Here is a 143,760-nt window from a genome sequence, read left to right on the forward strand (position 1 = left end):
GTGGGTGCAGGCGCGGGGGGCACTGGGAGCACTGGGAGTGCGGGGGGCGCGGGGCACTGGCGGCACTGGGAGCACTGGGAGCAGCGGGTGGAGCACTGGGAGGGACCCGGGGGCACTGGGGACGTGGGAGGCATGGAGGCACTGGGAGCACTGGTGGCACTAGAGGCACTGGGAGCTCTGCAGGCACTGGGCACACTGGGAGGATGTTGGGTGCGCTAGGAGGGCGCTGGGAGGGCGCTGGGAGTACTGGGAGCGCTGCAGGCACTGGGCACACTGGGAGGGCACTGGGCACACTGGGAGGACGTTGGGTGTGCTGGGAGGGCGCCAGGAGGTCGCTGGGAGCACTGGGGGCACTGGGCACGCCGGGAGGGCGCCGGGAGGGCGCTGGGAGCACTGGGGGCACTGGGGGCACTGGGCATGCCGGGGGGGCACCGGGAGGGCGCTGGGAGGGCGCTGGGAGCACTGGGGGCACTGGGCACGCTGGGAGGGCGCTGGGAGCACTGGGGGGCACTGGGGGCACTGGGCACGCCGGGAGGGTGCTGGGAGCACTGGGAGCACTGGAGGCACTGGGCACGCCGGGAGGGTGCCGGGAGGGCGGTGGGAGCACTGGGAGCGCTGGGGGCACTGGTCACGCCGGGAGGGCGCTGGGAGCACTGGGAGCGCTGGGGGCACTGGGCACGCCGGGAGGGCACTGGGAGCACTGGGGGCACTGGGCACGCAGGGAGGGCGCTGGGAGCACTGGGAGCACTGGGGGCACTGGGGGCACTGGGCATGCCGGGAGGGCGCCGGGAGGGCGCTGGGAGCACTGGGAGCGCTGGGCACGCCGGGAGGGCGCCGGGAGGGCGCTGGGAGCACTGGGGGCACTGGGGGCACTGGGCACGCCGGCGGGGCGCCGGGAGGGCGCTGGGAGCACTGGGGGCACTGGGGGCACTGGGCACGCCGGGAGGGCGCCGGGAGGGCGCTGGGAGCACTGGGGGCACTGGGGGCACTGGGCACGCCGGGAGGGCGCCGGGAGGGCGCTGGGAGCACTGGGAGCACTGGGAGCACTGGGCACGCCGGGAGGGCGCTGGGAGCACTGGGGGCACTGGGGGCACTGGGCACGCCGGGAGGGCGCCGGCCGCCGCCGCCGCTCTGGGTGACGCGGCCGGCGCCCCCCAGGCCGGTTCCAGTTCCGGGAGCCCGGGGGGCTGGCGGCGGCGCTGGCGGGGGGCTGGTGCCCCTGCGCTACGCGGACGACGCGGGGCGCCCCACGGCCGAGTACCCCCTGAACCCCAACGGCTCGGGGGGGGCGGTGGCCGCGCTCTGCTCGCCCTGCGGCCGCCACTTGGCCGCCATGCCGCACCCCGAGCGGGGGTGCGCGCCTGGCAGTGCCCCTGGCGGCCCCCGGCCCCCGCGGCCGGCGGCGCGGACGGCCCCTGGCTCCGCATGTTCCGCAACGCCTGCGAGTGGTGCCTGCGCTGGCCCCACGGCGAGCCCTGGAGCCCCCCGGCCCTGCCGCTGCCCCACGGACGGCCCCACGGACGGACCCGCCCGACCGGCGGCCCCACGGCCGCCCGCGGAGAGCCCTGAGCCGCGGGTGCCCCCACGGCTGCCCCATGGAAAGACCTGACCTACGGATGGACCTGACCCACAGACCTGAGCCACGGGCAGACCCGACTGCCCCACAGCTGCCCCACAGCTGCCCCATAGAGAGACGCGCCCCATGGACAGACCCACAGGCACACCTGAGCCACCGACCTGACCCACGGACTGACCCACAGACCGGCCTGACCCACAGACGGGCCCATGGACAGACCTGACCCATGGACAGACCCACAGACGGGCCCATGGACAGGCCTGACCCGCAGATGGACCCACGGACAGGCCTGACCCACAGATGGACCCACAGATGGACCCACGGACAGGCCTGACCCACAGATGGACCCACAGCTGGACCCGCAGATGGACCCACGGACAGGCCTGACCCACAGCTGGACCCGCAGACAGTCCCGATCCACGGGCAGCCCCGTGGCTGCCCCACAGAGCCCTGACCCCCCCCCAACCCCACCCCCCAGGACGGACCAATGGGAGCTGAACCCCCACCTCCCCCTCCACCAATAGGAAGCCCGGGCCGCGGAGGGGGCGGGGCCTGCAATAAAGTGCTCTGGATGCAGCCACGTGGGGGGCGGAGTCATGGGGGCGGGGCACGCGGGGTGCCGGGGGGGGTGGGGGGCACCCGGGGTCCCAAGGGGGGGCGGGGGCACGCGGCCGCCGGAGCCTGCCGGGACATTCGGGACCCTCCCCCGTCCCCCAGAGGAGCCAGGCGGGGGTGGGGGTGGGCACGTGGACCCCCTCCCCCCCTCCTACCTCCGGCCGTTTGTCACCTCCCGCCGCCGTTTGTCACCAGCCCCACCCCCACCCCCGGGGCACCCGGGCGTCCGGGGGGGAGGGGGAGGGGGAGGCAGCAGGACCCTCTGATCAGACACCCGGGCCCTCCCCCCGCCAGCCCCAAATCCCCGTGAAACGAGCCCAAAAGGTGACGGCTGGGGGAGAAGGGGGGGGGGGGGGGTCAGCCGCCCCTCCCCCGCCCCCAAGCGTGGGAGAGCGCGCGCGGCCGCGTTCCCAGGCCCCCTCCCCCCTCCGGCCCCCGCCTTTCCCACGGGGGAAGGGCGCCCGCGCCGCCCCTCCCCCGCGGCGGGTGCCGGACACGCGCGGGATCAAAGCGGGGACCCGGGCGGCCTCGTGCCGACCCCCCGCCCCCCGCGTCCGGGCCGGGCCCCCCACAGCTCCCAGTGCCCCCCCAGTGCCTCCCCCAGTGCTCCCAGTGACACCCCCCCAGTGCTCCCAGTGCCCCCTCCGTGCTCCCAGTGCCCCTCCCCGCTCCCAGTGCCCTCCCAGTGCTCCAAATGACCCCCCCAGTGTTCCCAGTGCCCCCCCCCAGTGCTCCCAGTTCCTCTCACTGTGCCCCCAGTGCTCCCAGTGCTCCCAGTGCCTCAAGGACTCCAACAACCCCCAGTGCTTCCAGTAGCACTCCTAGTGCCCCCCAGTACCCCCGTCGTATCCCCAGTGCTCCTAGTTCTGCCCCAGAGCCTTCCCAGTGCTCCCAGTGCCCCCCACTGCCCCCCCAGTGCCCCGCTACCCCCCAGTGCTCCCAATGCCCCCAGTTCTGCCCCAGAACCTTCCCAGTGCTCCCAGTGCCCCCCACTGCCCCCACTGCTCCCCCAGTGCCCCCCTACCCCCCAGTGCTCCCAATGCCCCCAGTGTTCCACCAGTTTCCCCCCAACCCCAGTGCTCCCATTAACCCCCCCAGTGCTCCCACTGCCCTTCCCAGTGCCTTTCCCAGTGCTCCCAGTGCCCCCAATGTTCCACCAGTTTCCTCCCAACCCCAGTGCTCCCATTAACCCCCCCAGTGTCCCCAGTGCTCCCACTGCCCTTCCCAGTGCCTTTCCCAGTGCTTCCAGTGCCCCCAGTGCCTCCACACTCCCAGTGCCTTTCCCAGTGCTCCCAGTGCCCCCAGTGCCTCCATGCTCCCAGTGCCTTTCCCAGTGCTCCCAGTGCTTCCACTTACCACAGTGTATCCCCAGGGCCCCCACTCCCCCCCAGTGCCCCCAGTGCTCTTCCCAGTGCTCCCAGTGCTTCCACTTACCCCAGTGTGTCCCCAGGGCCCCCACTCCCCCCCAGTGCCCCCAGTGTCCCCCGTGCCTCCAGTGCCCCCAGTGCCCCTACTGCTCTCCCCAGGACTCTGGTTGCCCCCGCTTACCCCACTGCCCCCCCAGTGCCCCCCCCAGCCCCCCTCGTGCCCCCAGGAGCCCCCCCTCCCCCGTGCCCCCACTGCCCTCCCCAGTGCCACCAGTCCCCTCCCACGCCCCCCCAGTGCTCCCAGTGCCCCTCCATCCCCCACCCCGCACCCCTCCGCGCGAGCCCCCCGCCCCGGGGCGGGGCCGCCCCGTCCCATAAAGGGTCCCGCTGGGCCCCCCGGGCCAGACCCGCCCGCCCCGGCCCGGCCCCGCACCATGAGCAGCGCCGCGGAGCCCCACAGCGACAGGAAGGTAACGGCGGCCCGGCCCGGCTCGGCCCGGCGGGGGCTTGACCCGGCTCGGACCCCTTCGGCCCGGCTCGGCCCGGTTCGGCCCGGTCTGGGTTTGGCCCGGTCCAGACCGGTTTGGGTTTGGCCCGGCTCAGCCCAATTTGGTCCGGCTCGACCCAGCGGGGGCTTGTCCTGGTTTGGACCTCTTCGGCCTGGTTCAGCCCCGTCTGGGCTTGGCTCAGTGCAGCCCAGTTTGGGCTTGGACCAGCTCAGCCCAGTTTGGCCCGGTTCAGCCTGGTTTGGACTTTAACTGGTTCGGACCTGTTTGGCCCGGTTCAGCCTGGTTTGGCCCACTTCAGCCCGGTTTGGGCTTGGTCCTGTTCAGTCCAATTTGGCTTCTTTCAGCCTGGATTTGACTTGGCTCAGTTTGGCCCCAGCTGGCCCAGTTCAGCCCAGTTTGGCTTGGATCAGCCTGGGTTTGGCCCAGTTCAGCCCAGTTTGGAATTTAGCTAGTTTGGACCCATTTGGCCTGGTTCAGCCTGGTTTGGCCCGGTTAAGCCCAGTTTGGACTTTAACTGGTTCAGACCTGTTTGACCCAGTTCAGCCTGGCTTAGGCTTGGCCTCGTTCAGCCCCATTTAACTCAGTACATCCCAATTTGGGCTTGGCCCAGTTCAGCCCAGTTTGTCCTGGTTCAGCACATTTAGGGTTTGGCCCAGCTCAGCTTGGTTTGGACTTTGACTGGCTTGGCCCCATTTGGCCTGGTTCAGCCCAGTTTGGGCTTGGCTCAGTTCAGCCCAATTTTCTTGGTTCAGCTTGGTGTAGGCTTGGTCCTGTTTGGCCAAATTTGGCCCAGCTCAGCCCAATTAGGTTTTGGCCTGGTTCAGCCTGGATTGGACTTGGCCTGGTTTGGCCCAATTTGGACTTTAACTGATTGGCCCCATTTAGCCCCGTTTAGTCCATTTAGGGTTTGGCCCTGTTCAGCTTGGTTTGGGGCTTCGTCCTGTTTGTCCCTATTCAGCCCAGTTTGGGCTTGGCCCTGTTCAACTTGGTTTGGCCTGGTTCAGCCCGCTTGGGTCCAGTTTGGGTTCAGCCTGGTTCAACGCAATTAGTGTTTGGCCCAGTTCAGCCCAGATTGAGCTTGGCCTAGTTCAGCCCCATTTGGCCTGCTTCAGCCCCGTTTAGATTTGGCCCAGTTTGGCCCCATTTGGCCCAGCTCAGCCCAGTTCAACGCAGTTCCACTCAGTTAGGGTTTGGCCCATTTTGGCTTTGATTTGGCTTGGTCCAGTTCAGACCAGTTCCCAGTAGGGACCTGGCCCAGTTTGGCCCAGTTCTACCCAGTTAGGGCTTTGCTCCGTTCAGCCCAGTTTCAGCTTGGCCCAGTTTGGCACACCTTGATCCAGTTCAGACTTGGTGCTATTTGACACTGTTTGACCTGGTTCAGCCCTGTTAGGACTTGGTTCTGTTCTGCACCATTCAGGCTTGGCTCAGTTCACCCCAGTTAGGACCTGACCCAATTCAGCTCTGTTTGGGCTTGTGCTGGTTTGGCCTCGTTTGCCCCAGTTTGGGTTTGACCTAGTTAGGACTTGTCCTTGTTCAGCCTGACTCAGCCCAGTTTGTCCCCGTTCAGGCTTGGCCACATTCTACCCCGTTTGGCCCAGTTAGGACTTGACCCAGGTTGAGCCAGTTCAGCTCAGATTGGCCTGGTTTGGCTCATATTGGCCTGGTTCAACCCAGTTTGGCCCAGTTTGACCCAGTTCAGCTCATATTGGCCTGGTTTGACCCAGTTTGGCCCAGTTTGGTCTGTTTCAATCTGATCTAGTTCAGCCTGGTTCACCCTGGTTTGGCTTAGTCTTGGCCTAACCCACTTCAGATGTACCCAGTCTAGACTTGTCCCAGTCCAGCCCTGCTCAGCCCAGTCTGGTTCAGTTCAGCCCAGTTCATCCGAACCCAGTTAAACCCAGTCCAGGTTTGTCCTGACTCAATGTGGTTTGGCCCTGGTTGGCTCAGATCAGCCCAGTTCACCTCAGTTTGTCTCTGCTTGCCCACACTGGGCTCCATCTGTCTTGGCCCAGTTCAGCTGGACCTGGTCCTAGCCTGTTCGAGTTTGATCTGGTCCTGCTGACCCAGGCCTAGTCCAGTATGGCCCAGTTCAGCCTGGTCCAGTTTGGTTTGGGCCAGTTCAGTTCAACCCCACCCAGCTTGGCTGGACCCAGCTGGACCCGGCCTGGTTCAGCCCCAACCTGACACTATATGGCCCAGTTAAGCCTCATTCCAACCCAGCCTGGGCCCAACCTAACCCAGTCTGATTTGACCCCAACCCAGTTTGGTTTGGCCCTGGCCCAGTTTGTCCCAGTTTAACCCCAGCTCAACCCATCCCATCCCATCCCAGTTTGGCCTCAACCCACCCTGTCCTGGTTTGACCCCAACTCAGCCCATCCCAGTTTAGGCCCAGTTTGGCTGCAGCCCATTTTGGTTCGGCCTTTGCCCACTTTGTCCCAGTCCACCCCACCCCATCCCAGTTTGGTCCCCTTGTGACCCGGCCTGGTTTGGCCCTGGCCCAGTTAGGCCCGGGTCGGGGCTCGCTTTCACTCTGCCCCCCTCCCCCCCTCCCCTCCCCCCCTCCCGGGCAGCTCCTGAAGCCGCTCATGGAGAAGCGTCGCCGCGACCGCATGAACCGCAGCCTCGACCGGCTCCGGCTGCTGCTGCTCGCGGCCACCCGCGACGAGGTGAGGCTCTATCGTGACTATCGCGCCTCTATCGGGGTTCTGTTGTGACTACTGAGGCACCATCATGGCTCTATCACGATTATCGCAGCTCTGTGGCGACTATGGCAGCTCTATTGCGGCTCTGTCGTGGCTCTGTCACAACTCTCTTATTGCAGCTCTATCGTGACGCTCTCCTGACTATCGCAGCTCTTCACAGCTTGCTCTATTGTGACTATCACGACTCTGTCACGACTATTTGGGTCCTGTAAGGGCTTTACTGTGACTATCACAGCTCTGTCGTGGCTCTATCATGATGCTATTGCAACTATCATGGCTTTATCTAGACTACTGCAGCTCTACAATGACCTTTGTGACTCTGTCGGGCTCTGTCAAGGCTCTCTTGGGGCACTATTGTGATTATTACAACTATCGTGACAGTTCTGGATCTGTTGTGACTTTCACAGCTCGAGCTGGGCTCTCTCATGGATATCAGGGCTCTGTCATTACTATCACATCTATTGGGACTCTGTCATGACTCTCTTGTCACCCTGTCACAATTATTTGGTCTCTGTCGTGGCTTATTGTGACTATGAGGGTTCTACCGCGACTCTGTCTCTTGACGCTCAGGGCTTTCTCGGGGCTCTGTCGCGATTATCCATTGCGATTATCACCTTGTTATCCCGCCTGTCGCCTGTCACTGCAGCTACGGCAGCTGTGTCCCGCTGCCTCCCTCCACCAGGGGGCTGTCGGAACACTATCGGGACACTGTCGGGACGCTTTTGGGGCTCTATCAGGGCACTGTTGGGGGTCTATCAGGACTCTACTGGGGAGGTCTATCGGGGCTCTATCGGGGCACTATCGGGACACTACTGGGATACTCTTGAGGCGCTATCGGGACGCTGTTGGGGCTCTGTGGGGACACTATCGGGACACCGTTGGGTCACTATCGGGGGGCTGTATCGGGGTGTGCTATTGGGGCTCTATCGGGACACTCTTGGGGCTCTATCGGGACACTATTGGGACTCTGTCGGGGCAGTATCAGGACACCACTGGGATACTCTTGGGGTGTTATAGGGTCACTATTGGGGTGCAATGTGGGTGCTCTCGGGGCTCTATTGGTCACTATTGGGGGGCTACTGGGGGCCATCCAGGCTCTATCGGGACATTCTTGGGGAGCTACCGGGACACTATTGGGGCTCTATTGGGACCACACTGGGGCTCTATTGGGGCACTATTGGGGTGCTATTGCGACACTATTGGGGAGCTCTATCAGGACACTTGGGGCTCTGTCGGGACACTGTCGGGGCACTATTGGGGCCCTACTGGGGAGCTGTATCATGGCGCTGTCAGGGCTCTCTCAGGGATCTATCGGGGCTCTGTTGGGATACTGTTGGGGTGCTATTGGGACACTGCTGGGGAGCTGTATCGTGGCGCTATTGGGGCACTACCAGGGCACTATCGCGACACTATGGGGACGCTATTGACGCAATATCGGCCCCCTCCCAGGGCTTGCTCATGGCTCTCTGGGGGCGCTGTTGAGGCCCTGGGGTGGTTCTGTCACGACACTGTGGCTGCCACCGCCCCCTCTCTGTCCCCCACCATCACGGTTCGTGTGACATGTGTCCCCCCTCCCCTCCCCTGCCCCGTGTCTGTCTGTCTCTCTCTCTCCCCTCCCCCCCCCCCCCCCCAGCGCCTCCGAAACCCCAAGGTGGAGAAGGCCGAGATCCTGCAGAAAACAGTGCAGTTCCTGCGGGCGCAGCCCCTCTCAGGTCTGTGCCTCAGCTTCCCCCACCCTGGGACCCCCACCCCTGCCCCACAGCCCCCGGGGGAGCCATGTTGTGGGTTCTTGGGTGGTTCTATGGGGTTGTGCGGGGGGGGGGTGTGGCAGAGGTAGTCACCATGTCTCTCTCTGGCACAGAGCCCTCGGGGACGGAGGAGCTGTTCTTGCGGCGCTACCGCAGTGGCTACCGGGAGTGCCTGGCTCGTGCTGCCCGCTTTCTGCAGGCCATTCCGGCGGAGCCCCCCTGCCCTGGCTCGGGCTCCACGGCTGTCAGCCCCCCACCACTTGCCGCTGGCCCTGCCGACACCCCCGGGCCCTCCGGCCGCCATGGACTGCCCGCACCGCGGGTGGGGCCCGGCTGCCCTGGTTACCACAGTTATGGGCCGGGTTACCACAACTTCGGGCCTACTCCGGGGCCTAGTCTGGGGCCTACTCACAGGCCTGACTGCGGCCTTGGTTACCGCCCTGGAGATGGCTCCGGTTGCCCTGGTGATGGCACCGGTTGCCCCAGCGATGGCCCTCATTGCCCCAGTGATGGCCCCAGGTGCCCTGGTTACAACGGTTATGGGCCTCGTCTGGGGCCTAGTCTTGGGCCTACTTTCAGGCCTACTTTTGGGCCTAGTTGGGGGCCCAGCCCGGGGCCCCAGCATGGCCCCAGTCGTGGCTCCAGTCGCAGCCCCAGTGGCCATGAGGACTCACGGCAGCGCTGCGCCAAGGAGGAGGCACCGGGAGAGGGCGGGGGGCTGCCGGGGACACCCCACCATGTCTGGAGACCCTGGCCCTGAGCCGTGGACACTTGGCTGCAGGGCACCCAGGGGCGAGGCAGGGGGGTGGCTGTGCGTCCCCCACTTGCTCACTGGGAGGATGGGGGAACTGAGGAGCTGGGAGGTTGGGAGGGAACTGGTATACTGGGAGAAAGGCAGGCTTTGTAGCTTCTGTACTGGGAGGAAGGCCCTCTTCAAGTACTGGGAGGACAGGGGTAAACTGGTATGCTGGGAAGAAGGTGGGATTTAAACTGATATACTACTGCGAGGATAGTGGTTAGTCACTTTTATACTGGGAAAATTTTTTTTTTTTTTAACTGGTTTGCTGGGAAGACAGGGGTTCTTAACTGGTATATTGGAAGGAAGACTGCTTTTTCACTGGTATACTGGGAGAATGTTTTTTAACCGGTATGCTGGGTGGAAGGCCCCTTTTCACTGGTGTACTGTGAGGCCTGAGCTTTATTACTGGTATAGTGGGAGGATGTGAGAGTTTTAACTGGTATAATGGGAGGATGGGGAGGTTTACTGGTATGCTGGAAGGAAGGTGGGTTTTTCACTGGTATACTGTTTTACTCCAGACCTGACGTTAACCCATATTTCCCAGAGCTGGTCGATTGACCTCAAAATGAGAGTTTCTGCCCCAAAACACAGCCCCAGGTCCTGCAGGATGGGGGGGACCCTTCCTCCATCCTCCCTAGGGGCGATCCCAGTCCTGGCCAGGAATTGGGAGGACTGGGAATGGCTCTGGGTGGCATTGTAAGAGGGGCTTGAGGCTCCTGGGTCTGGTTTTGGGCTGAAGGGGTGGAGGTTTTGGCGTCTTAACTCTTTCTTCCCAGTACAGGTGGAGCCTTGGCATCCCAGACAGCCCCAGATCCCAAATTGGGGGGGTAAAAAGGGGGTGGGAAAAGGGATGGGGGGAAAATATCTTTTTTTTGTTATAACCTTTTTTTTTTTTTCCTTTCCTGTACCAAATTTGTGTTCCCTTCCCCCTTTTTTCCTGTATTTCTGGCGGAAAAAAATATAACTCAAATACAGAATGTGTTGCATCCTGGTGTTGCCTGGCTTCTTCTGGCATCAGTGGGGCTCTGAGAGACGCTGGGGAAGCCGCCCCCAGGCACAGCCCTATGGCGGGAGGCCCCTATAGGGGGTCATTGGTCGGTTGTGGGAAATGCCCTATAGGGTGTGTGTGGGTCCCTATGGGCCGGGCGTGTCGGGGGTCAGGTGAATGGGGTGTCTCTAGAGGCTGTGCAGGGCCCCAGGGACGGGGTTATGTAGAGGACTTGTAGAACTTGTAGGGGAAAGGTGTCTGGGGTCCCTGTGGGAGGGTCCCTGTGGGGTAGGGGTGTCTGGGGTCCATATGGGGAGGAGGCCTCATGGCGGACCCTAAGGGGCAGGGAGCCCGGGCTGCCCTTCGAGTCCTCTCCCTCCCCACTCTTCTCTTTCTCTCCATCTTCTTCTTCTGGGACGTGAGGGACCCTGGTTGGCTCCCTGCCCCAGGAGGTGAAGGACCCAGGCGAAGGACACCGGTGTCTATCTCTGAAAGATCATGGCAACTGGGAGAGGTTCCTGAAGACTGGGAGAGAGCAAATGTCGCTCCTGTCCTCAAGGAGGGCAAGAAGGAGGATCCAGGGAACAACAGGCTGCTCAACCTGACCTCCACCTCTGGAAGATGGCAGACGAAATCCCCTTGGAAAGCATTTCCAAAGACACAAATGACAAGAAGGTGGTGGGGAGTGGTTAGCACGGATTGATGAGGGGCAAATAGTGCTTGGCCAACCTGACAGCCTTCTACAGCGAGGTGACTGGCTTGGTGGACAAGGGGAGAGAAGCGGGTGGTGTTTGCCCTGACTTCAGTGGCTGAACGGCTGGGGCCAGAGGGTTGGGATCAATGTCCAGCAGGAGACCAGTCCCTAGTGGTGCACCCCAGGGGCCAATACTGCAGCCAATCCTGTTGAACCTTGGGGTTGTGGTGGACACCGAGTTGCACATGAGCCAGCCATGTGTCCTTGTGGCAAAGGCAGCCAGTGGTGTCCTGGGCTGCCTTAGGCAAAGCCTTGTTTTTTGTGATGCTTCTCCCCTGCTCGGCACTGGTGAGGCCACACCTGGAGTGTTGCGACCCGTTCCAGGGTCCCCAGTACAAGAGAGACATGGGCATACTGGAAAGAGTCCAACAAAAGGCTGTGAAGATGATGAGGGAAGGGGAGCACCTCTCCTGTGAGGACAGGCTGAGAGAGCTGGGACTGTTCAGCCTGGAGAGGAGAAGGCTCGGGCGCTCTCATCAATGTGCATAAGCACCTGGTGGAAAGGGGTGAAGATGGAGCCAGGCTCTTCTCAGTGGTGCTCAGGACAGGCGGCAGTGGGCAAAAATTAAAGCCCGTTAAATACCCAGAGCCTAAGTTTTGCGGAGTCCCACAGGCACCCCTCAGATAACCCAAATCCTTACGGTCCTCTCGGTTCCTCCTTCTTGTCAGGTGCAAGGTTCAGGCTGGCCTTCTCCAGTGCTCTGCCTGGAAATTTCCCTCTGACTCACCCATTAATCACTGGAGACCTTAGGTCCCTGTCACTGAGTCTGTGTCACTGGTCCGTCGAGTCTGTATCTCTGGGTGGTTTTATTTATTGCTTCTCTTTTTACTTATTACCCCCTTCGGTAGACCAAAAAAGGTCCTTGGTGAGGTAACATCAATGCCGCCGCTGCTGATAGCCTCCACATACACTTACACCAACCGCTGTTCCAAAGTCCTACCAGAGCTCCTACCCCTCATCCTCACTCCAATCCCCTAACCCAATCCCTAACCCCAAAATCATGAGGCTGAAGCCTGAACCCACAAACCCTTCCTGTGTCCCTCATCCTGCTCCTTTGCCCTGATTTCTCACCCTAAAATGGGGGCCCAGCTCTCACCATGAGACCCAACCCAATCCCCTCATGCAGAAAGCTCACCAGCAGCCCAACCGCTCACCAGAAACCCTAAGCAGAAACTTGAACCCTCACCTGAGCCCTTCCCTAATCCTGAAGGTTCATGAGGTAGCGGTGGGGCCTATGGGTCACCCATTAATCCTGGTCCGAGGGGCAGCACTGTTCTACCCAACACACCCAGGTCTGGGTTGGACTCAGGGTGTCCGAAAGCCTGGGGGATTGGTTTGTGGGCTGGTGGCTGGGTACCCTCAACACCTGGATCCAGGGGAGAAGGGGATTCTGTGGGGCAAAGCAAGGGTACCCTGGATTCCCTGGGAATGCTGGTGGGTCTACGAGGCAGAGCTGACATACCCTGAGACACCTGGGTCCTGGGGAACCATGCAGACCATAGGTTAGAGTCCAGGAACCCGAGATGCCCATGGAGCAGTGGGATCTGTGGGGGAGAGCTGGGCTATCAGGAAGACATGGGTCCCAGGAAGGGGCAGAGGCTGTGGGGCAGAGCAGGCGTCCCCAGACTTCCATGTACTAAGCCGTGGAGGCATCTGCTGTAGGCACCACCACCAGTGTAGCTGTGTTGGTGCACACTAAAAATTTCAGTGTGGGTTTGGACAACGCTGTCCACGATAATGTAGCCATCAGCTACCATGAGCTAGAAATTCTGTGAGTCTGTGCTTCTGATTCTGTGAAATTAGCTCAAAAGAAATATTATTTCACAGAATCACAGAGTGGTTGAGGTTGGACAGGACCTCTGGAGGTCATCTGGTCCAAGCCCCCTGCTCAAGCAGGGGCAGCTAGAGCTGGTGGCCCAGGATCAAGTCCAGATGGCTTTTGAGTACAGCCAAGGTGGGAAACTCCATAACGTCTCTGGGCAACCTGCACCAGCGCCTAGTCACCCTCAAACTTAACAAGGTGCTTTCTGATGATCGGGAGGAACCTCTGGCATTTCAGTTTGTGTCTGGTGCCTCTGGTCCCGGCACTGAGCACCACTGAAAAGAGCCTGGCTCCATCTCCATGCTCATGGCAGGGGGCTTGGAGTAGATGACCTTTAGAAGTTCCTTCCAACCCAAACCGTTCTGATTCAATGATTCTATGATCTTCTGCATGGCGTCTGTACAAGGTCCAAGAGAGCACCTCTCCTTGGCTGCTCTGTCACTTGGAGGACTAAGTTGTCAACCTCCTAGACTAGGATCATAGAATCATTTAGGTTGGAAAAGACCTTTAAGATCATCGAGTCCAACCGTTAACCCAACACTGCCAAGTCCACCACTAAACCACGTCCCTAAGCACCGCACCTACAGGTCTTTTAAGTATCTCCAGGAACAGTGACTCAACCACTTCCCTGCTCTGCCATGTGAAGCTGCTCCTCCCTGTCTCCAGAGGGCCTCAGCTGCTTGTTCTTCCTGGTCTGTAGCAGGCACCCACTGTAACGTCACCGTCACCTCTCCTCACTTCCATCCTAAGCCAGCTCTCAGCTGGCTCCTCATCGTCTCCATGGAAGAGCTCCACACACTCTGTGAAGGGCAACTCTTCCGGTCCTTCCTAAGGAGCGTGTGTCCCTCCATTGCAACACCCAAGTCGTGGGAGCCGTCCCACCACGTCTCCGTGTTCCCCACAAGATTGCAGACCTGCAGCTGGGGACAGGTCTCCACCTCATCCCGTTCGTTCCCCATGTTGCCCCCATTTCCAGGCAGAGAAGCGTGTCCTACCGTCAGCATCTCCGCCATTAGCTACAAACGACAGGTTCGGCTCATTTTCTTGTAGAACATTTTTCACTTTTTCACATGTTCCTAAGGCAATTTCATTATGTTTTTTTATTTTTTAAGTCAGATCAATAGATTTTGGTCAAGTCACATCGTCAGGCACATTTTGCTCTGCCCAAAGCATGAGCAGTCATAGAGAAAATACACTTTTTTTTTCTTCCCAAGCAAATTTTATTTGTTTTCATAGCTCAAAGGGAAGATTTTTGGCAGTAGGTAAGATTCAGCTTTTGTGAGATATATTGTCTACCTCAAAAAATAGCAGTTATTCACTTGCATACGTCAACAACTGCTCTAGTCACGGTTGTGGTTCAGACCATCACAAAACTTGTTCCTGCAGCATCTGACACCGCCTCAGTTTCTGTTTATACTTTCACTAGCAATAAAAAAGATTTTTTTTCTTACACACAGTGATGTAACCTTTGCGTTCCGTTGCCGTGTCTCACGCCCTCATGAGTCCTTGAGAGACATCTGCTCCGCTCCCGACAGCGAGGTCTCCACCGGCGACCGCCACCTCCACAGCTTGGGAACGGGTCGTTCCCTCGTTCACACGGGGGCTGCAAAAGTTCTTCCGCCTTCAGCCCAGCGCGGATTTGGTTGGGAACAGTCCTCGTGATGACTATCCTGGCTATAATCACACTAACAGAGACGCATAAAACCCACCGAGATCCAGTTTCAGACCATGGTCCTTCTCTCTGTTGGTGCTTCGCACCTGGCCAAAAAGTGCTGTTTTGTCCCGTTTTTAAATATGCAGAGAGTTGAAGGTCTGTCCGGGTACCAGCAGACGGAGCGGATGCCGTGCCTACAACGTCTTGGATGTCTTACGGGTACTTTGAAAACAAATTTTAAACACCTTTTTTGCTATTCCATGGGAATTGTTCGGTTGAAATCATTTCGGGACCCGGCCAGTAAACAAAACCAAAATTTCTTGGTGTGAGTTGTTATATAATGAAAACTCCTGATTTTTGAGACGGGGCTCACTGCGGGATAAACCTTCTTGAGGCTGAGTGCGGCCGGTTGGGGGTTGGGGTTCTGCCAAGCCCGGTGGGCTTCCGTTTCCTCACGCGGCAAACAAATAAAACAAGGTAAAAATAAAGGGGAAAAGGGATCAGCCGAAGTTTTCCTCTGCGTCAGCAGGACACTTCAGTAATTCAGTGATTAAGCAAGCGAGGACACGTGGTAGCTTCTGCTCGCAGGTCAACGTGCGCTTTGCGCAAGGAGGAGTCCCGCTCTCCGACCCGCACCGGGACTTGCGCCCGTGCCCACTTGGAACAAAACCGGGGACAAGCGACGCCGCACGCCGCTGCCGTACGGCCGGGGGCGCGGGGCTCCGTCCTCCTCCCCTTCCTCTGCTGTTTGGTGGAGATTCGTTTCTGTAATCCCATACTTCGATACCTCGAAAAAGTTTTCCTTTTTCTCTCTGAATGCCTGGGGTGAGTGTTTTGTCATTTTGGTGTGAAAGGGGCAGGTTTTGGGGGCGGGCACATCGTTCCTGGGGGCTGATTTTTGTTTGAGGGTGGAGTTTGATCCGGGGAGACCCTGGGAACCTTTGCTGGGCGGGAGCCAATTTTCTCACGTTCATGGATTTGCCAGAATTTCCTTGTCTTAAACTGACTGAATTTCGTTATATAATTGGCTCTTAACTCCTGCAAATCTAACCCGGACGCAGGGAAACACCCTCGATTTTATGGCTTTTTCACTTGTTTTCGCAGTCCCTGACGTTTTCATTCCCGCAATTCCATATTGTGTCGCGGCTTGCAGAAAACTTGGGGTAAATCCGCGATAGCCGAAGCGTGAACTCAGGGAAGCGCCTGTTTCTCGTGGCAGGGGACTCTGCGGAATCAGCAAAATGCAGCTGTAAATCCTTAAAAAAAAAAAAAAAAGAAGAAAAAAAAAGAAAAAGAGCCCGGCGCCGCCGGAGGTGTGCGGCTGTTCCTGGCGGACGTCGTTAGCAAACGATGCGCCCAGCTGATAACGGCACAGAGTAAAAGCTGGGTTTACAGCGAGCGCGGCGGCTGAAGGAGGGCGGAAGGGCTGCGAGGTCCGCGGTTCCATTTACCGGGTACCCGCTATCCCAGAAATTTTTGCCCGGTTGCTGCCGATTTGTTGAATAGGCGTTTATAAACCAAACATCCTTATTTTAAACAGCAACAAGGATAATAACAATGTGACATTTATTCTTAATTATTATTAATTCCAATTATCGTTATTACGATTATTGTCATTGTTATTTCAGGTTTTCCCTCAAATGAACGTTAGTCCTTAGGGCTCCCGGTCGATATGAAAGGGACTTGCAGAGGCGGAGCTACTCCGCTCTTTAGGGCTTAAATTGAATTTTTTTTCAATGTAGTTTTTTGGGGGTGCTTGGGCACGAGAGGTGAAGAGGTGCAACAGGCTTAAGCTGTTCTTTTTATCCGCGCGCTTCTCTTGCACACCACTATCTTACCCTGTTAATGTATTTTTTTTTAGGGCAAATTAGTATCTTCCTTTCTACAGCAGCAGGCTTTGTTTGTTTGAAAAAATAAAACTTACAAACTCCGAATGTGCAGATCGGTTCGGTTTTAGTTCTGGAGTTTCAGTAAAATGGAAAAAAAAAATCTCCATAATTAGAGTTTGGATGGAAATTCCGGTTTGCGTATATTTAAAAGGAGTTTGCAGAGAGGAAAAGAAATCCCTCAGTGATGAATCACAACATCACCCATGTTACCGGAATTATTCTGAATATGAGCAGTATCGCACTTGGCCCTGATAGAACGCACGCCTGAGGGGATCTGATTTGAGCCGAAATAATTTCTACGGTTTTCAAAAAATTGTTATTTTTTTGGTTTTTTGTTTCCTTGTGCAACGGTGGTGTTCTGGGCGTAGATGGAAAAGAAGAAATTCAGCAAGTTGGAAGTTACATTCATCGTCCTCTTCTGTCTGGTGGTGGCCGTGGCCTGTGTCCTCATTGGGGTTTTAGCAACGAGGGAAACCGCACCTGAAAGCCGTAAGTGCTGGTTTCTGCTGCTGAATCAGGAAAAAAGTCCCTGTCTTGAACTTTTTGGATCTGTTTGCTAAAATAAAATAAAAAATTAAAATATAATATATTAAAATACACATACAATAAAGAAATATATACTAAATTATACAAAAATACACATATACTATATAAATATATAAATATTATGCATAAATATAATAGATATAAATAAAAATTAAAATATTTATTTTATATAATCTGCAGAAATTGGACACTGCTCCCAGGATCTGATGGGTTTTATTTTAAGGCCCGTTGTGATCAGGGTCTTCGGGAACGTGGAAAATCACCCTCCCCCCCAATGAGAATAAACATTTTTCTTCTGCCCTTCGCAGCTTTTATTGCGGCTCTTGACGTGACCCCGTCGTTATCATTAACCAAAGGTGAACGGAGTCACGTGCCAGGGTGATGTTGAACTGTGGAAATAAATGGGAGGACGCATAAATTAAAGGCAAATTTTATCCCCCCCCAAACCTCATTTTCCTTTTGCTTCGTTTTCTAATTGTCAAAAGAACAGGATTTCAATATTTTTTAATTTAAAGCATCACTTAAGAAAAAGAAACGGAGGGAGACAAAGCCCCGTTGCACAGAGAAAAACCGATAACTGTAAAAACCCGTAATATTTTTACTGTTTTGGTACTTCAAAAAACACTTGTCTTGCAGACACCCCTGTATTTAAAACCTGGAAAAATGAAATTTTTCTATCTGTATCCGGAGCGGTTGCCGAATTTCATAAAACGAGCGAGTTCGCAGTAGCTGAGGCGTGTTGGAAGCGATGTTCGTGGTCGGAGACCTTTGAGATGATGAGAAATGACTTGGGAAAATCATTAAAAGGACATTGAATGATAGTAGCGATGGCAACAGCAATAGCAACAACAACAGCAGTAACAATAATTCGGGTTAACCCCTTCATTTCTCTGCCTCGCAGAATTTTCCGCCAGCTGCCCGAGCGTGGGAGCCGCCGAGCGCATTGACTGCATCCCAGACCAAGTCGCCACCAAGGTCTGAAAACATGAGAAAAAGAAGCAAAAAAAAAAAGGTTTTATAGCCTAACACCAAGGGGGTAAATTACTCCCGTTTAATAATAAAAGAAATGACCTTGTTTATACCAGAGCGGGTTTTTTTAACCCTTTTTCAGCCGGCAAGCACCTGAATATTGTTTGGTGACGTGCAGCCCCTGATAGTAATCAATTTAACCAACTTCAGCCCGTCACCGAGTTGGATATTTCCCCTTGTGGGAGCACTTGGAGCAGCGACAAAGTCCGTCCTGTCGATTTAAATTTAATTTCATTAAAAATGAACAAAATCGGGCCAACACCGACCAATTTGGAAATATTTCCGCTTTGCTGAAACTGCCTTTTTGTTGGCGTGAAGTTAGATATTAATGTTTCTAATGGCATATTAAAATAAAAATTAGCTCGTTGCGATGCATAAGATTTTTAGGTTATTTCAGTTTTCCAGCAAAAAACCACTACCATCCTGCCATAAAATAACGTTTAATAGAATTTGGCCACTAAAACCGTGATTAAAGAACAAGCTGGCGTCAGAGTCCTCTTCTCCACGGGAGGCGGCACGTAGCGTCGGGGCAGCCTTGCGGGTCGTTTTAACCTTTAATTAATACCTTGGAGCCGGCTGTGCCGTACCGAGCGGCTAACACTAAATAGTAACTTATAATTAATATTAGTGTTAAGGTTATAATTTAATATTAGTATTAAATATTGCTGAATGTGAGAATAAAAGCGGAGAGGCAACGCAGCCGTCACATATTGCGGGAAATCTTCTCGCTGCAGTTGTGCCACAAATTTTATTTCTGTCTGTCTGTCTGTCTGGCTTTAAGTCTCATGTTTTGCATCACCCCTAAGATTTAATTGTGGGGTTTATTAGGTTCAGTGTGGAATGGAGCAGGGCCGCAAAGCGAACGAGCTGAAAATCTTACTTCACGAAGAGTTGATTTCGCAGGATTATTTGATTTATTTCAATAATGATAATAAAAATAATAATAATAATAATAAATAAAAAATAAAAATAATAACAACAACAACAATAATAACAAGAACAATAACAACAATAATAATATAATGAAAAAGAAGGGCAGTTTGCCTTTTTTACCATTAAGTGGATTTCAAGGTAAAGGCTCGCTGGGAAAATCACAATTAATTTAAATTACTTGTAAGCTCGTTTAGCTGATAGAAAGCCCCGCTTTGCTCCTTCCTGCAGCGTATAGATGAAACGCCAGCGAAGGAGCATGTATAACCAGAATTATAAAAAACGGTTGTTTATTAACCACGCGCAGGATGGAGGAGAGGCGGCATTCCTTAACCCCTCGCTGCGCGTGAGAGCGAAGTTTGATGAGGCAAGAGAACACCCCGAGGAACGACCCCTCCCGGCTGGGTCGCCCGCGGGGGTTTTCTGATAAACTGGCTGATTTCTGTGGGTTTACGTAAAATAATGGGGCGCTGAGTGTGCGCGGTCACGCCGTTGCCTTCACCCCGGCGCGGAGTTCGGGCGGTACCGCTCGCGCCGCTGCACAACCTCTGCCCGCGCCCGCCCGGTCTCGGAACAGCCCGGGGGTGGGTCCCCGGGGCTCCGTTTCCTGCGTGGTCCGCGGGGTGGGTTTTATGGCCCGGAGGGTGCGGCGGGCGTTAATGTTTATTTACGGGCAGCGGTGGCTTCTCTAGCAGCGTAAAGAACGTTTCAGGTGGATTCTGCTCCTTTCTTGGTGCTGGGCATGAAAAATATCAAGCATTTATGATATAAAAGTTTTTTTAGACATCTATATGTATTTTTATATGTATAAGTATATATTTAAAGCGTATATATAAATAAATATACTATACTACATATAACGGAAGACAACACGATGCAATATGGTATCGTTGGATACAATATGATGTAATACTTAGCGCAAATGATTTCCCAGGCGGACTCTGCTCCTTGCTCAGTGCTGGACACGAAAGATGTGTGCTATAAAATACATATACGTAAAAAGAGATATATATACGCTTGATACTTGATGCTCCCTGAATATACGAAGTCATTAACAGTCATGAAGACTGTTTGAAGCCTTATTTAAATATTCTTATTTTAAGGGTTTTATTTAAAGAATCTGTGGTCTAGAAGGAATAATTGGAAGATGGGAAAGCTCACTTCGAAACCCGGAGAAAGGGGATATTACCCAGCCAGGCTTTGGGGTCACCTCGGATATTAAACAACAACTTTTTAACGTTTAGTCTTAACAGTCCTCAAGACAGTTTAATTAGTTCTTAATCTATTTTAATGGGTGGTGGAGCTGGGTTTATCTCGGGTGGCTTTATAGGACATCTCTGCTGGGTCCTGGAGAACTGGATGTTGGGCTGAGATCGTTGATGGACCCAGCCCTTTGCTCCCCACGAAGCTCCCTGCGGATCACTGCGACACTTTGCCCTCAGGAATGACTTTCCCTAATGAAACGTAAAATGTTTAAAGTGATATATGACCCAAATCTCACCTTCAGAGGTAAAACTCATTTAAAAAGTGGGTGAATAAGTTAATTTCTGATAGCAAAGCAAAGGTGTCCTGGTTCGTTGGGCTGGAGAGGTTGGTGTCTCCACACCAAGATACATGTTTTAAATGATGGATAGAATTGCTGAGCGGTGGGTTTTTTTGTTGTTGTTTATTAAAAAAGGGTGTTTTTTCTCCATTTGGGGCTACGCGTAACTCACCTGGACATTTCTGATACTGAGATTGACATGACCAGTGCTGGGTCGGTGATGCATCCGACGTGGCATATGGAGACGTCCATAAGACGCAGAGGAACCCGTGGCTTTGTCTCTATACTCAAATTATTGTTTTTTTTCAGTATTTCAAAAGCAAAAAACAACCTTCACTTTTATGACTTTTTTCCACCCTTTTTGTGGCTGTCGCAGCTCAAAGGATTCATTAACAGACATGTCACTCGTGGCTTTAAGAATGAACAAATGGCCAGAATTCTCATTTTTTTCAGAAATAATGAACAATTTTCCACTTTGAATCCCCAAAATAACTTCTCCGTGCTCTCTGCCATCAAACAGACTTGAGAGGTCGTTCAGAGATGGAGTCAAACTGGTTGCAAATATTATACAGGGTTTCTGGCGGGTGCAGCACACGCGCATTTTATTACGGGATTTCTTTGTATTAAAATTTCCTCCTTCGTGCTCTTTTGGACCAGAGCCTCTGCACCCTCCGCGGCTGCTGCTGGAGCCCCCAGAGCGACACCAGCGTTCCGTGGTGCTTTTTCTCTTCGAACCATGGGTACAAAGTGGACGGAGGGCTGCGAACAACTCAGGAGGGTAAGCTGGCACCAAAGCCCCCAGAAATAGGTGCATGCAGATTTCCATTTCAATATAATTATTTTATTTTATTTCATTCTCCTCTCCTTTCCCCTCTCCTTTCCCCTTGCCTTGCCTTGCCTTCCCCTGCCTTGCCTTCCCTTGCCTTGCCCTGCCTTGTCTTGCTTTGCCTTCCCTTCCCTTCTGCCTTCCCTTCCCTTCTGCCTTCCCTTCCCTTCCCTTCCCTTCCCTTCCCTTCCCTTCCCTTCCCTTCCCTTCCCTTCCCTTCCCTTCCCTTCCCTCTTCCCTTCCCTTCCCTTCCCTCTTCCCTTCCCTTCCCTTCCCTCTTCCCTTCTCTTCCCTTCCCTCTTCCCTTCCCTCTTCCCTTCCCTTCCCTTCCCTCTTCCCTTCCCTTCCCTTCCCTTCCCTCTTCCCTTCCCTTCCCTTCCCTTCCCTTCCCTTCCCTTCCCTTCCCTTCCCTTCCCTTCCCTTCCCTTCCCTTCCCTTCCCTCTTCCCTTCCCTTCCCTTCCCTTCCCTTCCCTTCCCTTCCCTTCCCTTCCCTCTTCCCTTCCCTTCCCTTCCCTTCCCTTCCCTTCCCTTCCTTCCCTTCCCTTCCCTCTTCCCTTCCCTTCCCTTCCCTCTTCCCTTCCCTTCCCTTCCCTCTTCCCTTCCCTTCCCTTCCCTCTTCCCTTCCCTTCCCTCTTCCCTTCCCTTCCCTTCCCTCTTCCCTTCCCTTCCCTTCCCTTCCCTTCCCTTCCCTTCCCTTCCCTTCCCTTCCCTTCCCTTCCCTTCCCTTCCCTTCCCTTCCCTTCCCTTCCCCCCCGAGGGTTTCAAGCTGTGCTGACGCGTCTCCCCTCACCGTCACTTTTCGGGAGCGACATCGACCCCGTCCTCCTCACGGCCGAGTACCAGACGCGAAATCGCTTTCGGTTCAAGGTGAGTTTTTCCGCTCGTTGCCGGGGAGGTTCTGGCCCGGCCGGAGCTCGGGGGAGAGGCTGTGGGGTTCTGACGGGTTTATTCTCTTTCTCACCCCATGACTCCCACCCAAATCCACCCTCGTTCTTCCAAGGGAGGATTTTGACCAGGAGGGGCTTTTTTGCACCCAGAGGAACAACGGTTTAACACAACAGGATTCGTGCGTGAAAAATTGCAGATACCTTTAAAAAGATCAGATTTTATTTTACTTCCATTTTTTTTACCCCTCTTTTCATGGGAAAATAGTTTTGGGCAGAATATAATAATTTACATTTATCTCATGATTATTTTGGCAGAAAACTTTAGCACTTCTGAAGCGCTTGGCATTTTATAAAAAGTTCAGCACTTAGTGTGGAGAAAATATGCCAAAATCTGTGGATTTTTGGGGCTGGACAGGACTTCTCTTTTTTTGTTGTTTTGTGGGGTTTTGGTTTTTTTTTTTTTACTTTTCTCTTTTTTTCTTTTTTCTTTCTTTCTCTTTTTCCTTTTTTATTTTTCCTTTTTTTTCACTTTTTCTTTTTTCACTTTTTCTTTTTTCCTTTTTTCTCTTTTTTCCTTTTTCTTTTTCTTTTCTTTTTAATTTTCTTGGGGCTGGAGGATGCCACATGTTTTCCTGCCAAAAATCTGGAAGTCAGGCCGGGTTTTGCTCCACCCGACCCAGGTAAGACATGTAGAAAGACTAAAAATGCGATGCTTGAAGAAGGGCTGGGCAATGCCTACAAACACGGTCATGCAGAATTCTGCCTTCCTGCATATTTCCCATGGGAAAAATGCCCTCAGACCAAGCAACAATGGGAAATACTCTTGTATCTACCCAAATAAAGAGGCTGAGTTGGTTTGCAGAGTCTTAATTTCGCCATTTATTGACGTTGACCACTTTCTCATCATGATGCTGTTTTGACAACGGGTGTTTTTTTTTCACCGAGTCAAATTTGGATGGTCATGCTGGAGAGTGTTAAAATGAGGTGTTAATTTCTAAATTACTTATTTTGTTCTTTAAACATGTGTAGCTCACTGATCCTAAAAAGCAAAGATTTGAAGTCCCCCATGAGAACGTGGGACCTTTCAGTGGTCCGGCAGCCTCCAACTTAAAATATAAAGTTGATGTCCAGCAAAATCCCTTTGGCATCAAGGTGACCAGAGCAAGCAACGGAAAAGTTTTGTGAGTAAATTTTTTCCATCATCTTTGTCCATAAAGACGGATAAAGCTCTTTATCCATAAAATCATGATGCCATCTGTCTTCCCTGAAAGTCTCCGTTGCTTTCGAAGACGCCCTATGGGCACGCGGACTGCTTCTTCTCTTCTTTTGATGGATAAGCGGGATGGAAAGGCTCTTTCCCCACAAAATCTGGGAGATGGCGAGGTCTGTCTCACAGGGTTTAGGTTTTGCCCCATCGGCCCTGTGGCCTCTTCTCCCCTTGATCCAGGGGAGAACTGATGGATCGTGCCATGCGTTCATCAGTTGTGATGAGAAGTCCTGCAGAGCACCACCTTTTACTGCAGCCTTCCTCTCTTATTTCTGATGTTCCTCCTGAAGTTCTCCACCCCCAAGATCAGGTTGCGCTTCAGGCGTGTAATAGCAGACTATGTGGTACCAACTGGCGCTAAACTGTAAGTAAAATACTCAAAGCGCTTCTATACTGAAGGATTTTAATCTCTTTGTTTTCTAAAAAAACCCAAACCTAACGAGAGCAGAGCTGGACTAACAGCCCTGCGCTGAGACCCGCTGGAAGGCGGAAACCTCAGGGGTAAATGTTTATTACATCAATTTACAAGTGATTACGAAGCTGATCGCTAGCAGGAGCCCGATTGCGATCAACTCTTCAAGTCAAGTTAATTAAGATTTACTTTCTTTTCCTGTTATTAGTCTTGTTTTGTTTCTTAAAGAGAACTCTCTAATCTTTAGAGAAATCTCTAAAGGCTGATTTACCATTACCGAGCGCGTGAAAGACATAGTGGGTGCTCAGGGCTGATTTAGTTGGCACACGAAGGGGAGAATAATTTAATTTAATGGGACCTGTTTGAAACAGCACTCTCAAAGATTGCTTATTTTTTCCTTAGACTTCCATTTAATTTGAAAAAAAAAAAACCCTGTTTGAAACACTGCTCTAGAAGATTGCTTGATTTTTCCTTAGGTTTTGATTTAACTTTGAAGAAAAAATGTTGGGATGTTTAAAACACTGCTCTTGGAGATTGCTTGAATTTTCCCTAGACTTTCATTTAATATGTGGAGAAAAAAGTGGGGACCTGTTTGAAACACTGCTCTAGAAGTTTGCTTAAATTTTCCTTAAGCTTTTACTTAATTTGGAAAAAAAATTGTTGAGATTTATGGTTTTAATGAAAAAAAATCACAATTAATAAATTATTATTAAAAACGCCCAGCATTTTTACCGCAATATGCAAGATGACTGGTTTTGGCCAAATGGTGAGAAGCATATGACAAAGTTAGTAGTGGCACATGCTGCAAACGTTCTCTTAAATGACGTCTTGGGGCTTTTTGGGGGGGTTTAGCGATGCTGATGGATCCAACCTTCAGCACAACAATTTTTATGCGGCGTTTCATGCTTTCGCCAGGTTCGATACCGCCATCGGCCCGCTGCTGTACGCCGAGCAGTTTTTACAGCTCTCCATCAAACTCCCCAGCAGCAACGTCTACGGGGTGGGCGAGCACGTGCATAAGCAATACCAACATGACGTCAGATGGAAAACCTGGCCCATATTCAGCAGAGACGCCGCCCCTTCGGGAGTAAGCACTTATTTTATTAGATTTTCCTTCTTTTCATGTAAATTCTGGAATCCAGCCGTATGTGGCACATCAACGATATCCACTGAGGTTTTTTTTCCTTAAAGACTTGCAATGTGTTGCAAAATGTGAGATACCACTGAATAAGATTCCTGTCGGAATAAATATTTGGGTTGCATTGGTCGGGTTTTGCTGCAAATCAGCTGATGAACATTAATATCTGACACGCTTTGTTTTTCGCTTTTTTTTCCTGCCCGTGCACTGCTGCGTGCGAAATTTGGTAGATAACACTTTTTTCCTTCCGTGGCATTGTATCTCAGGAAATAATGCAAAGCTGCCTTTAGCAGCTGTTGCTTTATAAAACAAAATATGTCTGTTAGCAATTATTTTGCTTCTACATTCTCTGCCTTTTTCCCGAGATGATTTTGAGGGAATCTGCAGTGAGATGTTTTATCCTGATGTTTTATCCTGAATCCGCGAGTTTTTGATGCTGTATCGCTCTATCACCGCATCAACTTGCCAAATCTGTGATTTAAAATCAGTCGTTGGTATTTACGCTCATTTTTTCCTTATTGCTTTTTCTGGCTTGGATTCCCACACACAACATTTTTTGAGGGGGTACTTTGGGGGAAATAGCCAAACGTTATTGCTCTGCTTAGTCATAGATTTTGGGCTTGATGAGAAAAAGGAAATATTTGGTAGAGCATGTAGGCGCTTGACAAGGTAACGCTGCAAAAAACCCCAATAGAAAACATTACATTTCTGGTGTGTAATGAATGCCAGGGAGCAAGAAAATTAATGCAGCTTCTGGAAGATGGAATAATAAGAATGTTTTTACACTTGATTCTGTTCCTCTAAACCAGCTGATTTATAACTACAGCATCTCAGACACAATTTAAAACAGTTTTTTGTTATTTGCGATAATAATGGCATTAACCAAGTCTTAAACGGAGATTGTTTAGCGCAGCACTGATCCTTACGCTGAAATCGGAGTAGGTCCTGAAGTCTTTTGCTGAAATAGGAGCGACGTGAATGGGATTCGGGGAGCAGCTCAATGTTTGCAGTTGATTAATGTTTTAGAAGAAAAAATAAAAAAATCTTCCAAGGTTTTGAGACATCATCCATGGGCTGACGCGTCTGTTTTGGTTTTTGAACCGGAAACTGGAATTTGCCTTACCGCCAACAAAACTTATTGTAGAAAAGGTCTGCTTTATTTTCTTTCTGTCCCTATTGGAGATGCAATTGATCATCTTCATCCTTTAACTATCGGGTATGTGGAGGTTTGAAGGTGGTTCTTATCCAAATGGCTCCGCTGAGGGTCGGTTTCCCCAAATTTGTGCTTTCGACAGATTTTAAGCAACTTAAAGACATCACCATAAAAGAGAGAAATGAAAATAATGAGGTTCGTGTCGGTGATTTTTTTCCCTCTTTGTTTCCTTTTGACAAGCTTAACCTCACATATGACGTATCTTTGAGGTACCGCAGGGTGCATACAGTTACTGTTTTTTTTTAAATCAGCTTCTCTGTTTTCCTTAAAGAACATGGATAACTTATACGGCGTTCAGACTTTCTTCTTGTGTTTGGAAGACAACACCGGAGCCTCTCTCGGTGTTTTCTTGATGAATAGCAACGCGATGGGTAAGGATGCTCTTCTCCATAAGTATTGCAAAAAGAATTAAATGTATTATTTACACGGTCTGCAATCCATGGGTACGCATGCCTTCTCCATAGCTCTAAGTACTGCAAAAAATATATACATACTTTAAATGATCTGCGGGGCTATTGCACCGCGATCCTGTTGAGCTGATGGAGATTTTTAAGAAAATACAGTCACATGTTAAATTTTGAAGAAAGTTGTCTTAAAATCTGTGACCGCAGCCACTTTTTCAAGCATTTACTCCTGTTACCTATACAAGCAGCATTAAGGTTCTACTGCAAGACCAGTGTCATACACCTCGTGCACATTTTTATTCATGTTCAGGGATGTTTCAGTACAAGATATTAAAATCTGAGCCTAAATTTATACTAAGCAGCACTTGTAAATATATGCCCTTAATTTCCCTTAGATAAGTGTGTACATATTTGGGTGCTTAACAAATATTCAAGCATCTTAAGACCGAAAATGTAATGAGAAGATGTTGTACCATTGGATTTCTCTTCTCTTTCTGGACTCTAAAGGAATGTAAATATGGACATTTTTAGAAAAAAAAAAAAAAAGAGCTGAAAACATCCCACCTGTGCTGCCAGCTCAAGTAATGGTTCTGGATTTCCTTGGATATTATTGTTTAATACTTACTCCTAAACGGTTTTTATCTTTTGTATCGGCATCACAGTTATTTGAGATTTAGGTAATGTCCCAAATTGATTTGGTGCGTTTTTCGCTCGTAGAGTTCGCCCTGCAGCCGGCGCCGGCTGTCACTTACAGGACAATTGGTGGAATTCTTGATTTTTATGTCTTCTTGGGAGACACCCCCGAGCAAGTAGTGCAGGAGTACGTGAAGGTATGTTGGTGAACCCCAACCCAAAGGTGGTGGATCCTCCGTCCTTGGAGACACTCAAAGCAGAGGACAGCCCTGGGCAAACGGCTCCTGCTCGTTCTGCTTTGGCCAAGGCTGATCTTTGAGTAGATGATGTCCAACCTCCATCATCTCGTAGTTTACCTTGAGAAATTATGCACTGAATGGATTTTTTTTTTTTAAGTTTTCATTTCTCCCCCTGTATTTCCATGTCTCTTCACTATTTTATTAATCCAAAATTAGAACTCAAGGTTTGCCCCTCACCTGTTTGCTGTCATCGGGAACTGCGCTCTACGGTTAGTTGTGGTTAGGGGTGAAACTTAAGCACTAATTTTGCTCAGATTGCTAAATCTATCCATACACGTATGCCGAAGGTTTCCCAGGTCGCTATGGGAGCCTGGAATGGTCTGCGTGCGACAGCGCACTGGCGATCATTTTTTACTTATATGATAAAATTATAGGGTAGATAATGCACTTAGCAATTCGTCATGATTTTATGGCAGCAAAGTATCTACGCTTCTACGGATCTATTGAGGTCTCTATGGCAACTAGTTCCCATATGTATTTTTTGGGGCCAAATACATGGTTCAATGACTTCTTAAAGGATATGTAATTTTTAAAACAACATTAAATTTACTTCTTTAGTAACTTAGCTATTTAAATATTGACTAAAAGCTTTCCATTCCGTTCTATACCATTCCATTCCATTCCATTCCATTCCATTCCATTCCATTCCATTCCATTCCATCGTTTTTATGCAGTTTCCCTTATTTCTATGCAGTTTCCCCTTACTCATCACAATTTTTTAGGTTCATTCTTGGTTCAGGGCTATTGGTGTTGTGATATTACCTAAAGTAATAATTCAAGGATAACAGCTGCTGTTTAATACATTATTAAAAATATTATTAAACCTAAAAGCTTACATTTTTTTGGTAAGGCAGCAAATAAATGGATGCAATGCCAGAACACAGAATGAGGTGGCAATTTTATAGAATATAATTATTGTAACGTAACGTAACGTAACGTAACGTAACGTAACCTAATCTAATCTAATCTCTTTGTGGTTAGCAGTGGATACATCATTCTTTGCATCATTCACATTTGGGTTTTTTTTTGGGAAAAAAGGACATAGAACAATACAGCAGCTGTGGGCGATTGTGTAAAACGCACCTCATGGTACTTGAGTTGACTCTCCGATTTGAGAGAGGATCAGAGAATTTAGGGAATGAGACCCAAAGAGGGGAGGCTGACGATGCTCGTCATTTTTGCTTTTAATTTCCAGTTCATAGGGTTGCCGGCGTTGCCCTCCTACTGGACTCTGGGGTTTCACCTCAGCCGCTACGACTACGGCTCCCTCGATGAGGTGAAGGCTGTTGTGGAGCGGAACAGGGCGATCGGACTCCCTTACGTGAGTGAAAAACCACTTCTGAGGTTAGAACGCAGAGTTAACGAAGCCGCTTTCTGCCTTCTTTCCCCTTTAGCTACGGCCTTTTTCATTGCCTGCACAGCTTTCTCTATAAAATGCTGAATGATTTTAAATGTCGCTCACACCCTTTTTTGCGGAAGCAATTTTTCGGTTTAAAGTTTCCAGCTCAATATATTTGTTTCCATGTTCTGCACATTTCTTTGGCTTACTCTGTGAAGCGACGAGGTCAAACCCAGCTTGGAAATTCACTTTAGGGTCTTGGAAGCCCTGGAAAATTAAAGAGCAGCAGAAGCTAATTTTGATTCCAATCTAGAGGTGGATTGCAGCTTAAAAGGTACTTTAGGCACCCACATCCAGCTGACCGCCGATTGCATCAGCTGCTTTTCTGGCAGCTTATAATTAAAATGCAGCACGTTGAGAAGATGTGCCGTGGCCGGAACCCTTCCGCATCATGTCTGTCATCCCGTCTTCTCCCAGGATGTTCAGTACACGGATATCGACTACATGGAAGGGAGGAAAGATTTTACTTATGACAAAGTGAACTTCAAAGACCTTCCCAGTTTTCAAACTTATATGCATGACTATGGGCAAAAATACATTATCATACTGGTAAGCATTTAGCTATTTATTTTTCCATTTTAAATTTTATCATTATCAGCATGTATTTTATACATACTTTTTTACATTATAAAAAATAATAAATATAAATAATAATATATATAAATAAATATAAACAATAATAAATATACATATTTTTAATATATATGTTGTTACATGAGACTTATTTCTGTGTAGCTGCTGGGCTCTACATAATCGATGTAGAGAACCAACAGTCGGCGGAGAGAACCAATAATCGGCGGAGAGAATGGTTTTCTTTTGTGTGGTTTTCCACTTTTTTAGGATCCTGCTATTAGCACAGAGGCTCTCGCTGATGGTTCTTCCTACCAAGCCTATGAGAGGGGACAGAGCAAGAAGGTTTGGGTTAATGAATCGGACGGAGTAACACCGTTAGTTGGAGAGGTAATAAAACCCTTACAAAGTCAGAGCCTCAATCCCATTTAGTTTGGGCCAGGGTGATCTTCCGTTTTTCTTCTATTCTCAATATTTTGAAACATTTCGTGTATTTTTATAAATTTTCTTTATATTTTGATTTTTCAAAAGTTAAAATGAGGGATTTGGAAGGTTTGGGAAACATGGGCAGCCAACATCTGTCTATTTTCAACAGTTATCAGAGAGCAATTCCTGCTTTACTGCTTTGAAAATTTGTTTATAATAGGTTTACAAATGCAGATGCTTATTGTAAAATTTGCATAACTTAAAAATAATTTTGACTTTAAAAGTGACTTTGGAATTTAGAACTCAGAAGTTAACAAAGCCACTTTCTGCCTTCTTTCTGTGTATAAATTTAAGAATAATATAATTCATATTAATTGGTAATGATATTTCATATTAACAATAATGATAATTCATATTATTTAAGAATGATAATTAATATGAATTAATAATGACAATTCACTTTTGTGATTTACAGCTCAAAAACCTTCTCTCAATCACTGTATCAGTGCTGTCCTGCAAAACTAATAATCCGGAGGTTTTATACCCAAATGTTTCTCCAAGAGAGCAATTCACATAAATCTGAAGGAAATCTGAGGATTTTAATCTTTTCAGGGTCACCAACACTGTAATTTAGTTGTTTCTCTTTTTTTATTGTAGGTGTGGCCGGGAAGAACCGTCTTCCCAGACTTCACCAACCCCGACTGCACCAGCTGGTGGACGGAGGAATGCAAAATATTTTATAACCAAGTGCCCTATGACGGGATCTGGATTGTAAGTAAATCCTGAAATTTTCACATTTTGCAGAAATAGGCTAATGGCAAGTCAGATTTTAGTCTGCACTGATTCAAAGGAAGGTTGGTCAGGCTGGACGGGGCTCTGAGCACCCTGCTCTAGTTGAAGATGTCCCTGCTCATGGCGGGGGGGTTGGACCAGGCGGCCTTGAAAGGTCCCTTCAACCCAAACTATTCTGTGATTCTATAAAAAGGTTTACTGAGAATAATCTGAAATCCACGTGGGATTTGTATCTTTTCTGTAGCATCCAATGCGCTTGGGTGGAATCCTTGTTTTTCTGGTGTTGGAGGAATTTGTTAGAAATTGCATTTATCCCATGTGTTGGGTACATGCTTCTTTCAGCTGAGGTGTATTTAGTGTAATTTCCCCAAGAACTGACTGTGACCAGGTTCAAAATGACTGCACTAGCTTTTATTTTTAATAAACGGTACCTTTTGGGAGAAATTATTTTCCCTCTAGAGAAAAGATGAACGTACTTTGTAGGATTTTGAGTTTTAACTTTGTAAAGTAATTTTTCTCAGGCCAGAACAAATAACCTTTGTTTATAATGCAGGATTGGGGAAGAATTATAATACTTAATTTCTCCAGTTCGGGTGGAGTACCACCATCTCCACTTAAAATCATCTTTTTGTCATTCAGAAAGATATTTTTTTTTTTTCTTTGATTATTTTGAAAATCAGTGTCCTGGTTGCTGGATGAGTTCAGCAGCTTATGAATATCATTCTGTATATGTTTCTGGTGCCCTCAAGTTATAGTTGCTGCAGGTGGCTTTGTACCTGTAGGTTTGGCTGAAAGCCCAGGTAACATTGCTGTTACGAATAAACTTTATAGCCGTGGTGTGAATTTGCAATTTTTCAGGATATGAATGAAGTCGCCAACTTTGTTCAAGGCTCAAGTAATGGCTGTGAGCAGAATGAATTAAACTATCCTCCTTTCACACCCCGTAAGTCCATTGTCTTTAGCTGTGGAGAAAAAAAATCAAAATGTTTGTGAATTACTATCCTACCAGCTAAAAGATTTAAATTCTTTATCAGGTCAGAAATTTGATCATTGCTGGTACATGGTCAGATCAAATAATTCAGAAATTTGGGGTGTAGTTTTTGGATCAGTCGTTTCTTGCATGCGAAATCCATCCTGAAGCTGGATTTAAGCTTGTTAAATTTAAAATTTAAAGTAGTTACTAAACCCCACCCCGTTAGCAAAGATGCATCTGCACACATCTGAGCAGCAGCCAGGGAATTATTTTGCTATTTCTACACTGAGTGCTGCGAGATACAGGAATTACAAAGACAGAAATATTCTTTGTTAAAGCAAAGCTGAATAAACCTGGAAACCCGCAGTAACATCGTACGACACCGGCGAGCACTCACCACGTCGGCCTCAGAGCATGGGGGTTAATGCAAATGCCAAACTGAGAAAAGGGCCAAAATTTCATGAATGTGCATGAAGGAAAAGAATAAAAATACTGTCTTTTCGCTTAATTGATGAAATCTAATTTAAAAAAAAAAAATCAATTAAATGAATTTAAGCGCACTTCTGGACGTTTTTCTCGCAGACGTCGTCGATCGACTCTTGTATTCCAAGACTCTCTGTATGGACGCAGTGCAGAAGTGGGGCCGACACTATGATGTTCACAACCTCTTTGGATACTCTATGACCCTCTCAACACAACGGTGAGGAAACCTTCTCAATGCCTTTGCGGAAAAGGGCGGAGTGGAGCACACGGCCTCTAGAGAAACGGACCGACTTCCTTCCCCGGGGAAGCTGATCTGGGGATCAGTATCAGTCTTCCCACAACGGGCTGAATCTGGGCATTCAAAAGCCCTTTTTTTTTTAAATTGGAATGGAATTCTGAATCCAAATATGAAGTCCGAGGGTTGGGTTTCTGCGATGCTGCTGTGAGTAGAGGAAGCTGGAAGGAAACCTGAGCTTTGGAGTATTTGGAGTTCAAACGTGATGAAGGTTGGCAGGCAAAAACTTACAGAAAGATTCCTTAAGATGAATATCTATATTATTAATTTAGTTGATAGACACCTGGTTAAACTTAAGGTAGGCTGTGTCCTTAGCTTATTTATCATCATGAATGAATAAATGAATATGAATAGAAACTTTCTGTATTACAAATCTACTCATCTCCACCACTTTTTAAAGTTTTTTTTGCCTAACTCCAACCTTTTTTTACTTTCAGAGCCATTGAAACTTTGTTTCCTGGAAAACGAAGCTTCCTTCTTTCGAGGTCTACTTTTGCGGGATCGGGAAAGTACGCCGGACACTGGCTGGGAGATAACGCAGCAACGTGGGACCACATAAAGTGGGCGATACCAGGAATGCTGGAATTTGGCCTCTTTGGAATCCCTTATGTACGAAAACGGTCATTTATGGCACCTTTGCAAAGCAAACGTGTATCCGCGATGCCCGATCAAGCCTGAGATGTATAAGCCCATCTGAATACCCCCCCAACCAAACATATAAATTACATTAATTAATATAAAGTAAAATACAAAAGAGTAAATTAATCATATACTATAATAAATTAATCGCCTATAATAAATTTTAACCCCCCTATAAAATAATCCCTTTAGGAGTCTGTTTTAAACACTTTTTTTCCCCGAGAAATAACTGATCTTAGCTTTAGGCCATTTTCCTCTAAGGCTTATTGAATATGCGGGTATGTGGTTATCAATAAGTTATTTTATACATTTCCAGCTCCCCGACGCCTCTACTATTTGTCATTAATTAATTGTCATGATCGATGTGAGGGTCTTTAAATGCAATAGGAACACGCGCTTCTTCATGACCTGCCCACTTTTCTTTTAAGGATTTGGATTTCTGTGACTTTTGGACTACTTTGCTAGGTAATGCATATTAGCACCAAACAGGAATGTAAATCTCTGGGAGAAAGAGATCAATGAGCAGCATCAACCTTTAGTCAGTTTAATTTTCTGTACTACCTATATTTGAATTATTCTAACTTCCTGTGTGTAGACGGTGGGCTGCGAAATTAATTGCAGAACTTGGATGCAGAAAAAAAATTCGGTATTTATCTGGCTAGTTCTGCCACAAAAAAATCTCAGAAACTTCAGAAAATCTGGGGTTCCACCAGAGGAAAATAAAATGGGCAAATTTAGGTACGGATGAGAGATTTGGAAAACCGTATGGAAATGTCCTGAATGACTCCATTACCCTGCCTAGCAATTAGGGATGAATTGGAAAAAAAAATCTCTGCAACTCAGCCCTTGGAGGTTTTCCGGTAGAGATCGGAGGCGCAGTGCGCCGTACAAACAACGCATTCTGTCTGCGTTTTAAGGTCGGAGCAGACATTTGTGGTTTCTTCGAAAACGTCACGGAAGAACTTTGCAGACGATGGATGCAAGTGGGAGCGTTTTACCCGTTTTCCAGGAATCACAATACTAAAAAATGCACAGTAAGTGGTACATCCTGCTCCGAAAACTTCTTTTACGGTACACCATTGCATTTCTATTCTGATAGTTAAATTAAACTCTGATAATTAAATTTCTGTCACTGATCATTAAATTGTTGACTGGTTTGAAATTGGTACAACTTTACACTTTGGGGAATCCTCTCTCCGAAAGATGTAGCTTTGTAGGGGTTAATTGTAGGCACCAGAGAATGCATTTGGCATAATTTCATTTTCTGAAATCACCATCTGACATCAAATTTGGTCCCCGTTGGTGGTGTCTACAATAAGGAGCAAATGCTTGCTGCTATCACAGCAATCACACCCCCACCCTGATTTTTGTCTGCATCCCTCAGTCGTATCTTGAATGCCCTGTGCAACAGCAATAATAATATTTCAAATATGGAATGTTTATTTAGTTTAATATTTAAATATTCAAAATATATTTAAATTTATTAAAATATATGGTTTGTTTTCAGCCCCAGGATCCAGCCGCATTCGGAGCTGATTCCGTTTTGGTGAAATCCTCAAAGCACTACTTGAATATCCGCTACACGTTGCTGCCCTACCTGTATACGCTCTTTTACAAAGCTCATACTCAAGGAGACACAGTGGCACGGCCAGTTCTCCACGAGTAAGTTGACCTTCATCACAATACTAGAACTAAATAATTCAGGCAGGTCAAGCACTCTAGGGGATTTGCTAAACCCATCCATAGTTTGTGAAGGATGCTGCCTGTCATCGTACGTACGCCTACGCCCACGAAACGCCATTTTGGAGCAATGGGGAGAGTCATCAAACCCCATCTGTAACGTTCGCACGCGCAGCGGTATTATTGTTGGTTATGAAACGCCATTGGCAGCTGATGAAATTATTCCCCATTGGGATATATATTTAAAAATTTTTGTTTTCTCACCTTCATTTTCTTTATTTTCTTGAAACTCTTGAATATTAAGACCAGACGCCCTCACACGCTCATTATGCGTATGCATAATTAATACGTACAAAATTAATAAGCTGTGAATTTACTTTCCTAGTTTCAGACCGCCTCCACCAAAAATAGTCTTGGGACTTCACCGTATGACACTTTTCAACAGTGATTCTAGACAACCAAAACCTTCCAACATTAGGATTGATCATGACAATATTAATTAATATGTTGTTAGTTAGTAAGGGCAATTAATGCCGCTGCTTTCCTACTTGTTTCAGGTTTTATTCTGATGAAGCGACGTGGAGCGTGGATAAGCAGTTCTTGTGGGGTCCTGGGCTCCTCGTTACCCCCGTGCTCGAGCCGGTAGGTCTCGCTTGCTTGATGCCTTGTAATGAATCCTGTAAAGAGCCGCAACAAGTCAAATCTCTCGACCTCTATTCCCCTCATTCTTGTATCCCTCGGTTTGAAAGTGCCTTTGGATATTCTAGCTTAGTCTTGGGATGACATTGTTACTCAGCTTAAAAGTTGGAGCTCCCCTATTTAGGGCATAGGTGTTCCCCCTGAAATCATGCTCCTTCTCCATTTTTTAAGCTGAGGGGAAAAAAAAAAAAAAAAAAAAAAAAAAAAGGGCTCTTCCATTTCCCTGATGAACCTAATAAATTCGATCTGGTCCATTTTAGCCTGAATTGTCTTGGCGAGAACTGGAAAGAGTATTCCCCAAGAGCCCCTTGTTCGTTACCTTTAATATATCTCCAGCGGAAACACGTGTCTTAATATCAACTTTGATTATATCCTTCTTTCATGCATATTAAATACCATCTTCTCTAGTTTAATTTCCTCCGTAGAATCCATTTTCTCTTTAAATGTACATTTTTAGCTTATTAATTATAAGCTTGTCTTTGGGCTCCTTATAAACCCAGTCTTTTTTGTTGTTTTGTTTTTCTTCATTTGCTGCTCTCAGTGAGAGAGCCCACAACATAATTCTATCACTGTCTAAATAGAAAATCTTGCCTTTTTGTGCCATTATTTTTATATTGCTCTATTACTTCTGTTTTCCCATCCTCTGGGAATCTGATTCTTCTGTTGCAAAATTCTGCTTCACCTCCTCCTTGCATCACCTCTGCGTTTCGCTCAGAGTCAGCTTCTTATTTCTCACTTGATTTAACTTTACCTGTGATTCGTCGAGACAAAAAATACAGATCGTTGCTTTTCCTGTTGCTAAATCTTGTACATAAGTCTTGTGCCGCATGCACTCTTTAGAAGAACAAAGCATTTGTTCTTTGCAAATATCTGGAACAACTTGCAGTGGAAAAAGGAAAATTAAGAAGATTTAACGATGCTTGTGAATACCCTCTAAGACGGTGTGCTTGCAGCATTGTAATTTTGGGTTACTGTGAGTTTCTGTCTTAGGGCTTTGCTGAAATTATACCTGGATTATTATTTTCCTTTTTGTGCATCATCACAGAAAACTGCGAAAGAAAACCATAAACTGGGGGGAAAGATCGATAGTTTTCTCATTGTCAACTTTCTTACGATTTTTGGAAACTTTGGCTTGTTCTTGTCGCATTTTCTCCCCCCCGGCCAGCTGAGGAGGGGGAGTGACAGAGCGGCTGGGTGGGCACCCGGCCACCACCCAAGGTCAACCCACCACGTTCGATTAACGTGGGTTTGAATGTGAAAGTAATTTCTGTGTTCCCCTTCCAGGGGGTGGACATCGTCCAAGCATATATCCCTGACGCGGTCTGGTACGATTATGATTCGGTAAGTAAGTGGGATAACTGGGTGGGGGTTTCTAAATGTCCAAGTGAGAAGGTCACGTAGCTGCGCGTTGAGTTCAGGATTTAGGAAGACAAGACTAAAAGAAACCTTAAGCAAAGGGCGTGTGTGTGTGTATATTTATATACACGTGAAATACAAAATTACTAATAATGCACGAAGAGGTTTGCCACTAACTCTTGATAATCTCATTCCTGGGAATAAATTTCCCAGTGCTGCGGTGGTGGTTTTAGTTGGTGGAAAAGGGACACAGTTCACTTCAGACATCCCAGCAGGGCTTGCTCTCTCGCTGGGTTGATTATTAAATAAATAATCTGATATAATAAACTGAAATTAAATAATGAGAATTACTGATTTATAGACAGCATTGTATAGCATTCCGGTCTACGGTGGTTCGACCTCTGTGACCATCGGCAGCGATACAGACGTTCACAGAGCTGAAACCTTTGGCCAAAAGGAAGAATTAAGGAAAAAGGAAGAATTAAGATAAAACTCAGCATTTAAGGCAGCAGCGAGTAACGCAACCTACTCCTCCTTTTTCCTCCCGGTTAACTAGGGTGCAAAAATCTGGCTGAGAAAACAGTGGACGGAGATGTACCTTCCTGCAGACAAAATGGGGCTTCACTTGAGAGGAGGCTACGTCTTCCCTTTCCAGCAGCCGGCCACCACAACAGTGGCGAGGTAAATCTCCCGGCTTTAGTGTTCTTCACTAAATTGGTATGAAACGCCATTTCAAGAACGGACTCAAGGCTCCCTGGTTGCAGAAAAAAAAGTAGCATTATCACTATTACTATTACTACAACAACAACAGCAGCAACAAAACCTGTTTATTATTAGTATTATTAGTAGCATTAGAACATTACACCACAATATTACCTAATTTGTAGTAGTATTTGTAGTAGTATTGTAATTTGGTAATATTTAGCATTCGCACTTTGAAATTTGGGAATAACTGTCAGTCACCACTCGCTGCCATGGCTGATGACAATGATTTTTAATGATTTAACCAGAGGGTTTTTTTTGGTGTAGTATTTTCTAATCTCACAAATCATTGAACACGAAAACCTCGGACGGCCAGGGACTAATGCAAGACGATTATCAACGTTTTGAAACCCTGTTGAACACAATACTCTTAATGTGAACGTTACAGGCTGCCTAGATACTTATTACACACCTAAAATCGTGCTGGTGGTTTTTCCCACAGCCGTAAGAATCCCATGGGACTTATCATCGCACTGGACGACAATAACGAAGCAGCGGGGCAGTTATTCTGGGATGATGGAGAATCAACAGGTGAGCCTTTATCCGCGTCATAGTGAAGCAACGATGACAACCGAAATATTAATACGCACAAATCTGAACCACTGAACTGATTTCATGGTAGGAGGATAAAATAAAAGAGAAATTAAAATATTTTTAAAATTTAAAAAGGAAATATTTTAGAATTTTAAAAAATCTGAAAAGTTTGAATATGCAACAAGCCATTACTGCTTTTTCACCACCTCTTGGGTTTGCGTGGCCAGGGTTTCGTAGCAGGGGGCCGCAGGGGCGGCTCCTGCGAGGAGCTGCCGGCAGCTTCCGCCACGTCCGGCAGAGCCCGTGCCCGCGGCGCAGCCCCCACTCCCCGTCCCCCTGCGCCGCTCGGGGCGAGGAGGGGGAGAACTCGGGAGCGAAGTTGAGCCGGGAAGAAGGGAGAGGAGCACGGAAGGGGTTTTAAGATTCGTGTTTAGTCCTCATTACCCTACCCTCATTTGATTGGCAATAGATTAAATTAATTTTTTCCACAATTTGAATCTGTTTTGCCCGTGACGGCAGTCGCTGACCGATCTCTCCCTGTCCTTATCTCCACCCACGAGCTTCTCGTTGTATTTGTTCTCTGCCCCGTCCAGCTGAGGAGGGGAGCGATGGAGCAGCTTTGGTGGGACATCCAGCCAGGGTTGGCCCACCACATCAAGTGGAAAAACGAAATCTTCTTTTTTTTTTTTACATTTTTTTTCTCATTCAGATTTCACAGTAACCTTACACATGCAAATACTTTGCCGACTGTTAATCCATGCTGTCACAAGGGTTATATTTTCTGTTACGCACCAAAATGAGTTTCAATGGGTACAAGAACACACATAATCCATGTTTCACAAGAAGATTCAGCTGAAGATGAAAAACTTGGACAATTACTGACTGGTTTGGAACTAGTTAAATTGTTTGGGAAATCAGCAGAAACGTTGTTAACTCAAAAGGTGTGGTATTGAGCGCAGAATATCCAGTGTATCCTTGAATTTGAGTGAGCTGAACAGGCTACATGTGTCATGTTTCTAATCTCACTTTTTGTTAATAGCTGCCTTAAAACTTATTTTTCAGATCTAATAATCAGGCCAAAGCCCCGCACGCCCTTGCGACAAACTGGGATCAATACTACTCAACTCCCATGCGCTTTGCTATCAAACAATTTACATAATTTTAAAGAAAAAAGTTTAGTGTAATACTAAGGTCATAGCTTAATTCAACCCAAGTAAAAAACTTGAATTTTAGGGTAAATTCATTTTTATTATCGTGAAAGTGAATGCCTTCAGACTACAGGTGTGTCTAAGAAAAGCAGAGGGGATTCCAAAGCAATGGAGGACCCTTGCCAACGAAAATACTATGATTTTTGATTTTATTCTTGAGGTGAAGGTATTTGTGGAAAATGAAGAACCTTGAACTTTCTAAGGTATTTCTGAGGCTTCAGTTAGGCATCCAGTTTTCATGAGATTCAAATAACTTTGGGTACTTAAACCCTTCACGTGCTTTTGAAGCCTTTGTCCTTCAATATTTTCTAGAAAAGACAGAAAGCAGTTTAAACATTTATTTTGAAATGATTTTTGGAAGACATTTTATAAAACACTCAAGTTTGTATTAAAGGTGGATTATTTTTTGTTATTATTACGATATTGTACTATATATTATATATATTATTGCTATTATACTATAGTATTACATCATCATTATGATGATTACTTTTATTTGACAGATTTTATTGCTTTATTTGCAACCAACTGTAATACTAAGAGCAAAGGGCTTTGTTTTATGGCATAGTGCTGCTAATGCTACTGCATTTCAGATCTTCCCCTAATTAATATCCTACTATTTCTGTAGGCTGCTGTGAATGGGAAACTTAATGGGGTTTTCAAAAAAATGGGAAAAATATTTGAGCTTTTATTTAGCTATACTGAAATAAAATGTACGTTAGAAACTAGGAGAAGTTCCTTAACCTCAGAGAGCAAACCAAGTCAAATCACTAAAATATAGCAAAAATATACACTAAAATGGCAGACATTTGGCATTAGCATATATTCATTTAATTGGAGTTTATAGTCCTTCATCTAAGAGAAAAATAATTGGAAAAAAATAGTGGATTATGACAGAGAGCTAAGAAAGGCTACCCAAAGTAACAAGGAATACTTTTCTAAGGCCAGGAATAATACAAAAAAAGAAATACGCATAATGAAAGGGTCAAAAATGGGTAGGTTAGGTGGCTTTCTGGCACCCCCAGCAGCATATACCATCATGACTTGATAGGTAACTTCTGAACTTAAAAAAGACTACCCAAAAAATCAGGATTTCAGGAAAATGTAGGAATATTGACGCACCGGATCAACTTGACAAAATAATTCTCAGAACATTAAATATCAACACTCATTTTTCCCTCTTCAAAAAATAATCAGGATTTCATAGATTATTGCAGTTCGTGCCGCAGCTGCTCAGCGGGGTAGCTTCTGAAGGTGATTGTAACGATAAGAATAATTAGCATTTTTTGGTCTTCTATCTTTCCTTTTCTAACGCTGTCTCATTGCGCACCGCAACTGTAATTTCTTTCTTCACATTTTAGGTACCACTAGTAACGAATCCTACATTTCCTATGACTTTAAAGTTTCCAACGTAAGTATATATTTTTCTAAAGGATCTAATTTTAATTTCCGATTTTCATCAATAATATATTCCATGGATATTCCCTTATTCCCTCCCTGTTTTCCTAAAACATTGACTAAAAAATGAAGTATTTGACAAAGTCTAAGAGGTGCCATTTCAAAGTATTGTCACTTGACCCAGATGGAAATCTGATATTTGTCTTTTTTCCTGTGATTATTTTTAATATCTGAAGATTCCCCATTTCCTGCTACTTTATAGAAAAAAAAAGTTTATACAGTTTGTAAGAGTTTATAGAGCAGAAAAACTGTAAAGCATCAGTGGCAGTTGGGAGAAGAAAGGAGATGAATGGATTGTTTGTGAGTCTCAAGAATTTGAAAAATTGACAAAAATCTCAGTATATTGGGAAAAAATGTAGCTGAATGTCTACAGTGAGAACATGTCAGAACCCAGAGCATCTGCATCATGATTTTTTGTGGTAGAAAGAAAGTTTTACATTGGTGTATGTGGCAGTTGAGAGGTTGGACTCATCTAATAGAATAATATTATGTAAAATGTAATTGAACAGAGCCCGGCCTTTCTGTGTCAAAGGAAGTGAATGTATTATATGCATACATATGCCATGCATGTAATGCAGAAACATATACAATATGCATAACAATTTTATATATATAAAACACAGAAAAATGTGCCGCCTGTCAGTTTAAATGAGGAGAGGTGTTGGCAATTCATTGCAATTATTTCATTATTCCTCAGAATGTTCTGCAGATGAATGTCACAAACAACAACTATGCCGATCCAAACAACCTGATGTTTGAAGAAATCAAAATATTGGGATTGCTCCAGGAACCGGTATCAGTTACTGTGTTGCAGAACAACGACGTACAAAATTCTTCCCATAATATCACCTATAATCCTGTAGATAAGGTAAAAAATAACCGGAAAACTGGAAGGAAAAATCTCTGGAGTTGTACCGCCTGTATTTTCTATATCAAAAAGGAGAGTATTCAGTACAGCATATGTGATGTATTTTGCTAAAAAGTACAATTATGTTATTTGCCGTAATAATAACTTAATAATGTTAATAATAATAATGTTAATAATAATAATGTTAATGACGTTAAAGAGGATGGATCAGATTTTTATTTTTGCATTTATTTATGCAGGTATATTCAATTTATAAGGGCAGGAGCAGTTTTTTTCAGTTGATATTGTAGGAGGGTAAATAATACCTACATTTTTAACTACTTACTTTTAATTTAAAAAGACTAAGGAGCCGTGCGCTTATCTTCACCCCGGGCGTGCTTCCGTGGGACTTGCGGGATCAGATCTTTTCCAGATCTTCCGTGCAGGAATTTCAGATGTGTGAATTTGTAAAAATCAGGGTGTCTCAGGAGAGATGCTAAGTTTTGCACGCGTTTCTGCGTGCAGCAGTTTCTTGTTTTTAAGGATCTGAAAAAACGTTGCTGGGAGGTAGAATTTAATAATGGTTTATTGTTTAATATTTACAGGTTGCTCTCATACAAGGACTCCAGCTGGTCCTGGGAAAATCGTACTCATTAACATGGACTCTAGGAACCAGTGTCAATGAAAAATACGATTGTCATCCCGGTCTGAACACATCCAAGGCAAAATGTGAAGAGCTCGGCTGTGTCTGGACCGTAAGCAAAAATCTGTGAAAACCGAATTTGGGAAAAAGCATGTTAAGAACGTAACTTTATTTTTGTATTTTTTTTTACTACAAAAGAAACAATCTCATTTGTCCATCTGTCTGAAGCCTCTCATATAAATAAGTGGTTTATTGAAACTAGCGTCATTTTCAACAACTTCTGAAGTATGTGAAAAATGGAGGAAAAAGCTAGTATTTTTTGAATTGGTAACGAATAATATTAGGGTTATAAAAAGTAGAATAGACTTGAGATCACCATCTTCATGCGACTCTCTGCCTCTGCAGCTGGGACCCGCAAGGCACTTTTTTTGGGGGGGGTGGGATGCCTTTTTGCTTTATCTTACACTTATATGCATTGAAAAATAAATAAATTTAAATAAATAATAAATACACAAATTTAAACAAACCCGATTCCTCTGGAATTGGGAATAAGAAGAAATCCTTGAACCTCAGGGAAATTTTCATCCTCTGTGAATTTAAGTGGTTGTGTCCCTCTCTATCAGATATACCCAAATCATAACTCCTGATATTGAAGATTTTTACTGAACAGATTTTCTTTCTGGATATCACACGGCTGTAAATATATGCCAGCATTGTGCCCTGACAGGAATTCTCTTTTGAGTCCTCCTTCAAATGACATTAGGCCATCATTCCCAAAAATCTTCATTTAAAAACTCGGACATACCTTCTAGGATGAAGTACGAGTAGGCACTCCTGAAGCAAGAACAGGTTGAAATGGTTGATCCACTACCCTAAATTCGTCATGTGATCATAAATATTTTTATAATTTAAGATATTTGGAAACGGGTCTTCCTGTGGAGGCACATTTTGGTCAGGTTATGAGCTGGATATGTTTTCAAGCCTTTCTTCAGTCAAAAGAAGCTTTGAATTTGGTGGCCAATGTTGGACAAAACATTCGTTAGGAACAGAGGTGGGATGAGCAGGCACAGTTTCATTTTTACAAATAGACAGGGAAAGCCATAATTATTCAGAGGTGTAAAAATGATGCATTAGCCAACATCAGCACATGTAACTTCAGAAGAATTTGAGTGTTTATATGCAATTACAGAAGAAATGGAAATTTACTTTGACCTTGCCAGCAGGAGATATTTGATAGATAAAACAAAATTCCCAATTCGTATTCTAAAGATAATTGTGATGAGTAAAGAAATGTAAAAGCTGATGGAGAGCTCTCATCCGACATCGCTAATGAATTTTGGGCACATCCCCTTGCAGGTAACCAAAATGGCCAGAAACTATAAAGACTTAAAGGTCTTTTTTTTGTGGGATTGAGGTGAAGGTCACAAATAGAGGAAATATTAAATCATAGTCACTTTGTAACGATACAGACAGGACTGAACACCTTGAACTAGTTAATTGTGTCTAAAATAGTACAGAGAGCGGTGGGTTCAGCACCGCTGCTTTATTGTTTAACGACAGCATGAAGTTTTGAACAGCATTCTACATTAACTAGTTATCTGGTAAAAACAGGAGTTTTGGAATTCTTGCTGCTAAATCAAAAAAAGTCAGCAATCAACTAATTCCCTCATCGTGTTTCCATCCGCAGGAAGATACTTCCAATGTAAGTGTTCCGAACTGCTATTACAGTGGCCCTGACAACGCTTATTCTGTTGCTGACGTAAAATACACGTCATCGGGTGTGACGGCCAATCTCACCTTCAACAAGACCAGTCTCAAAGCCTACGAGAAATCAATGTTACCCATCAGTAGTCTTCGTGTGGAGGTGAAATATCACAACAACCATATGCTGCAATTTAAGGTAATGCGGAATTTCTCTGAGTTTGTATTGTTCCACTGGTCAAAATAGTGTCATTTCCAGAAATAATGTTTCTAGTCAATTTTGTATTATATGGATAATGTTCTGTCATCCAAATAAATTGCTCCTTTTAAGCAAATAGCTTTTGTTGCTCTGAGTCTTGAATCAACTCATACAAACTTATACGATACAGAAAACGTGAAGAAAAATCTCTTAAAGCTGGCTAAAAAGTCAACCAAAAAGGTGAAATCCATTTACTGTACATAAAAATACACTTAAATCAATATATTTAAATAATTAAATGAGTCATTCCTGGTCCAAAATAAAATCTTAAGGTTCTTCTTTTCCTGACCCAAATATTTTGAAGGAATTTGAGAAAGAATACATATTGAAAGAAAGCACGTATCTCAGCAAATTTACTGAAGCATTTTCGGTCAGTCAATTTTCTTACTGTTGTTGGTAAGAAACAATTGAACAATTGTTCAATTCCCTGACTCGGAGTCTTCCACTCTGTAGATAATTTCTATCAATCAATAGGAATACAAATAAATGCTTTCACTGTTTTTACCTGGAATTCTTGAAAATGTAACTGGCTAGTGTATGCATATTCCATGGACACTGAAATGAATTATTTTTCCATGCATAGATATATGATTATGCAAATGAAAGATACGAGGTGCCGATAGCGCTAAATCTTCCCAAGTCCCCAGAGAGCACAGTTGAGAATCGGCTTTACGACGTAATGATTCAGGACAAACCGTTTGGCATCCAGGTTCGACGCAGAAGCACAGGGACAGTGATGTAAGCCATGCTCATTTAATTTCATGTTTTAACGTCATTTTACTAATTTATTTTTTCATTTAATTTTTCATTTAACTTTTAAATATTATTTATTTAACTAATTTTTCTTTTATTTTTGTATTTAATCTAATCTAATTTCCTTTCCTAAATATTTCATTTCTTCCTTTCTTCCACTCACCTTTTCTGTCTTCTCTTCTCCTTTGTGCTATTCCTTCTTTTCCTGCCACGACATTTCATCGTCCAGTATGTTCTAAATGCAATGAGACAAGTTTTTGTGTCCGTCTTATAAAACAACCCCATCTGTCAAATACTAAACTCTGCCCCAGTGGCGATCGCTTGACCTTTGCATAAGTACGCGAATATTAACCCAGAGGATGGAGACGTGACCTCAACAAGACCCTATTTTTTCCCCAAATTGGCTAAGGTGTTTCCCTGCCACCTCATACTTCGATACAGGCTAGAAGTCCTGGGCAGCATATTCAAGTACAAAGCTGGATGTTTCCAAACACCAATTTTTGTGCAGTTCCCAAGTAGCACAACAATTTTCTGCACTTTTTAATATTTTCTTTAGCATTTAAGAAGGGGTTTTGTGCATCTGTTTGCTTGTTCTTTTGTCTTAGTATTTTCTTTAAAGCAATCAAAATTTAATTGCAAGCTGAGTTCCTTTCTGCCAACCAGAGTAAATTATTCATTCCATAATTCAGCCTCCCATGTCCATGGCAGTCATTGGAAGAACACTGTCAGATTGTGACTTGGTTTCAGAGAAAAGCTATTTACACCTTTTTTGATTTTCAACAAAATCTGCACAAAACCCCCACCATTAAACTAAAAAAGTCCTAAAGTTGTTTAAGTTTTCTTGATAACCATAACAGTTTTATTCTAACTTTTGTGAATAATGAGATTTTTAGAGAAAGAGAGTCGGCCTCGAAAGGCTGAACACCAGCGACGCCCAGTGATGCAATTGCCGTCATTTTGTTCTGTTTTCCTCTGTTTCAGCTGGGATTCTCAGCTACCAACTTTCACCTTCAGCGACAGGTTCATTCAGATTTCTACTCGTTTGGCTTCCCAATATTTGTACGGCTTCGGGGAAACCGAACACACGAAGTTTCGACGTGACATGAACTGGCACAGCTGGGGAATGCTCACCAGGGACCAGCCTCCTGGAGTAAGTGTGAAAAAAAGTAAATCCACGTTTTGCTTTCTTTTCTGGAATTTCTGCTTTTTGCCTTGTATCAAGGGGTTGTGGAGATAGAAAGTCCTGCGCCCAGAGTGGGGCAGCCCCCGGTATCGGCACTGTCTGGGGGGTGCGGGATGGCGAGCAGCCCTGCCGAGGACTCGGGGGTCCTGGTGGGTGGGAAGCTGGACGTGAGCCGGCAATGTGCGCTCGCAGCCCAGAAGCCACCCGTGTCCTGGGCTGCCCCCAAAGCCGCGTGGCCAGCGGGGCGAGGGAGGGGGTTCTGCCCCTCTGCCCCGCTCTGGGGAGACCCCCCCGCAGTGCCACGTCCAGCTCTGGAGCCCTCGGCACAGGAGAGACACGGACCTGCTGGAGCGGGGCCAGAGGAGGCCCCAGCGATGCTCCGAGGGCTGGAACAGCTCTGCTGGGAGGACAGGCTGGGAGAGCTGGGGGGGCTCAGCCTGGAGCAGTGAAGGCTCCGGGGAGACCTTCCTGCAGCCGGCCAGGACTCCAAATGGGGCTGAGGAGAAAGATGGGGACAGGCTTTTTAGCAGGGCCTGTAGCGATAGGACAAGGAGTAACGGTTTTAAACTCGAAGAGGGGAGATATAAGGAAGAGATTTTTGACCATGATGGTGGTGAAGCACTGGCCCAGGTTGCCCAGAGAGGTGATGGATGCCCCATCCCTGGGAACACCCCAGGTCAGGCTGGACGGGGCTCTGAGCACCCTGCTCTGGGTGAAGATGTCCCTGCCCCCAAGGGGGTTGGACTGGGTGGCCTGGAAAGGTCCCTTCAACCCAAAGATTCAACGATTCTGTGATTCTATGATCTGTCCTCCTGGGTCAGACCTAGGAAAAGTCCTACAGCTTTGGGATTGAATTAGGACTTACAGTGTCAAAAGAAAAAAAAATTATGTTTCAGCACACCCGCGTATTGGTTTTTGCATAACACAAATATTGACAATTTACATGGGATTAATCATGGAATAGCAGTACTTTATTATAGCTATAATTTGAACAGTTGAAATATTTTAAGTAAATGAAAAATAAGAGAAAGTCACCAGCTTGTCTTAATGATAAAGGCTACCTGGAAATATTCGAAAAGAAGAAAAAATTTTCTCCTAGGGAATGATTTCATATCAGCAATTTTTAAAGCTCTAAATACATTTTCTTCCCTCCCTGCTTTGAGCAATCGGGAACAGATCGACCTCAAAATTTGAAGCTGGAAATGATTGTCGCTTGTCAACACTTACCCTTAGATGTTCAACAGGCGACATTCTTTGTCGCATGCCTGACAGTCGTGTATCTGATAATGTATTAACCTTGTTATTTATAATGGATAATTTATTGGTAGCTGCAAATAAGGGAATGCTTACGATGTCTTCCTAATAGAAAATACTTTATTTCTTTTGCAGTACAAGTTGAATTCATATGGTTTCCAGCCGTTCTACATGAGTCTTGAAGAAGATGGCAACGCCCATGGAGTTCTCTTGCTTAATAGCAATGCAATGGGTAAAGCAAAAAAAAAACCTTCATTTTCTCAATGTGTTTTACTTCAATGTTCAGTTTTTGCCTTACCCAGGCATTTGCTGCCTTCTTGCACTGCCTCTGTTTTCCAGATGTGACCTTCCAGCCCACGCCTGCTCTGACGTATCGCACAATTGGGGGAATTCTGGACTTTTACATGGTTTTGGGCCCAACACCAGAGCTCATCGTGCAGCAATACACCGCGGTATGATTCTCCTATTGCAAATTCGAAGTGGTTTGGGTTTCTTGTTGGTTTGGTGGTTTGCTTCGCTTTTTTGGGGTTTTCGGGAGTTTTTTGGTTGCTTTTTTTATTTTTGGTGTTTGGTGTTGGGGTTTTTTTTTCAGTTTTTTATTTTGCTTTGTTCTGTTTTCACATATTTGCAATAAGTATTGTTTCTTTTTCATTTTTAGCTGATTGGACGACCAGTCATGCCACCCTACTGGGCACTAGGATTCCAGTTATGCCGCTACGGATACGAAAATGACACCGAAATTGCCAAGTTGGTGGAAGACATGAAAGCAGCCAGAATACCCTACGTACGTTGGGAGCCGTTAAAGCTTGTGATGGCGCTTGAATTTCTGGCTTCAGGGTATTGTGTAATTTAAAACAGTAAAAGAAATGCTACCATTAATGGCATAGTTCAACTTTTCCATGCACTTGACAGGAAATCACAAGGGCGACAAAATAAAGCAACTTCATTTGCATTATGTGTTGTTCTGTGCTGAGAAATCTACTTTTTGTCGTGGGTTGTTTTTGGAAAAGTTGCAAAAGCTTTAGACCTAACAAAATTATACCTAAACGAAGCATGACTTTCATTTTACAGTTAATTAACATCAAATTATTTCAGTATGGAGCAATGGATTCCGTTGTTTCTGGGCAGTGTGTAGTAACACGTATGCAGGCAGTGTGTTTATTGACATGTATTTATACATACGCACAAATCCAGGGGTGGTTTTTTGCTTGCATATATGGATTTTTACCCTTACAATAAATGCGGTGCTGGAGGCTGAATTTCAGACTGGATAGGTTGTGGAAGTGTGTTCAGCTGATAATCTGAGCTTTAAGCTGCAGCAGAGTTCAATTTTACATTTTTTAAAAAAGCCAGTAGCTTGCCTAATTTTGCAAATGGGTGACAAACTTGATGATAGATGATGTCATTCGGGAAATGACTAAAAAACTCCACTTTATTTTAATTTTTTTGTGTGAACTGTAGGATGTCCAGTATGCAGACATTGATTATATGGAACGGCAATTGGATTTCACCCTTAACCCACGCTTCACTGGATTACCAGCTCTAATTAATAAAATACATGAAGAAGGAATGAGGTTTATTCTAATTCTAGTGAGTTGAATTCTGGCTTTAAATTACAGTATGCCGCTGCAGAATACAGAATGCACTTAACAGCATTTCTGCATTTGTCTTTTGAACATAAAAGTAAAACTGTATTACCTTTAATTTTAGGATCCAGCCATATCTGGTAATGAAACCGATTATCCTGCCTTCACAAGAGGTTTGGAGAAGGATGTCTTCATAAAATGGCCCAATACCAATGACATTATCTATGCAAAGGTGCTGTTCTTAAAAAGCTGGTTATTTTATCCAAATAAGCATCATGGCAGGTTAGATGTTGGGGAGAAGACTTCTAATATCACGTGCATTCCCAAATTTAGTTGACACAGAGTGCTACAAATGGAAATGTCTTCAGTTTGCATTGCCATTGGAATATGTAACAGCAAAGCTTTATTGCTGTTGATGCTAATTTTTTATCCAGTTTAATTTGATTATTTTAACATCTCCTTTCTCCTACTAGGTCTGGCCAGATCTTCCCAATGTAGAAGTTAATAACACACTGGATTGGGAAACCCAAGTGGAGGTAAATGTTGGTATCTTTTGGTGATGTAGAGCGAAAAGAGCAAAATTTTCAGGTTTATATCTGTGAACTGGCTGATAAAATTTACTCTAAGGAGTTGGATGCAGAAAGTGACCAGTTGTTCTACTGGAACAGCAAAAAAACCTGAATAACATCAGAATAAGTTGCAGAAACTGTCCCCCCTTTCTGCCAGAACATCTGAAAACTGTAGCGAAGCCATGAATTTTTTAAGAACAAATTCCAACATTTTAATAGTGGGATGCATCCAGTCCTGTGTCTATGCCATATTTATTTATTTTGCTACTACTTTTACAGCTCTACCGAGCGTATGTAGCTTTTCCAGATTTCTTCCGCAATTCCACAACTGAATGGTGGATGAGAGAAATTGCTGAAGTCTACACCAATCCACACAACGCATCGAAAAGCTTGAAGTTCGATGGCCTATGGATTGTAAGTGTAAAAAAAGTAAAAAATTATTTTTTTTTCTGAGACATTTCTGTGTCTTTTTATCCTAAGATTGGTTCTTAACACCTGAAGACTCAACAATGTTCTGGTGCCTCCAAGGAAGGAAGGCTACAGATGTTTAATGTTAAATAACGTGAATGGTCTACTGAAGTTTCAAAATCCTTGGGTGGTGAAACCCTGGCCCAGGCTGCCCAGAGAGGTGGTCGATGCCCCATCCCTGGAAACACCCCAGGTCAGGCTGGACGAGGCTCTGAGCAACCTCTAGTTGAAGATGTCCCTGCTCACTGCATGGGGTTGGACTAGGTGGCTTTTAAGGGCCCCTTCCAACCCAAACTATTCGATGGTTCTATGATCAACAACATCAATATTTGTTCTATTTTTTTGCCTGTTAAAAAATCTTCCTTTCTCAAATCTTCATCATTTACTTTTGACCCACCTAATGGCTCTTTTTCATTGTTGTTCTGTAAGTTCCTAAAACTTCACCCCCCCAGTGAGAGACTATGACTTTTACCTCTGTTACTTCTGTGAGGGCAAAATGAGATAAATGACAGTTTTGGCTTGCTTCTTAAATGAAGTGGACTTGCAATAGCTGTGGAATCTATTAAATATTATTATATTCCTACAGAAAATCCCAAAACGTCTAGAAACCCATTTATATTAACCCACAAGTACTATATATATATAATATTTGGTATTTTCCTGTACTCCAACTCTACTGTACTGCTGCAACCAGAGGACCACAGGCAATGAGAACAAGAGCCATCATTACCAAGTTTGGAGTTTTTAGTAATTTACGTATCTGTAGCTGTATTTCCTGTATTGATTTCAATTTTACAGAGAAGAAAACCTACCCTTTTCAGGAAATATGATTGACAAATAAGAAGTTCTTAAAACTGAAGCCTTTGCCTTCTATTTATCTCTATGAATTTGATTCTTTACTCTCTGGAAAATGAGATGTTCAGAATCTGTTTATGGAGAGAATTGCTCAGGAGAAAAATTTATCTATTGTTGTTTTATACTGATTAAAAAAGAAATGCATTCGGTGGTCCTGAAAATGTGAGTTTTCCTGTTCATTTCATTTATTTGGTCAGCCCACTGACAAAGACAATTTAATATTAAGGGCACAAACTAAAATAGCCAAAAGGAACTAGTTGCCCAAATTTAAGAGAAACTTCTTCATCTGGCATTTTGCTTTACATTTTCAGGACATGAACGAACCTGCAAGCTTCGTTAACGGTGCTGTTGGTGGCTGTAGAAATGAACAGCTAAACTTTCCACCATACGTACCCCGTAAGTCTAATCACTGCTGTAAATATCTAAATATTTTGGGTCACTGTGGATTGTATAGAACTTCTTACACACAAGATGTGGCATAAATGCCTAAAATTAGGTAGCCAAATCTATAACTGAACCCATAACAGAACATCCCCCCATTTTTTCAGATGATCAGTGCTCTTAACTGCAGTTTTGTTGGTAAAAAAAGTGACCACGTAGCACTTTTGAAAATTAAGATTTTTTTTTTGCTAGATTTTGCTGTCTGTTTTCTACCTGGGTAATTTGCTTTGGATGTGGTCGAGGCTATGGCTTTCAGGGTTTTCCAGTTTTCCCAGATAAAAAATGGCTAAAACTTTCAAAAATATCCTTGTGCCTCCTCCGATTAGTAGTTACTCCGATTAGTGTAAAATTATTGGGTCTATTATTGGGTCTGTTTTGAGGAATGGTCTTGAAATACTTTTCTTAGCACGGCTTTACTTGAGTACTGGTGTAGAGTAGGATTCATTGGCAATAACTCACTAATGCTTGATTAGAATACTTCTGTTGCTTCCTGATGTGTTTAAATATAATTTCTCAGGAAGTAGAGTATTCAGAAATCCACTTTTCCCCCTCAAATTTTCTGTGTATGTGGCTGCTATGGTAATATTTACAGTGATTTGCGATATTTTCTGAGTTAGGACATACTCCATTTACACTTTGATCCTCTCCAGTAAGAGCATCTATAACTGAGTTACTATTTTTCTTGCAGACCCAGATACTTACACAGGAGTATCAGGAATTTCAGAATTTCCTAAATTTCTGAAGTGGAGTTTCAGCATTTCTGAAATTTCTGAAATCTAACCTCAGAAAACCTAAAATGTTGTTTTCATTAAAATAAAATAAATGACCATGTAAATACTTAAAAGGAAGTGAACGTCAATCAAGATGATGCAAATTAAAAAAACAAAAGTAACTTGTTAAAATTATTACTGGATGTAAAGTGTTAAAACACGAGTGTCTTCACTCCCTTTCCAACAGAGTTAGGATTTAGATCAGAGGGATTGATTTTCAAAACGCTCTGCATGGAAGGTCAGCAATATCTCCCAGATGGTTCTCCAGTCAGTCACTATGATGTCCACAACCTTTATGGATGGTCACAAACAAAACCTACCCTCGAGTAAGTTGCATTTTTTTCACTTTCACGTTACAAATTAATATTTAGTGTCTATTTTCTCATGAACAAGCGTTTCACCAGTTTATTTACCAGAAATAGTTTTTTTCTCATAATTTTTTTTTTATCTGACTATCTTCAGTTCTTCAATTCAAAGTGAATAATTACAGACAAAAACCCCTCACCCCCAAAACGCTCTTCTGTCTCTTACAAGACAAAGTTGAGAACAATTCTGAACACTTGAGTTAATCAATCAAAAGCAATTAGTCAGTGATAGTCTCAAGCGCTTAGAGTAATTCAAGTCCACAGAAATGTTTGTTTCCACCTATTTCGAAGATAACCCGGTTTATTTATAGCGTAGATTTTCTTTTGGCCTTACATTAAGGGAGGGAAAATGAGTCTAGATTTTAAAATACAGGCTATAATAAAGCCATTCTTAAGTGAATATCATCAAACTATATTAAATGGTGCTGAAAAGGGAAAAATTACTTCTGAAATGTATGTAAATCATGTGCCTAGGTTTTCCTTCTAAGAAATTGTTTTATCAGTTTCAAGACAAATTTTATGATATATTTCATACTGAATCTTATTGTAGCCATTTCTAACAATTTCTGAGGTAACAACAATAAATGAATGTTTCATTTCCAGTTTAAGGCACAAGCAAGGACAGTGTATTGTTATAGATGGTCCCCATCACCCCGTAACATTTATATGAGCACAAATAAAGAAAAAAACAAGTCTACTTGACTTTTTGACTGAGGGGATGTTACATTTAGCAATATGTCATCGCATCGCTTGAAGCTGAGGCTGACAAGTCAGGAAGGACATAATAATAATACTTTTATTAGGAGCCAAATCTAAAGGAATTTGGTTATTGTAAGTAGGCAGCAACTGAACATGGAGGGGAGTATTATCATTGGTTCTGAATATCAAGTCTGTAAAGAAATATTTTCTTCTGTTTTAAAGAGGCACTATAAGATATTATATCAATTATATTATATCAGTTACATTAATTATACCATACTATATTATATTACATTATAATATTATTTATTATAATACATTATATACTATACGACATTCTCATGTATTCTCATATATTATATTGCAATATATTACGTTTTATTATATATAGTATATTAAAATACATATTGCAAAGACATAAGACACTAGAAGACTTACCGTGTATCTTAGAAGAAATCATTACTCTACATTAGTCTAGTTTCATTACTAAGGGAATTTAAGCGAATAGTATGTTTTCGCAGGAATTCTAGTGCCACAAAAGCTGCAAATCATGGTGGAGGTACCAAGAGAGCAAAGCGATTTCATCAGTGAAGGGCTTTTACTAGCATTTCAGTTTAATATATTTTTGTGTATCTTTACAGATTACAGGGGAATTGTCCTAACGAATCAGACAGCTAATGCCCACAACGTAAATCAACAACATATGTTTTTGCAAAAAAATGTCAGAATCGTCATCAGAGAAATTGAGAAGCATAAATTCTTCCTGACTCAGTTAATTTTATTTTTTTACTTCAGTTTTTGGCTTTTCTTGACTTCCTGACTTTGACTTTAAACGTTTTTTGGACTTGGTCACCTTTACAGGTATCTTGCCATGGTGGTCAAAGACTTTTTAAAGGAAATGAAATATATTCTTTATTATTTGAGGAATGTGCAAGAAAAGAAAATAAAGAAAATTAAATTCCCTTCAACACCATTCTTGAAGAGTTATTAACCCCTGGCCTAAATCATGCCCCCCTTTTGCTTATGGAAAAGCCACATAGAATCAGACCAAAATTGTTCATGCCGAGACATGTCCTGTCAAGTGGTTCTTCTTCACTGTGAGACCCATTCCCACTCTGAGATGAAAAGATCAATTTAATAGGTCCATTTGTAGACAAATCCACGCAGGCTATTTCAAATAATCTTATTTCCTTCGCAATGATTACAGAGCAAAGGCTTATTTTTTGTTCCAATACCCTTTTGGTAACTAAGGCTATGCTGAGAGGTCTAATATTCCCAGTGCTTCTGTTTTTACCCTTATTGTTGCCTTGGTTTGAATTTTGTTAGGATGCTTTTTAACCGTTGCTGAAATTTTTCCGGTATTGCAATAATGGTCTAACATGCCCTGGAGACATCATGTAACCCTTAAAAATATGTAAGTTGTGCTACTCCTCTGTCTTCCCATAAAGTTATTAGCCTTAACTGGAAATCCTTAATTCAGCGCCTCCTCACTTTACCAATTCATTTTCTAACGACGGGTTGGTTGGCACTTAATTCTTCGTTTCTGCAGATGTGTGGATCATAGTGAATTCCCGTAAAAACCGTATCTCGGTTGGGGTTACGGCTGCTCATGCACACACGGACAGCACAGCAGTGCTTTCCTACAGAAATATAAACTGCCAATTTTATTTTTGGAGTCGTGCGTAAGATCTTTTGCAATTACGTTAGTTCTCATCCTGTTGGTTTCTTCTCCCATGTGAAATCCCAGTGCCTTGCGGAATATCACAAAGGAGCGAGGAATTGTTGTCACCCGTTCAACCTACCCCAGCAGCGGAAAGTGGTCAGGACATTGGCTGGGGGACAACACCGCAGCCTGGAATCAGCTCGATAAATCCATCATTGGTACGTTGACACAACCTATAACCAATTTATTGCACATTTCTTCTTGGTTCCCTTCCTAATAATCACACTTTTTTAGCAAAAATGGGCTACTCTGTTGAGTGATCAGAATTTACAGCCAATTTCTTCTTGACCTTTTTTTTTCTTCTTATCACCTCTTAAGGAAGTCTTTACAGTTTCTATAGGAATTGGGTTTGATTGCTTGGGTTTGAGCATCACATTGTCCTCAAATTCATCCCCTGTCACCTTCCTGTCATTCTATCCCTGTGTTGTCCAAAATCTGCTGATTTGCTTCTTCAGAACCAGCTTACCTGGGGGAATTCAGGAAATTCTTTTCTTTTTCTCATCCTGAGTTGTATGATCTACACAACCCCCACTATACCGAACAGAAAAGCACAGTTGTTATTATTGAATTATTTTTTTTCCTTGCAGGTATGATGGAGTTTAGTCTCTTTGGAATATCTTATGTAAGTTCCCGATTACTGTCCTATATTTCAGTTATCTTTATTAACAAAAATGTACGGTATTGCCATCGGATTTTTTTTTTTTTAATTTTCAGACAGGAGCAGATATCTGCGGCTTCTTCAGAGACTCGGAATACGAGCTGTGTGCTCGATGGATGGAGCTGGGTGCCTTTTACCCATACTCAAGGAATCACAATGGGAAAGGAGCCAAGGTAGGTGCCTTCCACGTTTGCTTTGACCACGTTTTTTTATTTCAGATATTTTCCCCATTTCCTACATTTTTTTATTCCCCATATATGCCACAGGAAGAAAATAGTTATTTTCCATGTGTTCCAGTTCTACTTAAACATACCACCTCTACAAGACTAAAATAGTAGGTTTTTTTCATTTAGACCGTTTTTATTTAAACATACCACACTTACAATACTAAAATATTTACTTTCAAGGCTATACACATTTAAAGGGGCAAAATTGACCTTAGTATTATAATCCCTAATTATTTGTAATTTTCCAGTAAATTAGAAAAGGAGAAAATGAGATTCCTGAGTATCTAAAATTCCTGAACTTTGCCCACTTCCTGCTATAAAATATCATATTTCTTCTACGAATCAATAAAAATAACTGTCTAAATGCAAAGGACTGTATTACAGGATGCTGTAAAACAAAATAACTGGGAAAATAGTAATAAGGGAAACAGCATTTTTATCCTTGTTAGAACTTCAGGTCAGGCAGAGCAGAGCTATTTGTCCCTCATTAAAGAACAGAGAAATAAATAAATGTACTCTAAATTAGAGGATGACAAGGAATTTGCAAGGCTTCACCCAGATCTCCTCGGCTGTGTCAATTCTGAGGTATGTTTGACAACGACTGCCACTAAATTCCATGAATTTATGGGTGACGTAGAAGATGAAAAAAAGAGGCGAATCACGAGGTTTTTTTCCCCCCACCTCTTCCCATTAAAACCACCCAGTTTGAATAACGAGAGACCCTTTTCTCTTGTTTAGAGGCAAGATCCTGTTGCCTGGAATTCAACATTTGAAGAAATTTCTAGGAAAGTGCTAACTATAAGATACACCCTCTTACCCTATTTGTACACATTAATGTACGAAGCCAACGCTCACGGCAGCACCGTGGTCCGCCCTCTGCTCCATGAGTAAGTGTGGTCCTTCCTTCTCCGCTGCGGTGGGTCGACCTTGGCGGGATGCCGGGTGCCCACCAAAGCTGCTCCGTCGCTCCATCGCTCCATCGCTCCATCGCTCCCCTCCTCAGCTGGACGGGGCAGAGAAAAAATACAATGAGAAGCTCGTGGGTGGAGATAAGGACAGGGAGAGATCGGTCAGCGACTGCCGTCACGGGCAAAACAGGCTCGGCTTGGGGAAAATGAATTTAATTTACTACCAATCAAAGCAGAGTAGAGTAATGAGAACTAAACCCGAATCTTAAAATCCCTTCCCTGCACCCCTCGCTTCTTCCCGGCTCAACATCACTCCCGATTTCTCGCCCTCCTCACCCCGAGCGGCGCAGGGGGATGGGGAATGGGGGCTGTGGTCAGTTCATCACACCTGGTCTCTGCCGCTCCTTCCTCCTCAGGGAAGGACTCCTCACCCTCTGCCCTGCTCCAGCGTGGGGTCCCTCCCACGGGAGACAGTCCTCCATGGACTTCTCCAACGTGAGTCCTTCCCACAGGCTGCAGTTCTTCACGAGCTGCTCCAGCCTGGGTCCCCCACGGGTGCCGTCCTTCAGGAACGGGCTGCTCCAGCCCGGGTCCCCCCATGGGTGCCGTCCTTCAGGAACAGGCTGCTCCGGCCTGGGTCCCCCATGGGTGCCGTCCTTCAGGAACAGGCTGCTCCAGCCTGGGTGCCCCACGGGTGCCGTCCTTCAGGAACAGGCTGCTCCGGCCTGGGTCCCTCCATGGGTGCCATCCTTCAGGAACAGGCTGCTCCGGCCTGGGTCCCCCACGGGTGCCATCCTTCAGGAACAGGCTGCTCCGGCCTGGGTCCCTCCATGGGTGCCATCCTTCAGGAACGGGCTGCTCCGGCCTGGGTCCCCCACGGGTGCCGTCCTTCAGGAACAGGCTGCTCCAGCCTGGATCCCCCACGGGTGCTGTCCTTCAGGAACGGGCTGCTCCAGCCTGGATCCCCCACGGGTGCCATCCTTCAGGAACAGGCTGCTCCAGCCTGGATCCCCCACGGGTGCTGTCCTTCAGGAACGGGCTGCTCTGGCCCGGGTCCCCCCACGGGTGCCGTCCTTCAGGAACAGGCTGCTCCAGCCTGGCCCCGCGGGGTCCCAGGTCCTGCCAGCAAACCTGCTCCAGCCGGGGCTCCTCTCTCTCCCCACGGGGCCACAGGCCCTGCCAGGAGCCGGCCCCGGCGCGGGCTGCCCACGGGGTCACGGCCTCCTTCGGGCATCCCCCTGCTCCGGCGTGGGGCCCTCCCCGGGTGCGGGTGCAGATCTGCTCCCCCGTGGAGCTCCATGGCCGCAGGGGCACAGCCGGCCTCCCCGGGGGCTTCCCCAGGGGCTGCCGGGGACCCTCTGCTCCGGCGCCTGGAGCCCTCCTGCCCCTCCTGCTCTGGGCCGGGGGCTGCGGGGCCGCTCCTCTCCCCCGGGCTCTCTCCTCTCCCCGGCCGCGGTTGCTGTTGCACAACAACTTTCCCTCCTCAAGCCCCTTCCCCACAGGCGCTGCCCCCGTTGCCGATGGGCTCGGCCTTGGCCGGCGGCGGGTCCGTCTCGGAGCCGCGGGCACGGGCTCTGCCGGACGTGGCGGAAGCTGCCGAGCCCTGGCCGCGCGAAGCCGATAATCCCTTAATCGTGAATTCCCACTGAAGCCAACAGGGTTTCCGAAACCCTCGTAAAAAAGGTTTTCCCTCAGTTACAGCGATTTTTCTTCTGAGACCGGCAAGGGATTGAGAAAACGCACACTCGGCGTCGGCTCAAGGTCTCCATTTCCCACAACGTCACCATGTTTTTCTTCTCTGTAATAAAACTAATATATAAACGTGGAAGCTCTTTCTCATCAGCCTTTGGGGTGTTCAGCACATACGTTCTGCCTGGCGCCGGACACAGGCAGCGTCACAGAGCACGTGTCGCAAAGATAGTTGGGCAAAACAACTGGAACAGCCAGGGAGAAAATAGGGTTTTTGACACAAGACTTGAGACCTTTGCAGGGCAAGGTGTCTTATTTTGGCTAAATTGACATAGCAGTTTTAAAAAAATGGTTTTTAGAGCTGCTTTTTTTTTTTTAAAGACGTGTTTTTAGAGATATAGGTCTTTATTTTACCTGGTCGAAGGGGTAATACGTACCAAAGACTGGTTAATGCCTTAATGTTAAAAATTAAGTCTACTGTTTAAAAATGCTTGTCTTCCACTAAAAACCACCGGGTTGTCAGCATGTAATCCAGGCCCAGTTTTGACTAATCTAAGACTTGATTCTGAGAAAGTACCTGTCAAAAAACTAAATGGCACAAATCAGGATGTAATTGGGCCACTACTTAATTTTGCTGTTGCTAATACCAAGCAAGACTGATTTTTTAAGTTTTGTGCTCTAAATATACTAAATAAAAATTGTACCATATATATAGATATAGGCCAGCAAACATGAAGAAACAGCAGAAATGAAAAATAAGTAATAGGTGGTATTTCCCTAAAGATTTTCACATTAGGATCTCAATACATTCTTGACAAGCTTTAACTGATACATTTGTAAATAAAATGGGATTAACTTTTAACAACTATTATCTATTATTAATAAATAGGTATTAATATTAGCTGTTATTACTGGTAGCATGCTTACAGTTGAGGAAATGGTAGTTTTACTGAGAAAAAAAGTCTTCAACAAGGAAACATTTTGGGAAAGATTGACACCGGGGGTTTGACCACTTTGACCACTCTTGTCACTTTGCAGGTTTGTGGAAGACAAAACGACCTGGGAAATACATAAACAATTTCTGTGGGGACCAGCACTGCTCATCAGCCCTGTACTGGAACAGGTGAAATACCAGAAAAGTTGGAAAAAAAATTAGAAAATGTTAGAAATTGATGAAAATATTAGAAAGGACTTGAGCTAAACTTTATTTTTTGGATTTAATAGACCTAAACAAAAGATGTTCAATTCCAGGGTGCTGTAGCAGTGAATGCTTATCTACCAAATGCCCGCTGGTATGATTATCACACAGTAAGTGATTTTAAAAACTACATTATATTTATTTTTTCTATTATTTCCCTCCTTAAACAGGAGGACAGTGTGCTGGGGTGGAGTGTGAATCCACCACCTCTGTTTTACCAACACCTGTCCAGTAGGAGTTTATAGTGTTGTAAAAAATTACATCTTAGCTAATTTTTTTGTTAAATTAATCAGTATTTTTTTTTTGTTTTAACGTAATCTTGTTCAACATGACCAGTAAAATGTTGAAATAATATCTGTAATCTGAAGTGCTTCCATGTTTGCTTTTTTTTAACCCTTCAACGACACATATGACTTTTCTAAGAATAATGGAGTGGAGGAAGATAAAAGTTTTAAACAATTTTCACGGCCTTAGGCTTTGAAAGTCACTTCATTTATCAAGTGTTGTGTAATTTATTTTTATATGCAGAATTCCAGATTTCATCTTGAAAATATGTAGTTCGACATTAAAAAAGGATGTGCGGTGACAACTTTCTTAGTATTTATCTACTTATTTATAAACTTTTGTTCTTAAGAAAAGTTTAAATCGGGTAATTCAACAAAGGGACTCTCTTTTTGTGTGTGTGTTTGTTTTTGGTTTTTTTTTTAAATCATAAATAGGATGAGTATATTGGCTTTAGGGGACAATTCAGAAATTTACCATCTCCTTTGGAACATATCAACCTCCATATCCGAGGTGGTTACATCCTTGCTCAGCAAAGCCCTGCTAATACTACATTTTACAGGTATGATAAGAAGAACTGAACAATTTAAATTTAATTTAATTTTATTTATTTTCTTTTTTAGGGGAGATATTCAATTAGCGGCATGTCAAATAAATCACCTATTAATTACATAGCGAGAGAATTTTTCAGGACTCCTTATTTTCAACCTGGGAAAAACAAAATTTTCTGGTTTAATGTACACCATGCTTAGAATTATCTCCCATTTTGTATAAACATTAGTAGTCCTGAGAAAATCAATATATATGGGAGCACCTTGACTTTATGGCCGTTCTTTTCTCTTTTTATGGGTTTTCTTCCCATAGCCTTCTTTAAATGTAACGCTATGGATTGGGGAAGACTGATAACAGAGATAAATCGTGTTGTGTACAATGTCTATAAGATGAATTGTAGCACTTGCAAAACACGAAATGTGATTGCCCCAGAAAATTATTCTTTTGTTTGTAGCCGAAAAAAACCATTGGCACTTACCGTTGCTTTGAATGATAATCAACTTGCAGAAGGTCAACTTTATTGGGATGACGGGGTGCGCATTGGTAAGTACCAAGCTTCTTTTTTCCATGATAAATTAACTAATTCAGAGTCTACAATGCATAAATATTGCCTGCCTTTAACTCAGTGACTCGCTAACATGAACAACTCTTTTTATTTCAGAATTATTGTATAACTGTGCAACACAGCATAGGAAGCATGAGCACAAACCAGAAAAAAAATTACAGTAAAATGATTAAACTTAATTAATTAAACTAAAATGGCAATAAAGTGTAAAACAATAAAAAGGATAAAATGTCAAAGGAGTAAAATGACGGCACAATAATAACATAATGTTGCTATTTATAGGATATATATTTTGTATACATTAAATTCTGCCCTGGACACAGGACAATGTGTATAATAAGGATTGTTCTCAAACCTATGGGGAACCATAGATGAAGTCGGAAGGTTTAACTAATTTCCTAGGCATGAATAAATTCAAATTATCTTCAGATAAGACATATCTAGAAGGTCTCTCACCCTTTACATCTATAGTGCATTATCCTTGTAATAACTATAAGCTTCCCCTGAGGTTATCACAAGTCCGTCACAAAACCGTGACTTTTTAACACACCAAAACGTTGCAGGAAGTCTGCACAATGTGTATACACGTATATACTATGCGCAGCACATTTCTTCTATTTAATTAAAAAAATAAAGGTGAACAGCAAATACATTTTACTCTGTTGTTTCTTTTTAACAGCCGCATATGAAGACGGCGCGTATCTGCTGACCTCATTTACTGCTAATCGGGTATGTCACGTTAACTCCCTGGTTTTGAGTATCCAGCGTGATTATTGTATGTTTAACTACGGTATTTTAACTTGGCATTTTTAAAATGTTTCGATGTCCCAACATGCCATTAATCCTCTGTGATGGACTAGCTCTTATCCAGTACTGTGAAAACTGTTGCAGGTCTCTAATCGTTGATTTTTAAAAAAAAAAAGACAATAGATGGAATAGTATATCCCAGACAGATAAACTAATTTTGCAATCAATTTGGGCTACTGGATTTACTGCGGTGGGGCTATTCCACATACGTACGTGTATGTGAAGCAGCTGGCCCAGCCTGACACCTACAAGGCGGACTTTGGCTCAGATTCTTTTGCACACAGGTTTTCAATAAATGAGGAGGTTTTAACCTAACTGTAAAAATCCCAGACATATCCGTTCACAAAGTCTCCTTCTATATATGAAGGAATTTAGGAGTGTTTTGTGTCCAGGCTCCAATATAATACAATTAATATAATTAAATTATATTAAGGACAAATTTAAGCTGGATTCAGAAGCTATCTATTTTAGCTTATTGCTACATTTGTTGTATATTCGTGACATAATTTCTTATAATTCTGAAAATGCCAGTTTATTTAAAAAAGGATTTGTAGAAAATGAAAGCACGTATCCATGCAGAGATCCAATAAGGCCAGTGGTTTTATTTTGTCAGATGTGTATTCCGCATCGCTTTCGCAGATCGTTTGCTGGCACCTGTGTAGATGAACACGTTTTAGCTAGTCACCTCGCACACATTTTATAGCCTTGCAGTTAAGCATACGTATCTATATATGACACAAATTTACTGGGACAGAGTAGAAAGAAGTGACTATATACAAAACAAATCTCTCCAATCTGGAATATAGTCACAGTTAGATCCAGGAAAGTGCTTTTAAGTGGCATCTAAACACTGGAGCATCCAGTAAAGCAGTGGTCTCCAAATTTCTTTGACCAAGCATCCCTAGCGGTAAAAGATTTTTTGAGCACCTCCCCCAACATACACATATTTAGTTATTAATAGTATGGAAATATTTTTTTCCCACACCTCAGTGGATTTTCTTGCACAGCACTGCGATAGAGCGCGGTATTTTCTGCTACTGCTATCAAATGCCCACGCCAAGAGCCTGATGGAGAAGCAGAGGAAAGCTAGTTGGGCAAAAGCTGTTTAATTTTGTTTAATTTTTGTTAGCAATTGTTATTTGTTTAAAGGTCCCAGCAGACTTTTGAACAGAGGCTGGAGCGGAGTCACTAAGTCAGTTTGTGACTGCTTTCTATCATTATTCTTAATTTTTACCATTAGTCTGCAAGACAGAAGATTGATCATGGAGCAGCTAGTTACAGTGTAGGAAAGCCAGCGATCAGTCGTGCTTCTTATAATTACGGGCACTTCCAGCATAGCAGCTTTTAATTTCTGTTTTAAGCAGTTGAATAGCTGGAATTAAATTAGACGTTAATTATATGGACTATTGATTTAAAAGAGATGCTTTCTATATTGTAATATAAAAGTCTGTTGTTTCATTAGTTTTCCAGATGGCCAAATGTGTTATTATTTTATCCTCAGTGCTCTTATTTCTCGTTCATTTTCACCTTCTCAAGTAATTGGATGTTAACTGCTAAGGGAGAAAAGGGTTTTTTTGCTGTTTGCAGTTGAAAGATTACATAGTAAATGCACATTTTCCTGCTCTCACAGAAAGCTGGTAAGGAAAAGCTTAATTAAAGCAGTCTTAAATTGATCAATAATGAAGAATGCAATAAAATAATATAACTATATAATTATATTATATTTGTATAATTATATCACAGAGGATTTGCATGGAAGTGGAGCTGGGATCTGACCCAGCAAGCGCCATCTCTGGGCAACTTAGTATTCTCTGCCTGGTAGAATTGGGTACACACTAAAGAAATTGTGAACCCATTATCTACCCAAAATCAAGTCAGCTGGTCCAAGAAATGCTCACCCCTCCCCAATTCACACTCCTATTTTGTTAGGTCTGGAGCAAAGACTTTCCCAATCCATCCTAAGCTTTTTTGCCATTGTAAAAGGCCATTAAAAAAACAAAAGGAAAACGAGCCAAAAAAAAAAAAGGAAAACTTGAGCACTCACCAGTGGACACACAGGAATCTTTCCATGGACTTCAGTAGTTTGGGAAACATCAGAGCATTACAGGAAAATGAGAAAAAAAGGTCCGAATTATGAAAATGTGTTGTTTTAAATCCTTTCTTACGCTGCAAAATTCACATGAGGACAAATTTATTTCATATTCAGCACCTCACTGGTAGCGGAGAAGTCTGTAAGAGATCCGGTGGAGGAACTGGGAAAATCAGAGCCTCCAACATTTGGAAAATAAATAACAACATAGAGATATTTTTCTTTAAATCGAAGAAGAGCAAAAAATTATAAGCCTCAAGTGGGACGAAAAAAGTGTATTCTGACAAGTAACCGCCCAAGGACAAATAACTGATTTTCTTTTTACTATTCCTTCAGAACATTTTAGAGATAAAGGTTTTGCACCATGGTTATGCTGATCCAAATAATTTGAAGTTTACTCAAATTAAAATTTTGGGGGTGACCTCAAACGTTCAGGAGGTGATGGTATCGCAGAACGGTGAAGCCATCCAGTCTCCTCATGTTGCGTCCTACAACAGCCAGAAACAGGTAAGTCAACAGTTTACGGTGAAACGCTATCTTTGCAATTAGTTATGCGCCCTTAAGCGCTTGGAGATTCACCTCTTGGCTGTAATATAATTTCTAAAATATATGTCTTTATTGCGGTAAACCCACTGATGTTGAAGTAAGAACTCAGGGTATTTTTGCGACAATTCTCTTTCCTACAGAATTAATGAAGTCTCGTCACAAATCATGGCCGCACTGGACTCCCAACCTAAAATCTGTTGACATTTTAATTGAATTTACTACCCTTTCTACAGAACTCACTGTTCTGTTGAGTGTCATTTATTTCTGCTTTTCAGTGGGAAGACAAAAGATAATGTATTACTATATTCAAATATATAATTATTGTATAAAAGGAATATATAATATAGAAATACATTATGTAAAATCTATAGTAACATACATAGCATAGCAGAAAATAATATAATATAATGCAATGTAATATAATATAATACAATGCAACATAATATATAATTACTATATTTTATGTTTAATAATATATTATTATCATATTAAAATGAATTAAGAAGGTAAAGAGAAGTAATCTGAAATAAGAACCTGCTGCCTTCTATGAGCTGCAGAAAGCCAAGATGCCGTCAGAGCAGAGTCACTCATTGCGTTTTTTGTTTGTTTTTCAAAGGTCCTGGAAATCACCCGCCTTGAACTTGAATTAGGCAAGGAGTACACATTACAATGGAGCTAAAATGCCTGCAAATAACACTTGCTGTAGAGCTGAACTTTCTTCACAAACTGTTCTTCCCTTCTCATTCTGCCTCCTTGACTTCTTAAAATACTTTGCACTATAAAATGTGCAAAGTATTTTGCACAGTCAGTTTGTATTAAGTCACTATGTGCAGAAAGGAATCATGGTTTGAGGTTGATCCTAGCTAATGACACGCTGTCCTTGTAAAGTGGATTTTTTTTTTTTTTTTAATGTTATGGCACTTTGTCTTTCTAAATTAAAATATGAATGTGAAATTAAGTGATTTACTCAAGTTGAAGTTCTGGCTGATGTCCTGCTCAATGCATTTTATAAAAATATCAGCACGAACTCTGGGCATATGGGGCAATAAATCTGCCCACATTTAGCTTCTATCTTCATTTATTCTTGGGATTAAGTGTCTGTCAGAGGTAGTGGTAAACTCTAGGGCCCTGTGCATAAAACCGACTTCAATGGTTCCTGCACACATTAAAATTCTGTAATAAAATAGTTTGAATAGCCAATATAACCCTAATTATAGGACTAAATCTATTGAGACTTCGCAACACTGTAGGAAAACTGGAAACCCAGATAAAAAAGGGGCAAGTCACCATATTGAAAAATATTTTTGGCCAAAGAAACTTGTAATTTTTGTGCTGCAACACCAGAGATGCTTGCGTGTGTCTTGCAGTGTAACACTGCAGGTAGTGCCGGTGAAGTCCAACAATCTTAGTTTTCCATAGAATTCAACAGGTAGCAAAAATATACTCTGTTTGTTCATGATAGAATTATGCAAAGGCTTTTTAATTTTTCAATGAAAAATTAATTAAAATTAATTCAAGCAAATTGAAGACATCTGCCTCTGGTCAACATCAGGACTCTTCTGCTCTTGGTGTTTTTCTGCTCTGTGCCAGCATTTCTTTCCTCCTCCATTCATTTCAGTCAAAGAATCAGCCAAAAGTAACAAGGAAACTTCAATTTGATGGTGAAAAATGCATCTTTTCTCACTACCAAAAGATCATTTCCTTCAAGCTGCAGAACTTCTGTTGCCTGATGTCTTGTTCCAAGTTCCGGTATTTGGCCAAGCTGTGATGAGTATATGTTGAAAGTCAGGATGTCCGCACAATGGAGAAGTTGACCTTGTGCAAACTCTGTGACTCCAAGTTTTCAGGGCAAAAATCTATAGCATTTCTTGTCATCACTATAATTGTTGGAGGGTAGTGATGGACAACTGCTCCCTAAGGGACTGGGGATTGAGATTGGTCATGTGTCCAGCAAGGCAAGAACAGCCCAAAGCCTAGATCATCAGGCAAGACCATGGTGATGAGGCAGTTCCAAGGTCAAGGCAAGAACATGGGTTGGGATGAGGTTCAACAATGGTAACCAGGGTCAGACACAACCCAGTGGTCCCTGAAGAAGCCAGGTGGGTTGAGGCCGGTCCATGGTCCAGCTGAGAAGTCCACCCCCAGGTCAAGGTTCAGCTCAGGGAGCCCTACGGCCATGCACAGCCATGGCTGTGCTGAACCTGCAGAGCTAAAAACCTGGGCCTGGCCTGAAATGGGCTCACTGGCAGAAGCGGGAGGGTGGAGGGCCCTTGTGAGGCTCATCATGGTCATTAAGGCCCTTGACAACAGCAGGGCGGAGCTCCTCAGGTGCCTGAGTTCCCTGGACACCTGGGTCCCCTCAAACTCTTAGGTCCTTTCTAGATCCCTGTGCCCCTGGGTCTTTCAGACAACAGGGGCCCCTGGACAACTTCGTATCCTGGATGTCCAGGTCTCCTGGACACCTGGGTCCCCCTTGTAGATCACACTGGATGCTCTGGAAAGACATTTAAAGAACAAGGCAATCATCAGGCACAGTCAACATAGTTTCACAAAGGGAAAGTCCTGTTTAACTGATGTGATATCCTTTTATGAAAAAAAGGTCACCCACCTAGTGCGTGAAGGGAAGGCAACGGATGTCGTTTTCCTGGATTTTATTAAGGCTTGTGATACTGTCCTTCACAGCATCCTTCTGGACCGGTTGTCCAACTGTGGGATGAGCGGGTTCATGGTGCACTGGGTGAAGAACTGGCTGGATGGCAGAGGTCAAAGGGTTGCAGTGAACGGGCTACCATCTGGCTGGTGACCAGTCACCGGCGACGTTCCTCTGGGCTCATTTATCAATGATCTGGATGCAGGAATTGAATGCCCCATCAGCAAGCTTGCTGACAATACCAAACTGGGAGGTGCTGTTGGCTCTTTTGAGGGACCAAGAGGCCTTGCAGAGGGATCTAGATAGATTGGAGCACTGGGCTGATGCAATAATGGGATGAAATTTAACAAGACCAAATGCTGGATTCTGCACCTAGGATGGAGTAATGCTGATCACAAGTATAAACTGGGAGAGGTGTGGCGGGAGAGCAGCCCTGCAGAAAGGGCTCTGGGCGTGCTGGTTGGCAGCGGGCTCAACAGGAGTCAGCAGTGTGCCCTGGCAAACCCCATCCCGGGTGCATCAAACACAGGAGATCCAGCCAGTCAAGAGAGGTCATTATCCTGCTGTCTTTGGCATTGGTGCAGCCTCACCTTGAGTGCCATGTGCAGTTCTGGGCCCCACCATTTGAGAAGGATGTGAGGGTCCTTGAATGCATCCAGAGACCACTGGAACAGGCGATCAGAGGTGGTCGATACCCCAAGCCTGTCAGTGTTTAAGAGGCATTTGGACAATGTTCCTCTCTCCCCTCCCCTCCCCTCCCCTCCCCTCCCCCCCCTTCCCCTTGCAAGCAAAACGTGCAGCTTTTGTAACTCCAGGTCCAGCCCGCTCCTAAATTTCAAACCCTGGGAAACTGCTAAAGAGAGTGTTTTTATACCTCTTTGTCTCCTGGGTGCACCTGGAGTGCCCTGTTGGACCACTCCATGAGACATGATGAAAGAGAGGAGAAAGCAAAACATTCCCACACTCTGGACAGCTTCATCTTAAAAGCAGAAGTGTCTTTTTAAGCCAGGTTTTCTGCCACAACTTGGTACTTCATGAAAACAGCAAATGGGGAGGGTGATGGAAAAGGCAAAGGCTGAAGGGTTATATCCATCGCTGGTGTTCTCCTGCAGCGGTCACTGGGAAAACACAGAGTTTGGCCTCTATCTGCCCTCTGCCCCAGCTTCTAACCCTAGAAAAACACCACCTTCCCACACACAGTAGGTTGTGTCTCCTTGTATGAAGCAGAATTCAGCCCCACTGGGCAGGTCTGATTTATGCCACGTCCATCCAGGGCGGAGGTGATGTGCTCGAGTGCTGAGGCAGGCTGTCCACAATTCGAGTAGAGTCTTTCATGCTGGACGAAGGGGTCTGACCCACCAGGGTGGTTTTTGCCATGTAAATGTGACCATCACACCTCTCCTGCCCATGTTTTTTCTGCCCAACAACATCAGCCCTCCGCAGATGCAAGCCAGAAGGTATGAACTGTACAGACACAAGACGTGTTATATTGTACCTGGACAGCCAACACATGCAAGACAGAGGGGCAAGAAATGGATCTGGGCATGTGTCCTCCTCCCTGGCCATTTCTCCTTTGGCTGGACTGCATATGAGGTGCAGTGGTCCCCCAAAGGAGGTTGAATTTCAGATACAAATAAGACCCAGGTATAATGGAAACATGGTGGGATTACAGGTGAGGTTTAGCAGAGGCACACACACACACACAAACACAAGCACACACTGGGAAGGAGCATGGAAACATGCATCTTTCCATGAGACCCACAGGACCAAAACACAATATCCAGCTTTATTTGGATTCCACTCCATAGCCCAAAGAATACCCCATAGAAGAGTCACTACATTACTCTACTTTTACCCTATAATCCATCATCTACTCCATCCCCACTCTCACACTATAGTCTGAGCCCCCCTACACCCCACAGCCCATATCCCACTTTGACCTTGTAATCCAACATGAAGCCTGTTTTCTATCTCCCACCCCATATTTCCCTTCTCCCACTCCATTTCCCTTCTGCCATCCCAGAGGTCAAGGACAATCCCATAGAGCAAAGCAAACTGCAAACATCCATCCATCCATCCATCCCTACAAACCCCATATCCCATCCTCATAGTCCATATAACTCATCTCTACAGCCTCCAGTAACCCCAAAGCCTACCCTGATCTCATCCCCACAGCCATATGCCCACAGTACCCCATATACTTCTACTGCCTCAATATTTCATCCCTGCAACTCCAGTACCCCCAGAGCCCCTCATTTTTCCAAGGTCTTAGAATCATAGAACCATAGTATCACAGAATGGGTTGGTTTGGAAGGGACATTTAAAGATCTTCTTGTTCCACACCCCCCTTCCATGGGCAGGCACATCTTTCACTAGATCAGTTTGCTCAAAGGCCCATCCAACCTGACCTTGAACATTTCCAGTGATGGGGCATCCACAGCTTCTCTGGGCAACCTGTTCCCATGTCTTACCACCCTCATTGTAAAAAATATCTTCCTTATGTCCAACCTAAATCTCCCCTCATATTCTAGCCCCACAGCTCCTGTATATCGTACATACAGTCCTCAAAAATGCAATATCCCTTCTTCACATACCCCTTAACCCCACATCAGCCAACCCCACCAACACCATATCCCTACAAAGCCCCACGTTCCTTCCCACAGTCCTTGATATACCTGTACCATCACCTGTACTCCTGCAGTGCCCAGCAAATTCCCACTTTCCCCCAGATTGCACCATTTTCTCAGTCCCTCCATCTCAGGCTCCTTCACTGCTGTTCCAGAGATCCCAGACATCCAGGCTTCCCCCCACAATCACCTGCCTCCTCTGTGGTGCCTCTTCTGGCACCCACTGAACCTGCTGGATGCCACTGCCCTAACACCAAGGACAAGGACAACCCCAGGCAAAGAGACAGAGTGACAGCAGTGGCTGTGGGGTTGATGACTCACCAAAGGACCTGTTTTACTTTGGGGATTCTCTTTCCACCTTCTTTCTTCTCATCCCTCTTATGTCTGCCTCCATTGTTTCTCCAACCTCTTTCAAATGCAAATGAGACCCAGGTGTAATGGAAACATGCTGGGGTTACAGGTGAGGTGGAGCAGAGGCACACACACACACACACACAAACACAAGCACACACTGGGAAGGAGCATGGAAACATGCATCTTTCCATGAGACCCACGGGACCAAAACACAATATCCAGCTTTATTTGGACGGACCCCAGACAGGCTGGAAGGCACAGGGGTCTGCACAGAGGAAAGGAGCAGCCAAAGCAATGCCGGTTGAACGTGCACCACTTCTGCCTCTTGGGAACTCTGAGGCAGAAAATGAGGAATCAGGCAGGGCCCGAGCAAACAGATTGCCTCAGCTAAATGGAGCAAAACCTTTAGGGGATTCTTCTTCTCATTCCTCTCGTTAGTCCATCTGGAGTCCCTCTTCCAGATCTGCAATGAGGGAAGCAGCAGCATTGGAAATGGCTTCTCATCAGTCTTGGCCCTCTAAGGGAGATAAATTTGGGCATCAAAGGAGGGAGGAGGGTGAGGAGCAACCCTGTTCAAATTCCCTGTCCAGAGCAACCTCCCTAAACAGCTTTGAACAAAATGTTTGTTTCCTTTTTTCCTTTGGAAAAGAAGGTGGAATTAGGGTCAAACCAGGTCATTTTCTGGCACAGAAAAAGAAGTTGCAGGAGTTTAAGCATTAATGAAAGTGAAATATTTACCTCTTCTCTTCATCATGCGGTGAGAAAAGAAAAAGATGAGGCCATTGATGGTAAAGAACGAACCCCCAACAATGATCTCTCGAATCCAGCTGATTTTATGGCCTGGGAAGGAATCAATGGTGACTTTACCATGACGCAACCTTTCCCCCCCCGAAAAAAGCCAGACAAGGAGATGGTAGACTTTTCATTGAGATATTTTTCTCCAGTGTCTCTCCTTGATTTCATCCATAAACACATGGGCAGGTATGGCAATGAGCTCACTTAGTGATGGATAGAGGCACTGAGGCAGAGAGATGATGGTCATAGGACAGGAAGGGGTAGAAGATGGGACTCATCCATGAGTTCATAGGCAAGCACACAGGGAATGAATTAACTAAGGATGGCTCAGTAGTTACTGGAAGCGTTAGTAAGGAAGGGTTTGAAAACTCACTTTTCACATTGACATTGACACTGCGGCTCCTTTTTGAGCGAACGAGACGTCCAGACTTTATTACAAAATAGGCGCAACTGTAAGATGCAGAGACCTTCTCTCCTGTGATCCTGTGGTCATAGCTGTAGTTGGCCACGTTTGATACTGGGATGGAGACTGCAAGTCCAAAGTCGGCATAGTACTGGACTTCTCTAACATCCTCCGGAGATGAGGGGATGGAGCAGAGTAGCTTGACGTGGGTCCCAGGTCTATAGACCTGCTGCTGAGGATCCAGGGATAAAGTTGGGGCGATGGGAGCAGCTGGAAAAAGAACGCAAACATAACCCAAGCAATCAGCTATCTGTTGCCATCAGGACCTGTGCACAAACCCCATGATTTTTCCCAATGTCACGACTCAGCCTCAACAAAGGGACTAAAAAAGGAGTTAATTATTCTTCTGACTATTACTGGGGCAAGTATAGAGCCTTGAAGTACAGAACAGCTTCTGAGGGTCATTCGTGGCTCTCTTTTCTGTGCCCTCTTGAACCATGGGCAGAGGAAAAAAGACCCACGGATCTCAGAGATGAGAACTCAGAGCAGCTTAAGCGGTTTCTCTGTATTCACTGAAGTGCAGAAGATAAGTATTTGTACATGCCCAAAGTAGGAAGGCATGTAATACACCCCAAACCTTAATGTAGGGCTTGGGAAGGCTCACTGCTGTAAGACCTCTTGGAGGTGACACAGCTGTTAGGCCAACTTATTTGTGCTTTCTCAGAGAAATCCAGGAGCACAAAGGGACCTTGTGAGAAGCCAGAGCAACTTCATCTGTACATTGGCAACCAAATGATAGGGCCACTGGACAAGATCATGCCCTAAAGAGAGGCGTGCGGTGTCTGGGCTGATGGCACCCAAGCCATATAGACAAGACGAACCTACCCTGAACCGTAATTGAAAGAGGAAGGCTCCTATTGGAAGGAATTTCTTCTCCAGAGTCCTCCACAAAGTACATGCACGTGTACTCCCCAGCAGATGCTTTTGTAGCTGTGAGCTGGAGCCAGGCAGTCAGGAGGGAGTAAGGTGCTCGCAGGTAAATTTGCTCCCCAGTTTGATTGAAGAACCGAAATCCACCTATTTTCCTCTTTGTCGCAGCCGAGCATGTGATAGCGACTTGCTCCCCTTCATAATAGGAAGGATAACTGGGGTCTGTGGAGAGTGTAGGGGCTGGCAGAGGGTCTGGGGAAGAAAGAAAGGCTTTGGAGGACGGGAGGGAACGTTCAGAGAGGAAGAGGAAAGTCAGGCACCCCTCTTCCCCCCATTGTACAAAAGCAACTCAACCCCACCTCGTTGTCAAAGGCTCAGTTCAGAGGAAGAGCATCTTCTGAGAGGTCAAGCTGCACTTACCCGCAGAGGATACAGCCAACAGCAGCAGCTGGAGGAAAGCTGCGAGAGAGGGGCCTTGAGACGACAAGAGAGAGCAGGCTGCAAAAAGGACAGAAAAGAAGTCACTTTACGTAGCAACTGCCCCTTTTGGCCACTGGTCAAGAGGGCAGCTCCTCCACAACACCATGGATTCATACAGGCCATGGTTCCTTTTTGTGCCACTGTGGCATGGAAAGCCTAGACCGATCACGGAGAAAACCTGTGAAAACAATTCAACGTGCCAATGAGACCAGCCATGGGAAAAAATTCTACATGTCCCTGAACTTAACTTTTAGCTACACGCAACACGTTAGATGAAATTATTTCGTCTGTTAGACGAGATTTGGAGATTGCCAAGCAACTGATTGATATCAGCACTGGGAAATTATTTCTTGAAACTTAAAGAAAGGGGCTGCTGGAGTCCTGATGGGGACCAATCTCTATCCCCCGCTAACGGAGGGACGGGAGTTCTCATGGGTCCTACCAAGGGAGAAAGAGGCGCTGAGCCGGGGTACAGGACAGGATGAGCTCAAGGTCTAGTTGCATCAAACACTAGGCTGCAGACAGGAATCTTTGGGGTTTCAGGCCAGCTACAGGTGGAGGTTGTTGCTTGGATTAGAGATGAGCAGGGTGTGGGGAGCTGTGGGGGGCTGGTCCTGGCTGGCAGACCAGCCCCACACAGCCACACGCTTCCCCTGCCCCCAGCAGAACAGGAAAAGGGATTAGGAAGAGCAAAAGCAAGAAAGCACATGAGTTAAGAGAAGAAGGGTTGAAGAAAAGAGGAAGAGAGAAAAAAACTAGAGAAGTGAAGCAATGACTCACTCACCACCTCCCCGAAGTACAGGGATACCCAGCCAGACCCCCAGCGATGGCTGCCTGCCCCGAACCCCTCTTCCCTCTGCTTTAATTAATGAGCATGACGTTATAGGGCATGGAATATCTCTTGGGACAGTTGGGGTCAGCTGTCCTGGTTGTCTCCCCACGCAGCTTCTTGCAAGCCCCCAGCCTTCTCCGTGCAGGGCAGAGTGGGAAAGAGAGAAGGCCTTGACACCGTGCAAACGCTGTCAGCAATAGCCAAAATTCTGGTGTGCTGTCATCACTCTTGTAGTCACGAATCCAAAACAGCACCGTACGGGCTGCTGGGAAGAAAACTAACTCCATCCAAAACTAAGAGACCCAGGACAGGGGCCAAGATCCTGGGCTCTCTCCCTGGCCCGGGAGCAGTAACCCATCACATCACCCCTGCACAGGACATCGGTGTAAGACATCATCCCCCTCTGCCCGAGAGGAAGCAAAGCTGGCTCAAATCTAGTATTTAACCCCAAAATCAGTTGAACGTGTGCCCACATTTCCCTGAATAGGGTTTGGGTTTGGGCTCAGGGTTCCTCTGGACCTGGTTAACTGCCACCCCCCGCCCCACCCTGGTCTCTCATGTCTCTATTCTCAAATAACAAACTGCACTGGAAAAGTCACATTTCTTCCCCCTTTGAGATCTACAGGCGGTTGTCCCAAAGTCATCCAGATAAAAATTCGTGCTTTCAAACTTGTGATGTCCCGGTTAAAATAAAATTTTCACTTTGCAACTAAACTTCCCAGAGGTTTGTTGGAGGACATAAAAACACCCTCAAAGCAAAATCAAATTAGAAAACTTGTGGTGTTCTTTGGGTTTGGTTTTGTTTGCTTTGGTGTCTTTTTCTTGCTAATGTGAAAAAAGCAACATCTTCCAGACCTCAAGAACCTTTTCTTTGAATGCTGCACTTGCGTGAGCTGCCAGAAACCAACAAGCCGCCAATAGCACCATCTCCCTCCATCAAATATCTGTCTCTCCACGGAGAGAGGGCAGCACATCCCAAAACCATTGGCCTCTTCTTTTCTGCTCCCTGGAAAAAAACAGCTTAGGCTTGGGCAACTTGAGAACAACCCAAGTGCCTCAGTTTTGGTCTCGGCTTCTGCTGGGGATGCCCTAGAGATTCATCTTGCCTACGTTTGCGTGTTTCAGTCAGGAAGTTAAGTGCCACGCAAGTGTTGCCAAAGAGGAAATCCAGGATAAGGTGCCAGATGGACTAGCGAGATGAAGGATGCGGTGGGGTGATACGGGTTTTGCTGTTGCAAGTGTGAGTCAGCAGATCGAATCAGCTGTTTTCTGCTGAGAAGTGTCTCCCCCACGCCGAGCAAGTGAACGTAGTGTCCTTTGTGACGGGGTGAGATGCACACAGGAAGGGGATGCGTGCAGGTGCATGTCCCTTCTTTTCAGCCCCCACTGGTGGTGCTGAAAAATTAGTGCTGAACAGAGGTGGGATGGAGGCAGGCCTGAGCATTTAAAGTCCTGGAGCACAGTTTTGAGCTGAAACAGGTCTGCCTTAGACAGATCATAACCTTGTTTCATCCCCAGCCTGGGATGAACCAGTCCCAGTCGGGTTCTCAAGCCAGGAACCAGGCGGAAAAAGGATGCAGAACAGGAAAAGGAATCAGGTCTGATTTCATAAGAATCTACACCAAAGAAAATGAAAGAAAATGGTCGAACTGATATTTAACAGCCAGACCCATTTGCCACAAAGAAGATGATGTGTTGGGATCCTCTCCAGCACCAGCACAGCAATGAGTTTTCAGCCAACCGTTCGTCGTCTCCTGAGAGTATTAATGTTGTTGAGAGTATCAATATATTGTTGAGGGTCTAACAGAAGGGAAGGGAAGGGGAAAAATGTGAGGAGCGGAGTGGAGCAGAGCGGAGAGGAGAGGAGAGGAGAGGAAACGAGGAGAGGAGAGGAGAGGAGAGGAGAGGAGAGGAGAGGAGAGGAGAGGAGAGGAGAGGAGAGGAGAGGAGAGGAGAGGAGAGGAGAGGAGAGGAGAGGAGAGGAGAGGAGAGGAGAGGAGAGGAGAGGAGAGGAGAGGAGAGGAGAGGAGAGGAGAAGAAGAGCGATAAGAAAGAGGAATGGAATATTATAGAGAGGAGGATGAAAGACAGGAGGGAAGACGGGACTGAAAACCAGAAAGGAGAGCGGGAGAAAGAGAAGACGGCAGTAGCAAAAGAGAGGACTCAGGAAGGATGTAAGGCAGAAGAAGGGCTGAAGATAAAAGAAAGGACAGGAATGGAGAAGGGAGAGGCAAAGAAATGAAAGAGGAAAATGAAGAAATAAACATATGCATGGGGGAGTGAGAAGAGAGGCAAAGTGGGGGATAAGAGACTCACGGAGGAGTATCAGGAGGTGGCAGACAACCATGGCGCTGTGATCCAGGGGTGCTCAGGGCTCCGTGCCAGCCTGTCCCGGAGAGGAACGTGCAGCCTGCTGGCTCTGTCCTGCCTTCTCCATCTGTCTGACTCGAGCTGCGCGGTCCGAGGGGCAGGGACAGGAAGCGCTGCGTAACGAAGTAGAAGCCACTAACCACACAGGCAGAAACTACACTCTGGATGTTGCGTGTCTTGGGGATGCCATCATGTTGTCAGAGATCTTTTCCTCCCCACGTGCTCTAAATCACCTTTGGGCTGTCTCTTTACCCCACTGTTGTGGTTTAACGCCAGCCAGCAACTAAGCACCACACAGCCGCTCACTCACTCCCTGCCCTGCAGTGGGATGGGGGAGAGAACTCAGGGGAAAAAAAAGGAAAAAAACCCACAACAACTCATGGGTTGAGATAAAAACATTTTAATAGGGCAGAAAAGGAGAGGTATTATTATTATTATTATTAATTATTATAAATTACCATACCAAACAAGAGATGCACAGCACAATTGCTCACCACCTGCTGACCGATGCCCAGCCGGTTGCTGATCCATGGCCCCCTGGCCAACTCCCCCAGTTCATATGCTCAGCATGACATCATAGGGTAGGGAATATCCCTTTGGCCAGTCTGGCTCAGCTGTCCTGGCTGTGCCCCCTCCCAGCTCCCTGTGCACCTCCTCACTGGCAGAGCAAGGGAAGCTGAAATGATCTTGACGTAGTACAAGCAGTACTTACTAACAACTAAAACACCTGGACACCCGTGAGCCGTGAACCCTTTCCAGTGAACGTGGCCTAGCAAAGAAGGATACCAAGAGCTTCTTGGTAAAGCACTGCGCTGGTTTTGGCTGGGATAGAGTCAATTTTCTTCATAGTAGCTAATATGGGGCTATGTTTTGGTTTTGTGCTGAAAACAGTGTTGATAATACGGAGATGTTTTCATTATTGCTGAGCAGTGCTTACACAAAGGCCTTACAGAGTCAAGGCCTTTTTGCCTTCTTACACCACCCCACCAACGAGGCACAAGACATTGGGAGGGGACACAGCCAGGACAGCTGACACAAACTGACCAAAGGGATGCTCCATACCATATGGCGTCTCGCTCAGCATATAAAGCTGGGGGAAGAAGACGGAAGTTCAATTTGTTCAATTGCTCATGCTATCCCTGTCACTCTCCTGCGTGCTTTGGGGGTCTTGGCCAGTGGCTCAAATAAGACAGGGATCATTCTGCAATGGTATCGGATATGACCACGCTGGCCATACAAGCAGAAGCCATTCCCTGGCCTACTTGCCCTGTTGCTCTAGTCTTTATGTTTCAGGACTATGGTGGTCTAGGGGTGAGACGGAGCATGTCTAAAGCAGTGTAGACATGTGAGAATGTGAATCTGTCTCCAATACAACATGACGGTCCCTAGAGTTTTCCAGGGAACGGTCTTGGCTGGGAAAGGCTTGGGCTGGCTGCAGGGGCTCATTTTGCATGGTGATCATCATAGCCTGGCTCAGGGGTGACAGGACCCACTTGCCACTGACACTGTCCTTGTACCTGCAGGTGAGTTGTCCCGTTGTGGTAGGTTTGGCTCTCAGGATGCCAAAGGGAGAGCAGTTCCTTGTACAAGTCTCTGAGAAATACTCTGCACCACCTTTGTAGAAGTAAGGCTTCCATCCACCGCAAGGAAAGAAAATGCACCTGGGTTTTGCCCTGGAGGGACATTATGGGAATCTACTTCCAAAACCAGACCTGAATTTAACAAGTCTGTAACTATGTCCACATATATTCCCAGACCTTGCTGTAGACCCTGAGAAAAAATTCCTCTTTACAGTAACATCCAGAACCTTGCTCTGCCTAAACAGCACCCACCCACTTCCTTCTCAAACCCAGAGTTTATTTCTCATTGAATCTCAGCCCCAATGAAGATAGACCTTCAGTTTATAGAAAGACAAATTCATTGGCTATGTATCACAGCAAAGGCACGCTCACCAAGACAACAATTGTATTGAGAAGATACCAACCAGCTCTCCTAAAGATCTGTATCTACACACCCTCTTCTGGTATATGGAAGGCATTTGCAGATAGCTCAGATCCAGGTTAAAATTTCAGGGAATTCCTTTTGTCCATGGTTTGTTCAGCAAGAAGGATCTTTCCCACCATTGTGGTGACTCCATGTACCTGCAATGACTGTTAGGTGAATCAGAGTGGTATGTCCCCAGGTGGAGCACATGAGATGCTTCAGTCCTTGGGGCAAGAGATGTGAGAGAGAGTCTCTTGGGCCCAGATGTTCACGTGTCTCAAGAGAAGAAGGAAATGAGCCACCCTGCACACTCTCCCCATTGTTACCTGCAGATGGCCCATGTGAGAAAAATACCTGTAGAGAGGCTGAAAGACAGAAAAGAGACAAGTGAGAGATCTGTGGTGGATACAGGTGGTGTTGCCGAAACTGCTGTATCCTTGGAAATGGAAGCCAGTTCAGAGGGCTGTCATGGGGTGGTGGAGCTTACACAAGGGAAAAAGCAAAACAGTGATATATCTGTAGGTATCAAAAAGTGAAGGAGTAGGAGAAAACAAAAAGAAAAATCATTTACCTATAAAGAAAAAAGAGAGAAGGGAAGGGGAGGGGAGGGGAGGGGAGACGAGAAGGCAGAGAGGAAGTATGTGTGCCCTCCCCACCATTGCATGAGCAAATACATTTCCTCCATCCACCTTACTGCTCGGAAACAGCAAAAGAAAAAAGGAAGAAAAAATAATTGTACCATCTTCTTGATACTCATGGTCAGCTGCACCTTTCCAGCAACTCCACTGATGTCCCCTTTAGCCATGGAGCTGGTACATCTGACCATTTTCATCTTCCTGTGCCAGGTAAAATGAGGGAAGAGCGTTAGCTCTTAAATGGGATGAAGGACCATGGGAAGTGATTCATGGAAAGAATACCATACCATGGACATTGCTTTGGTCCTCCTGGAGGGAAGAGGATGCACAGGACTTGCCTTGATTGCCCAACTCCCAGCTGGGTCTATTGGATTGTGTCTCTGACCCATGCAGACACATGCAAACCCTTTTCATACCCTCTATGTTTATCCATCTCTGCTAACCATGGCAAATCCTTTTTTCTCCCAAAGGTGGGCTAACACCACTAAATTCCCCATGAGCCCTTTGCAGTCAATGAAGTGAAGCAGGTACCTTTGCAATTTGTCCTCCCTCTCTTTGCAACTTGCATTAATCTGAGTCAGTGCTGGTGACAGTCCCACTTTGGGTGAACAAAACCTCCTTCCAATTTTGTTCAGCTTCGTCCATCTATGTGCTCTCAAAGGTCCTGTGGGTGTTTACATGTCAAAAATATGCAAGTGAATTCAGTGCGTCAGTGGGTATTAAGAGTAACTCCTTCCTTTTAGTGCCATCTCCTGATTGATGGGTTTTCTAGCACGGCTGGAAGAAGTATATTAAGTTTTACTTCCCAAATCCTAAACTTGAGTAACTTCATTAGTTCACTTAAACTTCCCCTTCACAGTCAAGGCTTCACATAGTTCTTCCCTGGCTTTATTGTTCTCTATTCAATAGCAATTCAGAATCACAGAATCACAGAATCATTAAGGTTGGAAAGGACCTTCAAGATCATCAAGTTTAACCATTAACCCAACACCGCCATGCCCCCTAAACCATGTCCTGAAGCGCCACGTCCACACGTTTTTTGAACACCTCCAGTGATGGTGACTCCACCACCTCCCTGGGCAGCCTGTGCCAATGCTTGACCACCCTCTTGGTAAAGAAATTTCTCCTAATCTCCAATCTAAACCTCCCCTGGCACAACTTGAGGCCATTTCCTCTCGTCCTATCGCTGGTCACTTGGGAGAAGAGACCAACACCCACCTTGCCGCAACCCCCTTTCGGTAGTTGTAGAGAGCGATGAGGTCTCCCCTCAGCCTCCTCTTCTCCAGACTGAACAACCCCAGTTCCCTCAGCCGCTCCTCACAAGATTTGTGCTCCAGCCCCCTCACCAGCTCCGTTGCCCTTCTCTGGACACGCTCCAGAACCTCAATGTCCTTCTTGGTGTGAAGGGCCCAAAACTGAACACAGGACTCGAGGTGCAGCCTCACCGGGGCCGAGTACAGGGGCACGATCACTGCCCTGCTCCTGCTGGCCACACTAGTGCTGATACAGGCCAGGATTCTGTTGGCCTCCTTGGCCACCTGGGCACACTGCCGGATCATATTCAACCAGCTGTCAACCAACACCCCCAGGTCCTTTTGCGCCGGGCAGCTCTCCAGCCACTCCTCCCCAAGCCTGGAGCGTTGCATGGGGTTGTTGTGACCCAAGTGCAGGACCCTGCACTTGGCCTTATTAAACCTCATACGGTTGACCTCTGCCCATCGATCCAGCCTGTCCAGATCCCTCTGCAGAGCCCTCCTACCCTCCAGCAGATCAACACTCCCCCTCAGCTTGGTGTCATCTGCAAACTTACTGAGGGAGCACTCGATCCCCTCATCCAGATCATCAATAAAGATATTGAACAAGACCGGCCCCAGAACCGAGCCCTGGGGAACACCGCTTGTGACCGGCCTCCAGCCGGATTTAACGCCGTTCACCACAACTCTCTGGGCTCGGCCGTCCAGCCAGTCCCTCACCCAGCAAAAAGTGAACCTGTCTAAGCCACGAGCTGCCAGTTTCTCCAGGAGAATGCTGTGGGAGATGCTGTCAAAGGCTTTACTAAAGTCCAGGTAGGCAACATCCACAGCCTTCCCCTCATCCACTAGGTGGGTCACCTGGTCATAGGAGGAGATCAGGTTGGTCAGGCAGGACCTGCCTTTCATGAACGCATGCTGGCTGGGCCCGATCCCTTGGTTGTCCTGCAGATGCCCTGTGAGCACCCTCAAGATGAACCGCTCCATGATCTTCCCTCGTACAGAGGTCAGGCCGACAGGCCTGTAGTTCCCAGGATCCTCCTTCCAGCCTTTCTTGTAGACGGGTGTCACATTGGCAAGCCTCCAGTCTTCTGGGACCTCCCCTGTTAACCAGGACTGCTGATAAATGATGGAGAGTGGCTTGGCAAGCTCCTCCGCCAGCTCCCTCAGCACTCTGGGGTGGATCCCATCAGGCCCCAGAGACTTGTGGGTGTCCAGGTGGCTTAACAGGTCCTTAACTGTTTCCTGCTGGATTATGGGCGGGTTATTGGGCTCTCCATCCCCATCTTCCAGTTCAGGGGGCTGAATACCCTGCGGATACCTGGACTGGCTGTTAAAGACTGAGGCAAAGGCGGCATTAAGTACCTCAACCTTGTCCTCGTCCTTGGTGACAATGTTCCCTGCCATATCCAGTAAGCGATGGAGATTCTCCGTGCCTCTCTTTTTGTTGTTAATATATTTGTAGAAGCATTTTTTGCTATCCTTTACGACTGTGGCCAGAGTGAGCTCTTGCTGGGCTTTTGCCTTTCTAATTTGGTCCCTGCTTGACCTGACGAGATCCTTGTACTCTTCGTGAGTTGCCTGCCCCTTCTTCCAGAGGTGATAAACTCTCCTCTTTTCCCTGAGTCCCAGCAAAATCTCCCTGTTCAGCCAGGCCGGTCACCTTCCCCGCCAGCTCTTCTTGCGGCACATGGGGACCGTTTGCTCCTGCGGCTTTAAGATTTCCTTCCTGAAGACTGTCCAGCCTTCCTGGACCCCTTTGTCCTTCAGGACTGTCTCCCAAGGGACTCTCTCAACCAGTGACCTGAACAGGCCAAAGTCTGCCCTCCGGAAGTCCATGATAGCAGTTTTGCTGACCCCTCTCCTTACTTCCCTCACAACTGAGAATTCTATCATGTCGTGGTCACTAAGCCCAAGACGGCCTCCGACCACCACATCTCTCACCAGTCCTTCTCTGTTTGTAAACAGCAGGTCCAGCAAGGCACCTCCCCTGGTGGGCTCACTCACCAGCTGTGTCAGGAAGTTATCCTCCACACACTCCAGGAACCTCCTAGACTGTTTCCTCTCTGCCGTGTTATACTTCCAGCAGATGTCCGGTAGATTGAAGTCCCCCACAAGAACAAGGGACAGCGAATGCGAGACTTCTGCCAGTTGCTTATAGAATGTCTCATCTGTCTCTTCGTCCTGCTTGGGTGGCCTGTAACAGACTCCCAGCAGGATATCTGCCTCATTGGCCTTCCCCCTCATCCTTACCCACAAGCACTCTACTTGGTCTTCACAATCTTCGATTTCTATGCAATCAAGACACTCTCTAACATACAGAGCCACCCCCCCCACCTCTCCTTCCCTGCCTATCCCTTCGGAAGAGCTCATAGCCGTCCATTGCAGCACTCCAGTCATGAGAAGCATCCCACCATGTTTCTGTGATGGCAACTACATCATAGCTGTTCTGCTGCACAATGGCTTCCAGCTCCACCTGTTTGGTGCCCATGCTGCGTGCATTGGTGTAGATGCACCTGAGCTGGGCTACCGATTTCAACTCTGGCATGCCTCCCCTAGGCTCATCTCTAGTGAGCCTGGTTTTATCCCCTCCTCCCCTCCAAATCTAGTTTAAAGCCCTCTCGATGAGGCCTTCCAGCTCATGAGCAAGAATCCTTTTGCCCCTTGGAGTCAGTTGCACTCCATCTGCTGCAAGGAGGCCCAGTGCCGTGTAAACCACCCCGTGGTCAAAAAACCCCAAATTCTGACGACGGCACCAGCCCCTGAGCCATGTGTTGATCAGGTGTGCTTTCCTGTTCCTTTCAGCGTTCTTTCCTGTCACTGAAGGGATTGATGAAGACACTGCCTGTGCTCCCGCTCCACTGACCAGTCGCCCCAGTCGCCCAGTCACTCGCAAGTCCTTTTTGACTGCCTTTGGGCTTCTTAGTGCAACCTCATCGTTGCCAACCTGCAAGAACAACGATTGAGGCTTTGGACCCTAAAAATGAGGCTTTGGGCCTTCTAAATCAGACTTTGGGCATTAAAAATTACACTTTGGGCCCTTAAGGCCAGTTTTTGAAACTCTTAAGTGGGGTTTGGAACTTATAAATTAGGGTTTATATCCTAAAAATGAGGGCTTAGACCTTAAAAATTACTATTTGGACCCCAAAAAGGATTCTTTGGGCCTTTAAAATTGACGCTTTGGGCCCTAAAAATGAGGCTATCATCTTGAAAATGAGTGTTTGGGCATAAAAACATGGTGCTGGATCTTAAAAATGAGGCTTTGGATACTGAATGGAGGCTTTGGACTCTGAAAATGATGATTCAGGCTCTAAATTGAGGCTTTTGGACCCTTAAACAGGTTCTTCTGCCTTTAAGTCACAGCTTTGGACAGCAGCCATTTAGAGGCTTTGTGCCTTCAACATGAGGGTTGTGACTCAGAAAGGAGGATTTGGATGTTAAGAGGGAGGGCTTTTTTAGCCACCGCAGGTGGCCCACGGGATGGCCCATCGGCAGACCCACTTAGAGGATCTCCCGAGTACAGGTACAAATTGCATATAAATTGGATAAACCGGGCAATAAATAGGATGGTAAAGAGCCCTGGCTCTCCCCCAGGTGGAAGCAGAAAGTCCAGCCCAGCAGACCTGGGCTCAGCCTTGCTCGCTCTCCTGTCCCGGTCCCTTATGGCCCTGGGTGAAAGCTCCGGTGGCTCCCCTGCCCCTGCACGCAGGTGCTCTCCGTGCTTCCCCAGCTGCACCTGCACCCTCTCCTTTCCCCTCCAGGGACATTCAGGTCTTTACCACATTGCTCCCCGTGCTCGGTTGCCTTGTCTTGCCCTAGAAGATAGGTTCCTTTCCACAGTGACCGTGGAAAAAGTCCCTTGTGTGAAAAAGGTCCCAAGGGAAGGTTGCTCAGATGGCCCTGCTTCCAGCACCACGCTGGGCTGGTCTCAGAGCCATGGACAACTGTCAAACCCCTCTCCCCTTTTCCAGTGATGGACCGTTGGCAACAGTTAAAAAAGTCGACACTCTTTTGTCACTTCTCCTTTGTGTTTTTATTCATCTCTCTCCCAAGCTCCTTGTGTCCTGAAGACCAACGAGTTTCTGCAAAAGAAGAAAGACTCGTCTAAAACAACACTGCAGGTCTGGGGAGCTCTTTGCCCACACGCAGACCCCTTGGGTGGCTTCAGGTCGAGACACTGAGGGGAGGGCAGTTTTTTCTCTGCCTCGAGTTGCCCTTTCTCTGCAGCCTCTCTAGCAGCAGCACTTTGCTCCCAAGCGGTGCCAGACCCACCCAAAAAGCCCTTCTCTTCCCACTGGGGATGTAAAAGAGCAACGAGCCAGGAAGAAACAGTCCCCTCTCTGGCCCAGAGCAGCCTGGCGGTTAGTTAGGCCTCCCCAACATAGCCAAATAGCGTGGCCTTGTGTGTTTCCTGAAGCTACAGAAAAGAGGGCAACGTTGGAAAAGAAGTATCTCGCCCTGGTGACGGAAGAGCCCAAGGTGGGAACTTAGCCATGAGATCTCTTTCAAGAGTCCCCACTGTCCCTCTGGCTCTGCATTTCTGCAAGGAATTAGCACCCAAGAACACCACAGATCTGAATCACGTACCCGTCTGGCCACCTCAGGCGCTGCCCCCTCTGCTCCGGGCACCTCCAGCCCTCATCACTCCAGCCAAGGCCACTCCCTCCTGGAGACCACTGATCTGGTCTTCAGTGGGTGGCATTGCGTAGACCTGGACGCCTCGTACATTGATGGCACCAGAAGGGAGGGCTCAAAGCTGTATCCTGCTAATATGGTCTTCTGTGGTTCTTTCAGCACTGACCAGAACGTCTCAGGCCTTGATTTTAGTAATTGTGCTGTCTCAGGTCCTGGTGGTTGTGGAACGAAGACCATGTAGGTGAGCTTCCTAGGCAGCCTGGCTTCAGAGCTCGTTGGTGATAATTTTCTTCCAACGGGAGCTTTCTTTTCTCCTTGTCTTCCTCCTCTGCACCGCTGAGGCTTCACTGCCTGCGCTCGGCTCTGCTTTGATGCTTGGCCTTTGGGTGCAGGTTTGCCCTCGGGTTGGCCGCTCACAGGCTGCTTTTTCCCAGACGAGTCCCCTGGGATCGCTGGCAGCCGCCTGAAAGGACACAATGGGAGGGGTCTGCCTGAGGACACGATGGGCTTGGCGCCGCATCCTGCCCCTCTGAGCCATGTGCCTGTTTGGGCAGCAGCCGGCAGCTCAGCCGGTGGCTGCACTCGGCTCAGTTGAGGAAACCCCCTGAGCCGGGACCCTCAGCTGACCCGCGGCTGTCCCCATGCACAGCTCCGGAGGCCACGCTGAGGCTCTCCTGAAGGGCCGGATAGGAACCAGCCCTGTGAAACAGGGGGCTCCCGGCAGCCCCATCCCGCTCCTCCAGGCGCTGCCTTCACCACTGTTGGGCGGCAATGTGTTTGGGGCTGGGGAATGAGCTCTTGCTGGGTCAGAAAGTGACCCTGTGCAGACGCCAGCCCTGAGCTTCCAGAGTCACCTGACATGAGACTTCTTCGTCTTTTCCGCCTCCTTTGTTTCCCAGAGCTGCGGGGCTTCATTAGGAGTCAAGCTTGAGCAGGCAGGCAAGGGCAGTTCAGCAAATCCCGCTGGGCCTGCGAAGGAGGAACCTTGTCAGAAGAGCACCTCTGGCGTGCTGCCAGCTGTGGTGACACGTAGAAGGTGCTCAGGCCTCTTCCCAAAATATCTGAAAGGGCCGTCCTGCTCCTCCCGCAGCCAGCCTGGCAGCGTCTCTTGCCCAGCTCCTCATTGCCATGGCGCAATGTGGTTTTGTGACCGTGTTATCAGCGCCAGATTTGGGAAAGAGGAGCTGGGTGGTGCCGGTGATGGACAGGGACCCTTGCAGAGGGGTCATTTCCCAGGGGCCTTGGACTGTTCCCTTGGGCACATCCCACGCTGGGGTTCAGTTTTGTGGAAGCCAACGGGTCGTTTGGAGAAAAGGCTGTGCTGAGCTGTCATGAAGCTTTGGCACAAGTCGGAGCCTTTTGACAATCACTCATCACCGAAGGATTTTCCCCAGTGTATCAGAGAAGCTGGTTGGCTACGCTGTGGAAAGGAGCCAGGAGCAGCTTTACCGTTTTTGTGCTGCCTGAGAGGTGGCAAGACCTCTTTTTTCTTCCACTTGTCCTCACCAGGGGCTTTCCTCAAGGCCTTGAGAGGGTCCCTGGGTGGTGGTTTGGGCACAAACTCCAGTTCAAACCTGGAAACAAAGAGGTGACACCAGCATGACCCGCGGCACCTCCAGCCCGTGCCACTTGCCGCGATCACCTGCTCATAAGCAGATTTTGGCATTGCACAAAAAACCTCTTTTTTTCCCCAAGCTGACTACACCCCATCCCCAAGGAGACTCCTGGGAAATGGAGTCACCCTGCAAAGAAGTCCAGGCCGTGATGGGAAGACAGAGTTGCCTAAAGTCCTCCATCCTCCGCATCAGATCTGCCTCACAGGAATGACTGTGGGCTGGGGACATGTCGCTGCCTGGTGCCCCCGTGGCAGGACACCTGAGGTCACATGCAGCAAATGCTACCAAACCACGGCTGAGCAACTAGAGGCTCCATCCCGCAGACATACTCACTCAGGAAAGATGATGACGCGGCCAGAAAATGACAGTGAGGCCACAGGTGCCACCTGGGACACCACCATGTCCAGCAGCTGGGGGACCTGCAAATGGAGGAGCACAAAGATGACACGATGTCCTCAGCATGGCTGAGGCACTTGACATCGGAGGAACCCAAGGCAGTGAGAGTTGGTAGGACCGTAGCTCTCAGCTGGCCCGAGTGGCTGGTCATGTCCTGGTGGGCCACATGCAGGCAGTTCTGGGGCACTGCTGTGGGACTGGCCAGGCCGTGGGGAAACCAAAAGGCTCACCTTAAAAACAGCTTTTTCCAAGTTCTCCTTCCCAGACATCCTCTCCAGGAAGTTGTAAAAAAACTTCATTTGTACCCTGCTGCCTTCGATGAGAAGCACCCCGACTTCCCTCAGGACAAGGGCGACGTTCTCCCCCTTCCCCAGGCAGTGAGAGAAGAGGGTCATGGTGCCTTGGACGCAGGCCTCAACTTTCCGCCGGGACACAGACGCGGCCATGGCCACCTTGGAGTACTTGAGGGGCTCCAGCTCCTTATTGCCTGGAAAACCACACGAGGGGGGAGGTGGCGTTCGCTCAGTGGCCCTTTCATTCCCAAGGCATTTCCCAAGGGCTGCGTATTGCAGCCATTGCCCAGAAAGGCCCCGTTTTTGGACCTGCTCCGCAGAGGGAGCGGTTTGCTTTAGAGAAGCGTCTCAGACCCAGGGAAGGGACACGATACCCCCCTTCACCCGCACTGTGCCGCCAGCCAGGGTTTGCTCTGCCATCTTACCAGGCAGGTAGTCCTCATCATCCGTGAGGCTGTGGACGCCTGCAAGGTTCCTGGACAGGCGAAACATGGGCGTCTGGATAATGACGGCCTCGTTCCCAACCTGGGTCTGTGTGGTGACCACATCGAAGGAGCCGAGGGCGGGAATTCGGACCCCCTGCGAGTGGAAGACAAGGGAAGGGCCGAAGGGTGAGGACTGGATGGAGGGAAGAGCTGGAGGTGACCCCGTCCAGGGATGGTGCTTCAGGCTGGATCTGCCCACTCCTGCTGTTCCAAGGCATGAGCTGGGGCAGTGGGGAGAGCTTTGGGGAGCAGCTGCTGAGTGCTCCCCGTCCCTTTCCCCCTCCAAAAAAGCAGTGCTGGTGCCAGGCAGCCTGAGGGCATCCAGGTGGTCTCCAGTGACGGGGATCAGCCCTGCAGTACGGTATCACCCAGCAGAGGTGATACCACGCTTGCCAGGAGCATTGTTGTCCATTGGTGGGGACTTTGGGAGTAACTTTCTGAGAAGGTGCAGAATAACTGCAGCCCATGTCCCACGCTCATGGGGACTCCCCACCCCTCTGTGTGGACAAGGAGTACACACGCGTTGACCCACCTGCCGCAGCAGGAGCTGTTGTTGGACGTAGCCGGCCACCGCATCCCAGATAGCTGTTCGCTCTGGAAAGAAAAGGAAAATGAGGTCACGCTCTGCACGCACCGCCTCTTAACCCTCCAGCAACCCCTGAGCTGTGGTGCGGTGGCAGATGCAAAGAGTCATCATCGTCCCCAGCCCCAAGTGGAGACAACCCCGAGACATTTGCAGTGCTGAGTCTCCCCCATGCAATGCTGCAACTGTCGGTCATGACAACGGTCCTGTGGTGGCTGTGGTTGCCTGTACCTTTGGTGGTGATGCTGGGCATCATGAAGGTGTGCTCCATCCCGTCCCAGAAGTCCATCTTGGTCTGCCTCACGCTAGCAGGTCGCTCTTTAGTGGTGATGGCCATGTGAGAGCTCACCTCTGCGTTTGTCCTATGCTCCAGGGTGCAGGACCCTGCAGCCCCTTTTGTACCACACTGTGACACCACGGTGACACAACCAGTGCTGACTGTGATGTCACCACTGTGACATGACCACCCCTGAGCTGCTGACCTTGGTGACATGGATCGCAGGGGACCAGCACCTCCTGGTGCTAAACGGGTATTTTTTTAATGCGGTTCAAAATCTTTCAATGGCCCTGTAGCTTTCTCAAATCAACTTTGTTGACCTAGAAATGTGGTGGATGGGAAGCGACCTGGGCTCTGTCCTTTGGTGGAAGCCATAGGAATGACCACTGTGTGCTATGTGCTAGGCTTCATTTGGAAAAGGAGTAATTATCCTGTCTACAGGCTGTCCCGATCCAATGCCCAGGGAGGTTTCGATACGATCCTGAGAGCAAGATTAAGACACAAACGAGGTCAAATGCCGTATACCCAAGACAGCTGTTATTATCAAAAGTAAAGAATTAGTAGTGATAGGACAGAATGGAATAAAAAGACAGAAATCAAGCAAGCATTCGGGATAGTGTTACAAGAATAGTCACCACCATGGATCCACAGTGTCCTGGGGTCCAAGTCTCTCGATGTTTTCGGTGGTGGGAGATCGCACTCGGAGGAGGCCGGCACGCACACAAGTGCTTGTCTTGGCCGTCCCTTTTGTTCTCATGCAAGGCCGGCAATTTAGCACATCTTTGCATTCCTGCATATGCACATACACCTCACGGTGGGTGGCTCCAGCCCCGCTCCTCACACGACTATCGCATGTCTTGTAGCCGTTATCTTGGCAGGGTGTTTTTCATCAACCGGAGATCTCTGTGGCCATGTAGCCATCCTTATCCTGGAAAAACAATCTTTGAGACAAATGTTTTACGATTCGGTCTCTCACAGCATGCCGTGGCTCAAAGATTGCTTCAGGACCCATGGCTGTTTTCAGAAAAGGTGTTTACGTAGAAAAGGCCAGAAAAGAGCATTTCATATAATCTGCACTACTGACGGTGTGGTTCGATGCACAGCGTGGATTTGTTTAACATCTTCAGGTGAAACAGTGGTTACAAATTTCGTATTGGTTACAGCATGTTGAATTGACTGTATAAAGCACGGAGTAATACAGGGTAAAAACAACAACATGGCAAAACCACATAACAAATAAGACTCTCTTAAACCAGGGGCCACCTGAGAGCCAAGAAAAAAGTCAGTGTCCCACCCTTTGCATGTTTGGACAGGAACATGGGCCAGTTTTCATATGCCTGCGGTAATGTGTTTAAGAATTTTCATATTCCTGCGGTAATGTGTTTAAGAATAAAAACTTAGAATCATTCAGTTTACCACAAACACCCCCTTCTTCAGCTAGCAGGTAATTGAGAACCATGCGGTGTTGGAATATGCTGTCTGCATTTGTGTGGCCTGGTCTGCTAATCGATCCAGGGCACGGGCCGTCAAGGGGCGAAAAAGAACAAGGGGTGAATTAGCCCCACGTAACACACCCCAGTGTGCCCAATTTGGGGGCAATTGCTTGCATGCATAATGTCCACAGATCCAATAATGACCTTTTAATGCTGTCCTGGTTTCAGCCAGGATAGAGCTGGTTTTCCTCACAGAAGCTAGTGTGAGACTGTGTTTTGGATTTGGGATGAGGAACTGTTGATAATGTGCTGATGTTTTGGGTTGTTGCTGAGCCGTCAAGGACAGTCCAGCTTCTTGTGCTGGCCTGCCAGCGAGCAGGCTGGGGGTGCACGGGGAGCTGGGAGGGGACACAGCCGGGACAGCTGACCCAGACTGGCCAAAGAGATATTCCCTACCATACGACGTCATGCCCAGTACATAAACTGGAGTTGGCCGGGGGGGCGGAAATCGCTGCTCGGGGACGGGCTGTCGATCACGGGGTGGTGAGCAATTTCTGTATTGGGCATCACTTGTTCTTATACATTCCTTTGTTGGTATTATCATTATTGTTCCCTTCTTTCTTTCTGTCCTATTAAACCGTGTTTATCTCAACCCACGAGGTTTTTCCTAATTCTCTCCCCCGTCCCACTGTGGGAGGGAGAGTGAGCGAGCGGCTGCGTGGTGCTTAGTTGCCGGCTGGGGCTAAACCACGACAGTCCTTTTTGGCGCCCAACGTGGGGCCCGAGGCTTGAGATAATAACGGTTGCAGGTCACAATATCAGTTTGATTTGCATCATGCTCTCGTCTTTGCTGTACATGTTAAGGATCGGTGTTGGTTTCTGCGGGCTGCTGTACTCTGCAATGATTAGTAATGTCTCGCCTGTGAATTTTGTTTTTAGAGCACTGACCTTGAGCTTAATGTGGTATCATCTGAGCTCTGTACTAAAGCCGTTACTGTATTTTGGCTACAGTCTTGTGGAGACGATTAGCAATTATACTTCTGCCTCTGAAAGGTTTTTTATGGAGGAAATGCAGAATGGTACCTTTGATACCCTCTATCATAACATTTCCTCCTTCATCACAATAATTTTTCAGTATTTTGAACACCCTTGGCTGGTTAAAATACCTCTATTGCTACTTCTGGGGAACATGGTTTCAGTTTTGTCTAAGGTTGGCAAGCAATTTAAGAATATCACCCGGAGATCTGCCCCAAGGCTGGATAGTTATGAATGGCAGGGTGTGTGGAACAGCATGGGCAAATGCCTGGGGCGGTGGGCACCTCCGGTGTTTTGGAGCTTCACTCCCGAACAAGTGCAGAATCCTGATAAACTAGCAGAATATCTGGAAGAAGTATGCTGTCAGCCTGGCAGCTCCAAGGAGACACAAATCATTGCCATGTGCTGGGGCCTGGCCCATGCCTACCGAACCCTATTTAACACTATGCAAAGGGGAGAGGGGCTCTCTGGGTCTGATGGCAATGTGGCAGGCACTGTGACTACTCCAACGTCTGTAGCAGGCACTGTCACTACTCCAACCCCCACGGCGGGCACTGCCACTACTCCAACCCCCACGGCGGGCACTGTAGCTACTCAGACTGTTGCAGCTGAACCAGAGAACCAGCCCATCCCGGTATCAGTTGCCCCTGTACAAAAGAAGAAATCTTGGAAGCGGAAGTCAGCTCGTTTAGTAAGGGAGGAGGAAGATCCTGCTAAGAAGGAGCCAGAGGAAGAGAGTGAGGAGGCAGAGTGCTCTGAAGCAGGGCCATCACAAGCACGGAAGAGGGAAGAGAGCGAGTCATCGCTTGAAGAGGAGGAAGAGGAAGAACTTATAAAAGAGACGGTAACTACCCGATCTCTATCCCTGAGTGAATTGCGAGATATGCGAAAGGATTTCAGCCGTCGTCCAGGTGAGCACATTGTCACCTGGCTGCTCCGATGCTGGGATAATGGGGCCAGTAGCCTGGAATTAGAGGGTAGGGAAGCCAAGCAGCTGGGATCCCTTTCTAGGGAAGGGGGCATTGACAAAGCAATTGGAAAAGGTGCACAAGTCCTCAGCCTCTGGAGACGACTCCTATCGGGTGTGAAGGAAAGGTACCCCTTCAAGGAAGATGTTCTATGTCACCCAGGCAAGTGGACCACCATGGAGAAAGGTATCCAGTACCTGAGGGAGCTAGCGGTGCTGGAAGTGATTTATGGTGACTTGGACAATGGACAATCATCCAAAGATCCAGATGAAGTCAATTGCACGCAACCTATGTGGCGGAAGTTTGTACGGAGTGCACCATCATCATATGCCAACTCATTAGCAGTAATGGCCTGGAAGGACGGAGAGAGACCAACGGTGGATGAATTGGCTGGCCAACTCCGGCAATACGAAGAAAGTCTCTCTTCCTCCCTACGGGCCTGCGTCTCTGCTATAGAGAAACTGTCCCGAGAGTTCCGGCAATTCAAAGAGGATATGCCCTACCCTCCACCCATACGGACCAGTGTCTCAGCCATTGGGAGTAAGCGCTCTTCTGTTCAAGAGAGAAGATATAGAGGATACACACCACGAGCCACCCTGTGGTTTCAATTGCGTGACTACGGAGAGGACATGAGGAGGTGGGATGGAAAACCTACCTCGACCCTAGAGGCACGAGTACGCGAGCTGCAAGGAAAAACAATTACAAAAGGGGGTTCAGGTTCCTCGAGGAAAATCGTCGCTCCACTTTCCAGTGGGCAGCTTCCCAGAAAGAATAGAAGAGCTGATCTCACCTCTGATCCTCTTGAAGGGACTTCTGATTCCTATTTACAAGAAGTGGGTAACGAGTACTATGAGCAGGATTAGAGGGGCCCTGCCTCCAGCCAGGCGGAGGAGAGGGACAACCGAGTTTATTGGACTGTGTGGATTAGATGGCCTGGCACATCAGACCCACAGGAATATAAGGCTTTAGTGGACACCGGTGCACAATGTACCCTGATGCCATCAAGCCATATAGGGGCAGAACCCATCTGTATTTCTGGAGTGACAGGGGGATCCCAACAGCTGACTGTACTGGAGGCTGAAGTGAGCCTAACTGGGAATGAGTGGCAGAAGCACCCCATTGTGACTGGCCCGGAGGCTCCGTGCATTCTGGGCATAGACTACCTCAGCAGAGGGTATTTCAAGGACCCAAAAGGGTACCGGTGGGCTTTTGGTATAGCTGCCTTGGAGACGGAAGAAATTAAACAGCTGTCCACCTTGCCTGGTCTCTCAGAGGACCCTTCTGTGGTGGGGTTGCTCAGGGTCAAAGGACAACAGGTGCCGATCGCTACCACAACAGTGCACCGGCGGCAATATCGCACCAACAGAGACTCCCTGATCCCCATCCATGAGCTGATTCGTCGGCTGGAGAGCCAAGGAGTGATCAGCAAGACTCACTCACCCTTCAACAGCCCCATATGGCCAGTGCGAAAGTCTAATGGAGAGTGGAGACTGACAGTAGACTATCGTGGCCTGAATGAAGTCACGCCACCACTGAGCGCTGCTGTGCCGGACATGCTAGAACTTCAATATGAACTGGAGTCAAAGGCAGCCAAGTGGTACGCCACCATTGATATTGCTAACGCGTTTTTCTCGATCCCTTTGGCAGCAGAGTGCAGGCCACAGTTTGCTTTCACTTGGAGAGGTGTCCAATACACCTGGAATCGACTTCCCCAGGGGTGGAAACACAGCCCTACCATTTGCCATGGGCTGATACAAACTGCACTGGAACAGGGTGAAGCTCCAGAGCATCTGCAATACATTGATGACATCATCGTATGGGGCAACACAGCAGAAGAAGTTTTCGAGAAAGGGAAGAAAATAATTCAAGTCCTTCTGAAAGCTGGTTTTGCTATAAAGCAAAGTAAAGTCAAGGGACCTGCACAAGAGATCCAGTTTTTAGGAATAAAATGGCAAGATGGACGTCGACAGATCCCAACGGATGTGATCAACAAAATAACAGCTATGTCTCCACCAACTAGCAAAAAAGAAACACAAGCATTTCTGGGCGTTGTGGGTTTCTGGAGAATGCATATTCCAAATTACAGTCTGATTGTAAGCCCTCTTTATCAAGTGACCCGGAAGAAGAACGATTTTAAATGGGGCCCTGAGCAACGACAAGCCTTCGAACAAATCAAACAGGAGATAGTTCATGCTGTAGCCCTCGGGCCAGTCCGGGCAGGACAAGATGTTAAAAATGTGCTCTACACGGCAGCCGGGGAGAATGGCCCTACCTGGAGTCTCTGGCAGAAGGCACCAGGAGAGACTCGAGGTCGACCTCTAGGGTTTTGGAGTCGAGGATATAGGGGATCTGAGTCCCGCTATACTCCAACTGAAAAGGAGATATTGGCGGCATATGAAGGAGTTCGAGCTGCCTCAGAAGTGGTTGGTACTGAAGCACAGCTCCTCCTGGCACCCCGACTGCCGGTGCTGGGCTGGATGTTCAAAGGGAGGGTCCCCTCTACGCATCATGCGACTGATGCTACGTGGAGTAAGTGGGTCGCGCTTATTACACAGCGGGCTCGAATAGGAAATCTTAATCGCCCGGGAATCTTGGAAGTGATCATGGACTGGCCAGAAGGCAAAGATTTTGGAATATCACCGGAAGAGGAGGTGGCACGTGCTGAAGAGGCTCCACCATATAATGAACTGCCAGAGAACGAAAGGCAATATGCCCTGTTTACTGATGGGTCCTGTCGTATTGTAGGCAAACATCGAAGGTGGAAAGCTGCTGTATGGAGCCCTATACGACGAGTTGCAGAAGTGGCTGAAGGACAAGGTGAATCAAGTCAGTTTGCGGAGGTGAAAGCCATCCAGCTGGCTTTAGATATTGCTGAACGAGAAAAATGGCCAGTACTCTATCTTTATACTGATTCATGGATGGTAGCAAATGCTCTATGGGGGTGGCTGCAGCAATGGAAGCAGAGCAACTGGCAACGCAGAGGCAAGCCCATCTGGGCTGCTGAATTGTGGCAAGATATTGCTGCCCGACTAGAGAATCTCGTCATAAAAGTACGTCACGTAGATGCTCACGTACCCAAGAGTCGGGCCACCGAAGAACATCAAAACAACCATCAGGTGGATCAGGCTGCTAAGATTGAAGTGGCTCAGGTGGATCTGGACTGGCAACATAAGGGTGAATTATTTATAGCTCGGTGGGCCCATGACACCTCAGGCCATCAGGGAAGAGATGCAACATATAGATGGGCTCGGGATCGAGGGGTGGACCTGACCATGGATGCTATTGCACAGGTTATCCATGAATGTGAAACGTGTGCTGTGATCAAACAAGCCAAGCGGTTAAAGCCTCTCTGGTATGAAGGACGATGGTTGAAATATAAATATGGGGAGGCCTGGCAGATTGACTATATCACACTTCCACAAACTCGCCAAGGCAAGCGCTATGTGCTTACCATGGTGGAAGCAACCACCGGATGGCTGGAAACATACCCTGTGCCCCATGCCACCGCCCGGAACACTATCCTGGGCCTTGAAAAGCAAGTCTTATGGCGACATGGCACCCCCGAAAGAATTGAGTCAGACAATGGGACTCATTTCCGAAACAACCTCATAGACACCTGGGCCAAAGAGCACGGCATTGAGTGGGTGTATCACATCCCCTATCATGCACCAGCTTCCGGAAAAATTGAACAATACAACGGACTGTTAAAGACTACACTGAGAGCAATGGGTGATGGGACATTCAAAAATTGGGATAAACATTTAGCCAAAGCCACCTGGTTAGTCAACACTAGGGGATCTACTAATAGAGCTGGCCCTGCCCAATCAAAACTTCTACGTACTGTAGAAGGGGATAAAGTCCCTGTGGTGCATGTGAGAAACATGCTGGGGAAGACAGTCTGGGTTACTCCTGCATTAGGAAAAGGCAAACCCATTCGTGGGATTGCCTTTGCCCAGGGACCTGGGTGCACTTGGTGGGTAATGCGGAAGGATGGGGAAGTCCGATGTGTACCTCAAGGAGACTTGATTTTGGGTGAAAACAGTCAATGATTTGAATTGTATTATGTTAATTGTTCAGAATGACATTACTACTATGGCTGCTATCTACCATATCAATGGTATTATAGTAAGAATCACCCAGACTGATGAAGAATGAGCTTCACTGAAACCAAGCAACGTGCAGCAGTGATGAAACCAGAACTGGCTTCAGCAGCTTGCGCCCAACAAATCCCTCGAGATCGACATCTTCGACCTGCAGATCATGGACATGGACCGTGCCAGATGACAATCCAACACCACATACCATCTCCCCTGCCCTGAGAGACTGCTATGATGGATGAAGCCCAGAGTCATGGACTGACTGAACTCCATAGACATTTTAAGTGATGGCCCATGGACTAAGAGAGTGATATCTGTGTGTATATATTAAAGGACAGGAAGAGTAATAATGAATAATTGGAATGTATTGAACAGTATAGGACCTGGGCATGACGTAAATGGTATGGAATAAGGGGTGGATACTGTCCTGGTTTCAGCCAGGATAGAGCTGGTTTTCCTCACAGAAGCTAGTGTGAGACTGTGTTTTGGATTTGGGATGAGGAACTGTTGATAATGTGCTGATGTTTTGGGTTGTTGCTGAGCCGTCAAGGACAGTCCAGCTTCTTGTGCTGGCCTGCCAGCGAGCAGGCTGGGGGTGCACGGGGAGCTGGGAGGGGACACAGCCGGGACAGCTGACCCAGACTGGCCAAAGAGATATTCCCTACCATCCGACGTCATGCCCAGTACATAAACTGGAGTTGGCCGGGGGGGCGGAAATCGCTGCTCGGGGACGGGCTGTCGATCACGGGGTGGTGAGCAATTTCTGTATTGGGCATCACTTGTTCTTATACATTCCTTTGTTGGTATTATCATTATTGTTCCCTTCTTTCTTTCTGTCCTATTAAACCGTGTTTATCTCAACCCACGAGGTTTTTCCTAATTCTCTCCCCCGTCCCACTGTGGGAGGGAGAGTGAGCGAGCGGCTGCGTGGTGCTTAGTTGCCGGCTGGGGCTAAACCACGACAAATGCCCAGATTCCGTTTTCAAATGGGCCTGTGGGGTTTCGTGGTACTTGGGAATCTGTGGTATTATCTACTCCTAAAGGATGGTTTGACAGACCATTTACCAACAACCTGTACACAAATGTTTTGACCTCCTCTTCATAACCTCAGCAGCGTGTTTCGTTGGTCGGCAACCAGATCTTGATCCTCTGACACCTTTTGCTATTTCCGTCACTAGGTGACCACCAAATTTGATTTATGTCAAGGAGCAGAAATTTACAATAAATTTACAATCCCAGGCACCAAAATCAAGGTGCCAAAGACAAGTAACATTCAAATGGCTATCGGATTGGTTATTGCTGGATCAAGAGTTAGAAGATTGTTTCCTGTGCCCTGTTTGATTTACCCAGGCGGCCAATGAGGTACAAAAGATTCATCAATAGACTTCAACAATGTACAATATCGCGACCTATTTCCACATTGTGAACAATTGATAGACTTACAGCCAGCACTGAGGCAATGGTTTCCAAATGTATAGGTCCAGTTGCATTTGCTGTTCCCTACAGAACACCACCCTCTCGTGTTCGATTTAGACAATACCCAACAATCAGTAAAGTTGCAAGCATCGGCCACTTGTTGACCTAAAACAATAAATTCATTTTTCCACGATGAGTCGAGGGGTGGGGGAGGAAGCAAGAGCTTCCCCAGGTACTAAAGATTGTGCTAATGGTCAGCCAAAACATCGTTTATGATGGTATATCAGCCACCCTATGAACATTAACAAAGCAATCACCAACAATACCATGCAGGCAATCAGCAGCTTCATGTATTTCTTCTGCCTGGCTTCAGAGTCTCCACCTGAAAAAAGAAAAAAGCCAACTCAGTTCATTCTAAGGAACCAGAAGCAGGTTATTATTAGAAGGATGGAGTAAACCACCTAGCGTAATTTTGTTTTAATGTCTGAAATGATCCAAAGAAATCCAAACTTAAGAAATTTAAACTCAATACCATCAAAGTGTTATTAAGTAGACATCTTTATTGCAGCGCTGGATGCATGGGGGATATCTCCTCCCAACATGCGTGCGCTGAAACAAAAGTTCCTCCTTTATATACCTTAAAGACATGAATATTCACACATTTTCCAAGAAATCACCGCCTCCTTGCTTATCTACTATATTTACATAATGCTGGTGTTGCAAAACTACACTACGCGTGCACGGGGGTCTCGAGCGGTCGTCGGTGGTTGTTTGGGGAGTTAGTCCCCTACTTCTTTTTCCCTCTTATGGTCACAGGTCTCTTGAGGATAATTTCTTCTCCTTGGATGTTTGCCCCTCCTGTTGTCCAGCCAAGCGGTTCCTTCTTATCATCGTTGTTAGAGCACTCCTGCCAGTCTGTCTCTATGCTCAAGGTTAAGATATCTTCTCTGTTCTCTTTAATCTCTCAGTCCTTGCTCTTAACTCTTCTTTGTTTTAATTTTCATGAGGCCTGCTTTCCTCGTGATTAACCGTTTACACACAGGTACAATGTTAGCATGGACGCAAATACAGCCCAAGGACCATGAGAGCAGGCCGTTAAATATAATCACACAGTTATTAGGCTAAAGAATGCTATACTAAAGCCAAACTAATCATGTAATCAATAACCTTCCATATTTTAAGAAATTTGCAAAACTGACAGTTGATTAGGGACACATGCTAAAACCTTATAATTGCTTTAGATCCTTGTTTCATTCCCCCCTTTTCTATTATCCTTGCAAATTCTTTCGCAGTCACTCATAACATACCATTATCATTTGTCCACTGATTAAAATACCTCCCTGTTGCGACTTCATGTTTGATCTTATTCTTTTTTCACGTAACATAATCATCCACATTCTTGACCATAGAATCATACAACTAGTACATAAAACAAATAAGTAATTTGGTTAATTTGTTAATTTGTTCCAAACTTCTTCAAATCCTCAAGAGGTGTCATCTGAAGTTATTCTTATCATGACCTACTCTGTAGTGGGGGTTATTAAATAACCGGAACCGGAACTCCTATTAGAGGTAATGTCTTGTTTAGAATTTCCTCATATTATTATGTATTTCTGTAGATTATTTTCTCCTAACTGGGTGAGATCTTCCCCTTGGGTGTTGGGATTGGTACGGCCGCCCAAACAAAATTTCAAATGGACTTAAATTCTCTTGAATTCTCAGCTTAACCCTGATTCGTAATAGGGCTAATGGGGGCGCTTGGTACCAATGTACATTTGCTTCTTGACTGATTTTAGCTAGCTGTTGTTTAATTAAGTGATTCATTTTCTCAGCTTGTCCACTTGCCTGTGGCTGATATGGGGTGTGTAGTTGCCAGTTTGTTCCTAAAATTTTACTAACTTGTTGCACTATTTGCACACAAAAATGAGTACCCTTATCTGAGGACATCACAGCTGGTACTCTGAACCTAGGAATAATTTCATTTAAAAGTACTCGTGTCACTTCCCTAGCCCTATTAGTCCTACAAGGGAAAGCTTCTGGCCAGCCCGAAAAGGTATCTGTTAATACTAACAAATACCGAAACCCCCCTTTTCTTGGGAGTTCAGAAAAATCTATCTGCCAGTTTTGACCTGGAACTTTCTCTTTGTCAATACTTCCAAGTTTTACATGATTTATTATTATTATTACTATTACTATTACTATTGCTATTATTATTATAGTATATTTCACATTTATTAACCATGGTTTTTACAGTTTAAAACAAATTCCTGGCTACTATTTGCTTCATAAGGGAATTATACAATGCTTCAATTCCCCAATGAGTCTTGTCATGTTCTGCTTTTACCAGTTCCCATAATATTCTAAAGGGAACTATTATTCTGTTACCTTTTAATTTTGCCCAACCTGATGATTCAACTTATGCTTCCAAATCTTTAAATAATCTAAGATCCTTCTCATCATAATCAACCAAGTCTGGTAGTGGCAAAGCTTTTTCAGGAATCAACACCTCACCTTGTTCCGCAGCTCTTTTTACCTCATAATCTGCCGATTTATTCCCTCCGTCCTGAGCAGTGTTACCCTTTTGGTGCCCCTTGCAGTGCATAAGTGCAACCACCGAAGGCGACTGTACCGCATCCAAAAGTCTTAGGATCATGTGAGCATCCTTAATATGTTTTCCTTGGGCCGTCAGAAGTCCCCGTTCCTTCCAGATAGCCCCATGGGCATGAACTACACCAAAGGCCTATTTTGAATTTGTCCAGATATTCACTGCAGTCCTTCAGCAAGCTCTAATGCTCTCACTAAAGCAATTAATTCGGCTCGTTGTGCAGATGTACCCTTTGGGAGTGACTTTGCTTCCACCACTTGGTCTGCGGTGGTCACGGCATCCCCCGCCATTCGAGCTCCATCCTTTACGGAACTACTCCCGTCGGGGTACCAAGTGTGTTCAGCTGCCTCCAGCGGCTCCTCCTTCAAGTCAGGCCTGCGTACGCACACGGTCTCGATGGTTTTTCAGGGGCCAAGGTGAGGCAAAAAGAATGCATCTTTCAGATCTAATACTGTCAACGATTCATAGGTTCCTTTTAGATTAGTCAATCAGGTGTATGAGTTTGCCACTATCGGGTGTAAATCTTCAACTATCTTTTTTATTGCCTGCGAGTCTTGTGCCAATCTGTAGGCTTTGCCATCAGGCTTTTTGACAGGCAGAATAGGAGCGTTACACTCTCAAGAGCATTCAATTAATAATCCAAATTTTATAAGTTCTTCTATAATGCTTCTCACTCTTCGCCTGTCTTCCAGTTTCAGGGGATATTGCTTTACCCGAACAGGTCGTGCTCCCTTTTTGAGTTTAACAACAACCAATTCTGCATTTTTAGCCTTTCAAGGTATTCCCGAGGCCCATACTTCTGGGTATACCTGGTCATTTATTTCTTGTATAATTTCTTCTTCCCTAATTTGGGGTTCAGTAAGAGCCAAACTTAAAATTGCAACATTGTTCTCTTCTAGTATTTTAAATTCAATTTCTCCATCTCTAAATCCTATTTCAGCATGCTATTGTTCTAGTAAGTCCCTTCCCAAAAGTGGTTTAGGAGCCTCAGGCAGGTAGAGGAATTTACGAATCCCTACACTTTTCCCAATGTTGAATTTTAGTGGTTTCAAAAAGAACGCCTTCTCAGCCTGTCCAGTTGCTCCCACAATATTAACAGTTTGCCTACCCACAGGTAATAAGGTCTGATTTAATACTGAAAATGTGGCACCTGTATCTATTAAAAACTCTACAAGTTTCTCTTCTTTCCCTAGCTGAACTTTTACCAAGGGCTCCGTTAGGTTCCCCTGGTCCCTGTCAATTATCTTCCAGGTCAGTTAATCATCACCAACTTGCCCAGTCTTGGGCGCTCCTTTTTCTAATGTCCCCTTTGCTTACCATAGGCACACTGATCTTTCGAGAGGGGTTGAATTCCCCGAGGTGGGGCACTTGGGCTACTTCTCATGGCTCCTCTCCTCCCATTAGTGGTGTTTCCCGGTGGGTTCCCAGAGGTTACCTGGCCCCTACGGTGTGCAAAGCAGCCGCTGTAGCACTGGCAAGTGTTTTACCCGTTCCTCTCTCTCTGACTATTTCTATTCCGACACACTTGCCAAGCCACCTCCAGCAATTTCTCTAAATCTCTCACACCTGTTCCTTGCACTTGTAATTTTTGAAGCTTTCTCCTTATACCCTCTGATGACTGTCCCCAAAACAACGAAAGTAATTGTTGTCCCACATCGGAGGTAGGATCTAAGGTTGTCTTTTACGCATGGCTTCCCTTAGCCGTTGCAAAAAGTCTGAGGGGGTTTCATCCTGACTTTGCTTTACCTCATACAATTTTGACCAATTTACTGATTTTGGAATTCCATTTTCGAGTCCAAATTTTATGCACTTTTGATATGACTTCGGTTGTTTATATTCCATACGATCATTAGGATCCCAGTTTGGATCGGTGGGAGCAACATGATTATCTACTCCACCAGTATACGTTCCGGCAGCGATAAGGGCTTCTATATGTGTTCGAGCAGTTTTAACCACTACCTGTTTCTCTGTTTCTGTCACTGCATCTAACATTAAATCTATATCTTTCCAGTCAGGATCCTGATTTTTTAACTATCAATTCAAATCTTTTTGCCACCCCTCTTGGGTCGTCCCTATAATTTCTCACTAGCTCTTTATCCATTATCTTGGCAGGGTGTTTTTCATCAACCGGAGATCTCCGTGGCCATGTAGCCATCCTTATCTTGGATAAACAATCTTTGAGACAAACGTTTTCCGATTCAGTCTCTCACACAGGCGTGACGATACTGCCACACCTCTCTGTTTTGGACTACCTCAATACACGATGAATTGCTAGGCTGATGGGTGGGCTTGTTATTTATGGCTGTGCCTGCCACAGGTAACTCAGTGCACTGGTACCACACACCGGCTAGCAAGGTCCTCTTGTAAACTCCCAGCAAAACGTTGGGACTTTGAGATTCCAAGCGCTTACAGTGCTCTCCTTCCTCCCTATCCAGGAAGCCTCACACTGGTACAAGAGTTTGCCAAAACAAGCTGTCATTTGAACACACGCTTGGGGAAGCCAGAACTGCCAGACTTGGTTCTCCAACACTCGTATCTGATCACTCTAAATGAACAAAGCACTCTCATACCTGCTTGTTACCACTGGGAAACCGAATGCTAGGGAGGAGTGGCTAGTTCCAGTAGGCTACTAGAGTGAAGGAATCCCAGCTTCTCTTCTGTCCATGGATCCTCCCAAGCAACACGTCCTGTGTTCAGACACTGCAGGGCGTCTTGCTGGCCCGTGTGGCAGGAGGTCCCGCGCTCCCTGGGGTGCCACTGGCCGGGAAGCGGCAGGGCCTTCCTCCCGCCGGCTGCCCCGGGGGCGCGGAGGGGCCCGGGAGAAGCCGGCGGCTGGACGGGCCTCAGCCGGGGGCGGGGCCCCTCCCCTCAGGGCTTTCCCGCCTCTCTGCCGCCTCCTGAGAGCGGCGCTGGGATTGGGCCGTGCACGCCCAGCTCTGATTGGCAGCGCTTCCCGAGGCAGCAGCCGATTGGCTGTGGCTGTGCCGGCCGGGGAAGGCGCTGGGGCTGAAGGCCGGGGGCGCTCCGGGGAGGGGGGGCGCTTGTCATGGCAGCGGCCTGGCCCAGCGCCTGCCGCAGCCTGCGCTGTCGGGCGCTCGGGGCTCAGGGCCTGCCCTCACACACAGCGCCGCGACTGACCCCCGGGGAGTGTCAGGAAAACTCCCCTCCCACGCGGTCCTAGCGGCCGGTCTTGGTAGCACGAGCGCGCATTAACTTTGTGAAGCTGGATATTCGTTCACAGTAGGGGCTGCAGTGTCGTGAGGTACTGCAATGTGGCTGCAGGCTCTGGTGGTGGTCGTGCTGACGTAAAACAAAGGAAAGGACAGCCCAGCCCTGGAAAGAAGGGCTCTGCTTCCTGGAAGCTTGGAGCTGTCCACGGCGGATAAAGGACAGCCCTGCGGGATGCCACCGGGGACATGAAAAGCACCTGCAGAAGCCAGGGGCCTGATCCTGCCCTCTCAGCTGCTGTGAACGGCAGGATGCGAACTGCAGTCCAACTTGCTTAGAAGAACACTACCTGAGACTAGGATCAGGCTTCAGGCCATATAAACAGGGCTTTATACCCTCAGAAGAAGTAGTTAGGCTTTAAAAATGGGGCGTTAGGCTCCCCAAATGAGGCTTGGGGCCCTCAGAATTAGGGTTTGGACCCCAGAAATGAGGCTTTAAATCCTCAAGTGAGGCTTGCAGCCCTTCAAATTAGGCTTTAGGCCTGAGCAAGTTAGACCCCAAAACGAATATTTGGACCATAAAAATGAGCATTCGGGACACACAACATGAGGCTTTGGCCCTTCAAAATGAGCCTTTGTGCTCTCTCTCCAAATAAGCTTCTGGACCCTAAATGTGAGCTTGGACCCTAGAAATGAGCATTGGGCTGTTCAAAATGAGGCTTGGCACCCTTGAAATGAGGGGAGGGATCCTCAAAACGAGGCTTTGGGTCCTCAAAAGGAGGACAGACAGAGGTAAACAGAAATTGTGGCTTTAAACTCTAAATACGAGGCTTTGGACCCTAAAAATTAGGATTTGGACGCAATAAATGAGGCTTAGAACCCTAAGAAGGAGGCACTGGGGCCTAAAAAGGAGACTTTGGACCCACAAAATTTGGGATTAGAAACCAAAACCAAGGATTTGGACAATAAAATGTGATTCTGGGTGCCAAAAGAAAGATCTGGTTCTCTTAAATGAGGTTTTAGAGCCTCCAAAGAAAGCTTTGGACCCTAAACCCATGACTTTGTTCCCTAAGAAAAGGTTTCTTCTTAGGGTCTAGAAGACCCTACAGATCGGTATTTGGCCCCTCAAAACAGGGCTTTGGGCCTTACAGATGAGCCTTTGGACCACATAAAGGAGGCTTTGGTCACTTAATATGAGAGTCTGGATCTAAAAATGAGGATTTGGACTCTGGAAATGAGAGTTTGGATTGTTTAAATGAGGCTTTGCACAGTCAGCTCTGGCTTTGTAGCCAAAAATGTGGCTCTGGACTGCAAAACTAGGTTTTGTGTTCTCTAAAAAAGATTCGGACTCTATGAATGCAGCTTTGGATCCTAATAATGAGGTTTTGGGCCATATAAATGGGAGCTTTGTCTCTCAAAATCCGAGGTGTAAACTAAAACTGAGCTTTGGACCCTAACAATGAGGCTTGGGGGTCTTAAAGCTTAAAGCTTTGGACTTTACAAAGGAGGGTTAAAACACTGCAGATGAGGCATTGCATTCTAAAAATGAAGATTTGGATGTGCAGTTGCTTCTTTGAGCCTTGAAAACGGGGCTTTCAGTCCTGAAGAAGATGTTTGGATGCTAAGAATGAGGCTTTGAACCATAAACATGAGGCTTTGAGACCCAAAATGAGGTTTTGTTCCCTAAGGGGGTGGTGTGGACAACTAAATTGAGGCTTTGGTCCCTAGAATTGATGCTTGGCCCTCTAAAGATAAGGCTCTGGAAATGAAAAATGACACTTGGGACCCTAAAGTGATAATTCAGACTCTATAACGTAGCTTTGGACCTTTAAAGAAAGTGGTTTTGGGCCTAAAGATGAGAGTTTAGAGCCTTCAGAGGAAGCTTTGGGCCCTACAAATAAGATGAGGAGTCCTAAAATTAAGACTTTGAGCTTTGAATTGAGGTTTAGACTCTAAAAATGAGACTTTGCAAGCTAGAACTGAGGCTTTCACCCTGAAAATTAGGCGTCAGACCCAATTTAAGGTTTTTGAAATAAAGTCAAGGTTTGGATTCACAAATGAGGGTTTGGATATTAAAAAAAAAAAAGGCTTTGGGCCCTAAAAATTAGGTTCTGTGCCCTAAAAATTACAGACTGGATGGTAAAACTTAGGCCATGGGGAAAGGGGTCTTTGGGTGCTAAATTACAGAATCACTTAGGTTGGAAAGGACCTTCAAGATCATCAAGTCCAACCACTAATCCAGCGCCACCGTGTTCCCTAAAGCATGTCTTGAAGCGCCACATCCACACGTTTTTTGAACACTTCCAGAGATGGTGACTCCACCACCTCCCTGGGCAGCCTGTGCCAATGCTTGACCACCCTCTCGGTAAAGAAATTTTTCCTAATATCCAATCTAAACCTCCCCTGGCGCAACTTAAGGCCATTTCCTCTCGTCCTATCACTGGTTACTTGGGAGAAGAGACCAACACCCATGTCACCACAACCCCCTTTCGGTAGTTGTTGAGAGCGATAAGGTCTCCCCTCAGCCTCCTCTTCTCCAGACTGAACAACCCCAGTTCCCTCAGCCGCTCCTCATAAGACTTGTGCTGCAGATCCCTCACCAGCTCCGTTGCCCTTCTCTGGACACGCTCCAGCACCTCAACATCCTTCTTGGCGTGAAGGGCCCAAAACTGACACAGGACTCGAGGTGCGGCCTCACCAGTGCTGAGTACAGGGGCACGATCCCTGCCCTGCTCCTGCTGGCCACACTAGTGCTAATACAGGCCAGGATGCTGTTGGCCTCATTGGCCACCTGGGCACACTGCCGGCTCATATTCAGCCGGCTGTTGACCAGCACCTCCAGGTACCTTTCCGCCGGGCAGCTCTCCAGCCACTCCTCCCCAAGCCTGTAGCGTTGCATGGGGTTGTTGTGACCCAAGTGCAGGACCTGGCACTTGGCCTTATTAAACCTCATACAGTTGGCCTCTGCCCATCGATCCAGCCTGTCCAGATCCCTCTGCAGAGCCCTCCTACCCTCCAGCAGATCAACACTCCCACCAACTTGGTTTCATCTGCAAACTTACTGAGGGAGCACTCAATCCCCTCATCCAGATCATCAATAAATATATTGAACAAGACCGGCCCCAGAACCGAGCCCTGGGGAACACCGCTTGTGACCGGCCACCAGCCAGATTTAACGCCGTTCACCACAACTCTCGGGGCTCGGCTGTCGAGCCAGTTCTTTAGCCAGTGAAGAGTGAACCTGTCTAAGCCATGAGTTTCTCACTCTTCTGATTCTCTCCCCCATCCCACCAGGCAGGAGTGAGCAAGTGGCTGCGTGGTGCTTACCTGCTGGCTGGGGTTAAACCACAACATGTATCTACTAGTCCCAGGTGCATGTCTCACATGCCTTAATGCATTTAAACTGGTACCAGCTGCCCACCTTTAGGCAAATGAATCCCATGTTCAGCTGGAAGGTGATGTCCTTTCTGTTTCTTTCCTTCAGCTTCTCCTACCAGCTGGTAACAAGCAGAGATTTCCCCATCTCTGCTGGTGACTGGGCAACATTTTCTGTCTGAGCCAGCTGACCATGCCCTCTTGTGGCAAAGCAAACCAATGCTGTCCTGGGCTGATATAGCAAGGACATTGCCAGTAAGTCAAGGGAGGTGATCCTTCTCCTCTCCTCAGTATCTGGTGAGGCCACACTGGAGTGCTGTGTCCAGTTCTGGGCTCCCCAGTACAAGAAAGATAAGCGTCTACTGGAGTCTAGTCAAGGGCCACAAAGGTGATTGAGGAAGTGGAGCACCTTTCATCTAAGGAAAGGCTGAGAGTGCTGGAACTCTTCACCTGGAGAACAGAAGGCTCACGAGGGATCTTACTAATACGTAAAAGTACCTGATGAATATTTATACACAGTGGTGCCCAGTGACAGGACAGAAGGCACAAACTGAAACACATGAAATTCCATCTGAATGCAAGAAAACACCTTTTTTACTGTCAGGATGATCAGACACGGGAACAGGTTGTCCAGAAAGGTTGTGGTGTCTCTATCCTTAGAGATATTCCAAATCTAACTGGACGTAGTCCTGGGTAACATGCTCCACCTGACCCTGCTTGAGCAGAGGAGGTTGGACTAGATGATGTCCAGAGGTTCCTGCAAACCTCAACTACGCTGTGACTCTGTGTTACCCGGCATTCATCCATAAATGAGCAGGTCAGCTGCATATTTTACTCTTTGGGAAGATGTTACGGACTTACACAACAGAGGATTGATTATTCCAGTGGGTCTGGAAAGATGAAAAGTGAGAAGAGGAATAAGTGATTTTAATGAAATGTATCCACAGATTCCGCCCTCTCACCATTCATTTCATGAGCCACTGGGCTTACAGGATTTTGAAATGGAGAGGCAGGTATGTCATTAGCCACCAGAAAGAGTAGGTAGGTGTCTATCAGGGATATTGTCATATGGGCTCATTCTTAATTTAATAGCATTGCCCAGAAGCTAATGAAAGGAAAGATGAACCTCAAAAAAAAGAAAAACATCTGAAAACAGACACTCTTCTATCTTTACCAGTGGTTCTACCCTTCAACAGGATAAAGGAAACAGCAATGTAATTGTCACAGAGATAAGCTTTCTGCACTAGGCATGATTTCTCAGTTAGTCTCCATTCAGTATGACCTTGCAGGCCAAATCTGAGCTGTACTTGGCCACTCTTCTGTGCCAGCAATGTTGGAAAGTAGTGTAAAGCTCTGTTTACAATTATTGTTAAAAATCTTTATGCCCTTCCCAGCACAGAAGCTGAGCACCTTCGCGTTCTCATGAGAGAAATGCAGGAGCATGTGGTGGATTTAGAGCAAGAGGAAAGAGGTGGGACAGAGGGAACTACCCCACCAGGGGAGACGGAGAGCAACACGGTCACCCATCAGAGCCCTCCTGTTGAGCTGGAGGAAGGGGGGAAATTATTAGCACCCTAGCAAAAGAGGGGGTTAATATAAAGAAATGAGACCAGACCTTTCACTCCTGACCATGAGATTCAGTGGGTCTGAGAGCCCCTTGGCTGGACGTGGTCCCAGCAGGTTCACTAACCCATTTTTCTGTCTTAGAGGCAGCCCTGTTCCATGAGGAATTTCAGGTTGGGGCTGGTATGACTAGTCTTATGGTCATCCATGCCGAGCCTTAAAAGTGAATGTACATATCTTATGTTTTCTTATGTGGTTCATACAGGAAAAACCGGACTGTTCTTCAATCAAATATGACTTCTATAAATAATAACATTGCATTCTTGTTTTACCTATTTTACATTTGCTCATTTTTAAATGTTTTATGTTTTGAACACTTTAATTATTTTACTCTTGTGGTGGGTTAGTCTTGCCAAGGAGACAAACTCCCACCCAGCTGCTTGCTCACTGTCCCTTCAGCGGGACAGGGTAGAAAAACAGGAAGACTGCAAATAAGGAAGCTCATGGGTTGAGATAAATACAGGGCGATTACTTACCAATTACCATCGTGGGAAAAACAGACACCACTTGGGGAGAGCTGGCTGAATTTATTGCCAAATAAAATATATGTGTAATTATTTATTTGGGTAGACAAACATTAAAACAACACCTTTTCTCCCCCTATTTCCCATGCTCAACTTCACTCCTTGACTCCAGACTCTTCTACCCATCTGTTGTGGTTTAACCTGGCAGGTAGCTAAAACAACCACGCAGCTCACGCCTGCCTCACCAGCAAAGCGGGGGTGAAAATCAGAAAAAAAGGTAGAACTCATGGGTTGAGATTGTTGTGGTTTAGCCCCAGATGGCAGCTAAGCCCCACGCAGCCGCTCGCTCACTCCCCCACGGTGGGACGGGGGAGAGAATCGGAAGAGTAAAAGTGAGGAAACTCATGGTTTGAGATAAAGACAGTTTAATGGGTAAAGCAAAAGCCACGCACGCAAGCAAAGCAAGACAATTCATTCACTACTCCCCAGGGGCAGGCGGGTGTTCAGCCATCTCCAGGGAAGCAGGGCTCCGTCACGCGTAATGGTTTCTTGGGAAGACAGACGCCATAACTCCGAACGTCCCTCCACCCCTTCCTTCTTCTTCGTCCCAGCTTTATATACTGAGCATGACGTTATATGGTATGGAATATCTCTTTGGCCAGCCTGGGTCAGCTGTCCCAGCTGTGTCCCCTCCCAGCTTCCCGTGCACCCCCAGCCTGCTCGCTGGCAGGCCAGCACGAGAAGCTGGACTGTCCTTGACTACTTAGCAACAACTCAAAACATCAGCACCTTATCAACATTTTCTCATCCCAAATCCAAAACATAGCCTCACGCTAGCTTCTATGAAGAAAATTAACTCTACCCTGGCCGAAACCAGGACAGAGATAAAGGTAGTTTTTTTGGGGGGGAAGAAGAGAATAATAAATAATGATAATAATAAAAGAATATATAAAACAAGTGATGCACAGCGCAGTTGGTCACCACCCGCTGACTGATGCCCAGTTAGTTCCCGAGCCACGATGCCTCCCTGGCCAACTCCCCCAGCTTTATATACTGGGCATGATGTCATATGGTATGGAATATCCCTTTGGCCAGCCTGGGTCAGCTGTCCTGGCTGTGCCCTCTCCCATCTCCCTGTGCACCCCCAGCCTGCTCGCTGGCTGGCCAGCACGAGAAGCTGGGCTGTCCTTGACTATTTAGCAACAGCTCAAAACATCTATGCGTTATCAACATTATTTTCATCCCAAATCCAAAACACAGCACTATACCAGCTATCATTTTCTAAGGAAGAAAATTAACTCCATCCCAGCCGAAACCAGGACACCATCCCAAAGTGGTTCAGGGGGACGGGGGTGAGGGATTATGGTCAATACAGACTCTTTTCTTCTCACGTCTTTTCTGCGCTCTGCCCTGGGCTCTCCACAAACTGGAGTTCCTTCAGAAATATCCATCTGCTCCTTGGGTGTGTCTTCCTTGGGCTGCTCCTCCATGGTGCACCTCTACTGCCTCCTCTGACTTTCTTGTTCCCTCTCTTGTTTCTCATTCTTCTTGGCATTTTCTATCCTTTCTGAACTACTTTTGCTCAAGCAACCCCTCCTCTCCACACCCCACACACTCCCGCCCACACAGACACACGGATACAGGACAGACATTGATCAGCTGGAGCCACCTCAGAAGTGGCTGCAAGGGGAGGAGGAGGGAGCACTCACCACAAGGGGAGAGCCCCAGGGCAGGAGAAGGCTCCCAGGGCTCAAAGGAGCCCACCAGGACCTTCAGCCAGGCTCTTTGTCCTGGTACGTCATAGGAGGATGAGACACACCACAGGCCATGGTGGAGAGAAGAGACCTGGCAATGTCCCTCCAAGCCGTGAGCCTGCTGCTGGCCTCTCAAGGGCTGGGGAAGAAGTGACTAAGGAACAGGACTGTCCGTTGTGTGTTGTGGTTATTCTGCCTGTCACGTTGCTCTGTTCACGTATGAAAGTAAGGGGGAAAAATTATATAAACTGCTCTCAATTGGGCCAGAAGAACAGTCACTCTCACAAATGGTGTTGAAGAACGAGACAAGAAATTCAGCCAATGAATGTACTGAGCACATTCTTAAGCTGCAGTTTTCTTGGAGGCCTCCTCCTGTGCCTGCAGTGGTGTGTGTCTGCTGGCATTCCAAGGTGCCTGTCCTGTGATTTCTGTAGGGCTCAGCACCCCTTACGCATGCGTATTTTTAGCTGAAAGAGCCACAGCTAATGCCATTGGAGAAGCTGACAGGGCTGACGGTTTACAGTTGGGCATCCTCCCTCGCCTCTCTAACCAGCAGCCCTCATCTCCATCCATCCCGTTGGCGCCCGCATGTGCAGCTGCTGCTGCTGTACCCGTCCTGTTGCTGCTGCTAGCAGCCTGTGTCTGTCAGAGGGGGACAGTGACGAGGGCAAAGGAGGATCAGATCAGAGGATACAAAGTGAAGGTGGAAAGGCGATGCAACACCAGTCAGCAGAGCACATCCATTTCAGGCAGGAGTGCTTCTGCACTGGGGATTCCTTCAGTGCCTGGACCACACCTGAGTCTCCAAAATATTGAACAATGCAGAGCATCCTCCCCCAAAACCATGCCATGTATGTGGGACAGTAGCAGCTCAGACTGGTGATACCTCCTCATCCCTACCCCTGATCCTCTGAATGCAAGATGGGAGCTAACACCACATTGACTACCAAGGTCTAGGACATCTGGAGGGCCTCTTATGAGCCATGGATCAGCAACCGGCTGGGCATCAGTCAGCAGGTGGTGAGCATAGCCAATGAATTTGTCTTTCTATAAACTGGGATGGCTATAAGCTCTTCCGAAGGGATAGGCAAGGAAGGAGAGGTGGGGGGGGTGGCTCTGTATGTTGGGGAGTGTCTTGATTGCATAGAAGTCAATGATTGTGAAGACCAAGTAGAGTGCTTGTGGGTAAGGATGAGGGGGAAGGCCAATGAGGCCGATATCCTGCTGGGAGTCTTTTACAGACCACCCAAGCAGGACAAAGAGACAGATGAGACATTCTATAAGCGACTGGCAGAAGTCTCACATTCGCTGTCCCTTGTTCTTGTGGGGGACTTCAATCTACCGGACATCTGCTGGAAGTATATAACATGGCAGAGAGGAAACAATCTGGGAGGTTCCTGGAGTGTGTGGAGGATAACTTCCTGACACAGCTGGTGAGTGAGCCCACCAGGGGAGGTGCCCTGCTTGACCTGCTGTTTACAAACAGAGAAGGACTGGTGGGAGATGTGGTGGTCGAAGGCTGTCTTGGGCTTAGTGACCACGACATGATAGAATTCTCGGTTGTGAGGGAAGTAAGGAGAGGGGTCAGCAAAACTGCTATCATGGACTTCTGGAGGGCAGACTTTGGCCTGTTCAGGTCACTGTTTGAGAGAGCCCCTTGGGAGACAGTCCTGAAGGACAAAGGGGTCCAGGAAGGCTGGACAGTCTTCAGGAAGGAAATCTTAAAGCCGCAGGAGCAGGCTGTCCCCATGTGCCGCAAGAAGAGCTGGCGGGGAAGGCGACCGGCCTGGCTGAACAGGGAGATTTTGCTGGGACTCAGGGAAAAGAGGAGAGTTTGTCACCTCTGGAAGAAGGGGATGGCAACTCACGAAGAGTACAAGGATCTCATCAGGTCAAGCAGGGACAAAATTAGAAAGGCAAAAGCCCAGCTAAAGCTCAGTCTGGCCACAGTCGTAAAGGATAACAAAAAATGCTTCTACACATATTAACAACAAAAAGAGAGGCACGGAGAATCTCCATCCCTTACTGGATATGGCGGGGAACATTGTCACCAAGGACGAGGACAAGGTTGAGGTACTTAATGCCGCCTTTGCCTCAGTCTTTAACAGCCAGTCCAGGTATCCGCAGGGTATTCAGCCCCCTGAACTGGAAGATGGGGATGGAGAGCCCAATAACCCACCCATAATCCAGCAGGAAACAGTTAAGGACCTGTTAAGCCACTTGGACACCCACAAGTCTCTGGGGCCTGATGGGATCCACCCCAGAGTGCTGAGGGAGCTGGCGGAGGAGCTTGCCAAGCCACTCTCCATCATTTATCAGCAGTCCTGGTTAACAGGGGAGGTCCCAGACGACTGGAGGCTTGCCAATGTGACACCCGTCTACAAGAAAGGCCGGAAGGAGGATCCTGGGAACTACAGGCCTGTCGGCCTGACCTCTGTACCAGGGAAGATCATGGAGCGGTTCGTCTTGAGGGTGCTCACAGGGCATCTGCAGGACAACCAAGGGATCAGGCCCAGCCAGCATGGGTTCATGAAAGGCAGGTCCTGCCTGACCAACCTGATCTCCTCCTATGACCAGGTGACCCACCTAGTGGATGAGGGGAAGGCTGTGGATGTTGCCTACCTGGACTTTAGTAAAGCCTTTGACAGCATCTCCCACAGCATTCTCCTGGAGAAACTGGCGGCTTGTGGCTTAGACAGGTTCACTTTTTGCTGGGTGAGGGACTGGCTGGACGGCCGAGCCCAGAGAGTTGTGGTGAATGGTGTTAAATCCGGCTGGAGGCCGGTCACAAGCAGTGTTCCCCAGGGCTCGGTTCTGGGGCCGGTCTTGTTCAATATCTTTATTGATGATCTGGATGAGGGGATCAAGTGCTCCCTCAGTAAGTTTGCAGATGACATCAAGTTGGGTGGGAGCGTTGATCTGCTGGAGGGTAGGAGGGCTCTGCAGAGGGATCTGGACAGGCTGGATCGATGGGCAGAGGTCAACTGTATGAAGTTTAATAAGGCCAAGTGCAGGGTCCTGCACTTGGGTCACAACAACCCCATGCAACGCTCCAGGCTTGGGGAGGAGTGGCTGGAGAGCTGCCCGGTGGAAAAGGACCTGGGGGTGCTGGTCGACAGCCGTCTGAACATGAACCGGCAGTGTGCCCAGGCGGCCAAGGAGGCCAACAGAATCCTGGCCTGTATCAGCACTAGTGTGGCCAGCAGGAGCAGGGCAGTGATCGTGCCCCTGTACTCGGCCCCGGTGAGGCCGCACCTCGAGTCCTGTGTTCAGTTTTGGGCCCTTCACACCAAGAAGGACATTGAGGTTCTGGAGCGTGTCCAGAGAAGGGCAACAGAGCTGGTGAGGGGGCTGGAGCACAAATCTTGTGAGGAGCGGCTGAGGGAACTGGGGTTGTTCAGTCTGGAGAAGAGGAGGCTGAGGGGAGACCTCATCGCTCTCTACAACTACCGAAAGGGGGTTGTGGCAAGGTGGGTGTTGGTCTCTCCTCCCAGTGATAGGACAAGAGGAAATGGCCTCATGTTGTGCCAGGGGAGGTTTAGATTGGAGATTAGGAGAAATTTCTTTACCAAGAGAGTGGTCAAGCATTGGCACAGGCTGCCCAGGGAGGTGGTGGAGTCACCATCACTGGAGGTGTTCAAAAAACGTGTGGACGTGGCGCTTCAGGACATGGTTTAGGGGGCATGGCGGTGTTGGGTTAATGGTTAAACTTGATGATCTTGAAGGTCCTTTCCAACCTTAATGATTCTGTGATTCTGTGATTCTGAATTGCTATCGAATAGAGAACAATAAAGCCAGGGAAGAACTATGTGAAGCCTTGACTGTGAAGGGGAAGTTTAAGTGAACTAATGAAGTTACTCAAGTTTAGGATTTGGGAAGTAAAACTTAATATACTTCTTCCAGCCGTGCTAGAAAACCCATCAATCAGGAGATGGCACTAAAAGGAAGGAGTTACTCTTAATACCCACTGACGCACTGAATTCACTTGCATATTTTTGACATGTAAACACCCACAGGACCTTTGAGAGCACATAGATGGACGAAGCTGAACAAAATTGGAAGGAGGTTTTGTTCACCCAAAGTGGGACTGTCACCAGCACTGACTCAGATTAATGCAAGTTGCAAAGAGAGGGAGGACAAATTGCAAAGGTACCTGCTTCACTTCATTGACTGCAAAGGGCTCATGGGGAATTTAGTGGTGTTAGCCCACCTTTGGGAGAAAAAAGGATTTGCCATGGTTAGCAGAGATGGATAAACATAGAGGGTATGAAAAGGGTTTGCATGTCTCTGCAATGGGTCAGAGACACAATCCAATAGACCCAGCTGGGAGTTGGGCAATCAAGGCAAGTCCTGTGCATCCTCTTCCCTCCAGGAGGACCAAAGCAATGTCCATGGTATGGTATTCTTTCCATGAATCACTTCCCATGGTCCTTCATCCCATTTAAGAGCTAACGCTCTTCCCTCATTTTAACTGGCACAGGAAGATGAAAATGGTCAGATGTACCAGCTCCATGGCTAAAGGGGACATCAGTGGAGTTGCTGGAAAGGTGCAGCTGACCATGAGTATCAAGAAGATGGTACAATTATTTTTTCTTCCTTTTTTCTTTTGCTGTTTCCGAGCAGTAAGGTGGATGGAGGAAATGTATTTGCTCATGCAATGGTGGGGAGGGCACACATACTTCCTCTCTGCCTTCTCGTCTCCCCTCCCCTCCCCTCCCCTTCCCTTCTCTCTTTTTTCTTTATAGGTAAATGATTTTTCTTTTTGTTTTCTCCTACTCCTTCACTTTTTGATACCTACAGATATATCACTGTTTTGCTTTTTCCCTTGCGTAAGCTCCACCACCCCATGACAGCCCTCTGAACTGGCTTCCATTTCCAAGGATACAGCAGTTTCGGCAACACCACCTGTATCCACCACAGATCTCTCACTTGTCTCTTTTCTGTCTTTCAGCCTCTCTACAGGTATTTTTCTCACATGGGTCATCTGCAGGTAACAATGGGGAGAGTGTGCAGGGTGGCTCATTTCCTTCTTCTCTTGAGACACGTGAACATCTGGGCCCAAGAGACTCTCTCTCACATCTCTTGCCCCAAGGACTGAAGCATCTCATGTGCTCCACCTGGGGACATACCACTCTGATTCACCTAACAGTCATTGCAGGTACATGGAGTCACCACAATGGTGGGAAAGATCCTTCTTGCTGAACAAACCATGGACAAAAGGAATTCCCTGAAATTTTAACCTGGATCTGAGCTATCTGCAAATGCCTTCCATATACCAGAAGAGGGTGTGTAGATACAGATCTTTAGGAGAGCTGGTTGGTATCTTCTCAATACAATTGTTGTCTTGGTGAGCGTGCCTTTGCTGTGATACATAGCCAATGAATTTGTCTTTCTATAAACTGAAGGTCTATCTTCATTGGGGCTGAGATTCAATGAGAAATAAACTCTGGGTTTGAGAAGGAAGTGGGTGGGTGCTGTTTAGGCAGAGCAAGGTTCTGGATGTTACTGTAAAGAGGAATTTTTTCTCAGGGTCTACAGCAAGGTCTGGGAATATATGTGGACATAGTTACAGACTTGTTAAATTCAGGTCTGGTTTTGGAAGTAGATTCCCATAATGTCCCTCCAGGGCAAAACCCAGGTGCATTTTCTTTCCTTGCGGTGGATGGAAGCCTTACTTCTACAAAGGTGGTGCAGAGTAATTCTCAGAGACTTGTACAAGGAACTGCTTTCCCTTCGGCATCCTGAGAGCCAAACCCACCACAACGGGACAACTCACCTGCAGGTACAAGGACAGTGTCAGTGGCAAGTGGGTCCTGTCACCCCTGAGCCAGGCTATGATGATCACCATGCAAAATGAGCCCCTGCAGCCAGCCCAAGCCTTTCCCAGCCAAGACCGTTCCCTGGAAAACTCTAGGGACCGTCATGTTGTATTGGAGACAGATTCACATTCTCACATGTCTACACTGCTTTAGACATGCTCCGTCTCACCCCTAGACCACCATAGTCCTGAAACATAAAGACTAGAGCAACAGGGCAAGTAGGCCAGGGAATGGCTTCTGCTTGTATGGCCAGCGTGGTCATATCCGATACCATTGCAGAATGATCCCTGTCTTATTTGAGCCACTGGCCAAGACCCCCAAAGCACGCAGGAGAGTGACAGGGATAGCATGAGCAATTGAACAAATTGAACTTCCGTCTTCTTCCCCCAGCTTTATATGCTGAGCGAGACGCCATATGGTATGGAGCATCCCTTTGGTCAGTTTGTGTCAGCTGTCCTGGCTGTGTCCCCTCCCAATGTCTTGTGCCTCGTTGGTGGGGTGGTGTAAGAAGGCAAAAAGGCCTTGACTCTGTAAGGCCTTTGTGTAAGCACTGCTCAGCAATAATGAAAACATCTCCGTATTATCAACACTGTTTTCAGCACAAAACCAAAACATAGCCCCATATTAGCTACTATGAAGAAAATTGACTCTATCCCAGCCAAAACCAGCGCAGTGCTTTACCAAGAAGCTCTTGGTATCCTTCTTTGCTAGGCCACGTTCACTGGAAAGGGTTCACGGCTCACGGGTGTCCAGGTGTTTTAGTTGTTAGTAAGTACTGCTTGTACTACGTCAAGATCATTTCAGCTTCCCTTGCTCTGCCAGTGAGGAGGTGCACAGGGAGCTGGGAGGGGGCACAGCCAGGACAGCTGAGCCAGACTGGCCAAAGGGATATTCCCTACCCTATGATGTCATGCTGAGCATATGAACTGGGGGAGTTGGCCAGGGGGCCATGGATCAGCAACCGGCTGGGCATCGGTCAGCAGGTGGTGAGCAATTGTGCTGTGCATCTCTTGTTTGGTATGGTAATTTATAATAATAATAATAATAATAATACCTCTCCTTTTCTGCCCTATTAAAATGTTTTTATCTCAACCCATGAGTTGTTGTGGGTTTTTTTCCTTTTTTTTCCCCTGAGTTCTCTCCCCCATCCCACTGCAGGGCAGGGAGTGAGTGAGCGGCTGTGTGGTGCTTAGTTGCTGGCTGGCGTTAAACCACAACAGTGGGGTAAAGAGACAGCCCAAAGGTGATTTAGAGCACGTGGGGAGGAAAAGATCTCTGACAACATGATGGCATCCCCAAGACACGCAACATCCAGAGTGTAGTTTCTGCCTGTGTGGTTAGTGGCTTCTACTTCGTTACGCAGCGCTTCCTGTCCCTGCCCCTCGGACCGCGCAGCTCGAGTCAGACAGATGGAGAAGGCAGGACAGAGCCAGCAGGCTGCACGTTCCTCTCCGGGACAGGCTGGCACGGAGCCCTGAGCACCCCTGGATCACAGCGCCATGGTTGTCTGCCACCTCCTGATACTCCTCCGTGAGTCTCTTATCCCCCACTTTGCCTCTCTTCTCACTCCCCCATGCATATGTTTATTTCTTCATTTTCCTCTTTCATTTCTTTGCCTCTCCCTTCTCCATTCCTGTCCTTTCTTTTATCTTCAGCCCTTCTTCTGCCTTACATCCTTCCTGAGTCCTCTCTTTTGCTACTGCCGTCTTCTCTTTCTCCCGCTCTCCTTTCTGGTTTTCAGTCCCGTCTTCCCTCCTGTCTTTCATCCTCCTCTCTATAATATTCCATTCCTCTTTCTTATCGCTCTTCTTCTCCTCTCCTCTCCTCTCCTCTCCTCTCCTCTCCTCTCCTCTCCTCTCCTCTCCTCTCCTCTCCTCTCCTCTCCTCTCCTCTCCTCTCCTCTCCTCTCCTCTCCTCTCCTCTCCTCTCCTCTCCTCTCCTCTCCTCTCCTCTCCTCTCCTCTCCTCTCCTCTCCTCGTTTCCTCTCCTCTCCTCTCCGCTCTGCTCCACTCCGCTCCTCACATTTTTCCCCTTCCCTTCCCTTCTGTTAGACCCTCAACAATATATTGATACTCTCAACAACATTAATACTCTCAGGAGACGACGAACGGTTGGCTGAAAACTCATTGCTGTGCTGGTGCTGGAGAGGATCCCAACACATCATCTTCTTTGTGGCAAATGGGTCTGGCTGTTAAATATCAGTTCGACCATTTTCTTTCATTTTCTTTGGTGTAGATTCTTATGAAATCAGACCTGATTCCTTTTCCTGTTCTGCATCCTTTTTCCGCCTGGTTCCTGGCTTGAGAACCCGACTGGGACTGGTTCATCCCAGGCTGGGGATGAAACAAGGTTATGATCTGTCTAAGGCAGACCTGTTTCAGCTCAAAACTGTGCTCCAGGACTTTAAATGCTCAGGCCTGCCTCCATCCCACCTCTGTTCAGCACTAATTTTTCAGCACCACCAGTGGGGGCTGAAAAGAAGGGACATGCACCTGCACGCATCCCCTTCCTGTGTGCATCTCACCCCGTCACAAAGGACATTACGTTCACTTGCTCGGCGTGGGGGAGACACTTCTCAGCAGAAAACAGCTGATTCGATCTGCTGACTCACACTTGCAACAGCAAAACCCGTATCACCCCACCGCATCCTTCATCTCGCTAGTCCATCTGGCACCTTATCCTGGATTTCCGCTTTGGCAACACTTGCGTGGCACTTAACTTCCTGACTGAAACACGCAAACGTAGGCAAGATGAATCTCTAGGGCATCCCCAGCAGAAGCCGAGACCAAAACTGAGGCACTTGGGTTGTTCTCAAGTTGCCCAAGCCTAAGCTGTTTTTTTCCAGGGAGCAGAAAAGAAGAGGCCAACGGTTTTGGGATGTGCTGCCCTCTCTCCGTGGAGAGACAGATATTTGATGGAGGGAGATGGTGCTATTGGCGGCTTGTTGGTTTCTGGCAGCTCACGCAAGTGCAGCATTCAAAGAAAAGGTTCTTGAGGTCTGGAAGATGTTGCTTTTTTCACATTAGCAAGAAAAAGACACCAAAGCAAACAAAACCAAACCCAAAGAACACCACAAGTTTTCTAATTTGATTTTGCTTTGAGGGTGTTTTTATGTCCTCCAACAAACCTCTGGGAAGTTTAGTTGCAAAGTGAAAATTTTATTTTAACCGGGACATCACAAGTTTGAAAGCACGAATTTTTATCTGGATGACTTTGGGACAACCGCCTGTAGATCTCAAAGGGGGAAGAAATGTGACTTTTCCAGTGCAGTTTGTTATTTGAGAATAGAGACATGAGAGACCAGGGTGGGGCGGGGGGTGGCAGTTAACCAGGTCCAGAGGAACCCTGAGCCCAAACCCAAACCCTATTCAGGGAAATGTGGGCACACGTTCAACTGATTTTGGGGTTAAATACTAGATTTGAGCCAGCTTTGCTTCCTCTCGGGCAGAGGGGGATGATGTCTTACACCGATGTCCTGTGCAGGGGTGATGTGATGGGTTACTGCTCCCGGGCCAGGGAGAGAGCCCAGGATCTTGGCCCCTGTCCTGGGTCTCTTAGTTTTGGATGGAGTTAGTTTTCTTCCCAGCAGCCCGTACGGTGCTGTTTTGGATTCGTGACTACAAGAGTGATGACAGCACACCAGAATTTTGGCTATTGCTGACAGCGTTTGCACGGTGTCAAGGCCTTCTCTCTTTCCCACTCTGCCCTGCACGGAGAAGGCTGGGGGCTTGCAAGAAGCTGCGTGGGGAGACAACCAGGACAGCTGACCCCAACTGTCCCAAGAGATATTCCATGCCCTATAACGTCATGCTCATTAATTAAAGCAGAGGGAAGAGGGGTTCGGGGCAGGCAGCCATCGCTGGGGGTCTGGCTGGGTATCCCTGTACTTCGGGGAGGTGGTGAGTGAGTCATTGCTTCACTTCTCTAGTTTTTTTCTCTCTTCCTCTTTTCTTCAACCCTTCTTCTCTTAACTCATGTGCTTTCTTGCTTTTGCTCTTCCTAATCTCTTTTCCTGTTCTGCTGGGGGCAGGGGAAGCGTGTGGCTGTGTGGGGCTGGTCTGCCAGCCAGGACCAGCCCCCCACAGCTCCCCACACCCTGCTCATCTCTAATCCAAGCAACAACCTCCACCTGTAGCTGGCCTGAAACCCCAAAGATTCCTGTCTGCAGCCTAGTGTTTGATGCAACTAGACCTTGAGCTCATCCTGTCCTGTACCCCGGCTCAGCGCCTCTTTCTCCCTTGGTAGGACCCATGAGAACTCCCGTCCCTCCGTTAGCGGGGGATAGAGATTGGTCCCCATCAGGACTCCAGCAGCCCCTTTCTTTAAGTTTCAAGAAATAATTTCCCAGTGCTGATATCAATCAGTTGCTTGGCAATCTCCAAATCTCGTCTAACAGACGAAATAATTTCATCTAACGTGTTGCGTGTAGCTAAAAGTTAAGTTCAGGGACATGTAGAATTTTTTCCCATGGCTGGTCTCATTGGCACGTTGAATTGTTTTCACAGGTTTTCTCCGTGATCGGTCTAGGCTTTCCATGCCACAGTGGCACAAAAAGGAACCATGGCCTGTATGAATCCATGGTGTTGTGGAGGAGCTGCCCTCTTGACCAGTGGCCAAAAGGGGCAGTTGCTACGTAAAGTGACTTCTTTTCTGTCCTTTTTGCAGCCTGCTCTCTCTTGTCGTCTCAAGGCCCCTCTCTCGCAGCTTTCCTCCAGCTGCTGCTGTTGGCTGTATCCTCTGCGGGTAAGTGCAGCTTGACCTCTCAGAAGATGCTCTTCCTCTGAACTGAGCCTTTGACAACGAGGTGGGGTTGAGTTGCTTTTGTACAATGGGGGGAAGAGGGGTGCCTGACTTTCCTCTTCCTCTCTGAACGTTCCCTCCCGTCCTCCAAAGCCTTTCTTTCTTCCCCAGACCCTCTGCCAGCCCCTACACTCTCCACAGACCCCAGTTATCCTTCCTATTATGAAGGGGAGCAAGTCACTATCACATGTTCGGCTGCGACAAAGAGGAAAATAGGTGGATTTCGGTTCTTCAATCAAACTGGGGAGCAAATTTACCTGCGAGCACCTTACTCCCTCCCGACTGCCTGGCTCCAGCTCACAGCTACAAAAGCATCTGCTGGGGAGTACACGTGCATGTACTTTGTGGAGGACTCTGGAGAAGAAATTCCTTCCAATAGGAGCCTTCCTCTTTCAATTACGGTTCAGGGTAGGTTCGTCTTGTCTATATGGCTTGGGTGCCATCAGCCCAGACACCGCACGCCTCTCTTTAGGGCATGATCTTGTCCAGTGGCCCTATCATTTGGTTGCCAATGTACAGATGAAGTTGCTCTGGCTTCTCACAAGGTCCCTTTGTGCTCCTGGATTTCTCTGAGAAAGCACAAATAAGTTGGCCTAACAGCTGTGTCACCTCCAAGAGGTCTTACAGCAGTGAGCCTTCCCAAGCCCTACATTAAGGTTTGGGGTGTATTACATGCCTTCCTACTTTGGGCATGTACAAATACTTATCTTCTGCACTTCAGTGAATACAGAGAAACCGCTTAAGCTGCTCTGAGTTCTCATCTCTGAGATCCGTGGGTCTTTTTTCCTCTGCCCATGGTTCAAGAGGGCACAGAAAAGAGAGCCACGAATGACCCTCAGAAGCTGTTCTGTACTTCAAGGCTCTATACTTGCCCCAGTAATAGTCAGAAGAATAATTAACTCCTTTTTTAGTCCCTTTGTTGAGGCTGAGTCGTGACATTGGGAAAAATCATGGGGTTTGTGCACAGGTCCTGATGGCAACAGATAGCTGATTGCTTGGGTTATGTTTGCGTTCTTTTTCCAGCTGCTCCCATCGCCCCAACTTTATCCCTGGATCCTCAGCAGCAGGTCTATAGACCTGGGACCCACGTCAAGCTACTCTGCTCCATCCCCTCATCTCCGGAGGATGTTAGAGAAGTCCAGTACTATGCCGACTTTGGACTTGCAGACTCCATCCCAGTATCAAACGTGGCCAACTACAGCTATGACCACAGGATCACAGGAGAGAAGGTCTCTGCATCTTACAGTTGCGCCTATTCTGTAATAAAGTCTGGACGTCCCGTTCGCTCAAAAAGGAGCCGCAGTGTCAATGTCAATGTGAAAAGTGAGTTTTCAAACCCTTCCTTACTAAAGCTTCCAGTAACTACTGAGCCATCCTTAGTTAATTCATTCCCTGTGTGCTTGCCTATGAATTCATGGATGAGTCCCATCCTCTACCCCTTCCTGTCCTATGACCATCATCTCTCTGCCTCAGTGCCTCTATCCATCACTAAGTGAGCTCATTGCCATACCTGCCCATGTGTTTATGGATGAAATCAAGGAGAGACACTGGAGAAAAATATCTCAATGAAAAGTCTACCATCTCCTTGTCTGGCTTTTTTCAGGGGGGGAAAGGTTGCGTCATGGTAAAGTCACCATTGATTCTTTCCCAGGCCATAAAATCAGCTGGATTCGAGAGATCATTGTTGGGGGTTCGTTCTTTACCATCAATGGCCTCATCTTTTTCTTTTCTCACCGCATGATGAAGAGAAGAGGTAAATATTTCACTTTCATTAATGCTTAAACTCCTGCAACTTCTTTTTCTGTGCCAGAAAATGACCTGGTTTGACCCTTATTCCACCTTCTTTTCCAAAGGAAAAAAGGAAACAAACATTTTGTTCAAAGCTGTTTAGGGAGGTTGCTCTGGACAGGGAATTTGAACAGGGTTGCTCCTCACCCTCCTCCCTCCTTTGATGCCCAAATTTATCTCCCTTAGAGGGCCAAGACTGATGAGAAGCCATTTCCAATGCTGCTGCTTCCCTCATTGCAGATCTGGAAGAGGGACTCCAGATGGACTAACGAGAGGAATGAGAAGAAGAATCCCCTAAAGGTTTTGCTCCATTTAGCTGAGGCAATCTGTTTGCTCGGGCCCTGCCTGATTCCTCATTTTCTGCCTCAGAGTTCCCAAGAGGCAGAAGTGGTGCACGTTCAACCGGCATTGCTTTGGCTGCTCCTTTCCTCTGTGCAGACCCCTGTGCCTTCCAGCCTGTCTGGGGTCCGTCCAAATAAAGCTGGATATTGTGTTTTGGTCCCGTGGGTCTCATGGAAAGATGCATGTTTCCATGCTCCTTCCCAGTGTGTGCTTGTGTTTGTGTGTGTGTGTGTGTGTGCCTCTGCTCCACCTCACCTGTAACCCCAGCATGTTTCCATTACACCTGGGTCTCATTTGCATTTGAAAGAGGTTGGAGAAACAATGGAGGCAGACATAAGAGGGATGAGAAGAAAGAAGGTGGAAAGAGAATCCCCAAAGTAAAACAGGTCCTTTGGTGAGTCATCAACCCCACAGCCACTGCTGTCACTCTGTCTCTTTGCCTGGGGTTGTCCTTGTCCTTGGTGTTAGGGCAGTGGCATCCAGCAGGTTCAGTGGGTGCCAGAAGAGGCACCACAGAGGAGGCAGGTGATTGTGGGGGGAAGCCTGGATGTCTGGGATCTCTGGAACAGCAGTGAAGGAGCCTGAGATGGAGGGACTGAGAAAATGGTGCAATCTGGGGGAAAGTGGGAATTTGCTGGGCACTGCAGGAGTACAGGTGATGGTACAGGTATATCAAGGACTGTGGGAAGGAACGTGGGGCTTTGTAGGGATATGGTGTTGGTGGGGTTGGCTGATGTGGGGTTAAGGGGTATGTGAAGAAGGGATATTGCATTTTTGAGGACTGTATGTATGATATACAGGAGCTGTGGGGCTAGAATATGAGGGGAGATTTAGGTTGGACATAAGGAAGATATTTTTTACAATGAAGGTGGTAAGACATGGGAACAGGTTGCCCAGAGAAGCTGTGGATGCCCCATCACTGGAAATGTTCAAGGTCAGGCTGGATGGGGCTTTGAGCAAACTGATCTAGTGAAAGATGTGCCTGCCCATGGAAGGGGGGTGTGGAACAAGAAGATCTTTAAATGTCCCTTCCAAACCAACCCATTCTGTGATACTATGGTTCTATGATTCTAAGACCTTGGAAAAATGAGGGGCTCTGGGGGTACTGGAGTTGCAGGGATGAAATATTGAGGCAGTAGAAGTATATGGGGTACTGTGGGCATATGGCTGTGGGGATGAGATCAGGGTAGGCTTTGGGGTTACTGGAGGCTGTAGAGATGAGTTATATGGACTATGAGGATGGGATATGGGGTTTGTAGGGATGGATGGATGGATGGATGTTTGCAGTTTGCTTTGCTCTATGGGATTGTCCTTGACCTCTGGGATGGGAGAAGGGAAATGGAGTGGGAGAAGGGAAATATGGGGTGGGAGATAGAAAACAGGCTTCATGTTGGATTACAAGGTCAAAGTGGGATATGGGCTGTGGGGTGTAGGGGGGCTCAGACTATAGTGTGAGAGTGGGGATGGAGTAGATGATGGATTATAGGGTAAAAGTAGAGTAATGTAGTGACTCTTCTATGGGGTATTCTTTGGGCTATGGAGTGGAATGGGGTGTTGGGAGGGAGGCTACAGGGTGGTTACTTGCCCATGGTGTAGAATTGGGCTACGTGGTGTGAGTGGGTCTATGGGGTAAGATTCATGTTACAGAGTGGGCATTATACTCTGGGGTAGACGTGAGGCTACAGGGCTGGAGTGGTGCTATAGGTAAGGGTTTAGGCTATAGAGAAAGAGTGGGTCAAGAAACGGGAAGGTAGATGGTGGAAACAGCGCTTGGGCATGGGGTTTTGTTTACAAGGAGATGGTGCAGATATGGGGTGGGATGGGGATAAGAGGTGGGAGGGGGATGTGGTTTACTAGGGAGTGGGTTAGATGGTGTTGTGGCAGTGGGAGTGGGCCCATGTGGTCAGTGTTGGACTTTGGGGTGTGTTTGGGGTATGGAATGGGACTGGCATGATGGGATGGCATAATGGGATGGGTATTTGGGCAGGAAGTGGGAGTGGGGCTATGGGATTGAGATGACACAGGCATGGGTTATAGGGTTAGAGTGCAGGATGGAGTAGGAGGAGGGCTATGGCTTAGGCACTGGACTATGGGGTTGCAGTGCACGTCATGCCGCATAACAAGACCCCATATGGATTAGTGCCACAAGGTAGTCCACATGCTGCCACAAGAGCTTCTGGTATTCTGTCTCTGGGCTGCCCATAGGGCGGGCACAGGATTGTGATCAACCATGGAGACTTCATGGCATGGCAGCCTGGGAAAGGAATTGTAAAGGCAACTTCATTGTATGGGCAACCACAGCTCCCTGCGGGACTGTGGTATCCAGATGCCCCTGCTGCACTCAACACACCCAGCTGCTCCCCAGGAGACACCCAGATGTCCAGGCTCCCTCTGTTCCCCCTCCCTCCCCCCAGGGGACATAGGCATGCCATCTCCCCCTGTTCAACTCCCCCCACCCTGCCCTCCAGGGGACCTGAGCAACTGGGTGCTGCAACTCACCTCACTGTCCCCTGTCCCGCCATTCCTACCCATGCAGGACCCAGCTGTCCAGATGTCCCTGCTCCACCCCACACACCTAAGTACACCCAGATCTCTCGTGGCCCCCAGCCATGGGCTCTCCCCTAATTACCCAGGGCTATCTACAATTAATTAGGAGCGAGCAGCTTTCCCCTTAACCTCATGGCATGTCAGGACACTGTTAGGGGGTTGCTTGCAGAATGTGGGCCCTTCCTACATCCTCTAATTTCTTCCATCCTTTCTCAGTGCCCTCAAACCCTCCCAGTTGCCCCACACGCCCTTCCATTGCACCCCAGCTCTTCTTCCCATCTCACAAGGACCCTACTTTCCCTGGGTCCCATGTCCCCTGCCCTACCAGGACTCACGTCTTCTCTCCTGGGGTCTTTGCAAGGACCTGAGCCCACCTCCTCCGTAGGCTGCCCCCAGTCTCTCTCCCTCTGGCAATTGCTCACGCCATGGGGTGTGACTTCCCTTCAGCACAACTTAACAGGAAACCCTTAATGGAGGAGTAGTCAGCAAAACCGCAGTATGGAGAGGAAACAGGCAAGAGCTGAAGGGCCTGAGGCAGCACTTGGGGATTTAAGGAGGGGTGGACTGGGGCAGCTTGGGCTGAATTAGAATTGAACCATTAGACCCTAGTAGGTGTCCCTATCCCTACCTGGGCAATTGTTCCTGAAGAAACCAGTCTCTTCCCTGTGCTGGTAGGTTGGAAACATGCCCAACACCTTCCAGCCATCCTGGGGCTCCAGGTGCTCTTGATCTATACCTTAGGCTGAGCAATCTTCCACCCAGCTCCTTGTTTGCTCCACCAATGTCAAGGCCCCATGCAACCTGCCATGTTTGTGCAAAAAGAAACATCCTTTTTCATTTCTCTGCTACAGAGAGGGTATAAGATTTCTTCTAGGTTTTTTTTTTACAGAATTTTCTGCTTATTTGTGCATCAGGCATTGATAATTTCCCCACTTACTAAAGGCTGCAAATGCGTGAGCCCTTCTCATATGAAAGCTAGAAGGAAATGCTGTGGTCTGAAACAGAAATTCAAAACTGATGAGCTCATCATCCTACACCAGATTAAACAAGAAGAGCTGCAAGAAGAAGGAAATACCATTTGGGGGATGCAGATTTTCACACTGCATGTGCCCAGGAGCTGGCAGAAGTGCAGGGGCCTGGGACGGCCGCGGGACACTAGGTAATGTGTCCCACCCCATCATGGTGGCCACGCTGGAGCCCACAGCACGAGTGGGTATGCGTGGTGCTGGGCACGCCGGGAGGTGTTGTCCCAGGGGCGAAGGAAGGCGATGCCTCCGCGCCAGCCTTGTCTCTCCTCCTTGTCAGGCACCGGTGGGACCGTCCCCTCTGCTGTGCTCAAATGGCCTCTGAGGCCTGGAAAGGCCAGAGGGAAGGGCCAGATGCGGCTTAGTTTAGTAAAACCAAACTAGTAAACTAAAACTGAGGCTTTGGACCCTAAAAATGAGGCTCGGTACCCAAAAATGAGGGCTAAGACCCTACAAATGAAGCTTTGGACCATGAAAATGAGAGTTAAAACACTACAGATGAGGCTTTGGATTCTAAAATTAAGATTTGGATGTGAAACTGATTCTTTGAGCCTTAAAAATAAGGGTTTCAGTCCTAAAAAAAAAATGTTTCAACCCTAAAAATGAAGCTTTGAACAATAAAAATGAGTCTTTGAGACCCAAAATGAGGTTTTGTTCCCTAAAGTGAGGGTTTGTACCATAAAAATGAGGGTTTGTACCCTGGAATTGATGCTTTGCACTGTAAAAATAAGACTTTGGAAATGAAAAATGACACTTTGGGCCTGAAAATGAGACTTCAGACTCTATTTGAGTAGATTTGGCCCATAAAAAAGTAGCATTTGACCCTAAAAATGAGGGAGCACAGAACGGGAATCCTGCCAAAAGGCAGAGGGAAGCCATCCCTCTGTTGTCCATCTGGTCTGAGCCCAGTCTCGGTGTCTGGGCAGCCTCTGGGCACTCACAAGCCCAGTACTCCCTGTCCTCTGCACAAGGAGAGAGGAGGAAAAGCCGGAGACATGGCATGGAAGAGAAATGTCTGTCCTGAGAGAAGAAAGTCTGCGAGACAAGGAGGCCCACAGGCAGGTCCTCAAGCGAAGAGACTCCCAAGCTCCATGGGCAGCAAATCCTACCACCAACAGGAGGAGGTCAACAGGATTTCCCTGTGCCTAAACTGAGCCTGTTCCAGGTGTCATCAGCACTGGGGCAATGTTCTACCTGCTGGAAAAGAGGTGTTGGTGACTGCCAGCGACACTGCTGCTGCATTTCCCATTTGCTGCCCAGGAATTAAACCAAGTTTCTGTCTTGGTGGCAAACTTACTTTGCAGGTGGGTGTGAAAGGAAGCACCCAACCAGGTGGTGCTTTGGCCTTCTAACTTTGGGGAGTTCAGGATTCCACTGGACACAACCCTAAGCAGCCTGATGGGAACTGCTCTGAGCCCAGGGTTGGGCTGGAGACCTCTCAATGTGCGACTAGAATTATTCTATGGTTTTATGATTTCCCTTAGTAGAAAGACCCAGTTTGACGAGCTGTTGCAGATGAGTGGAATGCACCTTATTCAAAAGAGAGAAGCAGCCATATGTTTTATTGAGGTAAAATAATAATTTGACAGAGTTCAGTAAATGTGATGGAATTTAACAAAGTTTAACAGTGGTTTAACAAGGTTCAGTAAGTTTAATGACAAGGTTCACCTTATTGGTTACTGCACAGAAGAAACATACAAAGGAAAATTGAGATAGAATCATTTTAGAATGATTCACACAGAGACTGAAGATGCAAAAGGGTGAGGAAGACCTTCCTGTTGAGTCAATGAGGTTGAGTGGACCGGAGTGGTCCTGGTGGGCGAAAAGCTGGACATGAGCTGGCAATGTGCGCTCACAGCCCAGAAGCCAATGGTGTCCTGGGCTGCCCCCAAGGCCATGTGGCCAGCAGGGCTAAGGAGGGGATTCTACCCCTCTGCCCCCCTCTGGGGAGACCCCCCTGCAGTGCCACGTCCAGCTCTGGAGCCCTCGGCACAGGAGAGACACGGACCTGCTGGAGCGGGGCCAGAGGAGGCCCCAGCAATGCTCCGAGGGCTGGAACAGCTCTGCTGGGAGGACAGGCTGGGAGAGCTGGGGGGGCTCAGCCTGGAGCAGTGAAGGCTCCGGGGAGACCTTACTGCAGCCGGCCAAGACTCCAAATGGGGCTGAGGAGAAAGATGGGGACAGACTTTTTAGCAGGGCCTGTAGCAATAGGACAAGGAGTAACGGTTTTAAACTCAAAGAGGGTAGATATAAGGAAGAATTTTTTGACAATGATGGTGGTGAAACCCTGGCCCAGGTTGCCCAGAGAGGTGGTTGATGCCCCATCCCTGGAAACATTCCAGTTCTGGTTGGATGGGGCTCTGAGCAGCCTGCTCTAGTTGAAGATGTCCTTGCTCACTGCAGGCGGGTTGGACTAGGTGGCCTTGAAAGGCTGCTTTCAGTCCAAAGATTTGACGATTCTATGACTTTGTTATCAGTCAGTCAGGGTCCTTGTTGCCCTGCATGCCCCTGAGCCAAATACCATTTCTGGACAGTCACTCTGCATCTCTCTCTGTCCCCTCATGGTCAGGGCTCGCTGTGGATGCAGTGGGGGTTCAGCATCCTGACCAAGCAGCCTTGTCTTCAGCAACGGCTGTCGGTCAGAACAAGGGTGCTGAGCTGCACTGACCGTTCCTCACTGCGCACTGCGATACGTGTGCCTTGCAGCTTTCAGCTCGCTGCACCTATTCCTGTGGCACGCTTATTGCAAACCTCATGTATTGGCATCAAAATGTCCTGATGCTGTTAGTCATCGGCTTTTTTTCTCTTTTGGAGGGAGGAATGTGAAGAAAAGAGAAAAATAGTTTAGGAAGAGATAAAACACGTGCCCTGGGTTTTATGAGAACACTGAAAGAACTGACCTGACCTATCCCCTGTGCCCAAATTGTGGCCCGTTGGGAAGTTTTAGTAGTTTGGGGGCAGAGGCCAGCTGGGGGCTGGGGCCCTCGGGGGTGGGGGCTGTTTCTGCCCCGTGCCCTCGGCCTGGTGCTCACAGCTGGGAACGGGCTCTCCAAAATCCTGCTGGAAGGAGCCAGATGTGAGACCTGTGGCTGAGTTGGGGGACAGGGAGAACCCCTGGACCAGCCTCAGGACCTGCGGCAGACCTGCCTTCAAATTAGCTCTCCCAGCAGGGCACTGCCCAGGAGCTACTTTGGAGTGTTGCTGTTCTCCTTCAGGAAGCACCAAGCACACCCAGAACTGCCCCTGCGCTAGGAGAAAACTTCAAGCACAGCCGGGGCTGATGGTGACAGTTCCCACCGGCTGTCCAGCTCAGGAGGATCCAGGTGAGATCCCACAGAGGGGACACCGACTGATTGCCACTTCTCTTGCAGGGACAGGATTTAACAGCAGAAGGGAGGCCGGGCAACAGGGCCCATGAGGTCACAAAGTGCATCAGGCAGCTGGCCCAGTGGTGATGGCAGCAGGGGAAGAAGAGAAGGAGGTGCAGGTGACCCATCTGGGCCAATGCTCCTGAGGTAACATGTGCCACACAAACGCAGAGACAGACAGAGACATTGGGAGGTTGTGGAGGCGGTGAGAAAGGTGCTGGGAGAGAGGAGAGCACGGCGACATGGGAGACGGGGATCAACATGGAGGTGGAAAAGCCGTTGTGCTGGAAGTGTGAGGTCACTGGTGTCTGAGTAGGTGTCAGGCCAGGAGCAGGCACCTGGCTTGTTCATGTGATTGTGATGTCTCGTGTGCCTGAGTAGGTGATAGGGCAGGAACAGGACCTGGCCTTGTGATGTCACTGGTATCTAAGTTGTTGTTGCAGCTGGCTTCTGCAGCTTCTTGTGATGTCGCTTACAACTGAATAGCTTTTAAGGCAGGAACTAGCCCGTGGCTTGAGCAAGTGCTTCTGATGTCGCATGGTCCCAAGTAGTTGATAGGGCAGGAGAAAGTCCCTGGTGTGTGCAGCTGCTTCTGTTGTCACTGGCGGCTGAGCAGTTGCTAGGGTAGGAGTATGCAGATGGCTTGTGCAGGTGCTTGTGATGTCACAGGTGCCTGAGTAGGTGATAGGTCAGAAGCAGGCTCCTGGCTTGTACAGCTACTTCTGATGTCACTGGTTGCTAAGTAGCTGATTGGGTATGAATGGACACCTGGCTTTTGTGGTACTTGTGATGTCAGTGGTGGCTCTGCAGCTAGTAGGTCTGGAGCTGGCTCGTGCAGGTGCTTATGATGTATCAGAACAGACTGCGGGATGAAGGGATAGAATCATAGAACGGTTTGGGTTGAAGGGACCTTCCAAGGCCACCTAGTCCAACCCCCCTGCAGTGAGCAGGGACATCTTCAACTAGAGCAGGGTGCTCAGAGCCCCGTCCAGCCTGACCTGGAATGTTCCCAGGGATGGGGCATCTACCACCTCTCTGGACAACCTAGGCGACTGTCTCACCACCCTCATTGTCAAAATGTTTGTCCATATACCTAGTCTACATCTGCCCTCTTTTAGTTTGAAACCGTTACCCCTTGTCTTATCGCTACAGGCCTTGCTGAAATGTTTCTCGCTGCAGAGCCACACTCGCAGTGAGGAGCTGCTGCCCAGTTGTTGTTGCCTCTGCTGGCAGGCTGTGATTGCAGGAGCTCTGGTGGCCGGTCGCTGACTGGGGTGCTGCAGAGCCAGCTGCCCGAGTTGGGTTTTGTTGGCATAAAGTCAGCTCCATTTCTGAGGGACTATGCACAAAGGGGGACCCAAGTAGACTTGTGGCTGCCCCTCCTGGACTGAAAATCTCATTCCAGGTGACACCCACTTGACCTGCTAGGCAGTTGCCAGAGCTATTTTAAAATTTAGGCAGAAACGGACTGCATTCCCAGGTAGCAGCCTGGGACTCCTAAAAGGTACCTACACAAAAAGTTTATCTCCTGGTGCAAGAAGGACCATGGTTAGTTGTGGCCTAGGTTTCCTGCCAGGACTCGCACTGTCTTTTGGCCAGCTCAGGAGGGAGCAGAACTCTTGAACAACAGCTCCAGATCCCTCCTAGATAGCTACCAGTGGAATTTTGTGTATGCTGCAGGCAGGTCCATGCCTGGTAGCTGCCCAGGACTCCTCCCAGGCACCTCCTGGAGACTTTTGGCCTCCTGTGGAGGGAGGAAAGATCCTGGGTAGCAACCCCAGGCTCCTCCAAGGTAGCTGCCTGAGGAGTCTCCTCTCCATTATAGGAAGATAAGCCCCATAGCTTCTGTTACCTCCTCCCAGCTTCTATTGTTGTGTTTGCATTTCGGGTTGGGGATGGCGTCTGCCCCTGCACCCCAGATTGTCGGTGTACCATGTTGAGAGCCCATGCACATGGACCATGACCTGGTTTTCCTTTGCTTTCAAGAGTGAACAGCCGTCTGGGATGCGGTGGCCAGTTAACTCCAACTCCAGCTCCTGCTGTGCCAGATGGGGCAGCACCCGAATCCTCCTTGTCCACCCGGAGGAGTGGGGAGTCCCTGTGGCTCTGGGACATGGTCTGCAGTTACTCTTTCCCTCCCCAGAGAGCAGAAAACGCACCCCAAAAGTACACTCTGCGAGACAAAGAGGGCTTGTGCAAGGGTGGTATCATCTCTGGTAGGTGGTATTGTGCTGCAGGGCTGATCGCGGTTACTGGAAATCCCTGGATGCCCTTGGGCTGCTTCGCCCCTGGCACCAGCACTGTTTTTTTGGAGGGGAGTTTGACAGTTGTCCAAGCCTCATCTGCAGTGTTTTTGTAAGGTCCAAAGCTTCAAGCTTTAAGACCCCTACAGGGTTTTAACCCTCATTTTAGGGTATCAAGCCTCATTGTTAGGGTCCAAAGCTCAGTTTTAGTTTACACCTCGGATTTTGAGAGACAAAGCTCCCATTTATATGGCCCAAAATCTCATTATTAGGATCCAAAGCTGCATTCATAGAGTCCAAATCTTTTTCGGAGAACACAAAAACTAGTTTGCCAATGGTCCTTCACTGGAAAAGGGGAGAGGGGTTTTGACAGTTGTCCATGGCTCTGAGACCAGCCCAACGTGGTGCTGGAAGCAGGGCCATGTGAGCAACCTTCCCTTGGGACCTTTTTCACACAAGGGACTTTTTCCACGGTCACTGTGGAAAGGAACCTATCTTCTAGGGCAAGACAAGGCAACCGAGCACGGGGAGCAATGTGGTAAAGACCTGAATGTCCCTGGAGGGGAAAGGAGAGGGTGCAGGTGCAGCTGGTGAAGCATGGAGAGCACCTGTGTGCAGGGGCAGGGAAGCCACCGGAGCTTTCACCCAGGGCCATAAGGGACCGGGACAGGAGAGCGAGCAAGGCTGAGCCCAGGTCTGCTGGGCTGGACTTTCTGCTTCCACCTGGGGGAGAGCCAGGGCTCTTTACCATCCTATTTATTGCCCGGTTTATCCAATTTATATGCAATTTATACCTCTACTTGGGAAATCCTCTAAGTGGGTCTGCCGATGGGCCATCCCGTGGGCCACCTGTGGTGGCTAAAAAAGCCCTCCTTCTTAACATCCAAATCCTCCTTTCTGAGTCACAACCCTCATGTTGAAGGCACAAAGCCTCTAAATGGCTGCTGTCCAAAGCTGTGACTTAAAGGCAGAAGAACCTGTTTAAGGGTCCAAAAGCCTCAATTTAGAGCCTGAATCATCATTTTCAGAGTCTAAAGCCTCCATTCAGTATCCAAAGCCTCATTTTTAAGATCCAGCACCATGTTTTTAAAGCCCAAACACTCATTTTCAAGATGACAGCCTCATTTTTAGGGCCCAAAGTGTCAATTTTAAAGGCCCAAAGAATCCTTTTTGGGGTCCAAATAGTAATTTTTAAAGTCTAAGCCCTCATTTTTAGGATATAAACCCTAATTTATAAGTTCCAAACCCCACTTAAGAGTTTCAAAAACTGGCCTTAAGGGCCCAAAGTGTAATTTTTAATGCCCAAAGTCTGATTTAGAAGGCCCAAAGCCTCATTTTTAGGGTCCAAAGCCTCAATCGTTGTTCATGCAGGTTGGCAACAATGAGGTTGCACTAAGAAGCCCAAAGGCAGTCAAAAAGGACTTGAGAGCGACTGGGCAACTGGGGTGACTGGTCAGTGGAGCGGGAGCACAGGCAGTGTTTTCATCAATCCCTTCAGTGACAGGAAAGAACGCTGAAAGGAACAGGAAAGCACACCTGATCAACACATGGCTCAGGGGCTGGTGCCGTCATCAGAATTTGGGGTTTTTTGACCACGGGGTGGTTTACACGGCACTGGGCCTCCTTGCAGCAGATGGAGTGCAACTGACTCCAAGGGGCAAAAGGATTCTTGCTCATGAGCTGGAAGGCCTCATCGAAAGGGCTTTAAACTAGATTTGGAGGTGGGAGGGGATAAAACCAGGCTCACTAGAGATGAGCCTAGGGGAGGCATGCCAGAGTTGAAATCGGTAGCCCAGCTCAGGTGCATCTACACCAATGCACGCAGCATGGGCACCAAACAGGAGGAGCTGGAAGCCATTGTGCAGCAGGACAGCTATGATGTAGTTGCCATCACAGAAACATGGTGGGATGCTTCTCATGACTGGAGTGCTGCAATGGATGGCTATGAGCTCTTCCGAAGGGATAGGCAGGGAAGGAGAGGTGGGGGGGGTGGCTCTGTATGTTAGAGAGTGTCTTGATTGCATAGAAATCAATGATTGTGAAGACCAAGTAGAGTGCTTGTGGGTAAGGATGAGGGGGAAGGCCAATGAGGCAGATATCCTGCTGGGAGTCTTTTACAGACCACCCAAGCAGGACAAAGAGACAGATGAGACATTCTATAAGCAACTGGCAGAAGTCTCACATTCGCTGTCCCTTGTTCTTGTGGGGGACTTCAATCTACTGGACATCTGCTGGAAGTATAACACGGCAGACAGGAAACAATCTGGGAGGTATCTGGAGTGCGTGGAGGATAACTTCCTGACACAGCTGGTGAGTGAGCCCACCAGGGGAGGTGCCCTGCTTGACCTGCTGTTTACAAACAGAGAAGGACTGGTGAGAGATGTGGTGGTCGGAGGCTGTCTTGGGCTTAGTGACCACGACATGATAGAATTCTCAGTTGTGAGGGAAGTAAGGAGAGGGGTCAGAAAAACTGCTATCATGGACTTCTGGAGGGCAGACTTTGGCCTGTTCAGGTCACTGGTTGAGAGAGCCCCTTGGGAGACAGTCCTGAAGGACAAAGGCGTCCAGGAAGGCTGGACAGTCTTCAGGAAGGAAATCTTAAAGCCGCAGGAGCAGGCTGTCCCCATGTGCCGCAAGAAGAGCTGGCGGGGAAGGCGACCGGCCTGGCTGAAAAGGGAGATTTTGCTGGGACTCAGGGAAAAGAGGAGAGTTTATCACCTCTGGAAGAAGGGGCCGGCAACTCACGAAGAGTACAAGGATCTCGTCAGGTCAAGCAGGGACCAAATTAGAAAGGCAAAAGCCCAGCAAGAGCTCACTCTGGCCACAGTCGTAAAGGATAACAAAAAATGCTTCTACAAATATATTAACAAGAAAAAGAGAGGCACGGAGAATCTCCATCCCCTACTGGATATGGCAGGGAACATTGTCACCAAGGACGAGGACAAGGTTGAGGTACTTAATGCCGCCTTTGCCTCAGTCTTTAATAGCCAGTCCAGGTATCCGCAGGGTATTCAGCCCCCTGAACTGGAAGATGGGGATGGAGAGCCCAATAACCCGCCCATAATCCAGCAGGAAACAGTTAAGGACCTGTTAAGCCACCTGGACACCCACAAGTCTCTGGGGCCTGATGGGATCCACCCCAGAGTGCTGAGGGAGCTGGTGGAGGAGCTTGCCAAGCCACTCTCCATCATTTATCAGCAGTTCTGGTTAACAGGGGAGGTCCCAGACGACTGGAGGCTTGCCAATGTGACACCTGTCTACAAGAAAGGCCGGAAGGAGGATCCTGGGAACTACAGGCCTGTCAGCCTGACCTCTGTACCGGGGAAGATCATGGAGCGGTTCGTCTTGAGGGTGCTCACAGGGCATCTGCAGGACAACCAAGGGATCAGGCCCAGCCAGCATGGGTTCATGAAAGGCAGGTCCTGCCTGACCAACCTGATCTCCTCCTATGACCAGGTGACCCGCCTAGTGGATGAGGCAAAGACTGTGGACGTTGTCTACCTGGACTTTAGTAAAGCCTTTGACAGCGTCTCCCACAGCATTCTCCTGGAGAAACTGGCGGCTCGTGGCTTAGACGAGTTTACTTTTTGCTGGGTGAGGAACTGGCTGGACGGCCGAGCCCAGAGAGTTGTGGAGAACGGCGTTAAATCCGGCTGATGGCCGGTCACAAGCGGTGTTCCCCAGGGCTCGGTTCTGGGGCCGGTCTTGTTCAATATCTTTATTGATGATCTGGATGAGGGGATCGAGTGCTCCCTCAGTAAGTTTGCAGATGACATCAAGCTGAGTGGGAGTGTTGATCTGCTGGAGGGTAGGAGGGCTCTGCAGAGGGATCTGGACAGGCTGGATCGATGGGCAGAGGTCAACTGTATGAGGTTTAATAAGGCCAAGTGCAGGGTCCTGCACTTGGGTCACAACAACCTCATGCAACGCTCCAGGCTTGGGGAGGAGTGGCTGGAGAGCTGCCCGGCGGAAAGGGACCTGGGGGTGCTGGTTGACAGCCGTCTGAACATGAGCCGGCAGTGTGCCCAGGTGGCCAAGGAGGCCAACAGAATCCTGGCCTGTATCAGCACTGGTGTGGCCAGCAGGAGTAGGGAAGTGATCGTGCCCCTGTGCTTGGCACTGGTGAGGCCGCACTTCGAGTCCTGTGTTCAGTTTTGGGCCCCTCACTACAAGAAGGATGTTGAGGTGCTGGAGCGTGTCCAGAGAAGGGCAACGGAGCTGGTGAGGGGTCTGGAGCACAAGTCTTATGAGGAGCGGCTGAGGGAACTGGGGTTGTTCAGTCTGGAGAAGAGGAGGCTGAGGGGAGTCCTTATCGCTCTCTACAACTACCTGAAAGGGGCTTATGGCGACGAGGGTGTTGCCTTCTTCTCCCAAGTAACTAGTGATAGGGCAAGAGGAAATGGCCTCAAGTTGCACCAGGGCAGGTTTAGATTGGATATTAGGAAAAATTTCTTCACTGAGAGGGTGGTCAGGCATTGGCACAGGCTGCCCAGGGAGGTGGTGGAGTCACCATCACTGGAAGTTTTCAAAACACGTGTGGATGTGGCACTTCAAGACATGGTTTAGGGGACATGGCGGGGTTGGGTTAATAGCTGGACTTGATGATCTTGAAGGTCCTTTCCAACCTAGTGATTCTGTGTTTCTGTGAAAAGAGTAGCTGGGCTTCCTTTACTCTAGTAGCCTACTGGAACTAGCCACTCCTCCCTAGCATTCGGTTTCCCAGTGGTAACAAGCAGGTATGAGAGTGCTTTGTTCATTTAGAGGGATCAGATACGAGTGTTGGAGAACCAAGTCCGGCAGTTCTGGCTTCCCCAAGCGTGTGTTCAAATGACAGCTTGTTTTGGCAAACTCTTGTACCAGTGTGAGGCTTCCTGGATAGGGAGGAAGGAGAGCACTGTAAGCGCTTGGAATCTCAAAGTCCCAACGTTTTCCTGGGAGTTTACAAGAGGACCTTGCTAGACGGTGTGTGGTACCAGTGCACTGAGTTACCTGTGGCAGGCACAGCCATAAATAACAAGCCCACCCATCAGCCTAGCAATTCATCGTGTATTGAGGTAGTCCAAAACAGAGAGGTGTGGCAGTATCGTCACGCCTGTGTGAGAGACTGAATCGGAAAACGTTTGTCTCAAAGATTGTTTATCCAAGATAAGGATGGCTACATGGCCACGGAGATCTCCGGTTGATGAAAAACACCCTGCCAAGATAATGGATAAAGAGCTAGTGAGAAATTATCGGGACGACCCAAGAGGGGTGGCGAAGAGATTTGAATTGATAGTTAAAAAATCAGGATCCTGACTGGAGAAATATAGGTTTAATGTTAGATGCAGTGACAGAAACAGAGAAACAGCTAGTGGTTAAAACTGCTCGAACACATATAGAAGCCCTTGTCACTGCAGGAACCTATACTGGTGGAGTAGATAATCATGTTGCTCCCACCGATCCAAACTGGGATCCTAATGATCGTATGGAATATAAACAACCGAAGTCATATCAAAAGTGCATAAAATTTGGACTCGAAAATGGAATTCCAAAATCAGTAAATTGGTCAAAATTGTATGAGGTAAAGCAAAGTCAGGATGAAAGCCCCTCAGACTTTTTGCAACGGCTAAGGGAAGCCATGCGTAAAAGACAACCTTAGATCCTACCTCCGATGTGGGACAACAATTACTTTCGTTGTTTTGGGGACAGTCATCAGAGGGTATAAGGAGAAAGCTTCAAAAATTACAAGTGCAAGGAACAGGTGTGAGAGATTTAGAGAAATTGCTGGAGGTGGCTTGGCAAGTGTGTCAGAATAGAAATAGTCAGAGAGAGAGGAACGGGTAAAACACTTGCCAGTGCTACAGCGGCTGCTTTGCGCACCATAGGGGCCAGGTAACCTCTGGGAACCCACCGGGAAACACCACTAATGGGAGGAGAGGAGCCATGAGAAGTAGCCCAAGTGCCCCACCTCGGGGAATTCAACCCCTCCCGAAAGATCAGTGTGCCTATGGTAAGCAAAGGGGACATTAGAAAAAGGAGCGCCCAAGACTGGGCAAGTTGGTGATGATTAACTGACCTGGAAGATAATTGACAGGGACCAGGGGAACCTAACGGAGCCCTTGGTAAAAGTTCAGCTAGGGAAAGAAGAGAAACTTGTAGAGTTTTTAATAGATACAGGTGCCACATTTTCAGTATTAAATCAGATCTTATTACCTGTGGGTAGGCAAACTGTTAATATTGTGGGAGCAACTGGACAGGCTGAGAAGGCGTTCTTTTTGAAACCACTAAAATTCAACATTGGGAAAAGTGTAGGGATTCGTAAATTCCTCTACCTGCCTGAGGCTCCTAAACCACTTTTGGGAAGGGACTTACTAGAACAATTGCATGCTGAAATAGGATTTAGAGATGGAGAAATTGAATTTAAAATACTAGAAGAGATCAATGTTGCAATTTTAAGTTTGGCTCTTACTGAACCCCAAATTAGGGAAGAAGAAATTATACAAGAAATAAAAGACCAGGTATACCCAGAAGTATGGGCCTCAGGAATACCTTGAAAGGCTAAAAATGCAGAATTGGTTGTTGTTAAACTCAAAAAGGGAGCACGACCTGTTCGGGTAAAGCAATATCCCCTGAAACTGGAAGACAGGCGAAGAGTGAGAAGCATTATAGAAGAATTTATAAAATTTGGATTATTAATTGAATGCTCTTGAGAGTGTAACGCTCCTATTCTGCCTGTCAAAAAGCCTGATGGCAAAGCCTACAGATTGGCACAAGACTTGCGGGCAACAAATAAGATAGTTGAAGATTTACACCCGGTAGTGGCAAACTCATACACCTGATTGACTAATCTAAAAGGAACCTATGAATCGTTGACAGTATTAGATCTGAAAGATGCATTCTTTTTGCCTCACCTTGGCCCCTGAAAAACCATCGAGACCGTGTGCGTACGCAGGCCTGACTTGAAGGAGGAGCCGCTGGAGGCAGCTGAACACACTTGGTACCCCGACGGGAGTAGTTCCGTAAAGGATGGAGCTCGAATGGCGGGGGATGCCGTGACCACCGCAGACCAAGCGGTGGAAGCAAAGTCACTCCCAAAGGGTACATCTGCACAACGAGCCGAATTAATTGCTTTAGTGAGAGCATTAGAGCTTGCTGAAGGACTGCAGTGAATATCTGGACAAATTCAAAATAGGCCTTTGGTGTAGTTCATGCCCATGGGGCTATCTGGAAGGAACGGGGACTTCTGACGGCCCAAGGAAAACATATTAAGGATGCTCACATGATCCTAAGACTTTTGGATGCGGTACAGTCGCCTTCGGCGGTTGCACTTATGCACCGCAAGGGGCACCAAAAGGGTAACACTGCTCAGGACGGAGGGAATAAATCGGCAGATTATGAGGTAAAAAGAGCTGCGGAACAAGGTGAGGTGTTGATTCCTGAAAAAGCTTTGCCACTACCAGACTCGGTCGATTATGATGAGAAGGATCTTAGATTATTTAAAGATTTGGAAGCATAAGTTGAATCATCAGGTTGGGCAAAATTAAAAGGTAACAGAATAATAGTTCCCTTTAGAATATTATGGGAACTGATAAAAGCAGAACACGACAAGACTCATTGGGGAATTGAAGCATTGTATAATTCCCTTATGAAGCAAATAGTAGCCAGGAATTTGTTTTAAACTGTAAAAACCATGGTTAATAAATGTGAAATATACTATAATAATAATAATAGTAATAATAATAATAATAATAAAAAATCATGTAAAACTTGGAAGTATTGACAAAGAGAAAGTTCCAGGTCAAAACTGGCAGATAGATTTTTCTGAACTCCCAAGAAAAGGGGGGTTTCGGTATTTGTTAGTATTAACAAATACCTTTTCGGGCTGGCCAGAAGCTTTCCCTTGTAGGACTAATAGGGCTAGGGAAGTGACACGAGTACTTTTAAATGAAATTATTCCTAGGTTCGGGGTACCAGCTGTGATGTCCTCAGATAAGGGTACTCATTTTTGTGCGCAAATAGTGCAACAAGGTAGTAAAATTTTAGGAACAAACTGGCAACTACACGCCCCATATCAGCCACAGGCAAGTGGACAAGCTGAGAAAATGAATCACTTAATTAAACAACAGCTAGCTAAAATCAGTCAAGAAGCAAATGTACATTGGTACCAAGCGCCCCCATTAGCCCTATTACGAATCAGGGTTAAGCTGAGAATTCAAGAGCATTTAAGTCCATTTGAAATTTTGTTTGGGCGGCCGTACCAATCCCAACACCCAAGGGGAAGATCTCACCCAGTTAGGAGAAAATAATCTACAGAAATACATAATAATATGAGGAAATTCTAAACAAGACATTACCTCTAATAGGAGTTCCGGTTCCGGTTATTTAATAACCCCCACTACAGAGTAGGTCATGATAAGAATAACTTCAGATGACACCTCTTGAGGATTTGAAGAAGTTTGGAACAAATTAACAAATTAACCAAATTACTTATTTGTTTTATGTACTAGTTGTATGATTCTATGGTCAAGAATGTGGATGATTATGTTACGTGAAAAAAGAATAAGATCAAACATGAAGTCGCAACAGGGAGGTATTTTAATCAGTGGACAAATGATAATGGTATGTTATGAGTGACTGCGAAAGAATTTGCAAGGATAATAGAAAAGGGGGGAATGAAACAAGGATCTAAAGCAATTATAAGGTTTTAGCATGTGTCCCTAATCAACTGTCAGTTTTGCAAATTTCTTAAAATATGGAAGGTTATTGATTACATGATTAGTTTGGCTTTAGTATAGCATTCTTTAGCCTAATAACTGTGTGATTATGTTTAACGGCCTGCTCTCATGGTCCTTGGGCTGTATTTGCGTCCATGCTAACATTGTACCTGTGTATAAACGGTTAATCACGAGGAAAGCAGGCCTCATGAAAATTAAAACAAAGAAGAGTTAAGAGCAAGGACTGAGAGATTAAAGAGAACAGAGAAGATATCTTAACCTTGAGCATAGAGACAGACTGGCAGGAGTGCTCTAACAACGATGATAAGAAGGAACCGCTTGGCTGGACAACAGGAGGGGCAAACATCCAAGGAGAAGAAATTATCCTCAAGAGACCTGTGACCATAAGAGGGAAAAAGAAGTAGGGGACTAACTCCCCAAACAACCACCGACGACCGCTCGAGACCCCTGTGCACGCGTAGTGTAGTTTTGCAACACCAGCATTATGTAAATATAGTAGATAAGCAAGGAGGCGGTGATTTCTTGGAAAATGTGTGAATATTCATGTCTTTAAGGTATATAAAGGAGGAACTTTTGTTTCAGCGCACGCATGTTGGGAGGAGATATCCCCCATGCATCCAGCGCTGCAATAAAGATGTCTACTTAATAACACTTTGATGGTATTGAGTTTAAATTTCTTAAGTTTGGATTTCTTTGGATCATTTCAGACATTAAAACAAAATTACGCTAGGTGGTTTACTCCATCCTTCTAATAATAACCTGCTTCTGGTTCCTTAGAATGAACGGAGTTGGCTTTTTTCTTTTTTCAGGTGGAGACTCTGAAGCCAGGCAGAAGAAATACATGAAGCTGCTGATTGCCTGCATGGTATTGTTGGTGATTGCTTTGTTAATGTTCATAGGGTGGCTGATATACCATCGTAAATGATGTTTTGGCTGACCATTAGCACAATCTTTAGTATCTGGGGAAGCTCTTGCTTCCTCCCCCACCCCCCGACTCATTGTGGAAAAATGAATTTATTGTTTTAGGTCAACAAGTGGCCGATGCTTGCAACTTTACTGGTTGTTGGGTATTGCCTAAATCGAACACGGGAGGGTGGTGTTTCTGTAGGGAACAGCAAATGCAACTGGACCTATACATTTGGAAACCATTGCCTCAGTGCTGGCTGTAAGTCTATCAATTGTTCACAATGTGGAAATAGGTCGCGATATTGTACATTGTTGAAGTCTATTGATGAATCTTTTGTACCTCATTGGCCGCCTGGGTAAATCAAACAGGGCACAGGAAACAATCTTCTAACTCTTGATCCAGCAATAACCAATCCGATAGCCATTTGAATGTTACTTGTCTTTGGCACCTTGATTTTGGTGCCTGGGATTGTAAATTTATTGTAAATTTCTGCTCCTTGACATAAATCAAATTTGGTGGTCACCTAGTGACGGAAATAGCAAAAGGTGTCAGAGGATCAAGATCTGGTTGCCGACCAACGAAACACGCTGCTGAGGTTATGAAGAGGAGGTCAAAACATTTGTGTACAAGTTGTTGGTAAATGGTCTGTCAAACCATCCTTTAGGAGTAGATAATACCACAGATTTCCAAGTACCACGAAACCCCACAGGCCCATTTGAAAATGGAATCTGGGCATTAAAAGGTCATTATTGGATCTGTGGACATTATGCATGCAAGCAATTGCCCCCAAATTGGGCACACTGGGGTGTGTTACGTGGGGCTAATTCACCCCTTGTTCTTTTTCGCCCCTTGACGGCCCGTGCCCTGGATCGATTAGCAGACCAGGCCACACAAATGCAGACAGCATATTCCAACACCGCATGGTTCTCAATTACCTGCTAGCTGAAGAAGGGGGTGTTTGTGGTAAACTGAATGATTCTAAGTTTTTATTCTTAAACACATTACCGCAGGAATATGAAAATTCTTAAACACATTACCGCAGGCATATGAAAACTGGCCCATGTTCCTGTCCAAACATGCAAAGGGTGGGACACTGACTTTTTTCTTGGCTCTCAGGTGGCCCCTGGTTTAAGAGAGTCTTATTTGTTATGTGGTTTTGCCATGTTGTTGTTTTTACCCTGTATTACTCCGTGCTTTATACAGTCAATTCAACATGCTGTAACCAATACGAAATTTGTAACCACTGTTTCACCTGAAGATGTTAAACAAATCCACGCTGTGCATCGAACCACACCGTCAGTAGTGCAGATTATATGAAATGCTCTTTTCTGGCCCTTTCTACGTAAACACCTTTTCTGAAAACAGCCATGGGTCCTGAAGCAATCTTTGAGCCACGGCGTGCTGTGAGAGACCGAATCGTAAAACATTTGTCTCAAAGATTGTTTTTCCAGGATAAGGATGGCTACATGGCCACAGAGATCTCCGGTTGATGAAAAACACCCTGCCAAGATAACGGCTACAAGACATGCGATAGTCGTGTGAGGAGCGGGGCTGGAGCCACCCACGTGGTGGGTGTATGTGCATATGCAGGAATGCGAAGATGTGCTGAATTGCCGGCCTTGCATGAGAACAAAAGGGACGGCCAAGACAAGCACTTGCGTGCGCGCCGGCCTCCTCCGAGTGCGATCTCCCACCACCGAAAACATCGAGAGACTTGGACCCCAGGACGCTGCGGATCCATGGTGGTGACTATTCTTGTAACACTATCCCGAATGCTTGCTTGATTTCTGTCTTTTTATTCCATTCTGTCCTATCGCTACTAATTCTTTACTTTTGATAATAACAGCTGTCTTGGGTATATGGCATGTGACCTCGTTTGTGTCTTAATCTCGCTCTCAGGATCGTATCGAAACCTCCCTGGACATTGGATCGGGACAGCCTGTAGACAGGATAATTACTCCTTTTCCAAATGAAGCCTAGCACATAGCACACAGTGGTCATTCCTATGGCTTCCACCAAAGGACAGAGCCCAGGTCGCTTCCCATCCACCACATTTCTAGGTCAACAAAGTTGATTTGAGAAAGCTACAGGGCCATTGAAAGATTTTGAACCGCATTAAAAAAATACCCGTTTAGCACCGGGAGGTGCTGGTCCCCTGCGATCCATGTCACCAAGGTCAGCAGCTCAGGGGTGGTCATGTCACAGTGGTGACA

The 143,760-nt window shown here is 47.2% G+C and overlaps 2 protein-coding genes and 2 long non-coding RNA genes across 4 annotated transcripts; 3 read left to right on the top strand and 1 right to left on the bottom strand.

Annotated features, from left to right (window-relative positions):
• Positions 1 to 3,992: 3,992 nt before the first annotated feature.
• Positions 3,993 to 10,608, top strand: LOC309416374 (uncharacterized protein; the record flags this gene model as incomplete). The annotated part of the gene is made up of 4 exons (XM_082015931.1): positions 3,993 to 4,028; positions 6,638 to 6,733; positions 8,403 to 8,481; positions 8,631 to 10,608. The coding sequence occupies 4 exons, from the start codon at positions 3,993 to 3,995 to the stop codon at positions 9,275 to 9,277; spliced, it is 858 nt and encodes a 285-aa protein (XP_081872057.1). The 3' UTR covers positions 9,278 to 10,608.
• A 6,184-nt stretch (positions 10,609 to 16,792) lies between these two features.
• Positions 16,793 to 65,663, top strand: LOC309416375 (maltase-glucoamylase-like; the record flags this gene model as incomplete). Its single annotated transcript, XM_082015932.1, has 47 exons — positions 16,793 to 16,913; positions 17,872 to 17,945; positions 21,130 to 21,250; positions 22,057 to 22,166; positions 23,216 to 23,367; positions 24,781 to 24,952; positions 26,488 to 26,587; positions 27,338 to 27,450; positions 28,748 to 28,873; positions 29,369 to 29,500; positions 29,792 to 29,911; positions 30,605 to 30,718; positions 31,598 to 31,682; positions 32,295 to 32,412; positions 32,928 to 33,099; positions 34,047 to 34,163; positions 34,637 to 34,791; positions 35,367 to 35,451; positions 36,793 to 36,849; positions 37,421 to 37,545; positions 38,069 to 38,157; positions 40,730 to 40,779; positions 41,524 to 41,694; positions 42,279 to 42,428; positions 44,004 to 44,216; positions 44,860 to 45,014; positions 46,011 to 46,179; positions 47,602 to 47,698; positions 47,806 to 47,918; positions 48,125 to 48,250; positions 48,928 to 49,056; positions 49,177 to 49,284; positions 49,526 to 49,588; positions 49,901 to 50,035; positions 51,256 to 51,340; positions 52,343 to 52,481; positions 54,967 to 55,100; positions 55,530 to 55,564; positions 55,657 to 55,773; positions 56,566 to 56,714; positions 59,463 to 59,547; positions 59,676 to 59,732; positions 60,342 to 60,466; positions 60,911 to 60,999; positions 61,701 to 61,750; positions 64,254 to 64,424; positions 65,080 to 65,663. The coding sequence occupies 47 exons, from the start codon at positions 16,793 to 16,795 to the stop codon at positions 65,140 to 65,142; spliced, it is 5,436 nt and encodes a 1,811-aa protein (XP_081872058.1). The 3' UTR covers positions 65,143 to 65,663.
• A 4,635-nt stretch (positions 65,664 to 70,298) lies between these two features.
• LOC309416372 lies at positions 70,299 to 70,934 on the bottom strand. Its single transcript, XR_014181506.1, has 2 exons — positions 70,833 to 70,934; positions 70,299 to 70,557 (listed from the first exon to the last, which is right to left on the bottom strand). It is a non-coding gene; the product is annotated as an uncharacterized lncRNA (long non-coding RNA).
• Positions 70,935 to 122,264: 51,330 nt separating this feature from the next.
• LOC309416373 lies at positions 122,265 to 122,900 on the top strand. The gene is made up of 2 exons (XR_014181507.1): positions 122,265 to 122,366; positions 122,642 to 122,900. It is a non-coding gene; the product is annotated as an uncharacterized lncRNA (long non-coding RNA).
• The last annotated feature ends 20,860 nt before the right edge of the window (positions 122,901 to 143,760 follow it).

Source organism: Phaethon aethereus (genome assembly GCF_964289735.1).
Source record: "Phaethon aethereus genome assembly, contig: HAP1_SCAFFOLD_72, whole genome shotgun sequence".
In the NCBI taxonomy this organism is placed as follows: domain Eukaryota; kingdom Metazoa; phylum Chordata; class Aves; order Phaethontiformes; family Phaethontidae; genus Phaethon; species Phaethon aethereus.